This window comes from Sciurus carolinensis, chromosome 15, assembly GCF_902686445.1.
Source record: "Sciurus carolinensis chromosome 15, mSciCar1.2, whole genome shotgun sequence".
In the NCBI taxonomy this organism is placed as follows: Eukaryota; Metazoa; Chordata; class Mammalia; order Rodentia; family Sciuridae; genus Sciurus; species Sciurus carolinensis.
In genome coordinates this window covers 42,183,641-42,327,819 of record NC_062227.1, presented here as the reverse complement: position 1 = coordinate 42,327,819, position 144,179 = coordinate 42,183,641, and the positions used below count along the sequence as shown (strand labels likewise).

At 37.9% G+C, this 144,179-nt stretch overlaps 1 protein-coding gene and 1 long non-coding RNA gene across 3 annotated transcripts; one reads left to right on the top strand and one right to left on the bottom strand.

The window, feature by feature from the left end:
• The first annotated feature begins 37,727 nt into the window (after positions 1-37,727).
• Positions 37,728-133,563, top strand: Klhl14 (kelch like family member 14). Of its 2 annotated transcripts, XM_047526961.1 has the most exons (9): positions 37,728-37,968; positions 39,903-40,895; positions 68,610-68,731; positions 111,752-111,841; positions 119,626-119,704; positions 125,765-125,955; positions 126,037-126,195; positions 129,199-129,356; positions 131,471-133,563. In XM_047526961.1, the coding sequence occupies exons 2-9, from the start codon at positions 39,946-39,948 to the stop codon at positions 131,609-131,611; spliced, it is 1,890 nt and encodes a 629-aa protein (XP_047382917.1). In that variant the 5' UTR covers positions 37,728-37,968; positions 39,903-39,945; the 3' UTR covers positions 131,612-133,563. The 2 variants fall into 2 exon arrangements, with proteins under 2 accessions (XP_047382917.1, XP_047382916.1); XM_047526960.1 differs by lacking the exon at positions 37,728-37,968 and having other exon boundaries at positions 39,072-40,895.
• On the bottom strand, positions 39,875-41,103 carry LOC124965817 (uncharacterized). The gene is made up of 3 exons (XR_007105235.1): positions 40,573-41,103; positions 40,321-40,502; positions 39,875-40,020 (listed from the first exon to the last, which is right to left on the bottom strand). It is a non-coding gene; the product is annotated as an uncharacterized LOC124965817 (long non-coding RNA).
• Positions 133,564-144,179: the final 10,616 nt, after the last annotated feature.

The following is a 144,179-nucleotide window of genomic DNA, read 5'->3' as shown; positions in this document are numbered from 1 at the left end:
TTGTTTCTGGCAAATAGTAAGAATAAAGTGACTTCATTCAGTCTGGATGGAGGTGAATTGAAGCTTATTGTCAGTTTTTGAGACAATTAACTTTTTTCACCTTTTCTGGTAATGTAAACTGCAAGGGTCTCAACTAAGAGTCTGACATGTGTCCTAAGCAGGCCCTGAATTTTATTTCTATCACATTTCAGAAAGTTTATGTGACTTTGCATTCTCCTGACTGACAATTTCTTCTTGGTTTCCTCAACATCTAAGTTGATGGTCATGATGCTTAGAAATTGGCAAATGTCACACTGCTCCTTAAGTCCCACATCTTCAAATTCTGGCTTCTGTTGTGTCCCCTAATACCAATTTTAATTTTCTCAGTAGTGTAAAACTGCCAAAACCTCTGCTCAGCTTCTCAGCCCTCAATCCTATCCCATGTATGAATCAGGAGATGAATAGAAGGGAATTATAAAACAAAATATTGAGATAATCTCTGCACACTTTCTTCTCCCTGATCTCATGGTCCCTCAAGTATTGACAGCCTTAGTAGCTAGACCTAAATCTAACCCTCCAATCATAGGGCTATGCATACAATTAGAGATTTTTAAAGATCTTTCCAGATTTTTTACTTTTGTTTTTGGCAGGAAGGCAATTTTAATGCAAGGTAGTCTCTCATAACCAAAAACAGAAATACTACTCGCACACTATTAGTCACATTCCTTTAGAAAATTCCAGACTCACTTCACTGTGCTAAGGTTATTGAAAAACATGAATTTTTTTTTCCTCAATAGTATTGTAAAATACCTCCAAATCTAGGTAAGTGATAAAAAATCTGATTCAAATGAAAATGCTCTAAAAGAAAAGACAAACTACATCCATGGCTTCCACTCTGAGAGAACAATGAATATTAGAAAACATGTTAATAGCTATAATGCCTCTTTTTTTTTAAGATAAGTACATAAATTGTTATGAAAGTATTCTTTTTCTTTTAATTTTTATTTGTTCTTTTTAGTTTTACATGACAGTAGAATCTATTTTGATATATTTATACAAGCATGGAATATATCTTATTCTAATTAGGATCCCAGTCTTGTGGATGTACACCATGTTGAGCTTCACTGTGATATATTCACAAATGTACAAAGGAAAGTTAGATAAGGTTCATTCCACTACCATTCCCAACTGCCTCCCTTCCCTTTAATCCCCTTTGTCTAATCCACTGAACTTCTACATGATTTATTGCTGATGATTGAAATAGGCAATGCTGTGTCAATCTACCTTATGCACACCTCACAAATGAGATATGTAGTGATTAGACACATATGGATAGCATTAGATACATATGCATAGCATAGCACAGAACAAAGATACTTTGCATGAAACAAAAAGTCATATGATTCCAAGAAAGTTACTGGGGTTTTTTTGGTACTAGGTATTGAACTCACGGGAACTTGACTACTGAGCCACATCCACAGCCCTATTTCGTATTTTATTTAGAGACAGGGTCTCACTGAGTGCCTTAGCACCTTGCTTTTGCTGAGGTTGACTTGAACTCCTGATCTTTCTGCCTCAGCCTCCAGAGCTGCTGGGATTACATGCGTGTATCACCATGCCTGGTCCAAGAAAGGTTCTTCAACCTGCCCATTTACATGTATTGCTTCTGGTTGGGATACTACTTTCATACCAACATCACTACTTACCCTATCTGCCCTATGAAAGAGTTCAGCTCAAATGTAAATTCTAGAACTTCCAGTTCCTTCAGGAACCCAATTCATGTTTTCTGTACCGCCTTTGATGGAACTTACAATACCTGTCTTACTAACATTGTATTTGTTAATGAAGGTTTTCTTCCATTCAGAATTAAATCCCATCAAAGGCCGAGGCTGAAATGTTTTCATCTTTATTTACCCTGATGCTCTTCATGTTCATAATTGTTGGCAAACATGTATGTTGAAAGCTAAACTCTAAAGAAGAACTATATAGCATTCTGTATAATCCAAAGTAGAAGAATAATAAATTCCTCCCACTTATAGTGTAGATATTTTAAGTACCAAAATGTGAGGTACAGAATAAAAGTAAAGGTAAAGTAAAATCACATCATAATTGTTTGTGGGGTGTGTGTGTGTGTGTGTGTGTGTGTGTGTGTGTGTTGGTGTAAACATTATCTTTTCCAGCTAATAATGACCAATGGTCAGTTGTTGGTAATTAATTCCAACAAATTCATTTTTAGTCTGTAACTAGCTTTGTTTATTTGCATAAAAACAATTCAGGTAAAATACATCAAGGTTGTTTGCTTTCCTGCAACTCAAGGCACTGTATTGTATATTTGGAGAAATATGAAGAAGTACCATATTTTAACCCTGCCCTCAAGAGGAACATTCTAAGGTATTAAGAGAGTTACACATTCAGAATAAAAAAATCAATAAAATAATTTTTAAAAACACAGTTGAAGAGGTATTACTGAATAATACATAACTAATTGCTTGATGGATTCTAAAGGCAATCCTTATTTTAGTAATTGGGTGAGGTATGACCACTTCATCAGGAGGCAGAGAGATGAGCGGGAAGGGAATACCAGAAGGGACACACTGAAATCCAGTCCCTACTCAACTCACCAAGTTTGCTGCCCCAGTGCAGGCCCATGTGACCTTGAATAAGCTACTTCATTTCCCTGTCCCTAAATTGCATGATCTTTACAATAGGGGCAACCATAGAATCATCTCATAAAATTATTGTTAGGAATGAAATGGTGCCATGCACCTTATGTAATTGTTAAGGTTATTCTTATTATTTTATTTCTTCTGTTTTCAGGCCAAACTCAGACCAGGGAGGAGAAGCCTTTTTACAATAACGTAAATACATTGTATATGTCAGGGTACTCCGTTTGAGTAGACTTTTGTGGAAGGTTTAGGATTTGAACACAGTCTTAAAGAACTAGTGCAATTTGCTGTAATTTCACTGATGAAAAGTATCAAATATATATTTGAGGAGTATATATATATATATATACATATACATACACACTCATGGGAGAATAACGTGCTTATAGGGAATATGCCATTTAAATGTATACATGTCTAGTCTTAAGCTTTCAGCTAAAGAGTCTACGATGTATTGCATAGATATTTGAGCAGGTGACTAATGTTTCAGCACGTTTTCCCAGTGCAGTACGGTACTAAATTGGAGAACTGAGAGGCCATATTCAGGGCATCTCACTGGGGTGCTGCTTTGATTGTCCAGTCTTGACATGATTCAGGTCTGGTCTAGAGCAATGGCAACTGGCATAGAAAGAAAACTGCAAGAGAAATGCAAGGGGAAAACTGCAAGATAACTAGAAGGGTAAGAAAAATGGGAAAATGCGAGGGAGAAAGAGTTTCATATTAGAATAAAGATATTTGAGTTATTAAAAGTAATATTTCTTCTTTAAGCAAATCTAACATTCCTTTTCCAATCCTGAACTAATTTATTCAGTGGTTTTGTTCTTAAAGGAATGAAGATAAAACTTCACCAACCCTAGAAAAAATTCTTCACAAATTTGTATTTATTAAGTAATAAGGTTTTAAAGTGCCACATGATGCTTGCATGCATGGCCTCTCAAGCCAGATCTTTTAAGTTTGATTTGCGGCTCATCATTTACAAGTCATGTGACCTTGAATAAGCTACTTCATTTCCCTGTCCCTAAATTGCATGATCTTTAAAATAGGGGCAACCGTAGAATCATCTCATAAAATTATTGTTAGGAATGAAACGGTGCCATGCACCTTATGTAATTGTTAAGGTTATTCTTATTATTTTATCTCTTCTGTTGTTCAGGCTGTATCATAATGGGTTTAAGAAAATGATCACTAAGTCAACAAAACAGTATTTCTTTGACTCTATCCTCACCTATGTTTTAAGAATTTCAAGCTCTCTTCTCAGTTGCCAAATGATTCTGGAAATCATAGGTCACAGCTCGCTGGGTTCTCAAGATGTCCACCCTCTCCTGGTCTCAAAAGCTTATGGTGGCATCACACCCGCAGACTTCACTGCTGCCGATAGGAAGCACTGTCATTGCTGCTGTTGATGCCCATGTATGTGGCAAGGTTCCTAGTGTCCAACTTTGAGGGCTATTAAAGGACACCATAGACACTCAGCCATCATCAGTAGTACCAGTGCCCCCACTGTCCCCTGCACCTCTCTCTCCAGCACTGCCACTTCTAAGGCAGCACATGTCCTTCACTCCATGGCCATGGCCACCTCAGCCATGGATATCAGCACTGATTCTATGTACTCCTCTTTTTATGCCTCAGAGATGCAGAAATTCTTCATTTTACTTTTACTTAGTCTTCTTTTTCCATGTCCTTCATCCTAAAGACACTGGTTTAAATCATGGTAAGCAGCTGACTGTACCCTCCACGTGACAAGTGCCATGCCATACTCGGAATCTCCCCTCCCAGTTGAAATCTACCTTTTACCCTTGAGCCTCCTTGGGAGGAGGTGTTTCCTAAGATATTTCTTTATTCTAAAAATCAATAGCCTGGCTCCTGGCAATTCTACCTCCAGAAACATGTCAACAGCTGATAAATACAACATACCCTCAAATTAGGACTCTTCATTCAGAAGAAAGAAAGAAAGAAAGAAAGAAAGAAAGAAAGAAAGAAAGAAAGAAAGAAAGAGAGAGAGAAGGAAAGAAAGAAAGTCAGGCCACATAGAAAGCGCCCTTTCTTAAGAAAAAAACAAATCCATAAAAACAAAGGTTAATGTGTGGAGGTATGTTCATCTACAACAGGAAAACTAGGTAATAAACAGAAGAAAAAAGTTGAAGGCGTTAGAGAAATCAAAGTCGTTGATGTGATTCAATTTCAATCCCCTGACAGTGACTGATGCATCACAGGAACAGAATCAGATGGATGCTCGTCTCTGAGTGCATTGCAAAAACGTCCCCTCACCCAGCTCGTGCAACAATCAACAGGACCAGGGGCTATTCTGGACTTAGTCCAAGGAAATGAAAGTAGGTAAAATGAATACTGTAACATGGAAGCTAATAAACCCCTAGGGGAAAGTTATCATAATATCACCAGATCGGAACACACTCCTGAGAATATTTGTGAATGGTAATAGAAGTATAAAAATATTGGAAATGTGGAATGAGTTAAAAAAAAAAAAAGTTGATTGGAATCAAGTATCGTGCACTATAATGGAAAGGTACACAGTGCCGAGAGAGAACATATGACATTCACTCTCCTGAAATTCAATTTTAATAACAGAAGTCAATGTGGTCTCGTAAAAATGTAGTAATAGAAGTCAAAAACAATTTCCTTATTTAAAAACACTATCAGCTTTGATATGGAATTAGAATTTGGAGATTCAAAAGAATGAGAGAAGTCATAGCAAGCTTCAAAGATGTATTTAAAATGTAGTTTCAAAAGAAGTTACATAGAATTGCAGAAGGAAGAGGGATTTTGAAGTCTGACTGCCCTGATGTGTGATGCTAAGCCAGTCACTTGTCTCGTTGCCTCTTCTATACAAAGAGTACATGATAACCACTTCAACAGAGGTGCTCAGAGTATGTGAGATGAGTCTTGTGAAAGTATCACAGAGTGCATGGCACAAAATAGGTGCTCAGTAAATGTCATCTCCACTTCCTTTATCCCTCCCCATTTCATGGCCAACCGTGTGCTGGCCATTACCTCTCCTTCCTCACTCTCTTCTCCCTTCGACCCAAGTTGTGGTATCTCCATTGTTAGGTCAACTCTTAAAGTCCAGTGATAACAGTAGGACAGATAACAGAGTAAAAGGTCTTGAGAGAGACTGAGAGATAAAACATATAAATGAGTCACCTTATGGAATATGCTTTTCACCAACCAGCAAACATTGGTCTATCTGGGGGAAGCTCTAAAATACAAAAGAAAAAGCTGCAGCAAGTTGACAATTTTCTCAGTGTACAACAATAAATAATTAAATAAAAACAGATGGGTAAGACCAATGATTCCTAAGTCTCTTTCAATCTTTTTCTTCTGATTCTAGCCAAACTGACATGTTCTTACTAATCAGGCTCCCAGGGAGCAGGGCCTGAGAACTCATGGCAAACTCCTCAGATTGTACCTCCTGAGAGACAGGCAACACACCCATAGATACACAGAGGTGGCACACACACGTGGTACTCAAAAGCCACCAAAATTGTATGTTTTTAATGAAACAGCTCTGCCCAGGTTTACAAAAGGACATAAGAAAGATAAGAGAACTGTACACACTACTATTTGGATCAAGCTCAGCTTATGAGATATAAATAACATATAATTTAATGTTGGTCTCCACTCCTATTATAAAATACACTCAGTGAGAGACATTTCCCCCACCATTAAACACACCCTTCAACAGGTCCCTTTACATCCACACTTACTTTTTAATAGTAAATGGTTACAGGTTCACTTTACAGTCAAAGCTGTCTCTGTCAAAAGATGCCCATTGCTAGCAACACTGAAACTTCTGAACTCCATTTAGAGTTAAATTCTCTATCACCCATCAAACTAGGTCAGTTGGAAGAGCCACCTGCTACCTAAAGGAAATGATACTTTTCTTCTTTGTCCAGACTTGCTCTTCTACTTTGTTGGCTCTGCTCAGGAGCTGTGCTTTCTAACCTCTCCTGGATGTAGCACCAGGCAGTCAGGGGCAGAATGGTGGGCAGGGAACCTCCTGCGTGAGCTTGTATTGTTATAAGCTGACTTTGTGCCCTTCGGCCTTCAAAGAGGGTGAAGCTCTTTCTGTCCTGCTCCTTTAAGTAGCTACTTTTGCTTAGTCCCTGCTGGTCGCCTCCAACTGCCACTCTGGTTGGCCTTCAGATCTCCTACCCTCACCCTTGCCTTGGCCCTCGGTTCTCAGAGGATCTATTCTACTCAGGTATTTTCTGCTGGAGTACCATGGCCTCATCCAGGCCAGTTTCTTTGCTAGGACATCAATTGACCTCCAGTCTATATTTCTACATCAGTTTCCTCTCTGCTAGGGGATTTTGCCTCTCTGGACTGATGACCAGGGACAGCAGTTGCTTTCCAGACACAACAGTGATTCACCTCTGCTCAGTTGTCAAACTAGCTCTCCACCCCATCTCTGTGGCTTTGGGATTTCCTGTGCCCATTGCACTCTGGTCACAGACCCATAGAAAGCTCCTTGAGCAGCTTTTGAACTTCTCCTTTACTTTGAGTGAATGAGGACAGGCATGTCCCCTGCCTTCCTCCCTCAGAGGAAAAGACTTTCAATGCAATATTCTCAGAGAAGGATCTTCAGAAATGCTCTTCCTCCCCACTTCCTTAACACTACCATATTCTCCATTTCAGTGATCATTCTTCTCATGTCAAGCCCCAAAGTTGTGGAACCAACTCCTGCTTGAAAAACATACATTTTTTTTTTTTGACTGGAGATTGAACCCAAGGGCATTTAATTACTGGGTCACACACCAGCCCTTGTTTATATTTTATTTTTAAGACAGGGTCTTGCTAAGTTGCTTAGGACCTCCCTAAATTGCTGATGCTGGCTTTGAACTTGTGATCCTGCCTCAGACTCCCAAGCTTCTAGGATTATAAGCGTGCACCACCGCACCCAGCAAAAACATATATTTTATGTAAAATATGTCAAAATACACTCCACTATCATGTATATTTAAAAAGGACAAATACAAAATATTTTTAAACATACATTTTAATGTAGAACCTCACTTTGGTGTGCAACCTCTATTCTATTACAAAACCTTGCTGGAAACTGAAATTTTAGTATCCTATTACATACACACACATATCCAAAGAAAAAACAAACACTAGAAGTAAAGCATGCAACATTTTAGTATTAGAGGAATATTACATTAGGAATGGGAATCTACTTTGCCTGAAACTTTCAGGCTGTCTAGTATTCACTCACTGTCTCCTTCATTCAGCAATATTAATTGACTGGTATCATTGTGCTGGGCTGGGACCATAACAATGAACAAAGAGAGTCTTAGTCCCTAATAATAGGCCATATAGTCTACCAGGAAAGCATCTGTCCCTGCTTTCTTTTGCCTTCCTAATTTTTTTTCCCCATTTTTTTTTAACTTTTTAAAAATGTGTTCTTTTTAGATATTCATGACAGGAGAGTCAGATTTGCCCTTCTGATTTTTCAAATACAGACTTTATTGAGCTCTTGTAGTTTTGGTACAATGTTGAGAACTTACCACTTTCTTTAATGTCAGCCTGCATGAGGCAACTGAGTCAAGACATATAGTAGACAGTTGGTTCTTGCAGTCACTGCAGGGTATGATGTGAGATTGTTGCCCAAAGTCCTTGCCAAGGTTCAGTGTTATTGAAACCTGAAAGTTCACTTACTCAGAAGTACTTCTTGGTAGAGCAACATGGGTCAGTAGGTGAAGCAATGGCATGGAAAGGACTCTGGGAACATGAATTTTAATTTGGTTCTGTCACTGACTGTGACCTTGATCAAGTCTCCAGACCTGTATCTCAGTTTCCCTGCTGTAAAACAGGAGGGTACTTGTGATAAAACTGGCTGAGTGCTGTCCTGCTGCTCTCTGGACACCTAGAGAAGACATGGACATAGTATCTGTTTTATAAATACTGAAACTGAGTTACAAAATAAAAAGGAAAGGAAAAGGATATTTCTGGATGCATAGAGTGACTAAGAAGCCATTCAAAAGTTGGAACTGAGGATCTGTAATTCCCTCATCTCTCATCTTGGTGAAATTCTTGGCAGTGTTAAATATGAATTCTGGTTTTAGTGCTTCAGTTTCCATCTTCATTCTACTATCTTTCACGGAATAGCTTTGTCCTTACCCCTTCCCATCCTGCAGTGGAAGGGAAAACACATACACACACACACACACACACACACACACACACACACACACACATAATTTAAGAATAGCACAGTTAAAAGAAATTAAGCATGTACTGAGGCCCGACTAGAAGTTGGACACTGTGTTAGACACGAAATGTAAAAAATAATATAACCGATCAGAGCTCATAGCTGATGAGGACTCATCATGTGCCAACTATTTTTTGGTGTGAATTTCTCTTTTAATTCTCCAAGCAACCCCTATGGGACAACAAATCACCACTTTAGAGATGATAAAATCACTGCTCAGAGTGGTTAAACATCTTTTCCAAGATTGCACAACTAGTAGATAGAGGAAGCAGACATTTTACCCAAACCTTCTAACTCCAGAGTCCATATTCTGAACCCACTAACTTGCTCTGCCTTCCAAAGATGAATAAGATTAGATAGAACCTCCTGTGAGGAGGTTCACGGATGAATGGAGAAGAAAGATTCATAAATAACTGTTATGGAAGTACAGAGAAATGCGCAGTTAAATTTGTGCAGGGCTGGAGCAAATGGGTGTGTGAAAAGTGTCACAGAGCAGGTAACATGAACTTGAAAGAAAGTTCATTCAGAATAGGCATCCCAGAGGGAACAGCAAGGAGTTACAATACTGTACTGTATAAGATGTTTTAGCATAGGAGCAGAATGTGGCTTGACTGTAGCACAGCCAGTCGTAGAGACTGCCAGAAACCCGGATGCAGACAAATGATTTCTCAACACTCTGCCTTCCTACCTTGAGACCACAGGGTAGGGAGAATCTCCAACAGCAAAGGTATTACCACCTTCACATCAACTGTGGAGAAAAACCTCACGTGACCAGGTTGGTACAACTCCATTGTCCCCCAGTTTAAGCTTAAGATTCTGAGATAACCTTAGTAAATCTATAGATGAAATAATTCTGTTTAACCATGGATCCAGGCACAGATTTATGATAGCTTTTAAGACAATGGCTTCCTTGTCCCCTAGCACCCAAGTTGATCCCATATGCCAAGTGACACCAGCATATAGGCAATGAATGAGTTAGGGCTCAAATTCTAGGTGTGAATAATGCAATAAAGATCAGGCAACGGGAATGAGTAGTAAGAATCAGAACATAAGCATGTATAGTGGAAAAGAGAAAAACTCATTCAAAAACATTCCTGAAGAACTTATTATAATCCAGGCCCACGTCTGGGCTCAAAAAAAAAAAACAAAAAAAACAAAAAAACAAAAAACAGAAATTCACCCTTTATTTGATGGTTTGTTGTTTTGTTTTGTTTTGTTTTGTTTTTTTAACATTTTTAATAGTCTTACAAAACCCCAATGGGAAGAGGGAATAAAACTGATATTTTTTTCATCCTAATGGGTCTATCAGTTTCTTCCTCAGTCTTCTACTTCTTCCCCTTATAACTATTAATAACACAGGGTGGTATTTACAATAGGAATTAAGTTAAGCTATACTCTGAACTATGCCACAGTTGAGTATAAGTCCTAATCACATATGTTGTTCCCACATGCACAAAAAGAAAACATTATTAACTTGATTTCCACATACAAAATCAAAAAAGTCATATAGGAACTGATTTTTACATAATTTGGGGTAGCAACAATGTAAGAGGTTTATCCTATGATAAGTCATACTTAGAATAAGATGGAGAAGGATTTAGATCTGCTATCCTAAACATTCAGTCCCCTGGTGTTTTGACATGTTACTAGACATACAGACACCTCTTCATGTAGGCTGAGAAATATTTTTTAAGTGACTTTGTTATGAGCTTGTGTTATTGCTGCCAATCAGGTCTAATAAGCAAAACAAGCAAAGAAAGAAGATTGAGTCACCTGGACTTTAAAAAATAAAATCAATGGAAATAGCTAAGCTGTTAACTTTATGGAAACATATTATTTGCATTCTGAAAGGAAATTTTTTTAGAAGACTTGTGAATAAAAATATCCAGGATTGTAATGATAATGATAATTCTACAACTAATAATTATACATTAATTATTTTTCAATATTAAGTATTTTGCATTCTGAGATAGGTATTGACATCCTTCTTTTATCTTTGAGGAAACCATATCTTTGGGAGTTAAGTACCTAATATAAGTTTATAAGTAGCATAACATGAACTCAAACCCAAACCTGCAAATGCTGAAGACTGAACTTCAGAATTATATTTCACTGCCTAATAGTAAAGGAGCAATTAAATCCTTTAGGATTATATAAACTCAGAAATCTAGATATGCAAATAACTTCCAAAAGCTATATTTTAATGCTTTCACAAAATACTGATCTTCTGCCCTATTCTCCATCAAATGTAAAAACTGTCATCTTGTGTACTCCGTCAGGCACTCCAGTGCCTGCAGCAAGCTCTGACCTTAAAGGTTCAGAGCCTTGTGAAAGGCTGAGAGCCACAGGGGCACTGGACATCAAACTCATGCTTTCCGTTTACATCCCATGCTTATTATTCAGACCTTTTCAATGGCTTCTAATCTCTTGTTATTAAGGGTTTTGACCTGGACTCATGACCCCATGTTGTAAAAAAACTCTTTTCCACCCCCTGACCTTGTGTGTTCCGGAATCCTAACCTCAATATCTGATCCCTGATGCCTGTCTCCCTGGATTCTGGACTTCTTACTTGCTAATCTCTTCCTCGGCTGACCTCACTGGAATTAATCAATGATCCACCTGCCAGTACCTTTTGTGCCCAACCAACAAAATCCCAGAACTGGCCCCTTTGCTTTATCTTTGGTCCACTGTCAACCAGACTCTGTTAGAACATGCTTTGAAGAAATGGCTTGATTTTTCAAAGACACAAAATCAGTTTGAATCTTTACAAGACATGACCCTTGAAAATAACATATGTACCAAACCCCCAACCGAAGATCACAGTGTACTGATTACATGTCAACGGAACATGTCATGAGTTAAAAGAGGAAGGTGAGCAGGAAGGAGTAACAGATATCAAAGAGCCATTTGAAAGGCAACTACTTTCAAAGGCATAATTATTTGTCTAACTTATCTTTCCTACTAATTGATAATCTTGTTGAAAGGAAAAACTCAAACTTCATTCTGTTTTAGATCCCATACAATGTCCACTATAGTGCCTGGTACTACTTGGCCCTCATCAATGCTTATTGAATTAGTGAAACAATTGATAATGTTTAATGAATTGGCTACAAAAAGCCTTTTGACCAGGTTCCTTTTAGAATACAGTTAGCATTTCCATAAACAAATAAATATTGTGTACCTATCACCATCTACAGGAGTTAACTGTCTATAGTATCTGGATTTTAGAAGCCAAGAAAGGACTGAAAGTGTCTGACATTCATCTGCACTTTATGAAAAGAAAGAAAAATTAACTAATAACTGGACAAGCAAAGAGAATAAGACCTGTCCATGGAGTTCAGCCTTATTTACAAACAAACAAAAAACCTTTCAAGAGTTATCTGGATAGATGAAAGTGAATTACAACTCAGGGGGAAATGAAAAGAGAACAGAACATTCTATCTCTAACATACGTTGAATGGAAAGTAACACCAGGACTTTGCAAATGGTGAGTGTGGCCCTGAGGATTTCAAAATGGACTGCCTTCCCTCTGCCTGAACAATGGCACCAAACAAAGAGCTGAGGGGGCCCGTTGCATCCTGAGAGCCCCCTGCATGTGTTTGTTAGTGAGGTAAGCGGCTCAGAGGAGGGGACTTAAAAGAAGACTTGTATTGTTCACGGAGCCTTTCAAGCAGAGTAAGGGTGGAATTCCATCTGCTCAGTTCAGTTCGGTTCAGTGAACCGGTTCACTTTTAATGGTTCACTGAGTCATGACACCTAGTAGAAATTACGACCAATGTTTTAAAAAACCTTTATGTTATCATTTATGAAACTGTGTGGCTTGATCACCGTAAAGTTTCTTGTATTTCTGATCTGTTTCCAGGACATCTCTCCCCTGGTTCTAAAAAAATAAAAAATTTATACTTTAAAATATGCCACTGGAAAAGAAGAATATATTTGTTGAACTCTGTTTGGCCTGCTGACTTAATTTGTGTGTAATTTCAAACACAGGAAGTTGCAAAGCTTTTGCTCAGGGTTTGCATTCACCTTGGTCTCCTAATCATGAGTCTTTACATATAGAAAAGCTATGGATGTCTAACAATCTTTGCAGCAGCTTAGCAGATACTCTACCTTTAGGAACAGGTAGAATTCCACTCGACTCGCTTGAATGACTCGCTGAACAATACCAAGTTATTAAGTTTTTCAGTACTGGAAGGTGATGGGGGAGGGTACTGCATCTGATATCTGCCCAGTGGCGTCTTACAAAAAGTCTGTGTGCTTGCCTGGGCCTTTGCAGGAGGCCAAATACTGATCAGCAATGATTATGATCTCAGCCAGATCATCATTTTCGCTTACAAAAAGAAGAAACAAAATGGTACAGTGCAACAATGATGTAAAGTGATGGATGGTTATTTGTAGTACATTTTGCAAACAGCACATTGGGCAGGATGAAGGAGGACGTTTGTACAAAGTTCAACAAATAACAAGAGACATTTCCCACTATACTTTGAGTAACCTGCTTCAAAGGTGCCAGACTTATTTCTCACAGGGTGAAGGAAGCATGAAACATATGCAGAGAAAAAAAAAAAAAAAACTTGGGAGAGGAATGCTCAAGGAGGATTTCCACTGCATGTGCAGATGTGCAAAGAAAAAAAGTAAATCTCTAAAAGCAGAAACCTAAGGTAGAAGGAAATGCAGAAGGACAGACCATGGCGGGCACCAAGTCCATTTGTTAGTTCCTTCATGGTTACCTTACACTACTGATGTTTTGTCTCATATCGTATGCTTCAGTTCACTCCAAAAAGTAACTCCAGCATTTCCATCTGATCATTGCTCAGTAAAGGAGGCGTATGTACTGCAAAATGGATGGGCTACCCTGGGTCCCAACAATGAAGAGCTTCTTGTTAGAGATATCATTTCATCATATAAAAGGATCCTGATTTATGACTCATCAAAGGAAAGGAAAAAATTCAAACTAAAGAGCTTGTTTAAGAGATAGTTTTGCCATTTCCTACTTCCTAAACATCTCTGGGATTACATATTTGTTCTGCAGCTCACTTTACCATATCACTCTGCCTGAGACTGTTCCTTTGGACTCCCTAAACCATCACCCCAGGTACCATCCCCACCACATCAAAGTAGGCAAGGTAAGATATGTTCACTGAAACAATAACAATATGATATGCGCTTTGCTTTCTTAGGTCTACTCTGATTTCTGGTGAAATTCCTTCTATTGGATTTTTTTGGCCATTAATTGTCAGATAATTTGTCTTGGTTTTTTCTATCTGCGTTTGTCTCAGACTCAACTCTCTTAATTATCCTCATCTCTCATCAGAGGAACTAGATGGCTAATTTTCAACATGTAGTAAGGTAGGTCAACAGTGTGATCTCCATTTAATATTTAGAGCATTTTATATTCTTGATCTTAACTCTTTAGCTTTTTCCCCCATTACTGATCTTCACTTTCACAGTTTCTCATTTCAAAAAGTACACCCTGTTGATGAAACTAGTTTCTATTTGTTGAAAACCAAAGTGCAAAGCAACTAGTACACTAACTCTGCTCTTTTTATATTTTTACTTTTTTTCTTTAAAAAAAGTTACAAGATGTTTTACAAGCTATCGCTCCAAGATACAATAAGCTCTAGAAAAATGCATTCTGTAATTTTAGTCCTGGATTTTTATTAAAATCTCCAACAAAAGGGAATGCTTCTGTCTAGAAATGAATATGGAACTAGAAGGCCAAACTGACGTGTAGACTAAAAACATCATGAGATGCTTCTGAGGATTCTCTGGAAAGTACAGATCAGATGTTAATATCTCTGTGGGTTAAATCTTGGTTATTTCAGATGCTAACACGAGTGGCATTTAGAAAGTCACAGCATGCTTAAAGATTGCTGGCATGCTTTACAAAAGAAAAGGGGAGAAAAGAGGAGGACCGCCAAGCATCACTAACTTTTTGGAATTTCTGGAAGACACAACTGGCCGTGAAGACCAGGAAAATAGAATGAATATATTCTTTGAATTTTTTATTTTTATTTATTATTTATTTTTTATTTGTTCTAATGAGTTGTACATGAGAGTAGAATGCACTTATACATTTTGATAAATCATACACAAATGGAGTATAATTTCTCATTTTTCTGATTGAATTTTTATTTTTAAGAAAGCTTTTGATTGTGATCTGTGTGAAATACTACAAAATGTTTTAAATCAAGTGAATTCAGTAAAGTGGAGGGAAAGGGTTAGAAAATGCCCCATTGTTTTCCAAAAAAAGTGAGTCCATTTGCTCACTCAAAAGGTAACAAATGTCAAAATGTGTGTGAAAACTTCTAGAATCCAAAAGGAAAATAAGCACCTATTGGACACCTACTGTGTTCCGGTCATGTCACACACTAACTCTCATTGAATCTTCACTCATCCCTGGAAGGTAGATGTGATTGTCCTCATTTACTGCATGAAGAAGTTGATGCTCAGTGAGATTATTCTGTAGATTGCCTCAAGTCACCCAGCTGGTAAGTGAGCAAGGGAACAGGGATTCAAACTCAGGTCTAGCTGCCACCAACCCTCATGATCATGCCCCCTCACCACCCAGGGCTCCCAAGGAAACTAAGGGCTGTGTTGCATGTCCTGGCATTCTTCAGCTTTCTTTCCTCCAGGAGGGGCCTCTGCCTCTGAACCACCTGGAAATTTCTGCCTTCCAGTCTCTCTTTCCAGATCCCTACTAGACAGATCCTGGATTTCTTCCTTCATAGCAGGTACAAATATTCTATTGCCACTTTGCAGGTATTTATATTCCCCCAAGTTTAGTTTCCCTTAAACTAAAGGAATTGTGTTCTAAAAGGAAATTCTGGCACCTGAAGGGAATCAAGGAAGAAAGTCTTTTCTCTTCCTTGAGACCTACTCCTGGCTCTCATAGGACCTTGTGCATGTGTTCCTTTAAATGCGTGTGTGCAATCCACCATGCAGAGTTCAGCAACGTCTTTTGGCTAACTAGCTGACATTTTGGTGCTTAATAAAAATGGACAGAGCCTGGGGGAGTCAATTACAATAAAGGTACTGAGCTAGAACCTCGCTGGGAAGGAAGAAGAAAAACAAAAGAATCAAGTGGCTAGAGTTGAAGGAAAAGTGTAACAGGTGAGATTCAGTAATGGTTGTATTAGTTCATACCATAATCATTGCACTAGAACTTTATGAGACACCTTTTAATGTTTTAGTGTCCATGTCCCCTCAACTAGTACATTTTAGATACCGCATATAGTATATTATATATTTACATATGTATCTATATATATATATACATAATATACAGATATATGCACACACATACATGCACACCTCTAGAAAGCAATCATAAGTTCAAAAATTAAAGGAAATTAAAATTAGACACTAAGTTTTTTTTTTATAATCATCACTTGAGATAATTTTTTTACATCCTGGGGTATCACAAAATCAAAGTACCTTATGCTCCAGTGGCAGAAGTATTTTGGCCTTCAGAGAATAAATGGCCCGAGGAGTTTCCCAGAGGCACTTGCTTGTAAGGGAGAGTCACTTTCCGTGGATCTGCAGGAAGTTCATTAGGGATCCCCACCACTGCCCCAGAGGGATCCCCAGTGATATTTAACACTGCAAGTTTAACCTTGCCCTGTCAGGCTCAAACATTTTGTGACATTTGTTCAAAATCATTGAGATTTTCCTCAGACAGTGTGATGGAGAAATCAAAATGTTACCAACCATCATTTTCTTATATACCACAGTAATGATTCTCATACCTTTTGCTTCAGGGAACTCTAAAGTGGATTATACCTATTGGTATTTACATTCCTAAAAATGAAAAGGCAGGTCTTTTAAAAATGCTAATTAATTCATTCAAAGATAATAAATCTTTTACATGTTAAAATAAATCATGATTTTAGGAAAAGTAAAAGCATTATCTCAAATAAACAATTATCAATGGTAATTGTGGCATTGTTTTGCAGGTCACTTTAATATCTGGCTTAATAAATGACAACTAAATTTTCATGTCTGCTTTTGCAATTATTTTACTATAATCCATGACTGTGGCAGAAGCATATGAAGAGATTCCAGATTCAAACAGACATGTAGTTAAAAGATAGAGGACCATTTTAGTAGCTATTTCAGATCATTTTGGACATCTTTTTTAATACTACACAAAAACTAATATGATATATGAAATAATATTAACTTTTTAGACTCTCACATTAAAACATACATTTTATTTTGTATTTTTCACAAACCCTTTGTCATTGTATGATTTCATATTGTTGAGCATCACTGTTTGAAAAATACTGCTTCTTCAAATTCTACAAAACTTTTAAATGTTGAAAATGTCTTTATACAATATAAAAAATATCATCCATAAATAATACTATTAATCTCATTAGAAAAGTGTTTAAGTCAAGTCTATCATAGAATACAAGTTTTTTGAAATTCTGTTCTTCACTGATAAGTTCAAATGTTACCACTGGCAATGAATACAATAAGTTTTTCTTCGAAATGTTCAGTTCACTTTGTTCTATGTCAAAAAACTTTCTGCTGTATATCCAAGTCTGAATAATTTACATTAGTCATTATTTCAAGTAAAATCATATTCCATGAAACAGTGCTAGTTTAGCTTGTAACTCAAACAATTGTACAAGTGTTTTTCCATAGACAACCATTACACTTCAGTACATAGGACAGCTTCCATTTTTTAGCACAGAATATTGAAAAAGATAGATATTCAAGGTTACAATTTAATAAAATTAATATTTCTATTGCTTTATCAAGGATTGTCTTAAATGAAACTGGCCATTTCTTTAAATCATAAGTGTATAGCACTTAAGAATAAAATGATGACTGGTTCAGTTTGGTGCCACTGCCTTGATTTTTACTAAGGCACCAGTAGTTTTACCCACCATTGATTTTCACCATCAATACAAATGTCAGCACAGTAAAAAATAAAATCTTTGTATTGCTATAAAAATAGTTTTGACCTCGTGGATCCCCTGAAAGGATTTTAAGAGCCCCAGTCTATAGAAAACACATTAAGAACCACAGCTCTACATGAATGTGCCTGTAACCATGAGAAACCTTTGAACTTCATAACCAGCGGAAGTCCTGAATTCTTGCCTTTAAACTTTCTCTAATTGGTTTATCTGTGGTATTATTTATAAGGTATGCATGCTGTGTCTGCTATCAGGAAATTCCCTCGAGGTGAGTGTGTTTTAGCTACTGCTTTGTCTGCTGGCCATTTTCACTTGCCTGATTTTAGCTCTGTATTCAACAATTACTTGGATTCTTATAGCTCTTTGTCCTGTTATGAGCTACAGAATTGAATTGCTGAATGGTTCCAGAGCAAATATTGTATCTTATTCATCAAAATCCTAGCACATGACACTGCTTAGAAAAGGTCAGGGTTCGATGAAGTAAAGGATAACAATTGTCTTGTAAAAATATATTAGTTCATCTTTATTTTATTACTATTATTGCCTCTTTAGGTAAATTAGTATATGTTAATGTAAAACTTGTCTAAGAATAGGATTATTGTAACTCACTTGCTTTGTCAATGACACTTTTCTTTTAAAAAATTCATTGCCACAGTGATGTTACTAAGGAAACTGCAGGCTATGTAAATGTACCTATCTAGATCCTAGTCCTTTAGCATACTAGACTTCAAGAGCAGCTTTCTAGCTTTCTTTTTTTTAGTACCAGGATTTGATCCCAGGGCGCTAAACCCCTGAGCCACATCCCAGCCCTTCTTTATATTTTATTTAGAGACAGGGTCTCTCTGAGTTACTTACAGTCTTGCTGAGAGCAGTTTTCTTTTGAGTTACTAAGAAATGTATATAATTTTCCTTCATGGAATCTTTTGGACTACCTAGCTATTTCCTAAGATTATGTGAGCTTTTGCTACAATAACTGAAGGAAGTTTTGTAAATTGAACTGTTTTAATTTGTCCAAATGTGTGCTTAGAAAGAATGATCCCTCAGCAATAATTATGTCTCCCTTTGTTTTAGGCAAAATCTAATAAATCAAGTAGTATTTATGTGACCTTTTACATTTTACAAATTATTTCATGTACACTCTGAATTTTTTTTTTTTTTTTTTAGGAGAGTAAGACCAATTGTATCAGGAGGGCATTCTCCTTGCAGACACTAGGCTATACAACCTACACACATAGTTCTGCTTGATGTCAATGATACTTGTCAGTAAATACCATTACTCCCTATTTACAGATGAGGAAACTGAGGTTTCAGGGAATGCAGAACTTGGCCTCATAGCTAGTAAATTACAGACATGGAAATTGAGTCCAGTTTTCTAACTCCAATGCTTGAATCTTTTCCACTAAAGCACACTCTTGGAAATTTAATTTTACGTTATTCTTATTGAAAATACTCCAAATTCTTTATCAGAAGTTTGCTTCGAAACACTGTGGTTTGGGATTTGCTGTTTTTGGAAAGCTTATGAAAAGATTAAGAGTCTTAGGACTGATGTTATTTTTTAAGAGTCTCAGAGCTAAGAAAGAATATTATCAAACTCTGAAATATTTGGTTAGGATGACAATCCTGGAAAAGTACTTGGTTAAAGCTTTTAATAAACTTAGCATTTATCTAGATTCCTTTATCTAGGTGCTAGACTTTTTTATAGGTTCTGTTTTATTTTTCCCACCTTCGAAGAGTAATTTAATTTTTATTTTTAAATATAAAAATTTTTAAATACTGTTTAAGCCATTTTAGTGAACTAATGAATATACTATCATTATTATAGGTATAAAAACAAAGTGTTTAAGAGGGCTAAGGGTAAGCACTTTCCTACTATATGTGAGGTCCTAGGTTCCATCCCTAGCACTGCAAAAAAAAAAAAAAAAAATGTATTTAAGAATCCTTTCAAGCAATTCCTAAATGTCACACTTATATTCTTAAAAATCCTATTCTCCTATCTGTATTTTAAAATAACACAGAAAGAATATTAGCCTCATGAGCACGACCTAGTAGCTATGTGATTCAAGTTTTTTTTATTAAAATGAAGACAATAAGTCATTCCTCGTAGTTCATCTATAAGTCAGTGATTATTAACCTTTGTCAAATGTCTTAATGTCAAATTGATACATAGAAATGGAAACATTTTCATGAAGTCCCCTCTCTGTGCAAACGGATTGGGCTTTAAACTCCCACAGATTTTCTCCCTCTTTAGCAAATCACACTTAAATATTATTCATTTAAGTGTTCACTTATTATGCAGTATTTATTTTACCAAGCACAGTTTTTAATGCAAGACAACCAGAGACATAGAGACAAAGAAAAAGCATGACTTTGCAATAATTTGTGATTATTATTGTTTTCCTGCAATTAAATTGCATTGACTCAAATGAATGATATATTTAACTCCTTTGTATATTCAAATGAAATTTTATATATGTCAGCACTCTGAAGAATGAAAAAATATTATACAATTTAAGTTGCTATTATTATTAATGCTAAAATTGACTCACTATCTGGCCTTGACCCAGTTATTCTATGGACTGAAGATGGATGAGATAAAAGTAATATAATTAAATGTTCAATAGCCAACATCTGGAAGTATTTCTAACATTTCACTTGAGTGGAAACATTAAGGAATATTAACTTTTCAGCAGTCTTTGCAGATAGATATGAAGATGTGACTAGCCTCACTCTAGAACACTGTGACTCTCAAACATGAGTAGTCATCAGAATCACCTAGGTTTGTAGTAATGTAAATGCTGGGCCCCATCTCAAGATTTTTGAGTCAGTAGTTCTGGGGTAAAGTCCAAGAATTTGTGTTTCTAACAAGTTCTCAGATTATGCCATTACTGATGGACCAGGGAACGAACTTTGAGAATCCCTACTCTAACTTCACCAGAGCCACACTATATGTTGGGATGTGAGATTTTATAACAAATGATTTATGCAAGTGAATCTGTTGCCATCCTACTAATCAATGCATCAGTATAGGTAATTGTGTTAAAGATTGTAATTGCACTTACAACAGAAGGAGAGAGAAAAGAAAACAAGGGGAAAGACTCTAATTAATTATTTCAATAACTGAGCAAACATGAGTGAAGGAAATAAGAGAATGAGACTTGGCTTCCTACATTGGTACATCATCTTAAGAGTCATGGCAGTAAGGATTAGAAACATAATCCCTACACAAAGATAATGATTTGACAGTATCAAATTTGGATCCAAAAGGAATAAAAATATTAATGGCAGGAAGAAATACATTATTTTCTTCCTCAAGTTAAAAGAAACACATTAGGTAAGTTTTATGGAGCCAGGAAGGTGCCTCTGAGTGATCCATTGCCATAAAAAGAAATCTAGATTCTTGTATGTGTAATTGTTCTTAGTGCTACTGTCCACCCCACACCTCTCTCCCCCTCTGTCCCACCACCCATAACCCCCTCTTGCCACCTGTTTACTGAAAACTGGACTCTTTTATGTGAACATTGGCCAGAAGCACGCATACCTTTCTGAAATTGTAAGAAAGACCAGGAGTGCTCCTCAGACTCCTAAGCCCACAGAAACTTCACAAAATCACTACTAGTATTCAGCTACAACTTTCACCCTCACCTCACCACACCTGGGAAAAGCTAGCATACCTGAAGTGGGGGGATTTAGCTTGAAATGAGCTCATGCTCCTAAATGGTGTCTGGGCCAGTTGGTAACCCCATTTGGTCATGAATTAAAATGACCATCTGCCCTCTTTAGCAAGGGATGAAAGCCTGCAAATTTTCGTTTTCTCATCTAAATGCTGTGCAGTCATAGGCAATTCAGAATCAGTGCAGTGATTCCATGAAATCATCAGGATCCCAGGTTCCTTCCAGTTTACTGACCCACCAATCCCAAGTGTCAACCTTGTTCTTATGGTCCAGAATATGCTACTGGGGGTCCAGCTGATACAGGCTCAGTCTAAGCAGCATTTGGAGAAAAGGAAGAAAGAAAGCATGCTCCTGCCCCATTTGTGTACAATGAATCAAAATGTGTCTGTAAAATAAAAAATATTTTAATTTTTAAAAAAAATAACAGAAATATCCATTGCTCTGGTGGATAAAACCACAGAGATATGCAGCTTGGGGAGCAGGAAGAGGATGGACTTCGACCTGCAGTAAAATGTGCAGTGATAGAGCAGTTGCCTTGTATGGGGGAAGCTCTGGGTACACTCCCCAGCACTGCAAAAATAAAAAATCAGTTTCCTTAAAAATAAAGTTTTCTGGGATAGGGATGTGACTCAGGTGGAATGTTTGTCTACCATGTGTGAGGCCCTGGGTTTGACCCCCCACTGCAAAGATAATTAAATAAATGTTTTCTTTGAAAAGCACCCAAAAGACAGTAGTAGGAAATATTCAGCTCTTCTCAGTTGTTCCATAGATGCAGTATAAAAGGCAACATACAAAAAAAAAAAAAAAAAGACTTCATAAGTCCTATACACGATCTCCTCTTGCATCACCTGAGTGCCTTTTAGCATTAGGTAACATGCACAGTTGTTTTTTTTTTTTTTTTTTTTAATTTTTTTTTAGAAGTTGATAGACCTTTATTTTATTCATTTATTTATATGTGGTGCTGAGACTCAAACCCAGTGCCTCACACATGCTAGGCAAGTGCTCTACCACTGACCCACAACCTCAGTTCCATCTCACACAGCTGTTGCACCAGTATTACTATTTATAGACCAAGAAAAGACACATAACACACAGCATTGAAAAAGTTTCCTTAGCCAGGAGTGGTGGCCCACACCCATGATCCCAGTGACTCCAGAGGCTGAGGCAGGAGGAGTTCAAGTTCAAAGTCAACTTCAGCAAAATTTAGCAAGGCCCTAAGGAACTTGGTGAAATCCTGCCTATAAATAAAATATAAAATGACTAGGAGTGGCTCAGTGGTTAATTGTCCCTGGGTTCAATCCCTAGTACCAAAAAAATAAAAATAAAAGTTTCCTTAGCCAGGCATAGTGGCCCACACCTGTAGTCCCAGCTATTTGGGAAGGAGGATCCCAAGTTCAGGCCAGTCTTGGCAATTAGCAAGACTCTGACTCACAATAAAAAATAAAATGTGCAGTAATAGAGCAGTTGCCTTGTATGGGGGAAGCTCTGGGTACACTCCCCAGCACTGCAAAAATAAAAAATCAGTTTCCTTAAAAATAAAGTTTTCTGGGATAGGGATGTGACTCAGGTGGAATGTTTGTCTACCATGTGTGAGGCCCTGGGTTTGACCCCCCACTGCAAAGATAATTAAATAAATGTTTTCTTTGAAAAGCACCCAAAAGACAGTAGTAGGAAATATTCAGCTCTTCTCAGTTGTTCCATAGATGCAGTATAAAAGGCAACATACAAAAAAAAAAAAAAAAGACTTCATAAGTCCTATACACGATCTCCTCTTGCATCTACCTACCAGGAAGTTTAGGAAATGTTAATTTGACAGCAAGAAACCTAGGTAAAAATCAAGGTTCCTATTTTACAGAGAAAGAAAATTATGACTATTGGGGAAACAAATAGAAACTTTGCCCATCAGATCAAGAAAATTAAAATTCTTGCTATCTACCACAGAAAGTCGTTAAAAGGAACAGAACCTTAGAACACACTAACTTTATGCAGTGGACCTCATACTTTGGAGAACTTCAGAGCTTCTGGGAGTGGTTGTTAAAGTTCAGAGTCCTGGGACCCTTGAGATTTTAATTTAGCACTCTCAAGTGGTATTATGCTTCAGGAGGTGCCAAGGACCATACTTTGAGAAACGCTATTTTACAGCTTCATTATCATTTGTCAGTCATCTGTCTGTTGCTGCCTGGCACATTATTGATCATCCTCGGTAACAGATCTTTTCTGTTCCTTTTTTACTATTTTATTGTCCATAATTAGATCTCGTAAATCGGTTGGACTTATTCCGCCAAGTGTTTGTTCCATTGGTACAGCAAAACTGAACCAATAATGACACGTGGATTTTAGCAATGCAGTAAGTTCCTCCTGGAAGGCAGACAGTAGAGTGCTGCCCCAGGAGGAGTTAACCTGAGTTCCAAAATACAGAAGTGGAGCTATGCCTTCTGGTGACTTCAATGGCCAGAAGCAGCCAGGGTCAGGCACAACAGTCAATCTAACAGTGAGTGATTAATAGCAGAGCAAAATCTCTGAAGCTTTACTCCCCAAACCCTACTCTGCCTCCTCTTTAACACTCAGGTATATGTCAAAAATGGACCGAGGGATTATAGCTGACAAGGGGTAAATGTCTCCGTGTTGTCCTCCGAAGGTTAGGGTTCCCAGGCTCAGTTGGAAGCCCCAATCTTCAATAACCATTAATCCACTCTACACTGGTAGGAGTGAGCATATTTATGACTGCAGTCACTAAAGGGTGAAATAAAGATTAGTTTTTAGTTAGGAACGCAAAGCCTTTGAGATCAATACAAACTCACTGCTGAAATCAATCTAAAGTTTGGAATTTTTAAGTAAAGATTTACTAGGCTTCCTTGTACAGTTAATTTTCCAAAGGGAAAATAAGCTCAGAAATGTAACATAGTAATCAAATTCAGTAAACACTAGTCGGTTTGTAAACTGACCTTGGTTATGCACATATCAAATAAATGTGTAAAGCAATAAAAATCCCCATAATGTGGATTGTAAATTTGCCAATAAACAGGTAAAACCAAAACACACATATAGATTTACATGATAAAAATACTAGCAGCTACACTGCCTATTTGAAAACATAAATAATCAATAGACATTAATAATGAAGTTATTCGTGCATTTCCCTATTACTGTGCATATTAAGTGTTTCAATTATTTCTACTTAGTTTGATAGATAAATGTATAGCCGTATTTTATGCAAGCCTTCAAAGAGGATATAGAATTGTTCTTGAAAACAAAAACTACTGTTCGGATGAAAGAGCAAGTGGACTGGAAACACATAGCTTGTTATAGTCCTCTGCTGTTCATGTTTGATGCATGTATACAATTTATTATGCAATTTCTTGAGATTTGACAAAGTAATTGTCTGGCAAACCATAGCTTTAATGATTTTTTTCTGTTTCATATGAAAAGACTGTAGGTATTTTAGGAAAATGGCTTAATAGATCAATGTCTATAAGTACTCTTTTGCTTATTTTATATCTGTAGGTTGTGGAGACTCAGAGATATTTTCAGAGGAGTGTGATTCCATGTAGTAAATTCATTTTCTTCAGCAGAGTAAGTGCATGAAAGCTTACAGTATGCTATAACTTCAGAAATTATTTAAGCTACCCTTGGGCCTTTACGGTGGAGTTGTGTTATCTTCTCAGTAGGGTATGGGGGAGTGAGAACACAAGAGCACCCCAATACTCCAAAGATACTAGAAGACAGGCATGACCTCCAGGTAATTTACTTGTTGGTGTTATCTGCAATTGTTAGAGGCAGAATTGTCAACTGCACTCTTAATGGCTCTGATGGTCAGATTCATTTGCCACCATTAGATGCCTAGATACCAGAGATAGGCTCCTAAAGCCCTTGTACCTTAAGTATGTTCCTTTTGTTCACTCCATGCTTTGTCAGAGTTCTACAGGAATTTGGCTTCCAGGGATTGGATGTTGTTGTCTTTGAAATATTTGGAAAGCACAACAAAATATTTTTAGTTGCTTAATGTTAGCATCTGACACCTGGTGCCTTGCTCTTTGGAAATATTCAAGGCCACTAAGCAAGTATGTTTATATGTTCTTACATAGTAGAATCCACACAGGTTTTAAGAGATGGGCATTATTGTTTTACTCCACTAAAGCCGTTACATAGGGGTTAAACAATATTTTAACTGATACTACTCTCCAAGTGTGAGTAAAGTAATTCCTAAGTTTTACAAATTTGATGTACACCATAATTACTATATATGTGTGCAAATGCACATACATAGATATACATGCAAACATATAAGTTTATGTTTGCATCCACACATATATGTATATACACATATACATTTGCATGAAAAAATAAAATTATCATGTGTACACCAAGATAACTTGACTACCTCAAATGTTGTTCAGATGTTTTGATAATACACTACTTTCCATATTATCTAGCAATGTTTAAATTATTTTAATAAATTGCACTTTTATGAGAAATTCATGTAACAGTCCAAATCTACCCTCATTGTGAATGTGAATGACATGTGACCATTGAAATAAAGTAATTAGGAGTGGAAATGACAAATTTTCCATCATGAAACTGAATGATTTGAAGAAGAACCAGGTTAGAAGTTATAATACTGGGCACACCCAGTGGCTTGGGAGACTGACGCAGGAGGATTGCAAGTTCAAAGCCAGCCTCAGCAATTTAGCAAGGCCCTTCAACTCAATGAGAAGCTGTCTCAAAATTAAAAAATAAAAAGGGCTGGGGATGGGTTGTGTTCAGTGGTTAAGCTCCCCTGAGTTCAGTCCCCAGTACCAAAGAAAGAAAGAGAGAAAGAAGGAAGGAAGGAAGGAGAAAAAGAAAAAGAAAAAATTATAATACTGGAAGGATTTCCAGGTTTCTGTAGATTTCATAACCATATTGATGAGTGGCAGAGAACCTAAATGATTAAAGTTCTAGAACTGCCAGTTTTTCTGCACAAACCTCAAAGCATTTGTTCCAAGAATCAACCTATGAGCACAAAAATTATTTTACACATAACATGAAACACTTTATTACATGAATGAATGCATAGGGCAATCTATGTATCAGCACAATTGGAACAAGCAAGTTCATGTCTCCTACTCCCAGTAATACAGACAGCAGAAGGGGCTCCAAGTAGTAAGCTGGGTCCCTGGCAGTGTTCTTCCAGGCCAGTGTGGGAAGGAACTGCACAGACAGAAGGAAGCTCTAAGAGCCCAGAACTACTAGGAAGAGGAGCACTCTGGTAACACAACTCTAAGGGCTGTATAGCTTTATTTCACAAGAGAAGATTCTTGAAATACAAAGAATCTAAAAGAAAATCTATATTCAGTCCCACATTTTTGTGCATCAGAGAAATCAATCTACTTCCACAGCTACTTATTACAGATTTGGCAAGATTCCCGAAGAAGCAAATGTGGAGTAGACATGTGGGCAGATACACATTCTCCGGTGCCTAACATTAAAAATTTTTTTAAAAGTTGGCATGACCACAAGCATCACAAAATCCAGGAAAATAGCATAATGTTAACTAACTGCCTGGCACCTATCATTTCCCTGAATTTTGACTTCATAATCCTCCCGGTCTTCAAACAATTGCACAATGAAAAAGATTTTGTAGTACCATCTTCTAGGGGAAAAAATAGAGACCGGTTAATTTTCTTTCCAATGTGATTAACCAAAATTTGTATATTATTATTAATACTTCACTTTTTTTTTCATTTTCCCAATTTGTATCAGTAATGTGATGTATGTGGAAAAACCCTCCAGGTATATTAACTAAAAGATTGCAAGTTTTCCTGTACTAGAAACCTTCATAAATACCTCCACAGTCCAAGAACTTTTGCAATAGTACACATTCATATCATAAGACAGCTCTGATCCTTTATTTTTGTCTCGATGCTGTTTAAACCAGCACAAATGAGGAGTCAGAATATTCCTGGTATTCCTTCAGGGCATTAGGTAACAACTTAACTCCACATGGAAATAATCATGAACCACATAAATACATCCCACTACATCAATCCACATCAATTCCCAAATCAGCTTCCTTTTAGCCACATCTGAAAAATGTCCACAGACCCTCCAACAACCATCTGACATGAAGAAAAGTCAAAACAAAGAGAGCAAACCTAGCTGATTGTAGTAAAATGTCTTATTTTGTGAATTTTTTTAGAGTCTCTCCCAGAATCTTCCCAGTGGACAGCCTCCTCTGATCACTTAATTGGGATAGAGTTTATCTGTGGTCCCCCATAGCTCAGTGATCACATTCTTGACTGCTATGCTATGTATGCCCCCTCCAAATACCTGTGGTATCCTGCTGAAGATAATATAAGGAATAACATTTACTGAATTGTTTTATCAATTCACAAATTAGTGTGACATTTCACAGTTTTTTTGATCATCACACTTCTCCTAAACACCAAATACTGCAGGAATTATTATTTCCATATTCACTAATGAGAAAACAAAGGTTTAGAGACCTTAGGATACTTATGCTACTGATAATGATGGAGGTGGTCCTCCAGTTGATTTTCTTTCTGGTCTAGATCCTATGTTCTTTCCCCCTGTTTCCACTGGACCTTTAACTTTTAGGAGAACAATAGTTATGACAGTCTCTCTTAGAGGGATGTCCAGTGGTCATCAGGAGTAACGACCTGTAGGAATAAGATGAGGCTAGGCTAGACTGGGATGCTTCTTCTAGCAGCTTCTTCCCAGTAGGCCTGTGTTGAGGTTTCTCTCTGAGATTACGGGAGCTTCACATCTCTCTTATCCTGTTGAAAATGTTGGACTTCATTTGCAAAGCATCCATTTTCTGCATGTTACACTAAAAGCCATTAACATGTAACCCTACTAAATACTAGATCTGAAAGTTGTTACTAATGGATGTAGCTTATTCTTCTGTTTACATCCTCTGAGAGCTCAATGTAGTCTATGGTCCCATCAATCCAAGGAGGAATATTATTTTGCCTATTTTTCCTTCTCCTCTTATTTTCACCATAGATACTTGTTAAGTCAAAATAATGTTGACTGGTAATGCAGTAGAGTTGGAGGCTTGAGTGTGAACTCATGTTTAGCTTAACATAGATATATCTGATTATATATATAAGCATGTGTAGATACACATACATACAGGGTTAGCATACATACATACATTTCCTTGTTATTTCAGTTTAGAGACTAAAAAAATAAATAAATACTTCAGAAGCAATGAGCACTGCTAATGCCCAGATCTTCATTTCCAGTAAAAGGAGGGAGCATACTTAGAGAAAGGGTTGATTCTAAAACTAAGGTATAAAATATAAAAGCTGAGCCTGCAGGGCTTTGCTGTGCCAGAAAGTAAGGAAGCATAGAAAGAGAAAGAAAGATAGGGAGAGAAGGCAGGGAGGAATGCAAGAAAGAAGGGAGGGAGGAAGAAAGTTGAAGGGATATAAGAACCAACTAAAAAACTCCCAATGGCCAAAGCTGGAATAGTTTTAGTAGGGAAATAAATAAAATAGTATTGGATTATAATCCAAAGTGAAAAATTAATTGAGTCTATAGTGATATAAATCAAGGATTACATAAGTAAACAAATAAATGGAAGAGAATAAAGTTCCTTTGCAGACACTGCTGTGCACAGTGACTTCTTTGCAAGAAGCACAATATGGGGAAATTACTTTAAAAAAATAAAAATAAAAGAGGAGCACATTTACTATGGAGAAACCCAACAAACATTACTTCAGTCAGGTGATCAAGTTTGACACCAAGAGTGATCACTCACATTGATATGTAATGAAAATGGTCTTTACCACTGTAGTCCTTCTCTCAAAAATCTATAGCCCCAGTGTAATGGTGAGACAAGTTTAAGTTGAGGAGCAGCCTACAAGTTACCTGACCAATACTCCTAAATATCATCATCAGGGTTGTCAAAAATGGTACAAGTGTGGAGAACTGTACAGGCAAAAGAAGCCCAGGAAACATGACAACTAAATGTAATGTGTTCCGCCGGATGTGATCCTGGAACATAGGAAGAACAACACTTAAAACCTAAGGATATCTGAATAAAATGTGGATTTTAATAACAATTTATCAATATTATTCTTCAATGGTAACAGAGGCACCATACATTCTAATGGGAGATGTTAATAATAACACCATGCACTAGGTTTACGGGGGCACTCTGTGCTGTCTCCTTATTTTTTCTATAAATCTTAATCTGCTCTCAAATATTTTCACAGTGTATTTTAGAAGTATTCTGCATCTTAGAAAAACATAAAAATTTTATATCAATGGCAGTTTTAGAAAAATAAACTTAACATTTACTCTCCATGATGAGAAATACTAATTTGGGGAAAAAGCAATAAAAATAAATACACACTTATAAAAATTTACCTTCAAAACTAAATACTGTGCATATAACCTAAAATCATTATACTTGAGCTTTTCCCCAAAATATCTAAAGTGCACATTCATTAAATGGGCAAGTAAGTACCTCCAGATAAGATTCAACTGACAACGTTTACCCACTTCAGATGTGCTATTGAAATGTATGTCAATAGTACATACATTTTAGGTTTATGAAGACAGTTACAATTGGAAGCACATCTTCAAGATGAGAACGCTAAAGATCTGCATCTTGCACAGTAAGAGTGTTCTTGAAATTCTCTCTGGAAGCTTTGGTTTCTTTTGACTACTGTTAGAAAGCCAAGGAAATTAATACACATAAAAGAGAATCAAACAGGGTCAAATATTCTTACAGCTTGAACTTAAATCTCCACAGAGGACTTGGTCCTTACCTTGACCCATGTTTTCCTCTATTATTGAGCTTCATAAGATGTAAAGACAAAATGAAAAGATTCCAATTCAGATCTGTCATGTTGTATTAGCCATGGCTGCATGTTACTATTGGATTTTGTAAAAATATATCCTTTAGTCAGTGTGTTGCCTTTTAAAAAAATAAGATGAAATACTCAACAGAATTCTTTGTTACCTCGACCAATCAACTACCAAAATTTATCCAAACTTTCAGACAGTACTTCAACAATATGAAAATATTATTTCATTGAACTTAAATAATTTGAACAATGTCACTGAAATATTATGAAAAGAAGCTTTATAAAATAAACAATTGCAATAGGAATCAGACAGTACCGGGGTGGGATGGAAATGTAGTAAAAGGGGTAAGACAGAGCAACAAGATTGTTCTGAAAATGGAAAGTTAAAGAGTTTTGCGCTAATACCAAAGCAGGTAAGAGCACTAATTAGTAAATACCTTAAGGTATAAATAACTCACCTGTGAGGGAATCTAGCACCTCAGTCAAGGTGATAATTTTTAATAATGGTATGATATTTCACTATTAACCTCAGAGGTATTTGTCTAAGAAATATAGATCATTGCTTTCCGTTAACTATTAAAAAATTGGTGAATATGCAAACATGGTAATGCTAATCTTCATTTTTAAGAATTGGTAAAGAAAAACCTATTGCCACAAATGAAAGAAAAAATTAAGGATGGAGGTGATTAGAATAATTTGCAAATTTGTATGATAATTCTGTATGATAAGGATGCATTGTCCTGCTGATGGGGAATGAGTCCTAAGCCTTTCTTTAATGAGCATTCAGAATATGTCATTTCTACAGCAAAACAAATACTCTCCTATGAACTCCAATATTTTGATGCATATAAAAGTTTATGAATATACTGAATATAATTTATGTATCAGTGCACTCGAAATATGTTTATAATTTTTATTTTTATTTTTCTATCTGCTCTACTTCCACAAAGATGACTGGATAAATATCTGTGACTCCAAGACTGGGCAATATCCATGAGGAGAAGAATATATTTTTCCTTCTTCCACTGTCTAAACCTTCAGCTTATCCCACAAGTCACTAAGAAAGTTCCCAATTGTACTTTGGGGGACATTCATTCTAGTCATTTCTCTTCAGTACACTCCTATACAGTAGTTAAATGGAGAAAATGCTCTCTCTCTCCAAGTACAGGAAAACTAAGGCCTTTAAAAGCAAACTGATTTGTCTAGAGTCACAAGTAATGACAGAGACAGAAGCCAACTATATCCTCTCTCATCTCAATCATGTGCATAAACATGAATTTCCAAAAATTTGCTTTTCAAAATCAGAAATATGTTCAGCCACCTATCATAAGTGGTAAATATTCTTATTTTTTATCTTAATTATCTAGACATCTGCATGAATTATCAATATCCCCAAAGGTAAAGGAGTGGTGGCTTTTGAAATTACAGGTAAACTAATGCAACTTACAATATCTAAAAAGCAAAGTCAAAAATAGTGGTACTTTTGTTAAAATGACCAACAGCCCTTTGAATAGCATCATAAATTATTACAATTCTAAAAAAAGTAGATTTTATTCTTTCCTTCACCTTGTAGCTGTTGAACCCTAGGCATAATCTACAGAAAAGAAGAAATAAAAGGAAGACTAAGTAGAGAAATCTGTTCCTATGTCTGTTTATTTTTTACTCAACAATCATTTGAATTATATTCATTATATGTCTGACACTGTTCTAGGCACTTTACATATTTTTACAAAAATTTAACATCATAAAATGCCTAAAGTAGATGCTATCATTACTCCACCCTCAGATGAGGAAACTGGGCAGAGGTGGAAAGTGCCAGAGCCAGGATTCAAACCCTAGGGGTCTTCTTCCAGTTCTGTGCTCAGAGTCACAGAGCTGTGCTACCTTTGTTTACTAGTTTAATTAATATTTCTGTGAAAGTAACTACTTCCCAAGTTTTCCGAGAATTTTGCTGGGTGATGTTTGCCTTAAGCAAAAGATATGAGGATGCATTTGCTAAGGTCTCACCAAGCTCTGCTTTATATGTTGTGAGCAATAATTTCACAAGATCATAAAGATTTTCTTAATTGTAAAACAGTAGATCAATACATTTGGGAGACTGACTGACATCATTTTGTTCAAATGCCCAAAATAGTTTTTGTGAAATTAACCCCCCACACCCGTTTTCTGCTATTTGTCTGATAAACTTGAAAATTTACCCTTAATAACCCATGAACATATTTATTGAATACTACTATGGACAGGCATAAAGCTATGCACCATGGGAAATCTTTACTAAGCAGAAGGAATTTTTTCCCCAAGAAAATCGAGTTGTGATGATAAAATAGATTTTTCCCTAAAAAATCAACTAATAAAGCAGAAAACAATCAATATCAAAAGAGTATTATGGATAATAAATACTATGAGGTAGTTAGAGACTTGTTTTTTTCTGCCCCAATAGTTCCTTATACATACCCTTTTTTAGGGCAATTATCAATTATAATTATTCAGTTGGTGTGTCTAATTTACCTGTACTAGAATATTAGCCCCTTGAGGGCAAGGATGCAATTTTATTCATCATAATATCATCAATATTTAGCTAGTTGTTTTGTATTTGATAAGTACTAAGTGTAGAATTGAATCAATGAATGAATGAACGAATGAGTGAATGAATGAATGAATGAACGAGTGAATGAATGAAAGAAAAATGTGTGTGGAAGGCCCTGGACAGTGGAGTAGAATAACTAACCTCTGGAGGCAAGTCGTGTTAGTTTGAATCTCAGCTCTATTTTGTTTCCAAGTTATATGATTCTAAAATTTTTATCTGATATCTTTGTACTTCACTTTATCCATTAGTCAAATGATAATAATAGTACCTTTCTTTATCAGCTAATTTTACCATGGAACATATCACCCCCAAAAGCTAATGACTTAAAACAACATCCATTTATTTAGCTTAGTGTTCTGTGAATAATCAATTTGGACTATGCCGGGTCTCCTGTCTCAGCTGGGCTCATTCATGCATCTGAGTTCAGTTACCAGGTGAGTTGGGAAATGTCTGTTTTACATGGTATATCATCTCTCACCAAGCTAGCCTGGGCTTCTTTACATGGCAGCTGGCAGGATTCCAAAAGAGTTGAACTGGGGAGAGTTGAAGCACACAAGGTTTCTTGAGGCTTAGATCCAGAATTGGCCCAGTCACTTCTGCAAGATTCTATGGATCTAAGCAAGTTATAAGGTCAGTTCAAATTTAAGGAGTAGAGAAATAGATTTCATTCTTGACAGGAAAAGCAGCAAAATGACAATATAATGGAGAGTGACTATCAGGAAGGGTGGAAAGATGGGCCCATTTTTATAACCTACTATACTGTCTCAAAGGATTGGCAAGGCACTAATGTTTATTTTATCAAGAAAACAAAACATCTGAAGGACTTAGAATAGTGCACACCATACAACCAATGAACTCCACAAGCAATTGTCATTCTTTTTGAAGTTGCTTGTGGACATTTCACAGTGGAAAGAAATCTGTTTAATCTTGAGAGGTAGGTGGGATTTCTATGTGTAAAGAACCAAAGCTCCTCATAAGAACACACCTAAGTGGAAGCACCAGATGCACAAGTGGGGCATGACCAGAGGACAGTTAACAAATAAGACTGCCCAGAGGAGCTAGAACTAGGTTCTTGGGAATCTGAGCTCCTTTGGGGTCAAGGTCAAGGATTTGGGCTTGACCCAAGAGAAATACTAAACTATTGGTTTTTAACTAAAGGTAAGCCAGTAGCACCATTTCTTATTTTAACTATTATTTCAGGGGTTGGTTTGTTTCTGACTTTTGCTTTTGCTAGTTTTGTTGTTATTGTTGTTTTTTTACTCTTCAGTAAGCTTCTTGGTGATTATGACTTTGTGATATCTCTGGCAAGAACTACCCATTGAAAATTCAAAACTGGGCTGTGTTTGAGTTTTGCCGTTCTCGGCTCTGAGGGACCTATGTGGTCCTTCACAACTCAATTTTGTTCCATCTGTAAAACGGAATAATTTCTCCCAGCAATCTTAAAGGTCAGGCCATGTGGAAGTACTATTTACTAACTAAAAGAAACACAGGTGAGGCCAGGTTTGAATATTCATATAATTTGTTGATAACTCATATCTCTGAACCAGGAAAGTCAAGAGTGAGGAAAATTAAGTTTCAGTGTGGCTACTCCTTCAAGTTAGGCTGTAAAACACTTCTAGATCTGCCCTAAGGATAATCTTCAGTTCATTCAGTCCAGAAAGTTGGTTGTGAGCAACTGGAGTCACTGATTGGCCTGGATATCTGCCACCTTGAAGACTGACCAGACGGCTCAGAGCTAATGGCAGCACTAGTAGACTGCTCAGTGGTGATAGTTTCAGAATCTCTCCACTGTACATAGTTTAAATGCAGATTCACTGATGAATAATTTTGATAATTCTGTTGAAGTATGAAGACTGCTTGAATTAGATGACTACACGATTATGTATTTTTTTCAAAGACAATTCTGGCTTCTCTTCTGCCATGTGAAATCCATCCTGCTGAGTGCTCTTGACTAGTCACGTCCTTCCTGCCATTTTAAAAACAATAGTGGCAGAGATGCGAGCTGCTGATAGTGCTCAGCAGGACAGATCAAACACACAGATGCAATTTCTGTACGTTGAACAGTGAAGTAGGATAAAATTCAAATACTTACAATCGCTTAGTAGCTAGCATCTGATTGCTGCAAATTGAATCTTTCATAACGGAATTTATTGTAAATAGTGTCATATCATTTGTGAGTTCTGCAATAATTTCAGTCAAAGCCAGTGTAAGATATTGGAGGTGTGAGATTTACATGATATATATGCTAGTTTATGCTCAGATTATAAAGGGATTTTTTGTTATTGATGTTCTTTTTTAATTGCTTACAAAATAACCATAAATTGTAAGCATTGTTGAATAGGGTAACTTAAAGATGTAGAAGAAAACAGATCATTCCACTTCATTTTAACACCTGTTTTAGAATTGCAAGCCCCTAACCCAGGTTTTTTTCCCCTTCTACCTATATGTTAAATAAGCATTGAAATTACAGATAGTTAAAATTTTTGAAATGTGGCTTTTATATTTCTGGAAGCAAAAAGGAGCCTAGTAATCATAATTAATGACAAGTATATCCCATCAATAGAAAAAAAAGAAAGAAAGAAAAGAAATTCAAATCTAAGATATTTTGAGGCCTACAAAATATGCTTTAATTCCTTTATGATAAAATGGGAAGGCAGCAACAATTTAAGTAATCAATACTGATATTCACCTTTGGGTTCAGTTCAAAATACTTCATTGGAAGTTCATAAATACCAGCACAAAAAGCATAACATAAAAATAGTACTTTGCATATATGAGAATTTGGTGACTCCATATACTTAGCTTTAATTGCTAATGACAGAAACCCAAAAAGGCACTCATCTTACAGTTGCACAGTCTTCCTATTCAAGACTCAAATAGAAGACATTCAAAAAATAAAATAGAATGGGAGGACCAGAGGATTTGAATAATCTGATCGTTTTCCTTCCCCTGTCCTAAACAAACAAACAAATCCTTTCTATTTTACTATGTATTTGGGCTTTTCTGTTATAAATATGAATATGAGAATGCAGTGTCTCAGCAGGATCTGAATAAAAAAGTCTTGCACTCAGATTATCTAGGACCTTGATGGAAAAGGGCCTTTGTGAGGAGTAAATGCTTCCGTTTGATCCTTCTTCGTTTATTTAAGAGTAAATATTGTACATGCATGTTAATGTTTATCATTCCACATGGGGAATTCCCTATTTCCGAACCTCTGAATTTTCAGTTTTCTTCCCCCTCCCTTAAGCAGGTGTCTTTCCATCTCTCACAAATCAAAAGAGGAGGTTAAAAGACAGTCTTTTGGGGTACCCTGATGTGTATTTTAATAAGGAGACTAATCAGAGCATATATAAATTAAAATGAATCATACTCATGTATTTAATAGCAAGAAAAACTCAATTTAACTCATGTCCAGCTTTCTCTCATGTCCATTTTATTCAAGGGCATACCTTTCTTTTTCTGCTTCCTTTTTTCTTTCTTGGACACCTCCAACCCCCATTGACAACCGAAATGCAGGGCTATAAATGTAAGGGCGCAATACATCATGAGATAAGTCTGGAGAACATGTCCTCTACCAAAATGCACATGAATCTCTGGTGCAGCTAGAATTCCAGAAACATGCTGAGGTTCATTTTGCATGCTAAGCAGGGTCAGAAATGTGAGCACCATGTCATTGCCCTTATATATCAGGTGAACTCCAAAGTTGAAAGGTTACATTTGTGAAATTGTAGTTGGGTTGCCTAGCACTTGATTCTAGCTCCTGCAAATCAAAGACTCCTAATTGAAATACAAGTCTGACAATATGATAATTTTCCTACCAAAAAAAATGTGATTTCTGAACCCTTATCTGTTGAAGAGCTGACAGAGAACTTCAGAGGTGGTTGTTTAACCAGACAAAAATGATAGAGAAAACATGTTTTCAAACAGGATCATAAGGCTTGAATGGTGCAGGGAAACAAATATAAAGCCAAGGGCTACCCTCTATTCTACCAGTTTGATTACCCCGCCCCCAGTTTGTGTACTGAGCCACTCACCTCTTAGGCAAGGGCTAGTGTCTTCCAAGTCAGCCCCAAACCCCCAAAACCAAGACCGGATAAAGTGGCATCTAAGCATACTTTGAGATCAGACAGTTTCTGCATTTCATAATGTGGGGGGTGGAAGGGAAAAGCAGCATACCAATGTAGTAAAATCTGGAAACAACAGCATATATACAGACACAAAAAAAAGTTTGCATATTGCACAGAGCGCTTGAAGATCATAAATCTATGCATGAGAAAGATGTAGTGGAAATTTTGGGGGGGATTAGAGTTTATTTTTGTCATCTCTGTGAGACAGCTACTCATTCATCCAGATCACAGCTAAGAAAAAAGCTGGTCACAGAAATTAGCAGTTTCAGCTCAGCAGCGAAGTCGCCAGCCTGTGAAGGCAGAGAGAAATTGACTAATTAGCAATGCGCACTAAAACTTGACGGTTCTTTATAGAGAGAAGAGAAGAGAGAGGGAGAGAGAGGGAGAGGGAGGGAGGGGGGGCTCGCTTTTTCCCCTTCTTTCTTCCAAAGATGTTTGAAATCGCAGTCATTTACGCTCGACAATTTTTACAATAGCCTTGAGCCATAATTTTGCGAGTCTCTCCAGCATCCATCCCCCTGTATGGTCTCTCTCTACTGGCCAAGCACGACCGTTTCTCTCCCCAACCGTGGATTTCCTATTACTCTCGTTACGACTCACTGAGCCCCAGGCCCAAGGATAATGATGTGTTGTTTCTTGGTAGCATAATTTGTCACACGTACATTTTTTCTTCTTCTTCTCTTGCAGAAAGCTCAGCTCCCTCTCTCTCTCTCTCCCTCTCTCTCTCTCCTCTCTCTCTCCCTCTCTCTTTCTCTCTTTTCTCCCTCTCCTACATTTTCTTGCTGTTGCTAATTCATGGTGATCAAATGATGTACGACAAAATAAATTGTAAAGAGTGACTGCCTGGAGTTGGGAACCAGAAGGTGTTTTCCCCCTCCCAAGGAGAGAGCAAACCTTTAAAAAGGAAGGACAATTGATTTTTGGGGGGGAGCTTAAGTGAGCCTTGACTTTGCAGCTGGTTGACAGCAGGTAAGTTTCTGGCCTTGTGTCTGCCTTGTGTGTATTTTTGTTGTCTTTCGGGTTGTTGGAAGGGGGAGGGACGGGAGGGAGTCTTTCAGAGGGGTGGGGGGTAGGTGTGTGGCAAACGCTCATAAAGAATAAAACTCACATTGCAAGAATAAGCAGATGGGGGGGGACAAGAAGGAAGGGGACTAGGAAAAGATTGGGGGGGGGGCGAGACAACGAAGCGGGGAGAGCGAGAGAGAGGTATGACCGGGGCCACTTCCAGAGAGAGACTCTGAGATGTTTCCGGCAAGCCAGAGCTTTGGGGGCGGGGGTGGGGGTGCTGCCGGGGGAGGGAGCGCGAGGGAGGTTAGGGTCCACCTGGAACGGGATGGTAAAGTGAGTCGAGAGGAGCCCAGTCCGGTAGAAAGGGGAAGCCGGCGATCCAGGACTGGCGCCAGGCAGGGCAGAGTGAGCCGCAGTGGAAGGGGCAGGTCCGGCGGGATCCCTCTGAGCCGGGCGACGGCGGCGGCTGCTCTCCCCGGCGGGCGCGCGGGCGGGATGCGGGCAGAGGGTCCCTTTCCGCTCAGCCCTGGAAGGTGCAATTACAGGTTAAGGACCGGGCGTATCGATTTCGCCTTGCCTCCCCCACCCTACCCTCCTCCTCCTAGATGCCGGCAGCTCAGACTTTTTACAGAAGTAGTTCCAGGGTCGGGGAATGGGGGGTGCCCAGATGGGGGACCTCTGGGGGCTGCACCCAGGCATTTGGAAGGAAGCTGCGGCTGCCAGGAACCGTGCGGGGTGGGAAGCTGTCCCCGCACAGGACTGCATCCCCCCCACCCATTGGCCAGCCCCCACCCCTCCCCCAACACCTGCCTTCTAACTTGAACTTCTCACAGTTACTGGAGTTAAAGCGTCTGTGCCTGGTGCCCGGGAGGGAGAACCGTCCATAGGAGTCCCTCCCGGCCCCCAGGTTCTTGCTGTAAATTCACCTAGTAGCCCCACTTCCCCCCTCATCTTCCTCGGTGCCGCCCCGCGCTGGAAGGGGAGATAGATGTCTGAACTTCCGTGCTTTGAAGTGCCGGAGGCGTGGGGGGAGGGATGAGGGTGGGGGGTGGAAGGATTCTTCTACCAGGTTTAAAGGCGTCTCTGGAAAATTAGCAAAACTGAGTGGTGACGGGGAAGCCAACAGTTTGCGAAGCAGGGAAGCGGGCAGGGCCGGGGTGAGGGAAATGAGCTAGAATTGATAAGGACAGCTCCCGCCTCTGCCGAGTCCACTGAGCTGGTCCTCACCGCGCTCCGCTGCACTTTCCCGGGAGAAGAAAGGGCTTTATCTCCTCTCTCAGACTATTAGCCTAGGAGTTTCTCGGGGCAGCACGGATAATCGAGGGGGTTCCCAGCTTTTGAGGAGCTAAGAATCGCCCACCCGCACGCCTGTCTGCCCCCCTTTCCCACCCTAACCCCCAAACTGGGCCAACTACGAAAAGCAAAGCTTGGAGCACGAGTTGACCTGGAACCACCGCCGTCGGTCGCTTCAGCTCTCTCGAGGCACCCCAGACTCCCCAATCCCGGTCTTTCCCTTCATCTGGCCCGATGGACACGAGCCCACGAGGCATCTCGGCCTCAGCCTCCACTTTGCCGTCGCTGGTGCCATCGCTGTCGCTGCCAACAGCCGAGCCGGGGTGGTTTTAGGAAAGTGAGGGACGAAGTGTGTGGAAGGTAGCAAGGAGCAAAAAGAGCGCCCGGACCTCAGACAGGGCCCTTCGGGTGGCGCTCACGGATCCAGCGCCTTCAGACCTTCCTCTTAGGGTCGGGGTCCGGAGCGCGCCGGGAGGGAACCAAGCAGAGCCTTGATTGTTGTTCTTTGCCCTCCCCTCCCCTCCACACCCTTCCCCACCCCGACCACACCCCATCCCTCTACCACCCTGCTCCCCCTCCCATCCCCCACCCCTGTCTGCCAGGTTGGAGGAGGGTTTAAAGCCAGGTGTGCCGAGTCAGCTCGCCATGTCCAGATCCGGGGACAGGACCTCTACCTTCGACCCCAGCCACAGCGACAACCTGCTGCACGGCCTCAACCTGCTGTGGAGGAAGCAGCTATTTTGCGACGTGACCCTGACGGCCCAGGGCCAGCAGTTCCACTGCCACAAGGCCGTGCTGGCCTCCTGCTCGCAGTACTTCCGATCGCTCTTCTCCAGCCACCCCCCTCTCGGGGGAGGGGTCGGCGGTCAGGACGGCCTGGGGGCCCCCAAGGACCAGCAGCAGCAGCCGCAGCAGCAGCAGCCGCCACAACAGCAGCAACCGCCGCCACAGGAGGAGCCCGGGACTCCTTCCTCCTCCCCCGACGACAAGCTACTGACCAGCCCCCGGGCCATCAACAACCTGGTGTTGCAGGGCTGCTCGTCCATCGGGCTGCGTCTAGTGCTCGAGTACCTCTATACGGCCAACGTGACCCTCTCCCTGGACACGGTGGAGGAGGTGCTGTCGGTCAGCAAGATCTTGCACATCCCCCAGGTCACCAAGCTCTGCGTGCAGTTCCTCAACGACCAGATCTCGGTGCAGAACTATAAGCAGGTGTGTAAGATAGCCGCGCTGCACGGCCTGGAGGAGACCAAGAAGCTGGCCAACAAGTACCTGGTGGAAGATGTGCTGCTGCTTAACTTCGAGGAGATGCGCGCCCTGCTGGACTCGCTGCCGCCCCCCGTGGAGTCGGAGCTGGCGCTCTTCCAGATGTCCGTGCTGTGGCTGGAGCACGACCGCGAGACCCGCATGCAGTACGCGCCCGACCTCATGAAGCGCCTCCGCTTCGCACTCATCCCGGCCCCGGAGCTGGTGGAGCGGGTCCAGTCAGTGGATTTCATGCGCACCGACCCCGTCTGCCAGAAGCTGCTGCTGGACGCCATGAACTACCACCTGATGCCCTTCAGGCAGCACTGCAGGCAGAGCCTGGCCAGCAGGTAGGAGACAACAAAGACGAGGGCGGGGTGCGGGGGGAGCCCGAGAGGCCGGAGGGAGGGGAGGGGGCAGGGAGGAGGGGGGAGAAGGGTGGGCTGGGCAGGAGGCTCCGACAAGCTGAAAACAAACGCAAACAATTCAGAAGGTGTAGAGAAAGTTGATTTTAGAGTCTCTGGAAGGTCAGTAGGCAACTGGCCTAACAGCATCCTTGAGCGTTCAGAAGCCCAGATTCTCTATATCCCCACAGCAGGAAATGTGAGAATTGTGGACTCGCACAGAAATTGACAGGCAGGTGGGGCCAAAGGCCCGGGTAGTTAAAAGTGCAGTTTTGGAAGCCTCTCCATCATAGCCTGTCTTCCAAATCTCAAGATGGGCTTGCTCAAGGAAAATGTTTCTGTGAGAAGTTCCCACTCCTCTTTCCTGTCTTGGGCCAGCAGAAGTGCCCAGGCATGCCAGCAGAGGATAGCTTTCATATTTCTATCAGGCACTCAAGTTGGCTTTTATGTGTTTTGGTGATTGAGATCTGCTCCCTTTGGAGTTAGAACTTCAAAATGCTTTGTGTGTTAGGGTCGCTACTGGAAATGTGGCCATACAAACTTTTCTATCTTGCAGAAAACCTTTCTTTTCTGCTTCTAAAGAAGAGCAGAGCAAAAGGAATCTTGCCTAGTAACTTCCATTTCAAAGAGGAATACAGTTGCAAATTGGGAATTGGGGAGTGGGAGGGAGTGGAATCTTGTAGCACCAGGTGGTCTGTGTGCCTGACCATGAGTCCCAGAGAAATTAGCTTGTTGTTGCTGCTCTTGTTGCTATTTAGAATGTGTCTATGTCTGTGTGGCAAATAGGATTTCATTTCAAAAAGGAGAGAGAAATGATGGCTTTTTAAAATACTGCTGAGATGAAAAGGCTGTAGGAATTGACAATCGTGTTTTATTGGCTCCAATTTTAAAACCCTTTTTAATGAGCCCTAGCAAAGGGTTTCTTTCTCTTTTTAGAAAAGAGAAACAGTATCCTCTCAGTTTCTCATGATAAAACATCATGATTCCAGATGCCAGGCTACTCCAGCCTAAACCACCAAGTGTTACATTAGGAAAGTACATGGTCTGAAAATCTGTCATGGCACGTTCCCACACAGAATGCTGTGTAAGGGATAGGGTCCACTTTGTGCAGCCTTATGGAATCTTTTGGGATTTGTTATTAGGTTTCTGCCAGGCCTAGCTAACTAAAGTTTTAAGAAATGGGGGATATTCTCCACAGTTGTTTAGGCAGCACTAGTGTTAAGTTGAGGTTAACAGGAGCAGGATTTCTGGTGAGATATCTTGAACTTGTATGAAATCCTGTAAGTTCATTTTTCTAATATCTGTTGGAGATGAGTTAATGTCTTGTGATATCAAAGATGACAATAGGACAATAGCAGAGCAAGAATCCAAACCCTCTTTGGCTTGAACATTGAGCACAGGAGTCCAAGTGGGAATAAGACATGAACTGTGTTTTTATTTTTTAAGAATTTTCCATTTGTCTAAAGATCAAAATGGCAAGCTCAGTGTGATGGGCAAATGTTACCATACCAATGGGCATTGGTGATGAGCAGTCTGTAATTTTTATTTTTTTTTTTCACTTTTAAAAGACCTGTAAGTATACTTCATTTAGCACATATCATACAGAGTCAAAAGTGCACACTGCAGTTATAATCCTGAACATACTTTCTTATATTTTAAAGATGTATAATTATTATCAATTCAGAAACCCAGAAGAATAATAAAATTAAGATTTGACTTGTTCTAAGAGTGATCTGGGCAGATGAGCTTTACAAATATGATCCAATAAATAATTTCTGGAGCCCTCAATGCACTTGATCTGTAAGTATGTCCTAGAATTCAATGTTAGGAGAGTTGACTTTGAAAATGCAAAATTCATTTCCCATCTTCGTCTGGATTCAGCACACCAGCTGGGGCCTGCTGGCTCTGTCCTGGTGGATGGCTGAGATACCAGGCTGCCTGACTCCATGACGACACCTTCCAGCTTCACTGGGCCACATCATTTGAAGGATATGTAGTGGTGTCTGACCACTGAATGCTTACAAGTGTCATGGATGCTGCAAGAATCTGATACTTCTGCAGTAGAAAGAAAACTGTATTTTCCTTTAAAAGAGGAAGATACAGAAAAGAAAATAGTTCATGTGAACCTATTACTGATCTCAAAGTAATATAATTTAGATTTTGTTCCATTACTACTAACTGTAGCATCCTAATTTAAGGAACTAATCACACCGTTCTAGCTTTAAGTCACAGAAAAGATGCAAAAGTAAATATCCAGATCTTTAACTTTTAATTTGGAAAAAAACGTAACTCAGTAGTATTAAATGAGCCCATTTATGATAGCATCAGCATAAAACAAAAATGTTTTCTCAACCTTACATGTAGTTCAACAGGAGGATAAATGTATTGACCAATTGTTTTCAAGATTCCTTATGGTTTATTGAATAAAGTGGAATGGAAGGACATTGTATTTATTACTTTTTATCCACCTGTAGTTTTTAAAGTCTAAATAAGAAAGTGTTCCTCAAATGCAAAGAGGGAGATGGAAAATTAAAATTGAGCAGTCAGTTGGGATGAGAACAAAACAAGCAAATAGAATAGTTCCAAGAAAATTTCTTCTTTAGGAAGATATTTCTATAGAAAGTAGAGATATTAATACAGTAATAATAATTTAAACATGATTTTAAAGATTATTAAGTAATTTTGAATCTTTTCTTGTCTAGAAAAATAAAACAATCCAAGTATTAGGTTTTTTAATTAATACTCAAATAAATTTAATATTTTTATCCAGTTTTATTTTTCTGAGTAAGCTATTTGCACACAGATTCACATTATATTTTAATAAAGTACACATTAGGATAATAAATAAAACTAGACATTTGTTACCTTGTGTTTAAATATATAGTTTAAGTATATATATATGTATGTGTGTGTATATATTTATATATGTGTGTGTGTGTATGTATGTGATTTAAGATGACATGACAAAGGATATAAAGTTTCAGTTAGATGGAGAAATAAGTTTTAGTGGTCTATTGCACAGCATTATGACCATAGTCAATAATAATTTATATTTCACCATTGCTAAAAGATTAGATTTTAAACATTTTCACAAAAATTATGATAGGTAGGCGAAGTGATTGATAGGTGAATTAACATGATTTAACCTTTCTATAACGTATACTTGTATCAAAACCTCACATTGTACATATATAATTTTATCTGTCAATATTTTTGAATATGTTAAAAAGATGACAGGAGGTGAGTAGATAAAAATCAGAATTTTTCAAGTCATTTCTTGAAAATATTCTTTTTATTTTAAGAAATGTGAAACTTTCCCATGATTTAAAGAAAATACATAAATTAAGTTCTTGAAAAAGTTTCTGGAAAAGTCAATGTTCAAGTCCTCTAAAATGTGAAAAATTAATAAAATGACTTGATATATAATGCCTAGTACATTAAAGAGTAAATATCTGAAGACTTGTAGTCTAAATTATGCTCTTAGAATATAGACTTATAGTCATAAATCTATACCTTATAATACAGAAGACTTATTGTCTAAGTTAATGTAAGTAACTTCAAAAGGTTTTTATTTATATTTTTAAATTTTAATGCATAATTTAGTAATTATTCCAAATAAACCCAATTTCACTAGGATGTTAACTTTTTTTTACATTTTCTTTGCAGCTCACACAATGTAACCATTAAATAAATGCTTATTAAAAGTGGAATGAATTAATATTATGAAATAAGAAAAACTAACATTGTACTTCCTCAATGCATTACTCAATTGGTGTTACTACTGCACATATCAAAAGTCCTTTGGACCTTCCCCAGGAAGACTCCTGTAAAGAAAAACATTATGAAAATAATTATTCTTTAAACATTTAACCACCAGTTATTAAGTCCCGTATACAATCCCATACTGAAATATAGTTTCAAGAAATTGTATTTTAATAGATAGGAGGCTAGCATACAAATATTTAACTTTCTATAAGATGTACTATATTTAAAGATTTCACATAAATTAATGTTGAAATCAATTTAAATATCAGTAGTTAAAATGTCTTGCAATGATTAAAAAGCCGTTAGATTTCCTAATACACAAGTTTGATTCCTGACTTTAGTGCTTAGAAAGTGTCTTCTTAAATGTAGGATAATATTTTTTATTGGCTCTCTTCCTAAGAACTGAATAACAACCTTAACAATGCAAACTGATCTTGTACCCATGCATTTTCTAAATTGTTACTTCCCTTTATATCAATTTGATACCCTCAGATTAGAAGTTGTTAGGTGGCTAGATTTTGTATCAGAAGTTACTCAACCATTCAGAATTCAATTTGTTTATTATCTGAAACAAGACCATTGATTACAAAATCATATCACAGGTATGGGAGCCAAACAGTTATATTCTACAATCTAAAGGCAATTAGAGTAACTACTAATGCAATTTATTGGCTTAAAGGACTTACAGTCAAAAGTGATTTTAAAATTTTATTTCAAGCTTATACTTTTTCCCATTTCTCTGAACATGTCAAGGTCACTCATTTACTTAGTTAATTTATAAGTATCCAAATTTATTTAACTTAAAAACAGTAAGAAAATGTGTTGCTTTGTTTACAGTAGCTACTGTGAGCCAGGTGATATTCTAAGTACTTAGAAACATTAATTTTTAAAATTCTCTTAACAACCCTCAAAGAGTGGGCGTTGTCGTCAGCCTCGTTTTAGGTGAAAAAAAACTGATGCACAGAGAAGTTAAGCTTTGTGCCGATGACTGCACAGACAATTCCTGGCAGTGTGGTGCTTGATTCTGTGTTCTTATAGACAGTGTGCTACTGATTACTTGACTCTCTCTATACTAGGCTATTATATGGTGATGAACCTTAAAGTTCTATGTAGACGTATGCTTTCCTTTTGGAAGAAAAGTCGTAAGGGTTAAATATTAATGTATTTGACTTTAAAAGAATTTAGGAGGTGTTGTTCCAGAGGTCAGTAATATTTTTTTCTATAAAAAGCCAAAAAATAATTACTTCTGGCTTTGTGATCATAAGGTCTCTGTGACTCCATTGTAGTACAAAAATAGCCATGTCAATGAATGATGATAAAACTCCATTTGTAGGCAGGGATTTTATATAATTTTCATGTCATGAAATATTATTCTTCCTCTGATTATTTTCAACCATTGAAAAAATTCTTAGTTTTTGAACTGTGCAAAAATAGGAAGGGGGCTGGATTTTCTCAGTGAGTCATGATTTACCAACTCCTATTCTAGGCCTTTGAGATGTATCGGTGAACCAAACAGACAAAAAAATTGACCTTACTTTAGTGGAAAGAACCCCCATTATTCCTTTTCCTTTCATTTGAAAAAATTTCAGGTCTACATAATTCTACCAGGCCCCGTCAGAATTTTAGGTTTCTGGAATAAGACTTAAAATTTTTAGTAGTGATCCCAGAAAGTTAAGTAGTGTTTAGTTAAAACAATGAATGAGTTGCTTGTTTTTTCAAACATTACGTAGATCCAGAATGTCCTCACAGAGAATGGTCATTATTCACAAGAGGTTTGAATAATGTTTTTATGGTATTTTAAGGATTTCCAGTGGGAAATCAGAGTCAGCAGGTATGTTTAACACACTCCTTTCTGAGATTGACAGGCAACATATCCAGCTTTCTAATCTATGCATATAAATGAACACATGAAAAATTACTTTTCTCCATACCATCTTGTACCTTCAACTGCTGTGATCAAAGGACACCTGTTGTCAGGATGCCTGACACTTAAGTAAATCAACTGGACTATGTCTGTAGACCCTCCCTTTTTTCTCAAAGTGAATAAACTTGAAGGAATGCTCTTCCCTTTTCATTTGTCTTGTGTTTCTATCTCCCCACTAGATGGTGACTTCTCTAAATATTTGTAACCAAAGCATGTAACTCAGCACCTGACCTTGATCCAAAACTGCAAGTTCAATATGAATTGCTATTGGTCTTTAAATAATTGAGATAGACCCCAAGGATTTGGCTTAACTAGTGTGAATTAAAGAAACTAATGTGAAAAAAATTGGGGGTTATTTTGAAGATAGTTACACACACACACACACACACACACACACACTGCCAGTAATGATAACAGCTATCCCTAACTGAACAACTACCAGAAGCTTGACAGATCACTTACATTGTTCATATTCCTTACAGAATTCTGTAAGCTTTTTTAAAGATTAGAAAACTGAGGCTCAGAGACAATAAGTCATTTGCCCAATCATCAGAATAGCGTCAAGATGGATTCCTCATTGTCTAGAGAATGCTCTCTTCTTGTGAATGTATCTTGTAGACCATGGTTTCTACAAGGAGCAACTCTGATCTACACCTTCTGTATATTTGTTTTACCATACCACAGAAGTGATCAAAAGTTCCTATCTTCTAACTTTTCCAGCTGCTCAACAATGAAGAAGAGTGAGAACATGCTGGAAGCATGAAACTCTGTCCTACTGGTCTACCACACTTAGTTGTTAATTCTAAGATCAAGGGACTGAATAGTGAGAGGCTGCTGAGATTTTCCTCTATGATATTGACTGATGAAAAATAGAATAAGTCAATAAGTAAATGTAAGAACTTTGAGTTTAACTGTGAAAAACAGTTATGAAAATACAACAAAACCTTAAAGCTTAAATTTGGATGAAAACTTATTTTCCCTGGATAACTGTGCATTAGAGTACCAGAAGGTATCAGCTTTGCTTCTGTGGAAATAGAGCATTACTCATGCTAGTGATATTTTCAGATGATAAATACAACAGGTATGAATCAGAATCATAAAAATACTTGCAAATTTAATAACATAAAGTAAGATTACTCTCATTGGAAATATATTGTTTGTATTTCGTTTCAAGAAAATCCTTTTTATCATTATTATTATGCCATAAATGTTTATGCCTCTGTCATTCATCTAGAATTTCAGAAAATGCATACATTTTCTATGTCCTTTCTATTATCTTCCAAGATACATCACAATGAATTACTAGTGATTTTTTTAAGAAAACAAGAAAAAGAAAAAAAATGACATTTTGATATAGGCAAGAGGGTAAGTTAACCAGAGGAAGAACTATCAGGTATAATGTAGATCACACAGTGAGTATAGTCATTTTGCCATAAATATTGGAGGGGTTTTCCTGTTCACAAATAATATTAATGGAAACAGGGTTAGAACTATTTGCAACTTTAGAAGTATAGCAGAAAGGTACTACAGAAAGCCTACAGTAGTAGGGAAATGAAACGAAAAAAAAAAAATCCTAGGAAAGTGAAAAAAGAAGAAAAACAAGCAACAAGAAAAATACAAAGAAATATTGGAGCATTAAAGAAATGACTAAGAGTTGAAATCGCTGAAAAAGAAAGAAAGGAGAATTAAATTAGCAGCCCAGGTGGGCAGGACATCATAGAGATTGGAGCTTAGGAGTTCAATATCTGTTGGACAGATAAATACAAATCAAGAAACATCTGAATCACTATACACTCTATCTTCTTTTTTTTTTTTAGGTAAATTTGCATTTATATTATTATGCAACATTAGCACAATTCTATAAAACAAATAACAAATATGTATGCCAATGGACGGTTATATCCCCAAAATATTAAGAAGTGATATTCTGATGGTATTTTGGATGATTTTTCTTTTTTCTTTTTCTGTCAAATTTTACAGTACACACTCTATCTTATAATTCAGAGTTGTTAACATAATTCCATTTTTTAAAAAAACTTCAGATCTCAAAAGAAAAGAAATAATGTTTCCCCAAGGAAAAAAGGTAAATCATAATAACTTATCGCTTATAATTCAATAATTATAGATGTGTAATTAGAGTAAATAAGATGTTTTTTCCTTTTTTTAAAATGAAGCTTTGTTCTTGCGCTAGGTAATGCAGTAGTTTCAGAAATGTCAGAGTTCAAAGGATACAGCCTGTTATGTCAATAATAGAAGACGAAAATATAACTGTGGTCTGCACAAAATTGTCTCAGCTGCCAGTGTAATTTGAGCTGGCAGTGGATCTGAGAAGCAAGAAGACATTCACAACCTCTGACAACTTTTCTAAACCCATGCCTGTGACACGTCACACCTGTGGTGGGAACCTGGGGTGATTCATTGCAATTTGCCCCTAACAAAAAGGTGTGCTGCAGAATATCCCCCAAATTTGTATTGAATATATGCAATTCACCAAGCTCTGTGCTGGGTTCTGAGACACAGAGTTGAACAACAGAGACATGTTCCTGGCTTCATGCAGTTTATAGTCAAAAAGGAAAGAGTAAATAATTATACCAGTTAATCATGGTGGCAGCAATACATACTGTAGCCTAAAAAAGGACTCTAGGCAGAGATGCCACATAGCAGAGGGCTGTATTCTTGTCTGAGTGGCCAAAGAAGACTTCCTCTGCAGAAAATGTGGAAGATGTATCTTGGAAATGAGATGTCTAGGGTCTGGGGGTAGGGGGAGACAGGATACATAATTGGGGCACCCAAAGCTGTGAAATGAACATGTGCAAAAGTCCCCAGGCAGAAAAGAGCTTGGTATCTTCCAGGAACTGAAAACAGGGGTGTGTGCCATCAATGTTGGAGAAGGGGCTGTCCAAATCATAGGGGAAGCTGTAGACCCAGCTAAGCATTAACAACCATGTCAACTAATACTATGATGGAAAAATCAGCATGCCTTTTTTAGTTGAACTGAGAAAAGAAGCAATATAATTATGGAAGAACTGCTGCCTTTGAGATCATAAACCTAAATGAGTGTCCTAGCTCCTGCACTTTGACTGGGTCCTACATCAGTAAAATGGGCTAATAATTATAGTACTACTTCTCAGGGTTTGGGTAAAGATCAGTTGACATAATGAAAAAAAAAAAAAAAAACTAAATGCTAGAATGCTATTTAAAAATTGATTTATTAGTAATTTTAAAAGATGCATTAAGCAAAATATACCTGAATACACTGCCTATTAAGAAAACTCAAGGGCATATTTGCAGTTTCACTGACAGCACAGAAATAGAGATTTTTTTAAAACTAGAAGAATGAAATTAAAGGGACTCAAAGGTGAAACCAAGGGCATCAGCCAGAAGTAGGAAAATTAGAATTTCTGATGGCTTTCAGCAACTTATATTTAATCCTTCAAAGGGGAATGATGGCTTTTTTAGGTATAAAAGTCTTTCATTTCTTCCTTTCATAGAAAATAGTCACTCTTCTTTTTAATCTCATGTGCTCCAGTGCAGAGGCTTCCTTTGCTGCTGCTTCCAGTGTTTCCCACATACAAATGTCTGGCTTCTTTGCTCCCAGAGCTCCTGTGAGCGGGCTGGTAAATTGCACCTGCGCAGGGACTCTGAACTTCTCAGAGCTCAGCTGGGCCACCGTATGGAGACTGGCTCACTGGAGGCTGCAGAGAAGTGAACTGAAGAATTACAGTCGGTTTCACTTCCCTGCCTTATGTGCCTTCAGGTGCCTCTGAAGACAGGCGAGGCCAGTGAAATGGAGAGGAGGAGGAAGAGAGAAAGCATCAATATCCAAGAAGAAAGAGTCCTTGAAAATATAGAGGCATTGTTGAAAAATGTGGATAGATGGATTTGTGTGTATGTGTGTGTCCGCAAACCTCATATTGTTGGTTACTAACTTCCAATTTTCTATACAGTAACTTCTGAGACATTTTTTTAAATCAGATAGAGGTCTGTTTTGTACATGGGGGTGAGGGTGGGATGGGATGGTCATCAATTCAGAGTCAGGCCCAGAGTGAGGAATTATCACATAGGGAGTGTTCATTTGTTGCCGAAAGAAAATAGTCTTATTTATAAATCTTGCTTAGAACAAAGCAGCAGGCTGCTGTTTAGGCCCTGATACTTAGCCATCCCTCAAAATCAACCCCACCAGAGCATCCTGTGCAAAAGGAAGATGCAGATTGGAAGGAGGAATGCCAAATCTGAGTCAGGGAAGGAAACTTTGAAGGAAATACTTTAATGCTGTCAGAAGTACAATAGACTCTCAGCACTTGCTATTCCATGTGCATTAACAGGGGTTAATTCATACTGTGAGGAATCCTAGTCAGTATGGGTGTATTACAGAGACAGAAGTGTGTGCCTAGTAGCACAAACAAATTTGGTGGATTGGTTACTATAGCAACCGTACCATCACTGTCAGTGGCAATTTCTATAATCTCCCTCTCTCAAGGTTTTCACAAGCATTCACTCCAAAATAACAAGAGGGAGAGACAGAGAGATGTAATAGGATGTACAAATAAAAAGCTGAAGTTATAATGCAACTATCTTAAACTGCTCTCTTGCATAATTATTAAAACCTAAAAGTCAGACAGATGTGGGTTCAAATCCCACCTCAACCACTTACAAGCTGTCTCTCTTTGGGTAATTTTACTTAACCTATTTTCAGATTCCCCTCCTATAGAATGCACATAATAATATTCACCTCAGTGCAATTGCATGTGTCAAAATTTTGTATCTACAACATCTAGTCTTGAGTCTGGCCATGAATACTTAATAATTGATAGCTTTTATTTTTATAGGAATAGTTCTATTTACATCTAATATGCCTTTATTAGGCAGAACTGTTAATTCCATATGATATGTTCATTGGGTCCCCACACCCTGAGTTCCAGTGTTCTTCTAATAATGATAATGCTTCAAGCATTATGCATTGTATTCACTGTTTCATGTTTTATATTATATTCATTTTATCCACCTTTGAGTTACCTACAAAGCCTAGCTTGTCCTGGAATCCCTTCTAAGTCTGCCCATATCAGCAATCAGAAAAGTTAGAAAAATCATGGTAGATTCACATTGAACAGCTCTATTGAGTGGTGCGATCCTCCCATGTAAGTGTATAATTCAGTAGGCTTATTATATTCAGAGTTAAGCAGCCATTAGCACAATCAACTTTAGGATATTTTATCATCCTTCTATTCCCCTTCAAAAAAATCCATACCTGTTATTAATCAGCCCCATTTCCCACCACCACCACCACTGACATCTCCCCCACCTCAGCATTAGGTAGCCATTAATCTGTATTCTGCCTCCATAGATTTGCCTACTCCGGACACTTACCATAAATGGAATCATACAATTTGTGGTATTTTTTGACTAGTTTCTTTCATGCAACACAACATATTCAAACTTTATCAGGTTGTGGTATGTAACAATACTTCACTTCTTTTTATGCCTGAATAATGATTCATTATATCACATTCATTTATTGATGGACACGGATTGTTTCCATATTTTCCTATTATGAATTATGCTCTTGTGGGCACCTATGTACAAGTTTTTGTATAGTAATATGCTTTCATTTCCCTTGAGTATACACCTATGTGTAGAATTACTGGCTCCCAAGGTAACTTAATTAATAGTAAATAATTGGCTAGCCTTTTTTGGAACCACCAGATGGTTTTCCAAAGCAGCTGCACAATTCCGCATTCCTACCAGCAGCCTATGAGGTTTTAATTTCTCCACAGCCTCACCAACACTTATTATCTCTCTTTTTCATTACAGCCATCCTAGTGGGTGTGAAGTGCTATCTAATTATGGTTTGCATTTCCTTATTGCCTACTCATGTTGAGCATCTTTCCATGTGTTTATTGACCATGTTTTCTTGAAAAAATCCTTTGGCCATTTTTTAAAGTTGTGTTGTCTTTTTATTATTGAATTATAAGAGTCTTTTAAGCATTTTTAGTAAGGCTTCTTATAGTTCCTATTTCACAACTGGGGCTACTTTCTACAGGAATCAAATGTTCTTTTTGGCAAAAATAGGAGGAAAATGCATGCAGATTTATAGTGGAAATTTTTTCTAGATATTTTTATACGATACATATGACAACTATTAAAAATCTTGGTGTTTTGGCATGACAGAGAAAAAGACCTGTGATTGATGTTGATGTTTTTTGTTTTCTCCTTTGTTTGATTATCTTGGTTTTGTTGACTTAGGTATTGTATTTCTCAAATGGTAGCCTGGACCTGGTTAAGTAAATCTGTTATTTAAAGAAAAAATATTTATTATTCAAGTTATGTACTTAAATGTTCTTAAAGGCATGTAAGAAGTATTTATTCCAACAATGTTTATGTAAACAATTATTCTAGGGAAATGAAGTGGAATTCTTTAACTGTCAAGATAGTGATAACTCATAAAAAATACTGCAGAATAAAAAGAAATATGTCAAAAGAGAACAAAATGAAAAAAAAAATAGAAACTCTCAGTTTAAGAGTGATGTAAAAGCATTCCTTGTGGGGATCAGCAGGAAACAGCAAAGCATAGGATTTTCAGTCATGGCTGAGACTCAGCTGAGGGCTTCACTACACACATCGCCAAGACATGGAAAAGCTAAATCCATCATGAGAATGACTTGTGCGGGTTCGTCTTTCCCTTTTCCTTGATGCAGTCTCCCTGCAGTTTTCCTCGGGGACCAAAAAAAAAAAAAAAAACCCTACAACTTGTTTATTTTTAATTTTTTTGGTAGTTGTAGATGGACAGAGCCTTTATTTTATTTGTTTATTTTTATGTGGTACTGAGGATTGAACCCAGTACCTCACATCTGCTAGGCAGGTGCTCTGCCTCTGAGCCACAGCCCCAACCCCAAAACCTACCACTCGACAAGAAATTACTTTGTATTCCTCTACATAGGTTTGGCGACGTTACTTTAGCTTGGAGTGTGTGGATATGGAGAACAGTCAACAAACTGAACCCAAGGCTTCATGATTATGCTTCAGGACAGAACGATTTCCATTTTACCCTCTGTTAAAAGATTCGCCTCTCAGTTACATAACAAAGAAAACTCTGGATCACTATCATAACTTTGAATGCAAGGTGGTAGTGATTTTAGTAAGGATGTGATACATTTCTAGTGTTTAGGATGCATAACCAACAGGTGCCAAGAAAGCAGATGACTTCTCAATGTCTCACTTTTTCTTCCTTTCTTTAGAACCTAGGTGTCTTCTTCCCTTGACAAAAGTCTTGTTAGAGAAGGTACTTCATTCTGGATTCTTGAGACACCTAGAATCCTGACAAACTCCACTAATGCTGCTCAGGCATTATCATATTCAAAATTTAGAAAGAGAGAAAGCAGACAGTGCAATACTGAAAGGTTTAAATACCATCCTCAATGCATTCAAATAAATTTAAGACTTGGGATTTTTCCAGAGTTAAAGAGCAGCAAATTACACCAGCAACAAGTAGCTTAGCTACAGTAAAGATCCATTCCAAGGAAGGGGGCATCTGTGTGCACCAAAGAACTCCTCAAGGCTTCCGTCAATGGAGTCAAACTAACAGTCCAAGTTCAGAAAACAATAGCCTTTTTGACCTAGAAAGAATAATCTTATCCTAGAAAGAATTTTGCTAGAGAGTGCTTCATTTTTTTTTTTTTTAAGCAAGGAAACTAGTCTCAGAGCATGAGAAATGTTTAAAATTCCTGAAAATTTATGTCAATGACTCTATAGATGCTAATTACAGCCCATCACAAAAGTTTATGGCAGTCATTTCTCTATATAAGATATATCTATTCTTATCCCTACTAGTTTCCCCTTCTGCCTTTGCAATACTGTCATCCATTAACATTTGCTGCATGCGTACTGTATCCTGAGCACCAGAGGAGTAAGTACGGAGTCTGCCTCTTCACCTTCCATTGTCTCCATACAGAGCCTGGTTGATAGATGGCTATGAAGTCCAGCTATTCTTTGTGAAGTTAAGATCTTTTCTCAAGGCAGTCACACTGGGTTTCACCACGAGGGTTCCATCTCAAGTGTCAGTTCCTAAAAATGAGCGTGAGACTCTTTGGTCCTTTCCAGCCTACATTCCTATTGGCTGGACAGTTCTATTAAAGAGAGCTGTGTTAGTCTGCTGGGCTGCCACTGTAGAATACCACAGACGGGGTGACTGGAGGTCAGAAGTTCAAGACCAAGATTCAAGACCAGAGAAACCTTGGTTTCTGGTGAGGCCTCTCTCCCTGGCTTGTAGGCCTTTTCTCTGTATCCTCACATATTCTTTCCTTGGTGTTTGCGCAAGAGATCTCATATCTCTTCCTCTTCTTACAAGCACATCAATCCTGTTGGATTAGGGTCCCTCTCAGATGACCATCCTTTAACTTCAAATCCTTAAAGGTACATATAATGTCACATTGAGGTTTAGGACTTCAACATATGAGTTTGGAGGAGACAAATTGATCACAAAAGCCAAGAAGAGGATATCAGGAACTAGAAAACAGGTCAGGTTAGGAAAACTAATTGAAATGTTACTTTTCACCTAGATCAGTATAGGCAAAGTTATACAGACAGGTGAGCATCTATCCAAATCTTTTGCCTCTTTCAGCAAGGCAAAACTACAAGTGGAAAAAAAATAAAATACAGTCCCTCTTTCCTCCATCCCAGAAAATCTTGTGTTAATCGGTAGTTCTCTTAAGACTCAACCACAGAGATGTTTTATAAAAATGTATCTTTCCCACGCCAACCCCAGAGATTTTAAATAAATTGGTCTGGAATATGGTCCCAGGAACCGGCATATTTAGTAAGAATCCCAGGTGATTTTACTTCCGGTGGCTTTTAGACCACACTTTGAAAATCACAGATCTAACATAATTATTTCTGTTTTCCAATTTGCTACATATCTGTAGAAGATAGGAGAAGCTATTAATAGTAATTTATTCTAAGTTTAGAGAAAATTTTTTGCAAAATTAAAAGAAATCTGATTAATGGACATGAGAAAAAGGGAAATAAGTGCTAGGAAAGTTATCAGAATTACCAGTCTCTAGGGGACTTTTACCTGGAAATAAAACCTGGATACCACCTCACGAGAGTTTTAAGACACAGTGTAATGTCCACAATTCAACTTCAGGGAATGCAGTAAACTTTCCCCAAATAATTTGTTTCTGCATGTCAAAGGGGTGATGATTGAAAGGATGTTGCTGCTGATTGACTAGTGGGTGGGTCCCAGAGGTCTCACCAGATACCCTTTCAGAGGGGAACATTGGACCTCATGCCACAGAGCCCTGGAGCTGGAACTTGGGTTCTCTTTGTCGCCATTGTCCCTCCAGGGTTGAAGCAGCAAACAGAAAGAACTGACTCCCTACAGAGAGGCAAAGCAAAAGAGGAAGAAAAGAGATTCCTATTTCACCCACAACAGCAGGGTGTCCCTAAGCTGGATCCCACCAGCTATACCTCATTGTCTCCACCGTACAAACCCCCAGGGCCCGCCTCACTCCTCAGCAGCAGATCTACCCCCCAAATAATAATTTCTCCCTTTACCCTAGCCCCAGGATAATGATTCTTGCCCTAAAAGTGAATTTGGGGCCTTTTGAGAAGGCCATTTCTTAAAGATGGACACCTATTTGTTGTCATGAATGTTCCAGGAAATGCTTGAAATAACATATCCAGTTGCTAACTAACTTTCCCCACTGTCTCCCTGCATGCCACTCCCACAGTGACTCTCCAAGTGGAAAGAGCCTTCTTGGCAGGAGCCTGGCTCCAGTTCCTCCCAGGGAGCTTCAGTTTCCCCACAAGAAATCTCTCCCTGGAGTTAGAGTAGCGGGTGAATTGGTCTCAGATCATGAGGTGGGACCTGGCCATTTTCCCTCTTAGCCTCATCTTGAATGACTGAACTCCCTTCTTCAGAAAGTTATTTTGTTAAAACTTGTGAGTCTCAGAGACATAATTTTAGTGGGATATGCTGTATCCTTCTGAACTTGAATTTTCATTATTATTTTGTGATCTTGCACATTTCTACACTTTTTCTTGGTGGGGGGCAGGTACCAGCGTTTCTTCAGGTCAGGAAGTCACTCATCTCTTCCAAACACCAGCCAGATGAGAGGGAGTGGGAGACCCAGAGAGAGAGAAGTCTCAGTAATGGGATTGGTTCTCAGGAGGCAGCATAGTCTAATAATTGGGCTTTCTTAGGGGCTTAAGTGCAGGCATTACTTACGAGTCCATCACTACGGCGAGAGTGATGCTTTGTCTCCTTTCTTCACTAGGCTATGCAGAGTCTGAATGGCTCCTCTGTGACAGGCTGCATAGAAGGGCTTCTCTCTGGATCAAGGAGAACAGCTTTCTCCTATCACACAAATCCTGGTTGGTCCCCATCAGCTAGTTCTGTAGCAAGCAGCCATGCTAGTGAGCAGTGTGGGAGGATTAGTGTGAGAGGTAATTCTTGCCATGCAACTTCCTCACAGGGATATGGGGAGGATTCATGAGATGCTATTTCCATTGCAGTTTATGCTCTTCAGAAGAAAAGCACTAAGTACTAGGTATTAGAATTAGGGATTATATAGGTAATCAAGCAGAGAAGATATTCAACTGCTTCTAGTTACAAAGTAAGCTTTAATCTGGGAGGTGGGGAAGGAGGGAAGGAAATGCATTGAGTATAAAAATGGCTGGAAGCCATTGTTCCTCATGAAGCCAAGAACCAAGAATGGAGCATCAGGTGAAGATGGACCAGTCCTGGCTATTGAGGCTGTGAGCTAAGCTGGGGACCAGGGGATTTCATGGAGTTGGATGAAACCCTTAAGGTGTGTTGGTACTATCTGCCTCTGTCACCATTAGCCAGCTTTGGTGAGTGCAGGAATGTGGCGAAACCATTGGCAAACTGCTCATCCTCATGCTGGAGGACAGTGTCCCGTTCTGGAATGAGTATGTGACAGGGAAGAATTGCGGTGACCCCGGTAGGCTATAGGGACCAAAATGAGGAGTAAAGGGGTGGGAAGAAGGTCAATTACAATTGTAAGATGTAAAGCCATAGCCTTTAAGATGTCGATCTTTCATGATCACACACATAGCAAGTGACAGAATTGGAATGTAACTCAGATTTCAGAGCTTCCAATGTTAAAGTTCTGGTTTCCTCTCTTTATTATAGTGTGTCTTCAAAAATGGTTTACCTACTTCTGGAAAAATATGAGATCATTTCAGAAGGCACAGGAGAAATCATTTTTTACTTTATTTTAATAAGTTGGGTATTATTGTAGTTTAGCATAAGTTAGAAATAAAACACAATTAACTGATGGAACCCATGGTTTCATAAATATAGTTGCTTAGAACAATGGTTCTCAATAGTGGTTATGCACTAAAATTGCCCAGGAAGATATGTATTTAAAAAAAAAAATGATGTTGGGTCCCATCTTAGCTCATTAAATTAGGATCTCTGAAAAGTGGCCCAACCCTAAAAATTATATGAAAGTTCTTTATATCTTGAAACCATTAGAGAAAGCTGGGATTTTTTTTTAAGTATTTTAAGTGAGAATTATGAAATAAATAATATCATAGTATATAGGTAAGGTAAAAAAATCATAAAGTCCTATGCTATAATTTTAATGGGCTATATTATATCCTTCAGAACTTGAATTATTATTAGTATTTGTGTCTGCACTATTATTAGATCTGTGTCTGCACTTTTTACTTTGCAGCAAGTTCTAGCTTCCTTAAGTTAGGAAGTCACTCATTTTTTCCTAAAGCCAGCCAGATGAGCCTTATAACTGAAATTTGCTAAATATTGCAATAGATCAGCTGGGCATGGTAGCACACACCTATAATCCAAGTGATTTAGGAGGCTGAGACAGGAGGATCACAAGTTTGAAGCCAGCAAACTTAGTGAGACCCTAAACAACTTACCAAGACACTGCCTCAAATGAAAAAGGGTAGGGGGTGTAACTCATTGGTAAAGTGTCCCTAAATTCAATCCTCAGTACTTAAAAGAAGAAAAACTCACTCTATCATGGTTAGCTCCCATTTTATGAGACAACACTGATTTCAAAGAACAAACAGAAAAGCAGAGATATCCAACAAAAACAATGAATGGGGTGGTTATGACAAGAGCAAAGCTGATTATTTGGGCACACTCAAGTAGGGATGAAAATCCAGGAGTTTTTGGTGGGTATTGCATACTAAAGGTAACGGGTTATATTTGGGAGTTAGTCAATATGACAATGTTAGTCAGCTTTCCATTGCTGTAACAAAATACCTGAGATAATCACTGAAAAAGAAGAAAAGTTTATTTTGACCCACAGTCTTAGAAGTTTCAGTTCATGTTTGGTTGGCCCTGTTTCTTTTGGACCTGTGGTGAAGCAGCACATCATGGACCAGAGCATGTGGTGGAGGAAGCTGCTTTCTTCATGGTAGCCAGGAAATGAAAGAAAGCAAGGAAGACAATGGCACCCCACAATCCCCTTCAAGGGCACACCCCCAGTGAATTAAAATTTCCCATCAGATCCCACCTCTTAAAAGTTTCCACCTTTTAACAACCTCTCCCCATTCCCACTGACTTGATCTTAAAACCAGTGGGGGGAGGTGGGGGGAAGAAACAAAGAACCTATAACATGTTCTAGGGTAGTTGAATTACAAGTGAGTTTTTTCATTTGTTTGTTCTTTTATTCATCATAGCTTCCTTCGTACAACAAGCATTTGAGCACCTACTGAGTGCAAAGTTCTTTTTCGCTTTTAACTATAGACAGAAATTTCCTTAGTGAGCATGCACTGTCATTACATCGTGACGTAGGAGATCTTGCAGTCACTTCCATTGTAATAGAACTAGATAATGCATATGGCTAATCATTCTCCAGTCACTACACAGCCAGCCTCCGGTGGGATGAAGAGAGTGACTCCAAAGGCAGGAGATGGGATGCTGAGGCACTTCCAGCCACATCTGAGAGTCACAGGCGAGTTGTGTGAGAAAACTCTAGAGACATTCCTGTGTGAAATGGAGGAAATAAAACCCATCCTGAGGCATGGGAAGAAGTGCCCAAGCCCCCTTTCCTCTACTCTTTCATCTGTTAAATGGGGATAATGATACTTTGTGTTTACCTACCTCAGAGAGGCATTATCAGGTCTATTTAAAGGCTCTTCCCATGAAAGCTGCTGTGTAATTACCAAGAACAGCTATGATAAAGAAACCTAAATACAACAGCAAATCAGCTGGAACAAATTCTCAAGGGAGTTTACTTCTCTGGAAAATTTTAAGAACAGGGTAGCAGTTCTCCTTTGGAGAGCCCCAGGTACCAGTCTGGCAAGAAGTTCAGGGAAGGCTAGCTGACTTTTGAAGCCTCCTTCTGGCCAACGACTCAGGATCTTCCTCTGCCTACTTTTTCCCTGTGGTGGAAGCAATTTCCATCTGAAGTTTCTCTTTCAGGTTTTTTTTTTTTTTTTGGGGGGGGGGGACTTTGTTTTTGTTTTTTGGGTTTTTTTTTTTTTTTTTTTTTTTTTTTTTTTCCCAGATCTTGACTCACACATTCTTTTGTACCTGAAATGAATTTCAAGCAGGGAAAAAGAGAGAAAGAAAAGAAAGGCGGTTACAATGTGGAAGAAATGTGCATTTTATAGATGACAGGTAATGGAGAATTTGTCAATGGTTTTTAAGAAGAGAATCATTAATGTCAGACTTTGCTAAAATGTATTGACAAAACAAAACAAAGTTCAAGGCCAGTTTCAGCAACTGAGTGAAACCCTGTTACAAAATTTTAAAAATGAAAAGGGCCAAGGATGTGGCTCAGTGGTATAATGCCCTGGGTTCAAAGAAGAAGGAGGAGGAGGAAGAGGGGGAGGAAGGTGAGGAACAGGAGGAGGAGGAGGAGGAGGAGGAGGAGGAGGAGGAGGAGGAGGAGGAGATTAATTAGGCATAGAAGTACAGAAAGCAAGGTACCCACTTGAGAGAGCCACCCCAGACAGAGCAGGATAATGGCAGCTTGACTGGAATGAAGAGAGAGATTTAAGAAGCACTGCAGCTATTGAATCCACAGACTAGAGTAATAAAGAGGGAGGACAGTCAGAATCCCTACAATTTGGTCAGGTTGTGGAGACAACCTTACCTGAGAGAACTGGTAGCCCAGAGAGTGAACGGATTGAATTTATGAATGAAGCCTGGACCAGTACTATTGCAGGAAGTCCAGTGGTTTTAGATTTTTGTTAAACTTGCTTGTCTGACTTCTGCTGCCTATAAACAGTATAACATATGGTATTTAAAAGACTTCTAAGCAATCAAAATTCCAAAATTCCAAAGATTGTTTTCAAACGAGAGCTTTGTAAGGTTAATAATTGTGCATTACAATAATGTCTATCATTTGTCAATTCATTACTATGGGAGCTTTGTAAATATTTTACATATGACAACTCCAGTTGTCATTAGGAGTTCTCAGATCTGGTATAATTGGCACAAACACCTCCAATCCAATGACTTGAGGAAATCCAAAACTCGTCGCTGTGGACTAAATGTTTGTGTCCTTCCCTCTCAATATTCACATGTGAAACCCTAATCCCCAGTGGAATAGAACCTGGATTCGGGACCTTTGGGGGATAATTAGGTAATGAGGGTATGCCCTTGCAAGGGGTTAGTGCCCTTGTGAGATAGGAAAGAGCTTTTTATCTCCTCCGACCATGTTAGCACATAAATAGGAAGCTGGCCCTATCCAGGAACTAAATCCACTGGCACCTTAATCTTGTACTTCCTAGTCTCCAAAAACTATAAAAAACAAATGTCCATTACTTAAACCACCCAGTCTGAGGTATTTTTGTTACAGCAGCCTGAACTGACTCACACACCCATCCTCCTATCTGTGAATTTGTGGAGGCATGTGTTTTCCTGGCCTTTCCTGCCTCCCAGAGAGGAGGCACTCTCCTACATCGCTGACATGCTACCAGACAAGAAATTGCCCCTTAATGCTTTTAAAAAAATAATCAGCCATCATGGATTTGGTCAAGTATTCTGAAACTGTAAGGTCATGGAAAGAGTCAGAATTTCTTGAAATCTTCCCTGACCTCTCCCTACTGGCTGGCATTGATAGCATCAAGGTTTTCTCCTTTCACTGGGTGGAGATACTCATCTTGCAAGGTTTCAGCGGCACAAAGGATCTGGTTCTAGAAAGTGGTTTGGTCACAAGTAGTAACCCTTTACTTGCCCATTACACCTTAATGACTTCATTAAATGTCACAACATTCTTCTAAGATTATTCCCACTTAACAGATGAGGCAACTGAGGCTAAGAGTCAACCCAAGGATATAAGCATAACAAATGGTAGAATGAGAATTTAAATCCAGGTCTGACTGACTCCCTAACTTGACATGAACTTGAATTTTGAAAGATCGTGTAAGGCTTATCTATTCTGGTTTACTTTGCCTCTTTAAATTAAATTAAATTTCTATTAAATTTTTGTTTCCAAAAAAAGGGCCATGAGTAGAGAATTACAGAGTAAAATATCAGTGATTTAGTATCATTTCAGAGAGAATGAGTTAGAATAATTAGAAACAATCTAAACAAAGGAAATACAATTCTTTATTATTTTTAATTTTATTTTTAATAGTTCTTTTTAGTTACGCATGACATTAGGATTCATTTTGACATAAAAGCATGGAATATAATTTGCTCTAATTCAATCCCCAGTACTTCCCCTTTCCCTTCCCTTCTACCTCCCCTGTTCCCTTCCCTCCACTCTACTGATCTTTCTGCTGTTTACTTATTTTTCTTTCACTAGCGCCTTGTGCTTTTATTATTTTTAGATAATAAAATTCGGGTGGGGACATAGGCTACCTGATTGATAAAACCTGCAAGTTGCACAAAAGAATGGTTCATGTTGATGGTCACAATGACGATGACCTTGCTGCTGCTGAGAGCTGGCATTGGGTTAGCACTGATTTAAATGTTCTCCGTGTGTTCTTTCTTTTAATTCTGAAAATTGAAGGAGCCTATGTCTTAGGTCTATTGTTTCTCTATTTTACAAACAAGATTAACTAGGGACAAAGAGAATGGCCAAAGCTCACTCACCTCAGAAGAGTTGAAACCGGGCATCTTACTTTGACTCTGAAGCCTGCACCCTTGACAACTTACCTAAAGCCAGGGTGCCTTCATAGATGTCCTCAGAAAGAGGGAATTCAATGTCATGAAGAACAGGGCAGTCACTCCTTGTTCCCACTATGATCCTTACAACAGTATCTGGAACATAGAAGAAGTTCAGTTAACAATTGCTAACTAGTAAATGATTTCAAACAAAATGTCTCAATCAGGAGAGAACATAAAAACCTTAAAAAATACCTATTCATGCAGAGTTGTTGGAAATACTTTAATTAGAAATACAAAATAGGAAACTTTTGGCTTGAAAGCATTTGCTTTTTTTTTTTTAATTTTTATTTTTTTATTGTAAACAAATGGGATACATGTTGTTTCTCTGTACATGGCGTAAAGGCATACCGTTTGTGTAATCATAAATTTACATAGGGTAATGTTGTTTGATTCATTCTGTTATTTTTCCCCTTCCCCCCCCACCCCTCCCACCCCTCTTTTCCCTCTATACAGTCCTTCCTTCCTCCATTCTTGCCCCCTCCCTAACCCTAACTCTAACCCTAACGCTAACCCCTCCCACCTCCCATTTTGTGTCATCATCCACTTATTAGCAATATCATTCGTCCTTTGGTTTTTTGAGATTGGCTTATCAGCATTTGCTTTTTAAAAAAAAAAAAAAAACATGTTTGTAATCATATGCAAAATGGGCACCCAATTCTGCTTCCTGACTCGTAAAAGATTACTATGATTTTAAGAGGCCATAAAAGGAAAATATATATATATATATTTGTCATCTATCATATAGCATTTATTATATTGTGTATAATTTTGACCTTCACATTTTAAAAGGAATTGTGATAGTCTAAAGTATACTAAAAGGCAGTGAACCGGATGGAAGGAAAATTGAAGTTTTTTCAGAGAGAAATGTGAGTTTTCAACATGGAGAAGAGGATATTTGGCAAGTATCTCCAACATTTGAATATCTGCATTCTTCTCTGGAAGACCTAGGTAGGTTATTCAGCTTAGCATATAGAGAAAAATATATATCTAATTCAACTATCCAAAAACTTTCAATAATAGAGTGGTTTTGAAAAGCTAAGGTTCATTTCATTATCAACTTATAAATAGATAAGAACTATTACTTAAACAAAGGACGAATGATATCGCTAATAAGTGGATGATGACACATAATGGGGGGTGGGAGGGGTTAGCGTTAGGGTTAGGGTTAAGTTTAGGGTTAGGGATAAGGAGGGTGGTAAGAATGGAGGAAGGAAGGATTGTATAGAGGGAAAAGACGGGTGGGAGGGGTGGGGGGGAAGGGAAAAAATAACAGAATGAATCAAACAGCATTACCCTATGTAAATTTATGATTACACAAATGGTATGCCTTTACGCCATGTACAGACAGAGAAACAACATGTTTCCCATTTGTTTACAATAAAATAAAAAAAAATAAAAATAAAAAAAAGAACTATTTCTTATAAATTCTTAACACAATTTCTACATTATGCAGAGGACTGGAATAAGTCAGTGGCTCCATCTCTAGCAATGTGTTAGAATCAACTGGAAGTTTATGGGACCATTTTAAAGACTTCTCCCATTGAATCATAATCATTGAGCTTTGGGAATTAAGAATCTATCAAGAATTTTAAAATTTTAATCCCCTTACATGACTCTAGTGATTTGCCAGAGTTGGACATCACTGAACTGGATTACCACAGAACTTCCCTTCAACTCTGTGATTTGATAATTCTTACCGAATTGTGCAAGAACTTCATTTGTAAATGAAAGAGAATTATCTATAGTCTGTAAAGTGAATATGGTCTAAAGGCACATAGGTAGCTCTAAAGTGCCTACTAACCAGCTGATTTCATAAGTAGATTAAAACTCTTCTTGCAATCTACTGAATGAAAATTTTCTTCATGTTTCATGGAAAGGATAACTTTATTTGGCCCGTTTCCCAACTATTAAGGTTCCAAATCACTGAAATCAAAATAAATGAGACTTTACCATATCTAAACACCAGTATGATGAAAAATTTGTTTACACCGGGAGGTTTTAGGTCATCTTTCAATCATTCATCCCCAGAACCAAAGTAGTGTGCTCCTGAGCATATACGCACACATGCGCACAGACATCCAAATGTGACACTTGGTAAATGTTGGGCAATTACTGAGATGGAACAAAGGAGACCTTCAAATTCCATCGCCTTTTTAACCTTACATTTTTGGATCTAAAAATCTAAGAACTCAAATCAAAGCATTCAAATAATATTATTGACCACGCTGTTCTCAGCTTTTTATTTAAATTTCTCTAATTTCTTATCTTTTAAATACATTACTTTGGGTCCCAGTGTGCTAAAGTGAGGAATGAGAGCAATATTTTTACAGGAATAAAAAGCTATGAAAAGAACATATTAATTTTGACTAAATTGGTTCCCTATATAAAGAGCATATGTTGCCATATGAAGGAGTTCTAATTATGGGTGAGAAGGCTACATTTGTAGATTTTGCCTAATCTAAAATTAAACCTGTAAAGCTCTGCTGGCTTATTTAGGAAAAGAATAATGGAAATCCCTTTCCACACAGTTCAGATTCTCTTAATTTTATTTTTTCAATTCACGAGCTATTTTTTTCCCAGTGTTTTCAGATTGAAGTTCACACACATCAAATAAATGGCATGATAATCAGAGGTTCAATATCCAATACACATTCATTATTATCTGTCATTATTGTCATTGTCGCTATTATAATTGTGCATTGTAAAAAGAATGAAAGCTCTTCCATGGGAATTATTCACGTGTATTACTTTCTAGGAGTAATTGAATAGTTGACGTTGCATTTTTGTCAAAGTAAAATATGGGATGATTTTTCTCATTCGTATTTTTCTTAAGCAATAAGAAATGTGGAATAATCTCTATCAGGCTCCTTTCTTTGGATCCCAAAGTCTCATAGTTTTATGCAATGCTCAAATGTATGTTTTTTTATTACATCTATGGGAACTTTCTCACTCCTCTGTAAAATGACCTGCCACATTATAGGCTGTTTTGAGAGTCGGTGGGGGAAATGACAAGAAAACCTCTCAAGTGTGTTTCACTGTCTCATGTGTTCTTCCTTCTGTATCATGGAACTTCTCACGAGCTTTATCCTATTTTGGGTTTCTATGTGGTTCACCCTCACAAAGTACAGCTTTGAACTTTATTTAGAATTAAATAATATTGATGCTGCTTTGGACAATTGTGTAACACAGGCTTTTGAGGCAAAAGACTCCAAGTGAAATGCCATAACAAACGGAATGGATGATGATACAACAGTGCAAAAGATTTGGGATGTGTCTTCAGTCACGACGAAGGCCATACGTAATGCACCCGAAGCAGGGACCCTTCACAGAAAACACAACCAATGAGGATAGGTGGGAGTTCCTTTTCTTCCAAGTAATCTACCACACTCCCTGCAGAGACACGTGCTTTAGGGATTTGTCTTAGTGACCTGGAGTCCTGCTGTGCTGCCAGGCTAGCTAGCCCTTGCATGATATCATTGCTACCAGGGTGGAGGTGCTTACCATTGACCAACTCTGCATTGGCTTATGTATTGGAAATGGCTGCCTTTTTAGGCAGAGAGGGCAAAGACTCCAGATCCTTTTCTCATCCACAAAGACGGTTCCTTTAAGTGCAGAGAAAATCACCAGTGAGATTGGTCCAAGGAAGCCAGTTTTATCAATGACTAATATAAGCTTATATACGTATTTGAGACATGAGTTTATATCCTTGTCATTCATCAAATACATTTTGAAGCAGTACATTTATTTATGAATTAAAATAGATACAATTATGATGTTTTTGTCACAATCAGCACTTCAGTGAGTCCTTTCCTCTGTGTCTAGCCTATCCATCCTAGTCTATCTGCCTCCCGTCTGCAGTCTGGCCACATGAAAACATGTGATGTCAGGCAGTTGCAGAATCATGACTTCTGGGTGAACAGGTCTATCTACACATGATAACTTATTGCACCTGAAAAGACTGTTTGCTTTCATTTTGTCTTGCACACAGAGTGGTTGATTATTTGGACTAAAAATGTAGCGAAAGAAAGAGCCATACATCAGTTCTGTGACCATGCATTTATGAAATTATATGGCACAGGAATTACATGTGTATTGTTTCAAAAAAAAAAAAAGAGGTGCTTACTGCTCTGATTTTCCACTCAGTCACTGAAATCCTCAATGTATGGAACTCTTTGCTGTTTTACTGTTTCTGTTTGCCCACCAGCAGTCTCCAGGGCATATGGGTGCAGGTCAATGGTACATTAAATTCAAAGAAGTTGGGTTGATTGGTTTGTTCGTTTGTTTGTTTTTCTTTGCACTCAACTATATCTTCAGCGTGGCAAAATTAACACTGTAAGCTCCTATTGCGTCACTCATTCTTTTATAAGTACAGCTCCCTCTATCGATGAGTCTGGAACAGAGGAGTTTTCTCCAGAAGGTGTTTTCCTAGTGAGGCGTATACAATGCATTCAGTGGCACCAGAGTTTCATTACAGGAATTCTCTAGTTCCCTTCCTTCATATGGAAATGTCGTTAACTGTATTAAGTTAACTCTCTGAATGTTAGGTTCTTTACCAACAAATGGTGCTTCTCCACGGGGCCTGTTTCACCAAGCATCCTTGAATCTGAAGGGCCTGAATAGGTAATAATAGATTCGGAGTCATACTCTGGGTTGCGATCATATCTAAGAGGAACCCTTTTGTATTTATTGACTTTTTCCTTCAATCATGGTTGTTCTGTTTCTTCCACCACCACTTTGAGCCTTTCAGGTAAATGAAAAGTTCAATTATATGTAAAGTGACTGTTAAATCAGCAGGCCCCTTGTGGGGGTCTGGGCCTCCTCTCCCTGCTTCAGTGGCACGTGTGCTCAATCCATTACTATTCCTGAGGGTTGTACATCCATCAGGTCGCCTCGCCGGCCAGGGTGCATCTTATAGCTTTTACTGCATATGAGACATTGCAGGCCTGTTCTCAGGAACTGCCAGGCAGACTGGGAATCACAGTCACGGTTAATAGCAGCGAATTGCCAGCTCTTGATGGGTGGGTAGTCACTCCTTTCAGTGGCTGCCCCCTGGGGGAGAAGGTAGAAAACAGAGGGAGGGAATTAGAGTGACTTTGCACAGTTGAGCAGGTTCATGCCGCTGGATCAGTGGCAAGCATTGGCAGGGCTCCACTCTGGGGAGGCTCACAGCAACATCACAGTCTCATTTTTACCAATTGGTGCTGCTGTATCGCCAGTGGTGCACAGGGGGAGAGCGAGGGGAGGGCGAGCTGGGAGTGGGGGGGAGGGGATGGAAGCAGAAGTCTAAGCAAAATTAAGCAAATGAAAAAAAAAGTTCATGTTTAAACTGGTTAACCCATCCTAGTTAGCCCTGTGCTACTAATTGTACCAGACTGGTTTTGGAAGTTCCCCGAGTGATTAAAGAGTTGGCTCACAAACTCTCTGCATAACCTTAATTTTTTCAAGGTTCTTTGAGTGGAGAATGGCTTATAATAATGATTTTGACTAATACGATTTTTGACATGCAACTTTAATGCTTAACCTTAGTACCACTCCAGAGCATTTCATGTGTACTCAGCTGTAAAGAGTGATGATTTAAAGGGATAATATAAGAAAAAGGTCGTTCTAGAATGAACCTCTAACAAATTGCATAAAGGGAGCTTATTATTCCATGAGTATAGGGATATGCAGCTCTTCCGATCATTTTTCTGCTTGGTTCAAAAAAAAACTGTTGAGACATGAATGGGAAAAGAAACAGGAAAAAATGAAATAGAAATCTGCAAGCAAGGAACATTCTTTTGATGGTTATGATTTCGTTGCCACTGAAAAGACTCTACAATAATGTGGTTATTCATCTCCTCTTTTGTTTTGGGTGAAGAATTCGCTCTAACAAGAAAATGCTGTTATTGGTTGGAGGGTTGCCGCCTGGACCCGACCGGCTCCCCAGCAATTTGGTTCAGTACTACGACGACGAAAAGAAGACATGGAAAATACTCACAAGTGAGTGACTTATTTATTTACTCACCTATTTATTTCAGGTTAGAGCTGTCTTGATGAATTCGAAAACATGGTTAATCCAATTAGACATTTTATTGATTTGTTACCCTGCAGAGGTTTGTTTAGGTATCACGGGGGATTTAGAGTAAAAGACTAAATTAACATTGTAGAGGTGGCCAATTTGGTAGTCGAAAAGGCCTAAATTAAAACTGGTCTAAAGTCACTGTACTGGTTTATGTTTCTGTGCATGTTGGAATGGGTCAGGGCAGGAGAAGGGGAGCAGTGATCATCTCCTAAAATTTCTTCAGTTCTTCAGTTCATGTTTTTCTTTCTTTCTTTCTTTCTTTCTTTCTTTTTTTTTTTTTTTTTTTTTGGTTGATTGAAAATTGAAAGGTTGGTTAACAGCACTAGTAAGTTTTCTCTCATTAAAATGGTTGCTGAGTTCACTGTCTCTGTATGTAACGTTCATTTTGCTTTTTAGACATTCTTTGCTCATTAATCAGTCTGTGGAACCGGGTCTTTAGAAAAATGCCCCCTCAGATGCTCCACAACTTGGATGGACAGATATATTCATGGCCTGTCCCAGCTGCATTAAATTGCGCTTGCAAACTTCCAGCCAAGAATCTCCTCCTCCCCTCCTGAAAGGGTGATTGTGTTTTACAGCAAACCTCTTGCCTTGGGCACTGAGATTTGGAACTTATTGTTATATCGGTTATGATTCCCAATCTGACTCAGTCATGGAATCAAAAATCATCGTTTCTTGAGTGCAGCAGGCTGTGTGCACCAGTCCCCTCGTGGGCACAGTGGTTGCACTGGTCAATAAAACTAAATTTTAACTGTCAAAATTGCCCAGAGCTGTATAGATAAAATAATAAATGAGCAATTTTGATCCATAAATCAAAGCCATACATTTAAGACCAACAAAAGTGAAAGTCAGATTTTCTTATTGCATGTGTCTTTTAAGCAGTTACATATTTTACCAGAGTGTTTTTTAAAAAGAATTTCCTTTGCTCTTCCTGAAAGTTCTTTAAAATAATAGAAACAGGACCAGAGTTTGCCCAAAAGAGCAGAAGAGGAGCTAAGACTTGTGAGGTGGTGCTCGTGGTAATATATTTTGGAGTTGGCTCGCCCCAGCAAAACCTGCAGTATCATCATCCGGGAATTGCAGTGAGAACCTCCCCGGATGCCACTGTACTAAGGTTCTAGTAAAGAAGTGGTGGAATAGTAATAGTGAGAATAAGATGAAAAAAGAAAAAAGAAGTTAGAGATGTCTAAAGATTTTTATTCTCCTTTTGATGAAAATACCATTAATAGTGGTTTAAACATCTGAGTGAGTGATCATGCTATATTTTAAAGATTCACCAGAAATGAAAACTAAAGTAAAACCAAAGAACCAATTCTCTTCATCAATAGAGAAAACCTACACAGGATGATCCATGGAGACTAGGAGGAGGAGAGAAAAGAGAGGAAGGTCAAAACATTCTCAGGGAGAGATGACAGAAAAATGAGCATAACGGACAGGGAGATATTACACCCTACTAGTAAATGACATTTTTTTGAAAATCCACCTGTTTTTCCAAATATACTAAGCTTCATCCAATTTGCTACTTATTTGAAGCCCTCCTGTAAAGGTAAAGAGATTGATTGACAATACCTATGGAAAGTCTTGCATTCATTTTGAACCTTGGTCAGAGATAGGTTGTCCATCAAACTTCTTGCCCAAGCTAGGAGACTTTTGGGCACGGAAGTGATCTACTAATTAGGCCAGGCCAGCACTTATAGACTGGAATAGATGGTCACCCCATTGCCTGATTTAAGTCCCTACTTGGAAGTATATAGTAAGAGCTTATGAACTGTGCATCCTGGTTCAAGCCTAGATCTCTGACTTTGAACAGGTCATAAATATTCTGAGTCCTAATGTCTTCATTTTGTCAGTCTTTTGAATATTTTTTAAAAAATGACATTGCATTTATAAATCATCTAGCATGTAGCATGCACTCAATAAGTTGTAGATATTTTTACTCTTATTTTAATGCCACTGACAATATTAGCACAGGACAGTATCTTTATACCTTAGAAGCATCAGTCAGCACAAGTCTTTTGTGCAAAAAAAACAACAACAACTCTGTGATGGCAATGACCCCTCCACCCACTGCTCCAGAGGAGAGAGCCTATTATCCATAGTTTTCATATGTCATATGTAATAATCTATAGACAAGGAAGTAAACATAAATGGGTATCTTGGCTCAACTTACCAGATTTGAATTGAAAGGAAATAAATTAGTGTATAAATATAGAAAAGTTCTTAAAATAGAAACATATTTAAAGATTCTGGACCATACTTCTAATACACGGATAAACTTTGAAATAAGTTTCTATTCTACCTACACTCTTCATTTCACTAGGACTTGAACTTTAAAAAATTGAGTTTATTTCCTGCTTGACTCTGACTCCACGGCCCCAGATGAAGGCTTATGTTTCATGTTTGTTGAAAAAAATGTAGACAGTTTAATTTGGATAATTTCTATTGTTGGAGGTTTGTATTTTTTCATGAAGGCCACTTATTAAGCCAAGTTGAAAAATTAAGTCAGGTAACTGACACATTTTCATACTATTTAGGCCACATAATAATAAATTAAAAAAATGTTTCTCATGGAATAAGAAAATATTCAACTTCACCCCAAATCTAATCAAATATTAGGGATTTCCAAACTTCCCACTGTCATTCTTTTGTCCCAGAAGTGCTAAACTAATGCGTTAGGGACGTGAGGATGGTGGTGAAGGCAGGAGATGGCCCACTAGTCTGGGGCCTGCTGATTTATTGAATGACTGTCTCCATACAAACTAACCAATTAACTAACACACACCTAACACCTGAGATTGGCTGGAGCTTCTGAACCTTAGCTTACGGTGCCCATTTTGCTTGAGAAAACATTTCTCGGTGCTTCTGGCAGACAAACTTCTCTTTAAAGGATGCCATTCCACAGGCAGAAGCACAGGCACCTGCTTAGGGGAGCCATACTATTTACCCACGTTACATAGCATAGAAGAGTTAAAAGGACTTTGGAAACGCTACCTAAGGCGTAAACACTTAATAACACATCCAACAGAGCAGAGGTAAGTGAGAAGGATAATCTGGGTCTGTAAACATAAAGAAAACATTATTCAAATAGTTAACCAATCAGTGGTTTGATCCCTCCATACAGCAAAGGGACAATTATTCTCACTAAAAAGACTGTTTTGGTGACATACTGGCACCAAGGGCATTTTTATCTTCCTTTTTTAAGTAATCATTTAATATGATGTGGTCAAATTGATGTATAAGAATGACGACAGAGCTCCCCAGCCTCTATCGGAAAAAGCCTTGAGAAATAATATGCAAAAAATGACTGTACAGCCCCTTTGTCAATGTGAAGTGTTCAGTAATCACAATAAAATTGGGCATTGTTCTCTTGCCTGTAGATAATAAAACGAGAGTTGAGACGCACTTTCGTTCATTTTTACTTTACAGTACTGCTTTTCTTGTATTTCTCACTCCTGCACGCAGTCTCCTGTTTCATTCTTAACTTATTAGAAAGGAGTACAGGAGACATGAATATTAAAATGGCCAACGCAAGAAATACACCTCCTGCAATTTGCAGGCCCTAAGTCCTCCGCTTAAAGATCACACAAAACCCACTGCCACCTTGTGCCTTTAGGACAGATTTCTTACATCCCCAAGTTTTTATGAAGTCCACATCTAGAATCACATCTCTCATCATGGGATAGCACTGAATGTCTATTTATTCCATTTATATTCCCAGTTGATTGATGTCTTTATTGATGATTGAAGGTATTTTCCAGGAATTAGCTTCCTTTTTTCTATGTTTCAGATAAGAGATTTTATTTATTGGGTTTTTCTTTGTTGCTTTCTTTAAGCGACAACAGGAAAAAGACTTCAAATATTGATTTATTCTTCCAGGTGCCAATCATGACTTCCCTTTACACATGACCGTGAAAATTGTGGAGCTCCTTCTGACCCCTCCCACTTCCCTATATTCAAGGCAGGAGAGGTGCCCTTTGTACCTTCAGTTCATTTGCTCTACTTTGTGATGTAAGAATATGAGGCTTTCTGTTTTCCAATCATGGTATACTGGTCCCCTCTGTTGTCTTCTGGACCATGAAGGACACTTAACTTGATCCCATGCACATAGGAAGGGTCCTGGGACAGGTTGTCATCAATTTCTTTTAGAAGAGTTACAAAGATCAGAAAGCTTGTGGACTTTTCATCCATAAGTGTCCAAGAAATAGTAATGAGAAAACCTTATGTAAGACATTGAACTTCAGTTCTGAGAGATAAATATAGCCTTGATCATATTCAGTATCTGAGCAATGGAGAATGGTTTAATTGCTGATTATTCAAGGAATTATACACCTGGAAGTTGACACGTTCGATTGGACTTCTTCTTTGGTTCTTCTGTTTCTTGATTTCTGTCCACTTCCATTCTTCGAGGATATATCGAGAGGAAAGTCAAGTTAGTCAAAAAATAATGATCATTTCTCATGGTTATTTGTTCTCAAAGCAATAAAAAGTAAGTTCAATTAAGGATTTGTACCCGTGAGATTCCTTTATTCATTTTATGTTTATTACTAAGAACCCAAACCCTCAAAATTATTTAATGTAACTTTTAGACAAAGTTTGTAAACAGTACATTCCTCATTGTAGGAATACCTGAAGAAACAATGAAGTACTTCCAGAATGTCTCTGAAAATACTGGAAATAAATTAGTCTGACTTACAGACCTCATTCCTTGATAGAGGAAGCAATTATTGAATACCCACTCTGTTGGATGGCAGGGTAGAGCATGAATATGACTATCTCTCCTCTCAATCACCTAAGGAGGCAATTATAATACAGAGAGCTAACAGAGAGACAAGGAAATCCCAGGGTACAACAAGAGCAAAAATGGGCCCCTAATCTAAACACAGGAGGTTGGGAAGTTCTCTTGGAAATGACTTTCTTAAACAGGACTTGGTACACACCTGTAATCCCGTCTACACAGGAGACTGAAGCAGGTGGGTGGCAACTTTAAAACCATCTTCTGCAACTTAGAAGACCCTATCTCAAAACAAAAACTAAAAAGGGCAGTTCAGAGGTAGAGCACTTGCTTACCATGTGAGAAGCCCTAGGTTCAACCCCTAGCAATGAAAAAGAAAATGACTTTTTAATTCTAAAAAAATGGGTAGGAATTATCTAAGCAAAGAGGTGGATGGGAAAGCATTTTAGTAAGACAGACTAGTTTTGAGAATGAAAAAAGTGAAAGAATATAGGACCTTCTAGAACCTGACCTAAATTTGTCTAACTATAGGCAAATCTGGGATAGCAAATGATAGTAACCAAGAGCTGTATCTTATGAATGCTATTTCAAACGATAACACAGATAGGTTCAAAAATTAATAATTTGGGGCTGGGGATGTAGCTCAGTGGTGAAGTACTTGCCTAGCACATGTGAGGCCCTGAGTTTGATCCCCAGCACTAGAAAAATAAATTAAGAATTTTGAGTACAGACACCTCTCTAATTTTTGTTTCCAGTGTTAGTGAAAACAAAGTGATCTAAAAAATTTATACAATAACATGCAGTTGATGTCTCCTAACTTGGAACTTTTTATTTCAATTCATGGAACAATTGTTCCATGACTTTGGATAAAAAAGAAAGGGGAAGAATTGTGTCTTGACTTTTTAAATATGTTAGCATCTAATTTTACCTTCAATGAGCTCAATTCTAATTTGAAATACATGACTGCACATTGCTATATATCTTGAATTATTTGCCACTGTGTATTCATGCACCAGTGCATTAGTGGATTTTTCATAGATTTTTTAAAAAATATGTGTGGTGGTCACTCCAAATACTGTATTTCACCTAACTTGGGTTTCTAGAAATACCAGTTGACTTTATTTGGCTATCTCTCATTTATTTCTGGTTTATACTTCCCTTGAATATAATAATTGCTTTTCCTCCAGAGAACAGGACGTGTACAAATAATTCCAGTGCCTTCTTCACACATAAGTGGTGATATTCACTACTGAGTCTGGCATGAGGAGGTATGAGTCAGAGGGCTGCGTAAATTTCTCTGTGTCATTCCTAGGTAGATTGCAGACAAAGTCTGACAAATCATTAAATATAAGTACTAAAAGACTTACTGCTCTTCTTGCCCAATCTTCTCATTTTGCACACTAGTTTCATTCACTCAGAAAATATAATTACTATCTCCTATGTCACAGGGATTGTGCTAAAGCACAGAGGATATGATGCTAAAACAATTTCACCAAGTCCTCACTGAGTTTTGAATTTAGGGGGAGAAAGCAGAATTAATCAATAATTCCAGGTAACAATGTACCATAATGAAATGTGACAGTGCTTTGAAAGAAGGGTATGAAAGACCTAATCTAGGTAGGAGTCACCAAAGAAGTGACATGGGGGCTGAGAATCAGAGGATGAGTAAGAGATAGACAGGTCTGGTGAAAACATAAGATAAGATTGCTCCAGGTTAGTTAACAGTAAGTTCAAAGACCCTGAGAAAGATGATACATGGCTAAACTCAAAGAGTGAGGGGGAGAGAAGGATGAGATGTGGCTAAAGATGTTAGCTGAAACCAGCCATATGGCAGGTTCACAACTTCGGTTTTTTCTTTAAGTGCTTCAAACAGAAGAAGCGTTATATCCAGTGGCTCAGGATACTTAGTGGCTAGGCGAGGGGTATTTCTATCAGCACTACTGCACTAACCCGTCTGATAAGAAAGTGCCATCTGTCCAAAGAGTCCAAGCAGATGCATGGGATTTCATTTGCGCTGACCCATTTCTCCCATGAATTCTAAATGGATCCAGTGTTCTTGGCATGGTAACACATTCATAGAAAAGAACTACTATAGATTAAATTAAATGAGTAACCCACTCCTAGGGGTCAGGAATACAATCTAAGTTTATGGACTAAACTGTAAAGAATGATACCTAAGCAACAAAATTTAAATTTAAAATTATTAAAAAGCCATAATTCAATGCAACTTTCTTGATATTTTATCTGTGTCTTCAAAGCAGTGTAGTACAAAAAATGAAACTGTATACACAGACACACACAGAGACACATTTTTAGGGACAGATAAATATAAATTGAAATACACCTCCAAGTGTTTGTTAATTGTGATTTGGGCAAGTCATTTAGTCTCTGGTCTTTTTTCCTCATCTGCAAATCAAAGATAATTATGTTAATCTCACAGGGTTATTGTGAGAATTAATTAATAAAAATAAATCTCTATCTTGGATATCTGGAATACAGTTATTCCTCAATAAATTTTTATTCTATTTTAGTTAAATTTTCATATTTTTATAACCAATATGAGTGAAAACTGGAAAATCAAATTGAATCTTGTATTCATTTAAGGTTTCAGAAATAAGATACTCTGATTATTAATGAAGTCTCTATGTTTAGTGGAAGACTGATAGGTATCAGTCAAGTGATCTAGATTATGCTGTGGTAACAACTCTGAAATCTCAAGGAATTAAACAAACAAAAAATGAGTTTGTCACTCATCTCCAACATAGTTGCCTGAGCACATCTGCTCCACAAAGTCATTCAGGGATCCGGGCATGTGGGGTCCATTTTGACATGTACACAGCAGGGGGAAGAATAAGCTGCAAAATTTTTCACTGGGTTAAAAGTGATTTTAATAGAGAACGCTCAGTCACAAGACCACATCCCACTTCCAAGGGATGGGGAAATACAATCCTACCAAATTTCAGGAGGCAGAGAATTAGAGAATATGGCAAACAAGGCAATGTGACCACCATAATCTGTCCTTCCAGATATCAGATACTCAGTATGCTCTCTTGATTATGCTCAAAGTACCCTCAACCCTTCCCCCAAGGCAACATCACTCAGGGTCATCAGGCTCATTGTGAAAAGTCTCTGGGTGTTGGACAATCATCTCAACCCCAGGATTCTTCTTGATCTTAAAATGAAAAGATGAGTTATTTGACCTTTCACACACATAATGTGAAGTTATAGAATAGGGACAGAATTGCCGAAGTAAACACTGGGATTTGGAAAGAGGAAGGCAATTTTGCAATCCCACCCAGTAGACATTTCAAAGGGTACCTAGCCAAGGGGTGGGCTGTAGTACTGGATTAGGGGCCACCCCAGTTCTGCTCATTATCCTTAGACTTTGTTCTCCTTGGGTTCTTGCTTTGGAAGATATTTCTTTTTCCTTATCTTCCTTGGTAATATCTGAACTGAGTCTGGGGAATACGCTCTTCTTAAGAGTAAAAGAATTTCTCAAGTACAGCTCATATCTGTAACTGTTTAGGGGATAGCTGCTGGGCTTTTTATTTTTCAGAACTGGGGATTAAACCCAGGAGCACTTTTTGGACCCACTGAGCTACATGTCCGGCCCTTTGTGTTTGTTCATTGTTTTTAAGACAGGATCTAAGTTTCTGAGTCTGACCCCAAACTTGCAATCCTCCTAACTTGACCTCCGAAGTCACTGGGGTTGTAGGCATGAACCACATGCCCCTGGCAACAATGGTGGTTTCAAGTATCTAATTGTCATCCATCTCTTTTAGAACAGGCTAGTAGACCTTTTGGAAATTAAGTCTCTAGAAAACTTAGCTGTTTTCTTATGTTTCCATGCATTCCCTGGACAGTGAGCATGCCTGTGTTTCCTCTCTGATATACTTCTTAGATTGCTTTTCTCTTGTTTTCCTGCCCCCATGTCATCTCTCTCTCTCTCCACACACACACACACACACACACACACACACACACACACACTAATACTCTTTATATACACTTGTGTATCAGGCTTTTATAGGAAAGCTCATTTTTCATTTTTTCATTCTTTTCCTTGGGTGAAAATTCACTGGGTGTCTTACCCAGAATCAAAACTTTTTTCAAAGACATCCTAACTCTGTGAAATTATCATAGAAGCCAAAGTTTTAACTTTGTCTTTTCATGAGTTGAATTTTAGTCTACCTTTTTTGCTCAGAATTCTCAATTTCATTTTTTATCAGGTGGGGTTGAAAAAAATCCCTTTCTTACAAGTCGGCACCCTGCCCTCAGATTTCTGAACTCTATTTCCTTTCAATCCTGCTTACAAAGGAGCAGTTTTTTCAGAGATTCGTCTTTTTTTTTCCCCCAGAACTTGCCAAGTACTGACGACAGGAACCATCACACTATGAACATTCTATTTTCCGACCTCTTCTGTTGGAGGTGGAAGTTCATTAAATAACTGATTAGGCTTCCAAGTTAAAAAAAAATAGTTTCAGCAAATGATTTTCCACAGCACATCATGCCTTTCTATCTTTCCACCACCCATACTGGTTTTCTTGTCATCAGTCACTAGACCTTCTTGGTACCAACGCCTGGATCAGGTTAAGCACTCACAACGATCTCAAAATCTTAACGACTTATTTAAGTAGAGATTGGCTTTTTTTTTTCTTTCATGTCACACACATCTTTGGCAGGTTAACTGGGGGTCTGTTCCATGACTTCTTATTCTTGTACTCCAGTTCACTATCTGGCATTTTACTGTTGCCACTCAGGGGAGAAGAAATTTTCACACTGATTCTTGAAGCTTCTGCTCTGAATTAAAACATTGTATCATAAAACACAAAGGAAGATAATCAAAATATTTATTTAGTAGCCTATTTGAGACCCTTTTCTGTTGTCAAGAACTGAATACTACAGACAAGGCAAATTATAAAGATTTATTTTGGCACATAGTTCTGGTCCAAGGTCAAGGTCAAGGGTCCACTTCTAGTGATGGCCTGCTTGCCATCAGAAAGTAGAGTCCCAAGGAAGCACAAGGCATCACATGGAGGGAGATGCTGCGCGTATGTGCTCTCGTCTCTTTTCCTCTTCTTATACAGCAACCAGTGTTCAACCCTGGGGATCCCTCCCTGATGACTTTATCAAATCCTGATTACTTCCCAAAGGTCCCACCTCCAAACACCAAAGTCAAATTAATTTCCACTCTCTTAATAAATGTCAACATTAAATTTCAACACGAGTTTTGGAGGAGAGAACCCATATTCAAACCCTAATGATTACAACAGTGCACCCTTAGGTGCAACATGTATTAGGTTTCGGGTTTCCTCTTCTTGTCATATGCAAATGCTCTCATTCCCCCAATGTAATGTTATTAGAATAGAGAGCTGTTCTCTGCACCTTTTTACATTTCTTGCCTTGGCATGACTTCATTGTCAGGACTGGTATTTATTCTCAGAAGATTAGATACCCCTGCATCTAGAAGTTCAGAAATACATACCCTAATCTTACTGGGAGTGTTATTGCTTATATGAGCTTATAATGCTCATATTAAGATCATTTCAAATTTTGATCCCCCTCAAATAATTTAAAGGTGTTTGAGTTTACATAGTCTTCACTACTTCTACAATTTATTGCATGTAAACCATTATACCTAATAATATAGTTGCCCAAATATATGCAACTCTAAATATAAATTATATAGAAACAATTCTCATATAATCAAATGACTTTTATCAGCAATACCTCAATTAAAAAAAGAGAATGGAAATGATTGTGAAGTGACAGCAACAACAAAAGAAGATAATTCTGGTTAGTGACTATTACATGTAAGTATATCCATCAGAGAAAAAAAAAAAAGAAATCAAGACAAAGTGCAAATAAAAAGATTCCTTTTTTCCAAAACAGTGAGATGACCTATGATGTCAATAACCAAACTCACCTTTCATGAATATCCAGCTGGCTAGAATTGGGGTTTTATGTATAATCTTCACAATGACTGCTTTACTGGGAATGTATGATCACTCTGCCAACCACACCTTAATATTCATTAAATGCTTTTGATGGTGCAAACAGCTGTGCTTCATAGAAGATACCTTCAGGGCCTGGCCACATTTAGCTGGCATTAGGGATGCTTTGGTGAAAGGGGAGAGCCGAGCAGACACCCTCTTAGCTCTGTGCCTGGATGTCAAGGCAGACTACTGCTCCTCGCAGCATGTTCTAATTATTAATCCTCCTGACATGCCTTGTTTGGTTATTAAGTCTTAATTTATTAAAGACAAAAAAATTAAGATTGAATTCCAGTTATTTAGCTAGAACAATAATCTTTGTGAGTTTCAAAGACTAAAATGTTCCCCCATTTTTATGTTGAGAACCGAAAAGCACTTTCAAAAAACCCTACTGCTAAGGCAATGATGTATCACTTTCACTTTCATTATATGTTTTTAATCAGAGCGTGACTTCACACTAGACAAAGCGATGCTTTATGCATGGTCTCACTTGTTTTTGCTAAAATCTTTTGACATGATTAATTTTACTTTAATGCTTTTGTCTTGTTGTAATGGTAAGGATGATGGGTATAAACCAGGCAAAAATACATGCTTTTCTATTATAATGCCTCTGAGCATTAAAAATATCTTAGATGAAAGGGAAAAAAAAATCACAGGAGACTGGTCTGACTGGAATTAAATTTCTTGCTACCTGAACACAGAGTACATGAGATTTAAAAAAAAAAAAAAAAAGAAAGAAAAGAAAGAACTGATTCAGTCATTGTTTTTAGTTTTATTTTTATTTTTATAGCAATTTATTCATCTGTATGATTAGATCTGAAGAGGAGGAGTGAGATCGTAGCTCATGGATTTCTTGATCTTATTTGTTGCTTTGCAGCATTACTTCCTCCACGGTAGTAAGAGACCAAAATATTAACCAGTTCTAACCAAAGCATATCTTGGCTACAGCTTTTCCAGGGTGATGCCAGACCTTGGATATAGGCTAATTTTCTCAGCTGTACTGATTCGCAGTTTGAAAGAATTGCATGTAATAAATACTCTTTGTCCAATTTACAGAAAGCAGTGACATAGATAACTTTAACAAGAAAACAATAGCCCATTCAACAAGTGAGAGGCATCTTATGAGCAGCTGTCAAAGTATAAATTCTAACATGCTCACTTTTTCTTCTTCCATTAATAAAATATGGAATCTTATCTGTATCGCAAGAGTATCACACCTTCCTATCCTCTACACAACCTGTCTGCTTGCCTTACTTGCCTCCTGAATAAATCTGTCCTGATAAAAATTGTCATTTGGCACTATCCAGTAGCACTGTATGCAGTGACGGAAATGTTCTCTTTTCATGCAGTTCAACATGGTAGCCAACAGCCACTTGTGGCTACTGAGTACTCTGAATGAGGCTAGTAGGACTGAGAAACTAATTATATTTCATTTTAATGAATTTAAATTTAAATCACCCCCTAGAGCAAGTGGCTCCCTTATCAACAGCACAGCTCTAGGTGGTAGAAAGGGATTTGTCCATAGGCAGGGGCACTGCCTACCATTCCTAGCCTGCTGGGCCAAACCTATTCTAGAGGAAAGGGGAAGAAAAAGAAAAAGAAAAGAAAGAGAAAGGTGACTGTTTAAGTGAGCTTTTTCCCTGCTGTGACTAAAAGACCCAACCAGCACAACCGTAGAGGAGGAAGCGCTTATTTGGGGACTCACAGTTTCAGAGGTCCTAGTCCATAGAAGGCTGGCTCCATTTGGGAGAGAGAGAGGAAGAGGGAGAGGAAGAGGGAGAGGGAGAGGGAGGATTGATCCCCCATCAGGGATCAATTCACTGATTAGGTTAAGGCTGTAGCCCAATCATTTCTTGTATTGTCTCATACTTGAGCTTTTGGGGGACACCTCACATCCAAGCCATAACAGAAACACTCCCCTCACCCACCACCCACCCCTCCATGAAATACCCAAATTCAAAGAACACCCAGTGAATCACGAATCTCACATGAGTCTTGTCCTAGTTACTGGATTTTCACCTTTGGGCTTCTCTTCTTCCACAGACTTCATTATTGTCATCTAGGAGTCCTGGTGATCGTTTCCCAGGGCTGCCATAACAATCTACCCAAAATCAGGTGGCTTAAAACAACAAAAAGATATTCCCTCACAGTTCTGGAGGCTAGAAGCCTGGAATCAGAGTCTCAGCAGGACCATTCTCCCTCCCAAGACTCTAGGGGAGAAACCCATCTTGCTTCTTCTCACCTTCTTCTGGTGGCTCCTGGCAATTCTCGGTGCCCTGCAGCTTCCAGCGTCACCGCTTCAATCTCTGCATCTTCACTGGGCTTCTTCCCTGTGTTACTCCTTTGTGTCTCTGCATCTAAATCTTTTCCTCCTTCCTCTTAAAAGAACAACTGTCTTTGTTTCAGGACCCTCCCTAATCCAGTATGACCTCATCTTTCCTTGCTTGTATCTGCAAAGACTCCATTTCCAAATAAGATCATATTTACAAATTTTGGGGATAAGGATTTGATCTTTCTTTTCTCGGGGATGCAGTTTAACTCACTGGACCTAAAAAATGACACACATAAAGAAAAGAGTATCACAGAATTCTAGGCACTTCGTTTGCATTTTTTCAACTCATTTTCACAATAGACTTCCACAATATATAAATTATGTAAGAATAATTATATAATAGAAAAAATACTATATAATAATAATAACGTGCGTAACTATCATTTCTACTTCCAATGAAGAAATGGAAGCACAGAGACATGAAGCAATTTGCTCAAGGTCACACAGATGGCAAATGGCAGAACCCCAGTATGTAACAAGTAGAGCTTCAGAGTCTGTACTCTCCTGCTTCTCATTATTCTGGTAATAGCAGAGTGCATTTAATAAGAAGAGTTAGAGGTGAAGCAAGACGAGACAAGCTACTTCAGCATTTTATGCAGAATAAAACTGAATATCCTCTGTCCAAACAGAATACACTACTATTATAAATAGGCATGTTTGTTGGTTGAACCTCACAGTATCACTTTGTCTTTGTTTTGTTGTTGGTTTTCACAGAATCCAGGAGTTGCCACATGTTAGGCAAGTGCTCTATCGCTGAGCTATATCGCAGTCTCCCCTTGGTTAGTAATTGAAGATTGAAGCAAGACTACAGCGCTGGGTTGTTTTCTAGGTGAAATGTATTTTAGGATGAGATACTCTTCACTTCCAGAGGATTGGCAACTTCTACCACTGCTTTCTGGGTCTACTTCCTTCTTTGAAAACTAGTGACTGTGAGGTTTGTGTGCCAAGATGTGATTTTTCTGAAGGGGGGAAGCTGGGCACTATGCTCTCACTTGTCCATCTCATCCTGTACCAATGACACAGAGGTACCCTCATCTGTGACACATTGGCCAACCTCAGATCTTTGTTTTCTGTTCATTCATAAATTTGCTGGAAGTATTTTTATTACTATAACCATTAACTCTACCAAATGTCAGTAGCAGCTCTTGTGTGTGCATAAATACTTATGGGATTAAATTACTCTTCCACTTTAGAGCTTCCATTTTTTAAAAAACTAAGGCATTTTTTTTTTTTTTTTTTTTTTTTTTGGTACCAGAGATTGAACCCAGGGGTGCTTAACCTTAAGCACCGCCCCAGCCCTTTTTATATTTTATTTAGAGACAGGGTCTCGGTAAGTTGCTTCAGACCTTGCCAAGTTGCTAAGGCTGCCTTTGAACTTGCAATCCACCTGTCTCAGCCTCTCAAGGCACTGGGATTACAGGCATGCGCCACCATGTCTGGCTTGTCTTTATTTTTGTTGAAAACCTGAGTTACTTTCCTCACCAGAACAATAATGAAAAGACATATGCAGATGAATTATGGGAGATAGATTGGTTATTTGCTTTCAGTGTTATCATTAAATTTGCAAAGGTTTGACATACTCTATTGTGTTTGTGTTTGTCACAAATACTTGCAAGTAGGTTTCTAGATCTACTCCAAAGTAGAGTCCATGATGGTTCTCGTAACTGATTGTGCTTCTAATGTCCAGCTCATGGGTGATCTCTGCACTGGGTCTTCATCTTCCATGCCTTTCCAGCTAGTTTCAGTCCTGGCCTGAAAAGTCTGCATAGACATGGCACAAGACAAAACTGGAGGTCAGTGCTACAGAGCATCTTCGCTAGACAGAATAACTTCTCTTGACCTTCAATAAAATTTAAATTTCCTATACTCTGTTTAAAGAAAATGAAAAAGGAAATGCACATCTTTTTAAAAAATAGCTTTTGTTTGTTCCTTTTACCAAATAACATGCAGTCATTTATAAATATGATAGCCAATGCCTGATTCTATCATGGGCTGTATGAAGCCGGGACGAGAGTTCCATTCTCTTTACAGCTCCGCTGGCTTCCTATAGAGGGAAATTATTTTTCTAAGCCACAGGATGCACCTCAACCAGTTTCTTATAAGCATATGTGACTCTTGATAACAGAAGTCCATTGAGAAAGAAGATAGAACAGTGCAAATCCAGTAACACCACTGGAAAATAACATTTTTTCTGCAGAAAGTGGGTTAGTAGCATCATTCTCGTGCATGTTGCTTCCTTAGGCAGAACTGATGCAGGCAGAGAGAGCACATACTAGTACCATCTGAGGTCTTCTCAGTTTTACTTGTTTACAGAGTGTAATATGTCACTTGAAAGAATGCAAATGCATGTGTATAAACACATTTCCCAGAAGCAATTTTCATGCCAACTTTTCCTTTTGAGAAATATGTTAGTGATAGCTGTGTACCCAAGTATCAGCAAACTTTCTCTGTGAAGAGCAGGTAGGAAATATTTGGGACTTTGCACCCAATAGGTCTCTGTTGCAGCTGCCCAAGTCTATCATTATAGCACAAAAGCAGCCATGGATAATACACAAATGAATAAGCATAGCTAGGTTCCAATAAAACTTTACTTATAAAATGGGCCAAGGACTGGATTTAGCCAGCAGGCCATGGTTTGTCAACTCTTGCATTCTTTGGACTTATCTATTTTATTCATAAATCATACCACCTCACAGTAAAATGGCACTTATAGTAATACAGTGATAACTAATAATCAAATAAGCCCTTTACATATATGAACCCATTTAATCCTCACATTAACCTTGTGATGCAAGTTCCACAATGATTCCCATTTTATAGAGATGGAATTCAAGTCACGAAGAGGTACAACAGCTTGTCCAACACCATGAGTAAGAAGCTTAGCCAAAACTTGAACTCAGGTAGTGTTGTTCTAAAGTTAGAACCCCTAAGTCACAAGTTATACCAGTGCTTGGGGAATATTTTGTGATGTTCATCTTTAATTTCAGAGGTAGGTGCAGTTCTGAATACAGGCAGGACACTGTCAGCATCGTCAGAGCAGATGTTAGGTGTGCTTCATTGGCTAGTTTACCTTCCCCATGTCATAGGCCATGCTCCCCAGACACAGGGCAATGTTGAATCAGAGGATTAATGCTCATGTTGTTGCCAGGACCATGGGCAAATACAAAAGGAGGCAAGCAACACACATTAGCTCATTAGCCTGGGGTCCTCCAGTAGGGCATATACAGATTGTGCTGATACAGCGTCAACCTTCCAAAGATATGTCCAGCTCCTAAAAGCATGTAGATTTTTCTGTCTACCTTAATTCTGTCTTTGAACTTGTACATGTTTACTACGTAAACCAAGCATATTTGAGGACTACAAATGCACAAGGAAGGATTGAGGAATTAAAAGGCAAGAGAGGGGAACTTCTATTTTAGCAAAATCAAAGTGGCAGTGGACATTTTTTTGGGGGGTTTACTGGAGATTGAAGTCAGGGGCACTCAACCACTGAGCCACATCCCCAGCCCTATTTTGTATTTTATTTAGAGACAGAGTTTCACTGAGTTGCTTAGCACCATGCTTTTGCTGAGGTCGGCTTTGAACTTTCTATCCTCCTGTCTCAGCCTCCTAAGTGGCTAGGATTACAGGCATGTGCCACTGTGCCCACCTGGGAATGGACTTTTTAATTGAAAAATTATTGTGTGTCCAGCATTGTGCTAAACACATTACAAACATCTTATTATTTAGTGCCCATATCTCAAATGTAACTACCCTGATAAGAATGAGAAAAAAATAACACTTGTTAGAAAGACTCAGTAACTTGCCCAAACTTGTATAGTTAGTACATAGATAGGTTCCTGTTCTAAAGCATGAAGTTTGTACTTCAAAAGCCAGATGATTAACCACTGCATGACACTCTCTGTTGTGATGCTCTGTCCACCTCCAATGGCTTGAGGCCAACACAGATGAAGAACTGTTCTGTGTGAGAACTTGTGCTTTGTGCCTTGCATGATATCTCACTAAATGCTCAGAGTAACAATGTGTGTCATTATGCCCCAGTTTTATTACTGAGGAAACTAAGGTTAAGTTCATGATGCAGCCAGATTCTGAGCCCAGGCAGCTGTCTTCGAAGCCTGCCTCACAACAGTACTACATTGTTTTTATCTCATGTCTGTGATTTTAAGGACAAGAGTGAACATGTATGAGGGCCCTTTCGGAGAAAGGAGGTTAGTTGTTTATTTACAAGTTTTATCTGCATAACCACTCTGGGTAATATCCCCTTGTCATCTTCACTGTTAGAAAGCACTTTCAAGGCAATCATTCATTGGATCCCTAATAATAACCCTGTGAGATAAACAGGTCGCTATTTATTATCCTTATTTGACATAAGAGGAAACTAAAGTTCAGAGCGGTTAAGTGACTTGTCAAGGTCACACAGTAATTGATGAATTTGTGACTCAAACCCGTGGCTTCTGACCTAATTTAGTTCAGTGTGCTTTCTATTAAGCCATGTTCTATGAAACCTTATTAGGAGTTCTTTGACCTGTAACTGACATTATTTGATCTCTTTCTAACATGATTTTTTTCCAACTGGATTATTTAGAAAAGTATTTATATATCAGAAGCTCTAGCCATTGTGAATGGAAAATAATTTAACTCCCTGTCTGCAAATAAATAATGCAGAGATGAGAAGGCGCACAGGCCATATGAAAATGAGACACAATGGTGGAGTGTAGCCTGGAGTTCCAACAGGACACACATGGCCTTGTGCAATAGGAAGAGAGTAAGACGTGGGCAACAGGGAAGAACACGGCAAGGTGTCATGGTCCCTTCTCCCTGTCCCTGGCCCCAGAGCTAGCAACTGTAGGGCACTGTCACCATCATAGTCCTGAAAGACAAAGAAGGCAGAAAGTTATCAGAACCAGACATAGAGAGTGTCAACTAACAGGAGCTTCATTCAAACAAGGATGGCCCACACTAGCCCAGAAAAAGTCAGGGGAGTAAATATCCCGGCTTTCCCCTCTTCTCTGCCTCAGTTCCCTGAAAGTAAATCTAACCAGACACTAGAAGCAAGGGGGTCCCTAAATGTGGTCAGTGATCAGTGCCATCCGTGTCTGAAAGAACAGAGCAGGGTCATGGTGGGGAGCATGGATCCACAGGGACAATCAGAAGACGCCTCGCACACTTGATGACCATGTGTCATCCAAATACCTTTTATGAGAGACGAAAATCAACAATTGATGATATCAAAATACATATCTGTTTTCAATCTGTTGAACCAGAATATCTTATTTGGTTTACACAAGTTCCTTAAGACCTTAACCATTCTAGATTTTTCGATTCGGTCCCGTTGACCCAATACCAAGTAAAATAACTGGAGTGAAAGCAGGTAGCAAAGAGGGGGAGCCGCATGATTCTACCACACCAGCAAACATGCCCACGAATAAAGGGGTGAGTTATCCTGGGCCCGTCCTGCACAGTGAGAATGACTACTTGATTTTTTTAAAGCACAGCTTGCTTTTTTCCTCCACCATAATTTTCTTTGCCCGTTGAATGCAGTGTCTAAGGTATAGCATGTGCTTTGTGCACATTAATGAGCATGGACTGAACACTGGTGGTTTGCTTCACTGTACCAGAAGGTGCAAATGGCACTTCTCGTGAGAGTGACACCATTGTTTCTTCAGTAGTGTGGATCCCTTCTGGACCCCACAGTTTCTTTACTTGCAGAACACAGTCTCCCATGTGTTGGGACGTTTGTCCAGGTTCCTCTTGGTTAAGCTCCTCCCCTTCTCTGTCTTCCCCCCTCTCTCTCCCTCTCCATTATTGCTTATATCAACTTGAACTTAAGGCTGTTTCTGATAAAAAAAAAAAAAAAAAAAAAGGCAGTGTGTATCTGAGCAATGATACGGATTTGAGCTGGGGCCTCCTGATGACCACTAAATGCTAACAGTAAAGCCAGGGCCAGAAGGATTCTCAGGGTGAGCCACATTTTCTATTATTTGAGGTCAGATGGGTACTGGCAGATCTCAGTGGGTAAGCGAATGGTTTCACTGTGGCTGTGACCACGCTTCACAAAGCTTTCCTCAGACTTGTGCACCCTAGAGAATTCAAGGTTCTTTTCTGTTTGTTTTGTTTTTGGCACCAGGGATTTAACCCAGGGGTTCTTAACCACTGAGTTACATTCCTAGCCCTTTTTAAATTTTTTTTTTTTTTTTTTTGAAAAAGGGTCTTGCTAAGTTGTTTAGGGCCTCACTAAGTTGCTGAGGCTGACTTTGAACTTGTGATCCTCCTGCCTCAGCCTCCCAAGTTGCTGACTATGGGATTACCATGGCTAGAGAATTAAATCACCACGTACAGATTTTCAGATTGGCAACTGAGGAAAAACAGTCATGTAAAAAAGAAAGGTCTGAAGAAGAGTTTGATGAATTAACCATTTTACAAAGAATGTACCCAGGTTGGGGGAGAACAGAAAACAGGTAGAAAGGTAAATTCCACATAAATCAAGCCTGACTCAGTGAGTGTAGATGTCCAAACAAATCATTTTTAATGAATATTGTTAACTTTGATCAAATCAAGATTGAAAGCCATTCTTTTCCTTTCTTTATCCCTTAAATAGAGGGAGGAACATACCTCATCCCTCTATACTTTCCTGTGATGCAGGGCAACAGGGCTAGTGACAGCTGCTGCATGTCCCCAGCCTCTCAGTGACACTGCACCAAGGTGAGCGTCTCTCCTCAGGCTGCCAGTAAACACTCAGGTTTCCTCGAAGCAGGATTTCAGATGTGGGTTTTGCCCCTTTGCTGAGACCTGCCTGCTAATGTTATCTGAGTGTCCAGAGGCTTGAACTGAAGGCATCGTTGCTAGAGTAGCTCAGAAATTACCAGCCTCAGAGCCCCAGCACACTCCTGGTCCACGGGAGAGGAAAGACTGCGTAGTTTGCAGTTGAACTTTTCGTCTGACCTCTTGGCCATCTTACCTTCTCCCATATTTCTGTGGAAAAAAACAATTAAAATGCATGTGCTTCCAGGGGACAGGAGGAAGAACTTGAGGAAAAGGAGAATCGAGGCCATGATTAACCTGTGTGAGGAAGCTTGGTGGATCTGGTACAAAAATTGTGAAGAACATCCTTATATGTGGCAGTGACTTCCGGTCCAGAGAGAATCCATTTTGTACTTGTAGTGCTAGTAATATAGAATATTGATATTATATATCTATAAAAGTCAGATTTCTCTGTTTACTCTCTTCTTACTCAGAAAATACAACTGGAGAAATAATGCAGGTATCTTCCTGAGTGTCTCTTTTTCCAGTTATCCTTAAAGTACTAGCGTTTGGCAAAATGTCATCCAAGCCCTCTTCTTAGCCTAAATACTCTTTCTGTCGCAAAAAAGCATCCCATAATATGTGATGTCAATCTGTTTCCTTGTAGCCTCTACGAGTAGATAGACTACTATGTTTCTGGCTGCCTCCTGAACTTCTTCACTTGACCTTGAAATCTCTACCTAGCCTTCAAACCCATTGTGTTTTTTTTTGTTCTTTATTGACAAAGATGACACTTCAGCTCCCTAGCCTGAAAACCTAAGCGTCATCCCTGACCCCTCCTCTCCTCCAACATCCTCCTCAGCTCATTGCCAAGTGCTGTCACTATTATCTTCTGTACCCATTCTACTCCCACTTCCTCATCTCCAGTCACACTGTCAAGTCCACATGGGGAATTGTTCAATGAGTCCCCAAGACAAGTGAGACGAAACCCAGCTCTTTAGCAGGACTTCTAAAGCCTGCCTCCCAGATGCACTTTCTGCTATTTCTCCTTCTCCACACCTTTTCCTCCTATTTTTCCAAACTGTACACAATTACCTGCAATGTAGTCTTCTGCCCTCTCCTCTGCATGTTCTGTTCTTCAGTTCTGCTTAATTCCACTCACAATCAGGTTTTGTTCTAGGAATTTTGGATACAAATAAAACATGGTCCAGACTATTAAGTCTCCCCACTGTTCACAGGGAGCACAGATGAATCTATATAAAGCCATAGGCCAAAGTAGGTACAGAGTGCTAAGAGGGCACATAGTGTTACACCTACCTGGTCATGCATGTCCTTCTGACCAAGCACCAGGGTAGCTCCTGTGCTACCTCTAACAAATCATTGCCACCTTCGCAGGGCTGATCTAGTACCCTGCCTATACTTACCTTAGAAAGCTTATTATTTTGTGCCACAGTATTTAAATGTCTGCCTTCCTAAACTGAAAACAAGAATAGTATGCTTTTTTAATCTTCATAGCCACCCCCTGTCAAGTACATGTGATAATTATTGAAGAAATGAATGAATAGTCCCTAAACAGTAAGAGTAGTTTAAATATCCCCCTCAATCAATAAAGTGACATCAAAGTCAGTCTGACTTCACATCTTACTTGTATGGTGATAAAGTTGGGTGAGTGATACATCAAATCATTTGATATATATAAAATGTTATGGAGTAAGGCCTACAAATGCTGTTAATAATGAGAGAAGTATCCATGTATAAATTTGTCCTGACCTTTGGCTCATAGTGGATTTATGAGATAAAGACATATCTTATTTATAGCTCAAGTTCAAAAATTGTGAGTAAGCTTTTAAAACATATGCTTCCATATTAACTGTCTACTAAGTGTTTACCATCATTGCACAGAATAGGCATTAGCTAAATATCTGTTCAAAGTGTGTGTTTCCATCAAATTATGGCAAAGTGTATTATAAATTCTGATGCAACTCACAGGTGCTATTTTTGCAAAAAAATATTCATGAACTCTAGACTGTGCCAATATTTTGACTACATCACTGTAAAGATGCAAAAAGATTAAAATGAGTGTGAGCTTATCATAGTGGCTATGAAATATTGAAGTTATTTTCTAAAGTCTAATTAGTGTCATGAATCAAAAGTTATATTAAACTTAAAGATTATCTTTCTGTGTAAAAAAAAAGTGCTTAGCTTAAAATATATAACACCAAGTATTCAAAATCCATTGTATTCAGTAAATTATTTCACCTCATCCTAATCTGTTTTTTGGTATCCTTGCCCATTTATGTTTACCGTATGAACTTTCTTGCTAATCATAATTGAGATTAGCTTATACAGTAAGTCATTTACATGGTCAGAGCTTTGATTATATCAGCTTTAAATTCAGAAGGAAAATTCCCATCTACCATACAGAAAATAGTTGGAAAAGTCCCTTGTCAACTGGAAAGTGGCATACAAATGTGATGCAGTCTCTCTGCACCAGGCAAAGAGAGAGCAACTTGAGCAGGGGCAAAATGTGACATTGCAGTTTAAACTTGGGAAATCGCAACGAGTTGGGAACTGCCAAAAGGTGAGTAGGGATCAGGTATAAAGGATTATATGAAAACCGTTTGGATCTTATTATAGTCAGTGGGGAGTCACCAGATACCTTTGAGCAGGGAAATAACATAATTAAATCTGTGCTTAAAAAGCTAATTTAGGATGAATTGGAAAAGGAGAGATTGGAGCCAGGTTACCTATTCATTGCATAACTCAGGCAAGGGATAATAAGGATCTGATTTACAGTGATGACTATGGAAACCATTAAAGAATCCTGAATTTAAAATGAATTTTATACATAGAGTTAACCATTGCTTGCTACATTTAGGAGTTAGAAGATAAAAGACTGTCTGGCTTGGTTGACCAAACTGAGTTGATGTCATTGATCAGAAAATCAAACCAAGGAGGATATACAAAATTATAGAAGGATAGAATGGGTTTAGTCCCAAACGTGTTGAGTTAAGGTGTCCGTACACATCCTAACCAGCCTCGTGCCTGTTACGCTACAGGTGTTCTATAAATATTTGGTAAGTGTATCAATAAAGGAAGGAGGAATTATAGGCTCAGATATTTGAGGGACATTATCCAGAAAGAACTCAAAAATGTCCTTATGGCAGAGGAAGAGACCAGAAGTAAAAATTCAGAAGTCAGCATGTGTGCAGATAGTACCAGTGAGATCTGTAAGGGAGGAGAGGTGAGTGAAACAGAGGGCTAATGACAACTTAAGGATATAGAATTATGTATGTCCAATGCCTGGCAAAGGGTAGGGCTCAATAAGTAATTATCCCTTGAATGAATGAGTATGTGAATACCAACTTTTCAAGAATAGATGAAGAAAGAGATGAAGTTAAGGAAGCTAAAAGTCTTATCATTTATAACATTTTAACCTTAATCATCCATTCTCTCCACACATAAAATAAAATTCAGATTTTTTTATAACTGATACTCGATCAATTTATTTGCATTTGCCACTACCCTTTGGCTTGGTCTACTCTCTGAAGAATTAAATAACCAAAGAACAGGCTGAAAGGAGGTTAATGCCGGAAGAAGACATGAACCAGACCACTGGTCATTGAATAATCATGAGTTAACTATATTTTTTAAATATAGTCATCATTTATCATTATAGTTGAAGAAATCTTGTTCTCAGTCAATAAATTTTTTTCCCCTTAAAATTACTTCTAAATGTCAGATGAATGTAATTCAAAGAATGAGAACATAAAATTAGTGTCTGTTTTCAAAAGCACCATTAAGGCCTTTCAGTAATTTCACTGACTTTTTAGATTTTCCAATTGAAGATCCACCTATAGGCATTTTTGTTCCATCTCATTATTGTGCAGAGGAAATGGACTTTGAGCATCTCTTCTCTGCTGCAAGGCCCTGATTGGCTTGAAAGCTCTTTTCCTCACAAAGGATGCGCACACTGATTTGCTACAGTGTCTTCTGACTGTTAAGGATTCAGAAAGTTAACTGCTGCTCAATGAGAAGCTATAATTCATACAGGACCAAGGTTAAGATGACAAGAAAGAGTGGAAGATATGTTGAAACTACCTACTCAAAATAGATCATATTTAAATGTATGCATTTGCCAAAAAAGTCTGAGAGACACTTTAAGTTGGAGAAGAAGACTATTTCTTCAACATCATTACAATGTTTGCTTCTTAGAGTAATTTAAATGAATTCACTAAAAAGTGAAAGATAAGCTGAAGCTACTAAAAACACATCATCCATAAGTACATGCCTATATTTTTATAAAATGTGAGAGACCACTTTCAAGTAAAGAATAGGACTTTATTCTGTCAACGTCTTCTCTAAAATGTTTATTTATTAAATTGAAGCAACATTTTAAAAACTGAATTTAATGATGTTTTACTCTTTCATAGAATTATTCCCTAAAAAAAATTATATCATTTTATTTTCCCAACCACATACACAACAAAAATAAAATGCCAAGTTTGTATTGAAAGATGAATCAAAATCTAATTTCTTATAGACTAAAGGGCAGCAGTAAATTCTAACTCATTATATCTCTGCCACATAAATGCCATAGGACTTACCTGCAGATATTTCAAGATAACAAGAAATTAACCTATTTTTTTAAAAAATCTGTCTTTAACAATATTAGCATAGAATATCTCTGCTAAGTATGTGTCCATATGAGTTTTTTAAAAAGAAAACAAACTATCTCAGATTGCTTTCAGAACTAAAATCTGAAGTTCAAAAGCACATTACTATGAATAGCTATAAAATTAAAGAAATATTTGGGACCTGCTCAAATATTTGAAATTACTTAGAAGAGTAAAGAAAATAATATTAACATTTTCCAACTCAGTGTAATGTGCATCAAAAATAAACACAAGAGCTTTGAAAGATGTTCCCTTAATTTTTGTCTTCCTGGTGTAGTTATCCTCTTTGTTGTTGTTGGCTTTGGAGCCCCATATCTGAGCATACTTGTGGATGCTTTTTCCAAGGAATGAGCAAAGAACAGTGCACACCATCTAGTGGCTTACATCAAAATTGCAGCCAAGGAACGAGTTTGAACAGGAAATAGTAATGGGTGTCAAATGCCCTGGAAATTAACAGCTTTAGTCTTCCTGCAGCATTTGTCCAAGTGCCTGAGAAATGCCCAGGTGGTTGCCAGGAATCCAAGAGGAAAGCCTTGAATTTAAGTAGCCCACAGTTAAAAATCCTACTTTATTTCAATTATGTATCTATAATTACTCTGCTTTAGTGAGAACTTTTAACTTTCCTACTTAGCACCAGAGTGAATATTAGTACTGTAACATTTTGTTATGCCATAAAGTGAGCAACTTGTATGAATGAGGAAACAGGTTCTACTGCTGTTGATAGGATAAGTGGATTGCTTCTTTAACTCATCACCACCAAATAGGTGGTCACCAATCCATAAACTCCAGGGAAGCCATGAGGCTAACACAAGGGTAGTCCTTAAGTCCGTAGTCACAGGGCATAGTCTCTATAAATTGAACATATGATGTCTACTACATGCATTGGATTCACAATAGCAACTTCAAATATAATCAATAAAAAGCTTGACTAAATTATCCATCATTTGTTATGTAATTTTCATCAACAAATATTAGTTTGTGGCTCTCATTCAAGAATGTACAAACATGTATTCATTTATATTTACACATGTGTATAAATTATATCAACAATGGAATGAAAGAAATACAATGATCTTGTTTTCCACAATCTCACTTTAAGGAATCTGTCCTAAGGAAATAGACAATATTCAAATGCATTCATTTTAGCATCATTTACAACAACAAAAAGTTGGAATCTAACATGTTGGATAAGTATTACTTTAGCACTACAAAATAATAGCATACCACTATTAAAAACTATTCATGAGGATTTGTATTTATTCAAATAAAAATAGCTTAACATATATATATATATATATTCACAGGTAAAAAGAACCAATTACTAAAGTATATATATCATAATCCATTTTATATATGTGTGAATAAGTAAAGAAAATAGGTGTAAAAGGATGTCTTTTGTCCCAAGAGGGAGAAGACATTTATTTTAGCAAGGATAGTAAGAGAAAGAACAGTATCAAGAATGACCCCCATGTTTTTGTCCTGAGCTAGTTGAAGGACGGGTGGACACTGCATGGAGGGAAAGGAAAGCATTTGGAGGAGAAAGGCAGGGGTTTGTTTGAGGGTGTGGTATGCGAGAGAGCCTTACTCCATCCCGGAGGAGCTTGTATTGGCATTTTTTAAGTTACGTGGCTGGGAGATCACCCAAGTACTGAGTATGGATGGAGGTGAGGAAATATTTAAGGTCAAGTTTATAAATGAAGGACATGAGGTGCAGCCAGTAAGGACTCTGAGCAGGAAACAACCAACCAGGTAGAAAGAGAATCAAGAGAGAACTGTCTCCTGGAAGGACACATTCGAAGGAATAGTCTCCTATGTCAAATATTTCAGATCATGTGAGATGAACACTGAAAACCGACCCAAGGTTGAGCCACCGGAGGTTAACTTAAGGACACCTGTTTTGGTGGAATGATGAAACCAAAAGCTTAATCAGAAAGGACTGAGGTGAAAATGGAAGACAAAAAATTGGAAACTTTGAGCAAAGACAACTTTTGGAGGATTATTTATGTAAAGAGAAAGAGAGAAATGGGATAGGTAGGAAGAAGAGAATATTGATTCAAGAAATGTCCTTTTTTTAAGGTGAGCAATATAACAGCATGCATCTCTGCTGATGGGAGACGTCTGATAAAGAGGGAAAAGTTAATGATGCAAGACATGATAAAATTGCTGGAAAAAAATATTCTTAAGTAGTCGAGAAGAAATGGGAACTGGTGCCCAATAGAGAGCTTGACTTTAGATTAAGCATGGACAGTCCATCCATAAAAACAAAAGGAAAGGCAAGACATGTATACTGATACAGGTAATGTTGTGGGGATGAGACCTGTGGGAGTTCTTTTCTAAATGTTTCTATTTTCTTAGTGGAATAGAAAACAAGGTTATCAGCTAAAAGCAAATCAGGAAGCAGATGTTAGAGAGTTGAGGAGAGAGAACAAGGTGTGAAATAGTCATTTAAGACAGAAGTGAACAAACATTTTGCTATGAAGAGTAAGAGAGTAAATAGTTTAGACTTTGCAAGCCATTAGGTCTCCATTGCAACTATTCACCTCCGCTGTTGTGGCACAAAAGCAGCCATAGACTGTATTCAAGTTGTTGTCTGTGATTGTATGCAAATAAAACTTTATTTATAAAAGCAGGTGGTGGGCCACCTGAGCCATGATCCATAGTGTTCATTCACATAGTTATATCAATTTCTCCAGCCACATTCAGCTGTGTGGGTACTGGAATAGGTTTAAATACAACCAAAATCTGGTTTTGTTAGACACCTATGAAGAATGCAGAAAGGGACAAGTGTGTATGCTGGGAAATCATTTTAAATACAAACTATGAAATCTCAAATAAGGAGGTAAATAGGACGTGAGGGATATCAGATACAAGTAATGGTATAAAGGAGACAGGCTGAATGAGTTTGGTTCTTGCTGCTAGACTGTGATGCTCAGATACTTTTCATGAGAATAGAGGACAGTTCATTAGCTATTGTATTGAAGAGTGAGTTTCATTGGGTGATAATGCAAAACTCAGTCATCATTCTGCAAGATAGATAGAATGTCACTCCCCATTTGTCCACGTGAAGGAAAGAATTCAAATAGAGCTCGATGTGGTATTTGAATCACAGTCTTTTTGATCCTAATATCTAGTTTCTTAATTATTAGCATTACTCCTTTTCTCTCTTTTATTACACTAATTCTCCCTGCCTCTTCCCTCTCCTCAAGTACTGCATTTACCCCTGGTTATATGTTAGTTCGTGGGTTTTTTTTCCCCCTCGCTCTCTTACACTCCCATTTTCTTTGCCTCTTGGTCTTTATATGCAGCCATTTTACTTTTTCTGTGCTGACACTTCAAGATATTGTTTCACTCTCTTCATATTTTGTCCTCTGGAGCCCTTTCTTTTGCTGGATTTCTGAACTTTTAGATGATGGCTAAAAGCATAGCCACAGAAGCAGAAGCATACCCACATGATGAAAGAATATTAATAAGATCTAAGGAGAGATCCTGTTCATGTGGTTCACATTTCACTCCCTTTCTAGATCCCTTCTGGTCTCTTCTACTGAGAGTATACCAGTGTTTTGCATTCAGGGATCTTCACGTCCTTATCTCCCACTACTTTTCCACTTCACATCCCATGGATCCCGAAACCTGCCTCACACTCCAGCCCACGAAGCTAACGGTTCTCCATGCCTCGGTGCTCATGGATGGCATTGACTGGATGCCCTGAACCCCTCTCTGTGTCTCCCACTGCTCCTCCAAGGGCCCAGTACACAGGTCAACCTGTAGATATTATTTTCCAAGACAACTAAAAAATTCACTTGTCAGTCTCGTCTTTCTCTATACGTTGGACTTCTATCACATCATTAATGACAGTCTATTTTGTGTTAAATTTACATGTGCATCTATTAGATGTGGGTCCCTGATAGTCAGGGTCTATCTACTAGTTTATATACTTTTCTGTTTCATATACATCAGATAGCAGATATCTGATATATTTCAGTTAAAAAATTAAATGAAATCTAGTGAAAATTAAATGAAATACAGTGGTGCACACTTGTAATCCCAGCAATTGGGAAACTGAGACTGGAGAATTACAAGTTCGAGGCTAGCCTCAGTCACTTAGCAAAACTATCTCAAAATAAAGACTTAAAAATGCTGGGGATGTAGCTCGGCACCCTTGGGTTCAATCCCCAGTACCCCACCACACACACACACACACACACACACATGCACACACACCATTAAATTAAATCCCTTATTCTTCTTTTGCAATGTGTGTTGGGAAGTGAGTTTAAACCACTTTGAATGTCATCAACTTAACTGTTGAAAATTTGAGGACCTATGTCACGTCACTTCATCCTACTCACATGTCAAGATGCGATCATCTAGGAATTTCGTGCCCCAATAGGTTGAATTTCATTTTGTTTGGTTCTATATCAAATCAGTGCTTGTGTATTTTTATTAAGTAGTTAGTATCTTAAGTGGAAGAACTTTATTTATTTGGGGATTTTTTTGTCCCTTATGAAATTAAATGGTGTAAGAATATTTGGTGAGGTAACTAGAGAAAGTGGACAATAAAAGAACTACCTTTTATGCTTTATCTGTAATGAGCCTTGTGTTTTACATAAGTTACCCAATTTAATTGAATTCTCAAAATAACCCTGTGAGGTAGATATATAATCAACATGTTACTGATGAAGAAAATCACTATTCTTAAACTCATACAGTTAATTGATATCAACCCTGTCTGGGCTGGAGATGTAGTTCATTGTGGGTAATGCTTAGCATGCATAAGATCCTGGGTTTGATTCCCCAGCACAAAATATAAATTAATTAATTAATAAAATAAAGTCTTCTATTTTAAAAAGCAAGATGTATGTAAGTCTCTAAATCTCCAATACTGAACTAAGTGGCTAAAGCTACATACTTAATCAATTTACATTTTACCTTAACCAAATTGCTTCACTTTCTTTACTTGAAATGGTAAATTGGTTGCAAATAACACAACTCCAACTCAATAACGATATCGTGTCACTATTTAATAAATACTTGTTATGTATATACTCCACGCAAAGCCTTTTTCCAGGCACTAGGGATGCAGTGGTGCGCAAGATAGTCCTTGTCTTACCTATGTAGTTAACATACTAGTATGGAAATAGATGATGCAAAGAAAAAAATAACTGTAATGATAAGCATTGTCAAGTACTACTGAGAACACCAAAGTAAGGTAAAGGAGTAAGAATGACAGAGGAGAACTTTTTAGATGGGTTTGCCAGGGGAGGCCTCCCTTTCTGGCAGAGTATTAGGTGATGGGGGAAAACCATGCAAATTTATGAATGGTTTTCCATTAATAAATCTCTGCTTGAGGCAGAGAGAACAGCAAGTGCCAAGTCACTGAAACTGAACCACACTAGGGGCGTTGGGGGAAAGCACGGAACCTAGCATGACTGGAGAACCCTCAACCAAGACAGTGGTACAGGAAGGTTGGAAAGGTAGCCAGTGTCCAGGACATGTGGTCCTTGCAGGCCATTCTGAAAACTTTAAAATATATTCCCAGGGTGATGAAGAGTAAGAGAGGGACTGAATAGAAGTAAATGTCATCAACTGACTCAGGCTTCAGAAGGGCCATTCTGAGTACTTTTTGAAGGCTAAGCCAACAGCAGGGAGACTTGGGAGGAGGCTATTGCAAAGGAAAAAAAGGGACTTACTGGGCCACATGCTGAGGAGGGCAGGGCAGCACTGGCCTTGGATGCCTAAGAACCAATTTTTCAAAATGACATAGGATTCTGTCTCTGTAGGTCTCATTTCACAACATGAGCTCCTTCTCTGCTCAAACCTGCTTTTATATTACCATAAGCAGCTCTAGAAAAGAAAGCAGCTCCAGCATACAGTCCCTAGGCCCAGCTTGCTCATGACACTATCTCTAGTCATTCACCATGTCCCCTGTTGTCATATGGGCCCAGATAGTGGAGTGTTCTAATGGTAGCTAGAAGGGACAACAGGGTAGAAAAAGGTTGCATTTTCTTTTGTTTTTTAAAGATAAAGGGGTACAGAAGGATGTAATGGTTGGGAAGAGATCGAAGATGGCTCATGGCAGTCTGACTAAACCAAGTCCTACAACCCTTCTTTTCTCTAGATTTCTTTGACACGGAGCCCCTATACTCTGCATTTTGAGTTCAAAAAGATCTGACATATGTCTGCAGTGGTGTTTTAAGTAAGAGTGTAAATTTCCCAAAGAAATAAAAATTTCCATGGTGTCAATTTCCCTCACCAATCTTCTAGCACTTCTGTAGGGACAGTATTGGTCACTGAATTTGAATTCTTAGAAGAGATATGCACCTTGATTCTGACCAGAGGATACCTGGAGCCTTGCTCCCTCAGCTAAAAGTGTTTCTGGGGAGTCCAGAAGCCATTTTGTCAGAAATGTGTCCATTCGTAGTCCATTAAATAAGATTCATACCTAAAGGCCAACAGAAAACAACTTGATTTTTTTGCAAATACCAATATTTCATACTCTATCAGTTGTCTCAACTGATAGAGCTATATAGAGAGCTATACCTCAAAAATTCCCCCAGCACCCCTAGTCATTTGGGGTTGGTAAATGAAAACTTCATTCCCAAAATACATTTGAAGTTTCTTTGGCTCTTATTGTATCCCAGCTCCCCAAGGCCCTGTTCGTTACCCACTAGTAGGACTAACAGGATCACTCTGTAGTTGTACTCACAGTTATGATTTATTACAGCACCAAGATAGAAAGCAAAATAAACAAAGGTGAAAGGTGCATGAGGCCAGGCCCAGAGGAAATCCAGCCCAAGTTCCAAGAACCCTGTCCCAGTGGAGATACACAAGACGCACTTGAATTTCCTTCAGTGTCAAATTGTAGCATGTGAAACCCTGTCTTCCAGGAAAACTCATTAGAGACTCAGGCCCACAGGTTTTATTGGTCAAGTGGGCATCTTCTAGAATATACCAAAACTCCAGACTCCCAGAAGAAAAGCAGGTGTTCAACCAGAGGATACCTGGAGCCTTTAAAACCTGTCTTTCTTGTTCTGCAGGAGATAAATGGCATAAAGCTGACCTTGTCTTGTGATGAGCTGCCTTTATGGGTTCTGTTGTGAGTCTCTTTCTGAACACTTTCCATGGCACCATGGGATAGCTACTACATAGCTTCTATTAGGGTCATCTTGATCTGGCACTTAACCTTCTCTGGCAGGGCATAGGAGATCCTTCCAAGACAACTGTGGCAAGCAGCTTCTAGAGCACAGGCTTAGCCCACAGGAGGGTCCTGTGTAGCACCACCCTACCATACCCAATAGCACAGGCCACTTTGACCCCAGCTCCCCCTTCACACTCCCACCACAGACAGGTCCCATCAGCTTCTTGCCTCCATACCTCTTCTTGAACCAGCTGAGCTCCTGGAAACACCTAGCACAGGAATTCTTTGCTCTGTCTTTGAGGTGGAGGATGGAAGGAGCATTCTCTTTACCTCTAGTGGGTAGAAAATGCACAAGATTCCTACAACTTCATACAACCACTCAACCACCAGTCTCTTTTAAAAAACTGGCTCAGTAATTGTCTTTTATATCATTGTATATATAAACTGAATACACGTGGTGTGTGAACACAGATGCACACGCTTGCATGCGCACGCGCACACACACACACACACCTGATCAAAACCAGTTTAGGGGCCACTTTTAGCAAGCCCTGCATAGTAAGCCTGCTATATATCTTCAGATTAGCTTCAACATTAGGGTTTCAGCCTAAATTCTAAGTCAGGAGAAGTGCCAATATTATACATGTTATTGAATATGTTCATAAACAAATATTACTTAATATTCAGTGGATGTCTAGTTATGCCAGTAAAAAAAGCAATGCCAAAAAGAATAGGAATTCATCACAATGCTCTGCATGTTTCTCTCTTCTGATTTACACAGCTTTACTTCTTCACTTTTTCCCAGCAAGAGGGTCTGGAACTTTCTCTGAAGGACTGATGACTTTTGATGGCCAGGCAGTCTTGAGCTCCGCTCCTGAGGTCATAGGCTGCATTGCCATCTCCCCTCTGTTACAAGCTGTTGGCGCAGTATAGCCTTGATCTCCTGGCCCACCAACTTCAGTGCTCACTGGGTATCCACAGGCAAATGCACACACCATGAAATGACATCAGAGGACTGCGTGACACACATCCTTCTGAATCTTTGTAACAAAGTATTCTTCAAAGTCCAATAAATGCAGTAGCACCGATAATACTGAATCAACACAAGAAAATGTAATGAGGGTGACCTAAAAGAAACTAAGGTATTACAGTTCCAGCCATGTTGTCAACCGCTTCCAGATGACCAGGAGGCTCCCCATGTTAGAAGAGATTGAAGCAGCGCGGATGCCATGACTGCTGGATTGTCTAGGAAGGCAGTGGTGCAGAAGGGATCTTGAACAGGGGAGCAGGACAGATAGCAGCAGTAAGGGTAGCATAAATAACAGTGCATCACTTTGATTTGTTCACTATCCCCAAACATATTTTCTCTGCCCTTAATAGTTGATATTTGTAATAGTATGATCTTGTTTTGAGAATATTTTAAAAATCAATCTAATTTTAGCAATTCATTTTGAGAAAATAAGGTAATTAAATTAAAAATAATAATATACAGTCTAGCCCAAGGCCTGGCACATAGTAAGAGCTCAATTAATATTTGTCTAAACAATGTTACTTTTTCTGATCATGACTTTTGCTGCTGTAAGACCCTGGGGGAAAACATTTCTCTTCAGCCTTGTGATTTGGCTTAAGCCTACTTTCTTCCTAGAGTTTTAGTCATCTCTAGAGCATCTGTTTCTCTTATTGTACAGTGTTTTGTATCCTATCTATTTGTTCACTTTCTCTGTCTCTCTTTCTCTCTCTCTCTCTGTCTCTCTCTCTCTCTTTCTCTCTCTCTCCTGTGAGCTCTAGAGCACAGGAATGATATGCAATTAATCTTTACTATTCAGAGTTTAGCACACTACATATTTTTGAATAAGATGATTGAATGAAGAAGCTGATAAATGAATGATTCTTAAATGGACCTTTTGAAACCTCATGGATTTTCATGTGAACTGCTGATATTCCCTTCCCAGTACTGAGCATGTGTGATCAGCATTAGCAAACCCTTATGTCCTCATTATATGGATGACACCCATTTCCTTCCCTCTGCCCTCAATCATCTGTGGCATCTTCCTGGCAATCATCTAAGAGAATCATAAACTATTTAACAATATTTTTGCTATCCTGTTGTGCGTTCTACAGTAAAAAATAACCCTTTTTTTTTACCTTTGCCAAAGATTATATTTTCAAACATTTAAATTATATCTATTGCTCTAATATTCGATTTATTTAAGAAATCCACTATTCTTTAAATGACTCTTTTTAAGTATAGAACAATGAAACTGCTATTTCTGACTCCTTCAGAAAGACAGGACCAGCAAAACATTGTGCACTTGGGACATTTGGGGAGAAGCAATCTTACAGGCACTAACATATTTCTTAAACACGCCTCTGAAAATTCCTGCAAGAGACACACCACACTTTATAAAGCAGAAGAAAAATAAAACTTATCTTTGAAAGGGATTGAGCCTTCAATCCCAAAGATTTTTTTTATTTTTTATTTTTTTGCTTTCCAAAGGCGAAATAAAACTATATTTAAATTCTGTCATGATATATCCAAAATAAAATAATTGATATTATAACACAACTGTAGTTTGCAAACATATTGATGAAAGTATTCTAATTAAAACAAAAATAAAACTTTGAAAATCAGTTCTGCTTAAATAGCTCATAAAAGTTCTATTTTAAGTCACCTTAGTCTAACTGGTTATTAGCACTTCCCCAAGTTAAATGCTTATAACCCAAGTTGTAAATCAATGAGGATTTATTGAAAACCTTTGCCCTTTGTACAATTAGGTGCTATGAGAGATCCTGGAAGAAATACATGTCCAGTCTCTGAAGAATTTGCAAATCTCCTTTGCCTAAAACTGACATTTGTGTGGCATAGGATGGCACCAATCCTAGAAGTCAAAGGATCCTGCTCTAAGGCACATGTTCCCTCTTTTCTGCTCTTTTCTTCCTCCACTTCCTCCCTCCTTCACATCATCTGGCATTCATCACATTTTCTATAACTTCCAAAGAAATAAATTCCATACTCTTTCTTAGCTAGCCTTCACTTACACATGCTACTAATATTTATTGACACATTAATATTTCTAATTACCATGAAAACTGAATAAAAACTGAAGAGATGCTAGCGTCTGACCCAGTGATACATGCTGTGTTCTATACTGAGCATAAAGCTATAGAAAAGACACATTCTGGCCTCAAGGAGCTCAGAGGTGACAAAAAAGAGACAGATAATTTTAATATACTGTACCATCACTTGGCAAGTGACACGGTAAAGACAGGCACTCAATCTAATAGTTGCAGAGAGCTGGGAGTGGTAAAGCAAACCTCACTGTCAGAAAGACCCTCTGAGGGTCTTAGATACAATTTTGAGCTATGAAAGAGTGAAAAGCTCTCTTGGTTCTTGCACACCCTCCAAAGCTTAACACATGCACATTTTTCAGGTTTGCATATCTTAACCCCACTTAACATTGTCTTCAGTAACTATAAGAATCTTACTTCCTATGTACAAAACAAATGGGAGGGTTGTTGACAAACTTTGGGTTAATTAAGAAGGTTCCCAAATTCATCACTGCATGCAGGTCATTCTCTTCCGGGGCTGAAGTTTCCAGATGAACTGTCCATAATAATCAAATCATCCCCAGATACACAAAAATTTTCCACTTATTTCCACTTATTTGTAGTTTTCAGGTATAGTACCTCCCAAACATAACATTAAAAGGTAGCAGAGCATTTTATATGGATTATTTATTCAATAATATCTATCAAACACCTATTAATGTATAAGATGACTTACTGTATATCTATTTCTATCTCCAGAAATGCATCAACCAACTTGCTAGATCTTTGCAGAGAAATTAAATGATAGGATTAAACTAACTAGCAAATTTTTAAATGTTTATGTTTTTCAATTGCATTTACTATAAAATTGAATAAATTGTTGGGAAAAAACCCCTCCAGGATCCCATGGCAAGGAATATTCATTCAGTATTATTAAAGTGAGGCATCTTTCTTTCAGGTTATATTTGTTTTCAACAGCATGTAATTGCTATTTGAATTTGCTTCAATGAGTAAATATTTCACAAATATATGTTCTAACAAAACCATGCTTTCAAAATATCATTTATTTTTCCTGTTTAGATAACTCCCCAGAAAAGAATACCTTAAAAACAGAAATCATTTCATTATACATAAAATAAATTATATCAAGAAATCAAAACCCAACAGAAAAATACATAAATACAAATGGATTTTAAATGTATGAAAAGATGTTCATGCTCTACCATAATAAATGGACACAGATTTAAGTTTTAACTACAAGACACCAATTGTTCAGCTATCATGTGGGCAAAGATAGAAATGTAAAAAAGAAGTGCAATGTGAGAAGGTCCATGTGTTAGTTTTGCTTCGCTGTAACTAAAATACCTGAAAAGAACAACTTAGAGGGGGGAAATTTGCTTTGGGCTCATGGTTTCAGAGATCCCAGTGCATCGTGATCTGGCTTCATTGCTCTGAGCCTGAGGTGAGGCAGAACATCATGGCAGAGGAGAAATAAAGGACCATTCAACTCATGGTGGTCAGGAAGTAGAGAGAAAGGAGGTGCCAGAGACAAAATATAAATCCCAAAGGCACCTACTTCCTCCAGTTCACCTCACCTACCCATGGTTACCACCCAGTTGGTTCATTCAAATTATTAATCCATCAAATGAATTAATGCATCAGTTAGTTCACGGCCCTCATGATCTAATCATTTTACCTCTGACCATTCCTGTATTGTTTCACACATAAGTTTTCAGGGGCACCTCATCTCCAAGCCCTAATAGTCCATCAAAATGTAAAATGCAAGCATTATTTGCCTGGCAATTTCACTTGGAGGAATTCATCCTATAGTAAACTCTTCTGTGTGTGTTGAATATCTACATGGACACTAAACACAGTACTGTTTGTAAGAGCAGTAACCTTCAGCACATTTTCCTTCTCTCCATCCCTAGTGTCCTTTCCTGTCCCAGCTTCCATCATCCCTTAGCTAGATCATGGAAGGTTTCCCTCTTTTACTCCCTCAGTATGAATAGCAGCCAGAATGATGTTTTTAAAACATTAAGTCAGATCATGTCATCGTGCTGCTTGCACAGCTCCAATGTCTATCTATCACCCTTGGAATAAAATATACACCGCTTTTCATAAGACCCCCATGACAGCCTCTGCCTGCCCTCTGGCCTCAGCTGCTGCCTGTCTGGCCCATACCCTTGATCTTTCCACACACAGGCTTTCCTTCTGCTTCTCCAGCATAGCTGACTCATCCCCACTTCTACACCTCACCATGGATTCTTTCCCCTTATTTTTTTAACAAATGACTTCATCCCACCCTCCAAATTCTATCTTAATTCCCCCTCCCCAGTAGGGTCTTCCCAGACCATTCCAACTGAAGTAAAAACCAGACACTTACCCACTAGCCCACTGTCCCACTTAATTTCTCTTCCTACAATCTGACTGTGTTCCTCTTCACTATTTATTTGCTTATGTCCTTCTTTCTCCCTATAATGCAGGGATAACAAGCTCTAGGAGAGAAGGGACACTGTCTGCTTTGTTCCCTGCTATGGTATCAGCAACCAGAAAAGTGATTGCACATAATGAATTTTTAGTAAAATGTTTGTTGAATGAAAAAATAGCCATGAGAAAGAAAAGGAAAAAGTTACAGGACACACATCAAACAGAACACAGCAGAAGATAGGGCTGGTGTTGTCTTCTGACCATTCCCTTCAACATCACACTGATCTGCCTGTGACCTCCCTCCTAGAGCTCTGCACAGATCCCTCTGCTCCCAGTCTTCTTGCTGTGCTGAAGTCATTCCCTGCCTGTGCCTCAAGGCCTCTGCCTTTGCTATTCCTGCACCTGCACCTGAGCTCCCCACCCTGTCACTCTTTCTCCAAGACCCTGATTAACTTGTCCTTGTTGTACTTGTCATTTGAAACAAAAGGGCCTATTTCTTTGTATATAAATGTGCCTCCTCTGACTAGGTGCTCCTAGATATTGCTCCCCAGGACCTCCCAGCAGGTACAGCCTTGCCTGGCATGGAGTAGCCACAGAATACATTTGATTAATGAGAAATAAATGAATATATTCTTTAGTGCCGAAGAGCAAGATACTAAACAATGCATCTATATAATATGCTGCTACCATCTGTTTTAAAGAAAATGGCAGTGATGGCCTCTATGGGAGAAGAGTGACAGACTAAGGCTCAGAAATAGGAGAGGAACTTATTGGTGCTAAATATATCTTCCTCCTTTTTTAAAAAAATTTTTAGTTGTAGATGTACACAATACCATGGTTTTATTTTTAGTCATTTTTATGTGGTGCCAAGGTTCAAACCCAGGATCTTGCACGTGCCAGGCAAGTGCTCTACCACTGAGCTACAGTCCCAGCCCCTCCTTTTTTTTTTTAGGTTGTATTTTTACCATGAATGTTTAATTACTTTTTCAAAAATATTAAGAAATATGTCATTTTGGATAGTTTTGAAAGTTTATGTATTTGAGGGCAAAAAGAAATGAAGGTCTCTATAACTGTTGCATTTAAATGACAAAATTCAATAACAGTTGAATTGGCAGTCCTATACACGTGGCATTGCCCTACACAATCTTGTGTTGGATGCTCACGAAAATGTGTGCATTGTGAAGGATACCTATGCTTTCTGCTGCAAGAGGGACAACATAGGAGGAAACAGAGTTGTGTGGATCCTCAGAAGAGTAAGACCTTCATAAATACAAACAAGCCCTCTAGGCCTTTTCTATGCCAGGAAAAAGACCTCTATGCCCATGATATTCATGAATCTAATTGTAAGATTGAAAGAGGGACTTCTGGTTTTAAAAATAACAAGAATAACTCTCTGCCAATAAATTTCAACCCATCCTTAACTGACTGATTTGATAAGTGTTTTTCTAATTCCATCAAACAAATGTACACTATTTTAAGAAAGTCAACTATTTCAATACCCAGATTTACAGAAAAAAAATTAAAGCAGTGTCTACTTGCTTTATTTAAGGATTCCTTTAAATATCAAACTAATAAACACACTTAAAATATGATTCGGTATAAAAATTATATACAAATTTCAGGAATACCATCATTGAACACTCAGGTACTCAGTAATTACTTGTTGGTTGAATGAACATACCTATTGAAAATCAGTAGAGTGAAATGAATAAGAGCGTGGGTTGGGGTCCTGATATTCCCGTGTTTGGATTCAATCTCTGCCATTCATTAGCTGAATATGACCTTCAACAAGTGAATTAACCTCTCAAGGCCTCAGTATTTCTTATAGATATAAAGTGGATGAGTAATACTTGTTTCACAGCCATCTGTATTAAAGGAAAACTGTATGTAAATACAGGTAGATTTAATATCAATATATTTTATCATGATATTAGATTCTGAATTGTCCCCATTCACTTAATTTCTGCCTGAATGCAAGCAAATGAATAGCATGAACCAAACATGTGCATTGCTATATGTTCAGATATAATGCAGGTACATGTGTAAGTATAATTACATAATTTACACATTCATGGCACATAGAAAATGCTTGGTAATGGTGGTTATTATTGTGAAAAGCAACACATAGCACTCTAACAGTGTGACTCTCCATTTTCACATCCACAGAGAAAGATTTTGTGCATAATATTCCAAGACATTTTATTGCACTGGTACAGGTAAAGGTTAAAACACTTCATTGACTGAGATGTTTATGGCCTTAAAATTAACAATTCACAGGTATATAAGTTAATTGTAGCAGAGATTCAGTTTGTAGCAGTTGCTCACCCAGATTTCATGTGTGATAATGATGTCATTCTGCAAAGTCAATAGTATGACTTACCCTAAACCCAAGTTTATTATTCTATAGCATCATCTGCTTCCTACCTTCTTAATTAAAAATATTCAATGTACGTATTTTATTTCAATCCCCAGATTAGAGCAGATCAGGTGTTCGGAGCCAGAAAAGTAAAAATGGTACAGACTGCTTCAAATTTATAGACTAAACAAAAGGTCTCCCTCAGATAACCAAAGTATATTTGGCCTATTTTTTGTTTGTTTTTTTCTTTTCTTTTCTTTTTTCAATTTTCTGGTTCCCCCCACTTTCCTTCTAGGACTACTAGTCTGTTTATAATAAAGTTGAGAATTCTCACAAAGGGCCTTATAAACATGTGTTATTAGATTTTAAATCTGATTTGAAAGTGCCTCTCTCCTACTCCCTCTGAGTAAAGTGACCTTTTTAAATGGAGGGAAGTGGCTTTAGATGACAGTCATGATAAATGCGGTCATGTTCACTCAATAAAATAAGGCCCAGTGCATTTGAGGATAAATCAGTGAAATGTACAGCCCCACCTGTCTCCATCATTCATTTCCACTGTCACTTTCACAGTGGCTGATGGATCACAGTTGCTGTAAAATTAGACAGCCTTTAATCTCATTTCATCCTGATTAGCTTCTCTTTCCCCTTTCCCTCTAACTCACTGACTGACACGCTAAAAACTCACGCTGGGCTGTATATGAACGTGGAGTACAAACCTCCTCCTTGTGAAGGCAAGGCAGGTGTCCACCTCTGGAGAAATCTGGAAAGGAGCCGGGATGCACTTGATGTTATTTAAGAAAAGAATCAATAAGGGCTGTACCCAGTGCCTTTTGAAACAGATGGTTTGCTCTTGCTCACTGCCCTATTTATTTGGCTTTCCTTCAGCTTTAATCAGAAGTCAAAGAAATTAGGTCTTTTGCAAAATTCAAACATTGATTGAATATAGATTTTTTTTCCCCTAATAAATTTGGGAGCATTTTACATTCAAAATAATTTCAAAGAATTATTTGTGTATATGTATAGCCTTTCCCTTCATGGTAATAATTCAGAAAAGGCAATAATTCAAGAATGAGAATATTGAAATGTTTAATCAAGAAATAAAGTATAAGAGATTTTAAAACAAGAGTAAATGTATGTAGATAAATGAGAATACCTTCTAGTGGTCTTTATATTACAACTTCAAAGACCTTCTTTTCTCTATTTTGAAGAGTTGAGTAGTTAGCTTTGTACAATAGTTTCATTTGTTTGCATAAAGCATAACAATAGAGGTAATGAAATGAGAAAGAGGCTTAAAAATAAATCATGTATTATTTCCTTCACTTAATTTCTGTTTGCCTGAATGGGAGCAAATAAATGGCAAGAACGAAACATAATTGTTGTTATAATTTTGGAGATTGTGCTATATTATGAAGTTGGACTTATAGTTAAGGAGGAGAAAATATAATTTTCATTATTTTTAAGATTTGTGCATTGAAATGACCAAAAATTTAAAATAAATATATGAAGTGTGGTGGTTATAGAGTAAGTAGGTTGTAGATGACGGCCTCTATTCCTGCACTGTTTCACTTGAGCTGATGCAAAAAAATAACAATGCTGTATAAGTTCACACTGGCCAGAGGACATTTAGTACAAGCCACTCACAATATAACACAGAACAGTCTACTTTTGGTTTTGGTATTTGAAACCAGCATTCAAACATCAGAGAGTTAACTTTAAAAAAATAAGTCTTTAAAATGTATCCCACCTAAGTTACTCATTGAACCCAGAGAAGACTCTGCCCCTATGAATTGAGTGGGAAGCCAACAGAATCTACACAGTTAAAAGCATTTTCCAAAGAGACAAACTGAGGATTGAAGGGCTCAGGACATTCCTCAGAGGACTCTAAGTCCTTGACCCATGGGCCACACAAACCACCGCACACCCAATATATACCCCATCTTCTCCTCAAATCGAGGGTTTAAATACCAACACCTTCTCCCTCATGGATATAACTTCACAAAACAATGAATAATTGCAGTCAAAATGAATTAATTAATTAATCAAAACTCCTACTACAATCCTTTGGCAAGAAGCTTAAATGATCCGATTTACTCTCTGAGTAACAGTTCTCCAAGCTATACCAACTCCTTATTGTTTTATTTACGTATCTTATCCAGTATAAGCAATTTCTGATGAAAACAAAAGATAATAAAAACAGAATGAAATGAGAGATATATATCACCCAAAATAAGTCAGGTGTGAGATAGGTTTCATCTCTTTCTCCCTCCCCCACCCCCACTCTCTCTCTCTCTCTCTCTCTCTCTCTCTCTCTCTCTCTCTCTCTCTCTCTCTCTCTTTCTCTCTCTCTCTCTTTCTGCATTGGCAAAAGAGCACAGAATAAGAGTTGGCTGGGACTCATATTGATTTCCCACTGCACTGGTTTCTTAAGTGCTCTGTTGATCCGTGTCAAGCAATAAGTTCCCTGCCTGAACATGCACATCACCTCCCCATTTGTCCTCACCAGATTTAAGGTGCCCATATGATGAGCTGAACAAGGACATCATTTTTCCTACTGGTGTCACTTGGCCCCAACCACTGCAAGTGATATGATAACTAAGGCTGTATATGTTTACATTTACCCTATGTTATTACACTAGCAGAGACTAAAAGTACACAGCATAAAGGAGACAGGGGCAAACTATTCTGTATGTTGTGACTTTCCAAAGGCGATGCAAATGAGAGCAAACACAGAGAAACCTGGCTTTAGGGGGTTTCTGATTAAAGCCCCCTCCTCTCACCCACTGCAGTGGGGCAGGGAGAGTCAAGGAGAAAGTATATTTGTGATGCTCCTGACAGTTTTCAGCTTCGTTACAGAAGAGCTCCTATGCAGATAGATAGAAAATGTGTGATTGTGCTGCTAATGACATTGTACAGGAAATTAAGCGTATACATTTGGAAGAGGCATTAAATCAGCAGGACCTTAATTTAAAAACTTAAAACTGTATGGAAATTCAGCTTGCTCATTGCTGTGGAATAGAAAGCTACCAAGCACCCTGAGTCTGTTTATGGAAAGATTGCCAGCAAATCAACTTTGGGCAAAGCAACTTAGAGGCTCCAAGTATATTCAGCATTACTTCTTCCAAGAAGTAACTGCCATCCCTGACCATTTGGGAGTGTCAGTCATTGTTTTAGAATGTCATCCCCATCATCAAGCAGGTGAGGAGGACTTAAGAATCAAAAGCTGCATGACAGGTTGTTCTTGACTAATCTGTGGAATAACATTATGTAAAATTAATCAAAATGGGTTGGGTTTGAAACTGTTGGGAACACACCACAGAGCCAGTGTGTTGGGATCACTGGATTGGTGGGTAGCCACTCTGCTGCTTATGCTGTTTTCTTCCTTGTGATTGAATCTCACATTTTATGCACTTTGGGTAAGTAAATAACTGGTGAGCCAAGGTATGAAGTCCTAAAATGGAAAATTTTATACAATCTCTTTTTTCTTAATTCCAGTTATGCCATACAACAGTGCCCATCACTGCGTTGTGGAGGTAGAAAACTTCTTATTCGTGTTGGGTGGAGAGGACCAATGGAATCCAAATGGTAACTATTGAATAACCTTAATTTTAGGTACTTTCATCAGTCAGCATCATATTGCTAGAACAAAATACCCAAGGTAACTATCTTTAAAGAGAAAGATTTATTTAGCACAGAGTTATGGAAGGCCAAAGGAATTGTCTGAGTCTGGTGAGGGCAGTAGATGGTATACATCTTGACAGGAGTGCATGTAAGAGCCAATCATGATTGTGGATAAAGAGAGAGTAGATGGGCAGTGTTCCCATAATCCTTTTTGGGAATTAAGGATCTCCCCAAAGGCCTCACATTCTAAACGTTCCATCACTTCCCAACAGCGCTATCTTGGGGACCAAGACTTTAACACATGGACCTTTTGAGGGACACATAATCCAGACTACATCAGTGCTCAACAAGTGTGTTTTCATGAAGGGGCATTAGTACCAATCCATTTTGTAATTAGTGTGGCAAATGTATTTCTGTGCAACAGGCACAAATAAAGTAGTCAGGAAATTTGGCTGACAGTGGGAGGGAGAGCCAATCATCAGACTCACTGAGGGCACACGTAGCAGAGCATTCACTCTCTGACTGCCTGGGAATTTGACTTCAGAGTGATGCCCAGCCTCTGTCCTTATCCATCTCCCAAGGAATGCCACAAGGCTAAGTACAACTCCCTAGAGGAAGAAAGCAAGCTGCAGCTGTTAGGAATCCTCACCACCTTCTCCACAACTTTCCTCCCATTTGATGGGTATGATAATGTAGCATTATCTCCAGTTGTGTTGTGCACCAGTTTAGCTGAAGTTATTGTGCAGCAGATACCACTGAAGATCCATTCTGCTTGCTCTACCCTTTGCAAGTCTTCTTCCATAGGTTATCCCCACCATCCTCTCTTGGATGTGATGACTTCATAAATGTACCACAAAGAGAAATTAAACCTTTTAACACACTTCCCAAACCAAACACAAGGAGAACACTGTGCCTTTCTGCATATGCAAAATTATCAAGGTATTTTTGGAAAGCTTACACATGAAGGAGGAGTTGCAGTTGTAACCTTCTGTGTAACAGAGATAATTATGACTGAGAAACCATAAAACAGCTTGCAGGTACACATTTTTACTTTAAAACCCCAGAACATCCAGCTGAAATTACATATACTGCATATATTTTATTGTGAATGCTCTTTCAGCATCTGCACTGAGGCAAATTATAGAAAAATTGTTACATCTGTTTGCTCTAGAAAATCTTAAAGGGAAATCATCTAGGCCACCCACCAAAAACATTTCTTTTAAGAAGGGGAGGAACATTTTTCTCAAGACTGAAGTTCTATTGTGGCACATCTTCTGGTGTTAGAAAGGAGACAGTTCTTGAGCTTTCATGAGAAACAGATTCAGAACAGGAGCAAGAATGATATTTTGCATTTCTCCTCAAACTTACCTCTGTAATGATGGATTTAATGTGTTACCAGAAAACCTTGACTTCCATACAATCCACAGTAAATTCACCCACATGACCTTCTTCAGTGACAGAACTGAATGGAACATTTGCAGGTAAACACAGTGCACAATCATCAGGGTTATCTAAGCAAAGAACCTGCAGAACACTTTTTTGGAAGGCCAAATTAAAATTAAAACATGACAAGAACAGGCAGGGAAATCCTATTTCATATTACAGTACTCTCTCAGCCCACCTATCTTCCCAGGAGGATGAGACCTCTGTTAGCCAGTATCTAGGCCACAACTCAGTTTTCACAAAGCACTACCAACCTCCCATTCCTACAAGTCAGTCATATCTTAGCAACTCAGAAATGCTCCCTAGGTTTAGACATACACACACACACACACACACACACACACACACATTTATATACATAAATAACGCTTAACTGCTTGCTGTTCAACCTCAGATCAAAAAACACATCTGAGGGCTGAGGTTGTGGCTCAGTGGCAGAGTGAGTGAGTGAATGTGTGAGGCACTGGGTTCCAGGTCTCAGTTTCACACATAAAGAAATGAATAAAGTAAAGGTCCATCAACAACTAAAAGAATATTGGCAAAAAATATCTGAGAGAATCGGGTTGGGGATGGAGAAAGTTTAAAGGAAATATTCCTCCCTCTAGTCTAAGGATCAAAATTTTACCTCTGGACTAATTCAGGTTCCCCATAAAACTGTAACAGTGGACTGCTCTCATTTTCTTCTACCCCACCCTGAGAGAAACAGCAACTGGATTTAAAGCTGTGTGTGAAAATGCTGTGAGAAAAAGCCAACTGAACCCACAATGCCACTGACTTCAGGGATACCAGTCCCTATTGTCACTCAGTGTGCTCCATGTGGAGACTCACATGACAAATTCTTGTCAGACTGATGTGCTGAGACATTGTGTGCTTTTGAAGATTATTACTAATGCTAAGTATGTGACTGACTACCTCTTCTCTTTGCTTTAGCCACTAAGAAGCTCAGAATTAATTTTTTAGTTAGAGATGAACACAATACCTTTATTTTATTTATTTATTTTTTTATGTGGTGCTAAGGCTCAAATCCAGTGCCTTAAGGTTAGACAAGCGCTCTACCACTGAGTCACAACTCCAGCCCCAGAATTAAATTTTAGTAAAGCTATAATTACTACATTTTAATTTTATATTTAGTCTCAATAGAAACCTGGCAGCTCTCTCTCTTTCTGTAGGATCTCTTTTAGTATTTCGGACACTTCCACATGGAAGGCTGAGTCATTCCATCCCTGGTTTATTGGACACATGATGTCATTTTGCATAGATCTGGGCAAAAGCTGATGAACCACTGGTTTGGGCTCTGAATTGAAAGAGAATTGGTTACACCTGCAATAAGTGGGCAGTCTTATGTACCCTGTGTCATAGACAGTCATTGGCTAGTGTCTTTCCCCAGGTGGAGGATGAGGGCAGAAGATGAGGCAGTGAGAGAGTAGCTTTACCATGAGCAGCCAACAGTACAGCTAGCATCCCTTTGATAAAAGGGATCTGGACTGGGTACCAAGAACATCCATCACAGTCTCATGAACATTTTCCAGGTAGCTTCATAATCCATTCATCTGGTCAACCATAATAGACTTGTTTAATATTAGTAGTAATATTTGAGTATTGTTATTTTAGCCAGAAACTTTGCTAAGCACTCACCTGCATCATTTTACTTAATCCTCACAACCAGATTGTGAGCCATGTTCTGTGAGCAAGGTTTACCATGAGAATAAGCCTCAAGAGCCTAGGCACTTGTCAGGACACAGCTTGCAAGAAGCTGAACTGATTCCAAAGTAGGGTTGACTCCAGAACCTTAATCTCTGAGTCTGCTAGTCAGTAATGGTGTCCAGTGACAGGGCATGACTATATTACATCGCCTTTCACCTGAATATATTCTATTCATCTGCTCAACCACAATAGAAACAATTGTATTTTTGCCATTGCTCTTATAAAATCAAATCACTATTATATCACAATGGGAAGTAGGTTCCACTCACAGAGAACTCTTCATCATTCCACATTTAGAAAACCACAAAAGGACTCAAAATCTCAAAAATACAGAATTTTCATATTCTAATACCTCATGCAATTAATACAGATGTTATGAAAAATAGCAATTCTTTGATCATACATAAACATGCTTTAGGAAGTGTGGTAGAAAGAAACTTCAAATCCATGGGCTGAAATACTATATGTGTGAGCCTCCAAAGATAAAAAATCTCTTAAGTTAAACTTGAGTTCTTATAAAAAAGGTGCTTAAGATGCATACCCTTGAATGAAATACAAAATTGTAAATTTCAATACATGCTCACAAAACACACATACTTTTCAAACACTTAGTTTTATTTATTGAGGGTCTGGATTACAAGACCATAATTAGAAATCAGAAAATAAAAATTGGTTACTGGAAATATAAACAGGACACATATATAAGCTTTCTACCAGGTAGAGTATGAATATTAACTCCTATCAACTTCTTTCATGTCATTAGTGATAGGATTGCATTTACTATTTTAATGGCTATGCACATATTCTGTCATTGCCTCAACTTACAGAGGCCCAGTCTACATTTGTCACTTGCTGATTACCAACTCCCAAACAGCAGCTCACAGGGACTTCCTTTCCTTTCCACTTCCTTCCCCCGCTCTCCCCACCACTGACTGGGAACTGCCACCCCTTACCCATTTATCACTTCATTGAAGTGCTACTCAATAATGGTGTTTGGTAACAAAGCATCACCCAAAAAGAGAAGTACTGGAAGAGTTGGAGAGAAAGTGCTGAAAAAGCAAAAAAAAAAAAAAAAAAAAGTGTGAACAATAATCCAAAATTCCATTGTATATGGCCACTATTCTTAAGCTGCTAGAAGAGTCTCAACAGTAAGTCACAGGGGAGGAAAGAATAACCCCATTGTCTCTCACCTTCCTCACTCTCCTACCCTCACTCCTTTTAAGGGTCATTATCCCCTCTACTCCTTTGCCACCTCTGGAATGCCACCATTACTTTTATCTTCTTAGTCCTAGTATCCTTGACTTATCACACATCCATACCCCACCAGCCCTGCTACACCTTTTCTCTCAGCCAAGGTCACTACTCATATAACCAGAAATGAACACTGCCAATTTCTGTCACTGCTGCGCAGCACGTGAAGGTACTCTGTGTCCCACTGCCAGAAGAGACAGATGTCTTCTTCTGAAGGAAATTCTAAACCAGACTTCAGAGAGAAACATTCTTTCACGTCGTACATAGGTTCTACATCCCTTAACCTTGGAACTTTAGTATCAAGGGTGACTTTTTTTTCTACAATGATTGCAAATTTCCCAAAAACTTACTCTTAAGCCAACTCTAGACATAATTCCTTCTTACTCTGGAGCTTCCCCTTTGAGAAATCCAAGTCTTTTGAATTCATCTTCATCCCCTAGCGTTCTTATTTCTTATCACCAGGGAAAAAAACTCAATTTATCACCCAACCTTACTATGCACTCTCTCACTTGATGCCTGGAACTCCTCATCTCACGTTAGCAAAAGTTCGATAATCCTTAAACACTTCTCTGAATGGTTTTTTCTGTTTCCTTTCTATTCAAAACCAGGCTATCTTCTGAGAGGACTGCTTTCCTAGCCATCCTGCCTAGTGAGTGCTTATTTGTTTTCCCCACTTACTACTTATTATTGGAGCAGGTGGCTTCTCTCCTTCCTCTCCATTGTCATGCCCACATATTTAAAATCCTATGCACTTCAAAGGATGTCTTCAGATTATACCCCCTGCTGCCTCTATGTGGCAGCTATCCACTGTTTCCCTGGTAATGCCACCTCCTTCACCTGACTGTGCCACTTGACATATCCCTGTCCATCACCCCCTTACATCCTTACTTCCCTCCTTATGAAGCCTAGATTCCCAGGGCCCATCCCTACCTTCATTCTATTGTATTCATCCACAGCCCTCACAGCGCTGTCTCTCTCCTCTACACATTGCCTCACAATGCTGATCCTGGTTCAACCCAACTCTCTTCCACCTCCTCCTTGCTCCTGAGCAAATAAACATGGAGAACAACACACAGGCACACTGGATGCTAGTCAACCCTACTAAATATCTGTGATCAGTACACTCAGCCACAGCCCCCCACTTGATGATTATTTCATGCCTTTTCTCTCCTCAAATGCCTCCTTCTCCAAAATTCTCACTGTTGCTTTCAGTTGCTGGCCTTGCTTCTTAGTTTCAAGAGAACAGAAGCATTGAGGACATAAACTCTCTATTTTGCTTGCTCAAGAACTTCCCAGTGTTTCTGAACTTAAAAAACAACCAAACTTCCCGTGGATGCTGCATCTTCCAGCTATCATCTTTTGATTGCAAAAGTCCTAAGCATTGCCTACCCTCTTACCTGTTTTCTTACACCTAAGTGTCTCCTGCAGGCTTTCAACCCACCAGTTCGCTGAAGCAGCACTTGTCAGGGCCACCACCACCCTCCATGTTGCTGAGTATTGTGGTAAATTCTCACTTGCCCACTCCCTTATCTTCAAACACTGTTTGTCCTGGTTTTCAAAACACCATGCTTTCTCTCCTTCTCTGATAATTCCTTTCCTCTGTTGTCTTTTCCTTTTTTTACCTCAGTGGTGATTATGAGGACCATTATCTTCCAATCTCACACCCTCTCCCTAAATGGTTGCATCCAACCCCTTCATCCACAATGGTCCCTCTACCAACTACTCTGTACACAGCAGCCAGAGCGATGAATTAGTCCACTTGCTCAGAACCTTCCATGAACTTCCTGTTGTTCTTGTAAAGAAATACAAAATCTTACATTGGTCCACAAGCACAGTGTATTCTGGTCCTTGACACCTCTCTGATTTCTGCCCAGTCACTCTAGCATGCTCACTGTTTTGGAACTCATCACCAGCCAGAGATTTTATACTTGCCTGCTCCACTGCCAGCAAGGTTCATCCTGCTGATAAGTGCATAGCTTGCAGCAGACACTGTAAGCAGGTGGCCTTCCTGTTTCAACGGGCCTCCCCTCCATTGCTCCTTGTTTTATTGTTCTTTATAACGTTCATCTCTACTTGATATCATATAATGTGTTCATTAATTCATTTGCAAGGATAGAGACCTTGCCGTTCTTTTATGCCAATTTATTTTCAGAGCCTAGAACACACAAGTCATTTAGTCATTTAGTAAGTGCTCAATATATATTTGTTCAATTAATAATTGGGTTGTGTGTCCTTGCCTGTGTGAATGCATGCAAACACACATTCATATTCTCTCTCTCTCTCTCTCTTTCTCTCTCTCTCTCTCTCTGCCCAACACCCCCATATGTTTACCCCTGAGGTGAATTCTGGTACCCATACCTCAATGTTTAATCACACATATATGAACAAAGGCAGCCTTTTAGACTTAAGACCTCAGGTGCTCAAGTTGATTGCCACCTCCAATGCTATACAGAAAGTGTAATGCACTCTTTCACTTCCATTTCTTGCTCTGATGTCAATATATATGCAAAATCAGACGCATTTTAATACCTTGGAGGCATTAATGTGCTTCTTAGGCTCAACAGAGGGGATGAGCTGGTTAAGTAGCTTGGGGACTCATGCTTCCCATTTCAGCATATGTACTTGTGTATATGTCACAGCAACTGCACTTCCCCCAAATGCACATGCAGAATTTACATGACATGCATGGTACTAAATTGATATCCCAACTCCAACTCTTACTGTAGTGATTGCTGTTATTTCCATGGGGAAACAAAAGAACATCACACTATGATTTGGGGCTCAATTAAAAAGTCCTAGTAATGGGGGAAGCTAGGCATGTGCTAGCAGAGACGTATGGGAAATTCTGTGTGTTCCTCAATTTTGTCGTGAATTATACTTTTTCAAAAGTATAAGTTTTTAAAATTTTTTTCAGGAAAAAGAAAAGAAAGAAGTTAAGAAATTTATAAAAAACAACTCTAACCAAAGATACTATATAAATCAGTCTCTGGAACTGATCATTGATAGACAATAGCTTTTTTTTTTTTAAATATAAAAGCACCAAAACACAGAATTTTTACCCTAACAATGTGATAAAAACAGTTTAGTAAACATACTTTCTTTTAGCATGGTTGATTTAGTTTTATCCTAAGTCATTCCAAAAATAATAAAAGGGAAAGAGAAGGAAAAAAGGGACAATCTTGAGGAGGCGCATTCATTCTTCTGAGCAATGACTTCACATGCTGTTAGGTGGCCCCACTACTAAATTCATCTGTTAAACCTAAGAACAGCAAGAGCTCATTTAAAAACTACTAAATTTGCAAATCAACCAAGAAATCTAAGTTTTAAGTGTCTAAAATGTATTTTTACAGGAAAACATAGTACAAATTTTGTCAGCAGATATGATCCCCGATTTAACAGCTGGATTCAACTTCCACCTATGCAAGAAAGGTAAGTATTCATTTCTTATGTCTGAAACATGTGTGACTGCTTCTCAGAAGCATGGTTTTCCATGATGAGGAATGCTAACCAGAGTCCATAAGAGACACATTTGGCAAAAATACAAAACTTGGACTGGCCCATTTAAATTACCTGCCTTATTAACTCAATAGAAAAAATAAGTAAATAAGTCAATTATTTAATGTAGGAAGAAAAAAAAGTCTGATTAGTCTTCTTTTACTATAATGATTGGTATTTTGCAAACAGAGCTGTATTTCTATTGGCCCTATTCCTCTTCTTGGTGCTAATATATTTAAATCCTAAAATCAAAATATAAAATACCATTTCCATGATGATATGCATGTCAATGCAGCAATTTCAATGTTAAACTATTCAATATTAAACTTAACATTCAATATTAGAGCTTGATATTTAAATATTTGACATTTAAATATTTATTTGAATTTAATTGTTCAATAGTAAATACAAGTCTTATTAACCCAAATAGTTTACATTTGCCTCACCAAATATCTTTAAGAACAGGTCATTTATTAGCTTAAAAAAATAGCCTTGCAAAGTGTCATTTAATTTTTTGACATAACAAGAGTGTTTATCTCGTCCACGTCTCCTAGCAACCAAAGGAAAAGATAGCTACTATATTTGCACATATTTTTTCTTTCCTGGCTGTTATTCAGGCATAATACCATGTCTTTATATGCATATAAAAATTCACATGCTAGATTTTGACACTTGGTTCTTTTTAAATAATATCTGGACATAGCCTCTTGAGCAAATTCTCCAAGATGATGGTAACAATAAACTGCAATCTGTTTTGTCTCCTCCATTGAGTTATTTAAGAAGAAATCAAAAGCATTGCTGCCCTTTTGTATTTCCTGCATAACCTCTCACCTCATCATCTCTTTTAACATTCAAGCAGATTACACTGAAATAAATTTTATCCTTAATCATAAATTCCAAATCAAAAGAAATTTTCAGAGAATACCATTTATTAAAAAATGCACATCACTACAACAGGAGAGTATGAATCTATGATCTAGAGAAACTCAATATCTATCTATGCCTTACAAATAGAGTAAGACTTTCAGGAGACTAGAAGCTATATACCAGACATACACTAAGGATCACAGGCACTTTTAGGAATGTCTACTTCAATGGTACCTTGAGAAATAATTCTAGGTTTATTAACAGCCTGACAAACTTCATGAGCCAGAAGTTTCCTGGTGTCTTTCTCTAGAGCACCCTATTTCTCTCCTTTGAGGAGTTATTTCCCCTAGTTACTGTTATTGTAGCTGCACCAACATGCCCTTTAATCAAAACCATTCAAAAAAGTTTGATTTAAAAAATAACTGTCAATCCACGTTTGAAATGTGATCATCTCATCACCATGGTCCCCTTTGCTGGGGGCTGTACACCACGATAATTAACCTTCACGCCTTCGGCTTGGGAGGCATAACTCACGTCGCGGTCAATTATCTCACTGTAGAGCCCCTAAGGATGGGAAGTATTGCTGCAAAACCTAATTAGTAATTTTTTTAAAAATGTGTATTGTTTACTTGATAGTCTATAATGACTTCCTCTGAGGCACTATGGCCTATCATGGCAGGGTCCTACTTAGACAATTTTTAGCAGCTCATTGACCTGATAAAAAGACCTGCCATGGTCTGTCGGCGCCCGGCAGCCACCGTTGACAGGATGGACTGTTTAACGTTTCTTTCGAAGTCATTATGGTATATCATGTCAGGTCCCTAGTAAAAGAAGTTTTTTTTTAGATTTAGAACAATCAACTCGATAGACCAAATAAAGAGCTCCTTACAGAGCTGAGTGGGAAAAGGCAGATCTCACAAATGCCCAGTCAATCTTCTAGCTCCATCTCTCCTATGGGTTGGTTGACCCAGCCAGCAATCCATAACTTCAAATGAAATTCTCCTGTCATTGCCAGGCTTCCATTCCAAATAGCAAGACACATCAGTGGACTAATTGGTGGTTAAATGTTGAAGGAAAAAAATCTAAAATATACAAGGCACTCTTCAGACCAGAAAAGTCTGTTGAAACATTTGAGTTAATTTTATAATAGGTAGCTCATGAGTCAAACCAGAATTCCCCCCACACACCTCTTTCATTATGCTACTACCAAACTACTGAGAAATTGTTATGCTGAGAAATTACCAAACTGATTGAGAATAACAGAAATACGTTGTAAACCACCTTCAGGGTACCTCATTCTGTCAGAGCTGGGTGGACAGATTGCTAGCATATCTGGCCTAATCAGAGGTCCCAAAGCTCTGATAATAAAACTGCTGAGTCCTCTCCCAGTTCAGAAGGAAGTGGGCACACAGCCTCTAGCTGACTCAGTCATGGGCATCTCATGCATCTCATGCTTGCATTGTGAATTGACTGGCAGATCATTGGATGAAAATATAAATTTAAATGTAATGCTGATGAAGAGTTTTGGTCTAAGATTTAAGATTTGATTCTGCAGTAAGAAAGAGAGGGCAAAATTGAAAATTTGGATCAACAGAAATGCTTGATCACTTCAAATTTTTTCAATAAGGTAGACATTTTAAGTATTATTCTTATGGTATCTTATCCCCTAGCTAGTTTAAAAGATCAGAAAAAGAAATAACTGTTTGAAGAACAGAGCTTTCGTTTCACAGAGGAAGTTGAGAGACCAGAAGTTAATATATCAAAATGCTTTCAAAGTTAAATATTTTGCCTCTAACAGTCTTACTAGAAACCACAGGAGACAATACTCTGTTTGAAAAATCTGTTGTTTTTAACCTGATGGTGGAAGTCAACAATTCAAGCTGGGATAAAGTTATAGTAATTCAATCTCATGCTGTGGATATAAACTGACCATCCCAAAGGTCAGCAAGGACTAGCAAAGATCTGTCAATAAGTAGGGTTTAAAGTATCTTTGTAGAAGTTTCTAAATGAATCTCAGAAACATTGAATATTGATTTTTTGGCAGTGGGGAAAAGGAGAGAAGAGGAAGGTAAGAAATGAACAATCAGAAATACAAATTGTGGGATCCCACTAAAGAACTGCTAATAATCTTGAATACTTTTCCAAAAAAACAAACAAATATATAATCTAAGTCAAGTATGCTCTTCATCTGGGGTGGAGAGGAAGGAGCAATCCCAAGAGAGATCTGGCCTGGTAAAATTTTAGCCTCAAGCAAATGTTCATGGTTGCTAACAGACCATTAACAATCTATAATGTATTTCAGGCATGCAAGAGAATAAGTCAATGACTCACAATTTTTGCTAGTGGAATTTGTAAATAAAATTGCACTTTAAGTCAGGAACTGAAATCTACTGATTCTTCCCCATTTAGTTCCTAACAGTGACACTGTGTGGATAGAGCTAGGAGTACACAGAGATCCTCACATCAAAAATGCCTCGACTAAAATAAGAACACATTCTGAAGGCTGACTCAGTGTCACAGTAGGGAAGGAACCCTATCAGAAAAATGCAAGAAAATTGAGATTTAGACTAGATTAAAGGAGTTTACCTTACCTAAAGGGTCTTTCTCTTATTCTTCACCCTCTAAATTCAAATAGGGAGCCTTCACTTTCATAATGACTGATTGGCACTTTATCTTTGAGACCAGTACCACCTAGAATTCACTGTCACCACCTTACAGCTCACAAAGTTCAAATTATTTAAAGATGGCCCACTGCTGAAATAAATAAATGTATTATTTCAGAAACCTTAAGTTCTGTCATAGAACCATGTGGAAGAAGTATATTGACCTACCCAGTGTTGATGGTGCAAAGAAATATGTCACTTTAAGACAGACTGTTGTAGACAGGTGTCATTCTTTTGAATAAAACATTTTAACTTGAAATAGCAAAGGCACTGGAAAAATAACTTTGACCTATCTTATTTAATGAGAGAACCAATCTGGTTAGAGAAATGGAAGAAATAAGTGGTCTCTGAATGCACTAGATTTCGCAAATGCTTTGAAAGCTAATTTTGTATTTAGATGAGTTTTTACTCCCATATGCCAGGAAATTCCAATTGTTTTTAGATCAGAAATCCTTTGGTTATCTGATTAAAAGTTATGAAATGTCTTCCTCTAAAAAAATTGCATATGTGCAAAAATATATATATTTTAAATATATAATTATAAATAAACATATTAAAGATTATTTATTAAAATACATATATATATTTACTAAAAATTTAGTTTCCTGGACCCCTCAGAAGACAGAGACCCATGTTAACAACCCTTTCTTTATGAAAACTTTATTTCCATTCCTACTTTTCTCTCTCCCTCTTCTACCATTATTGTTCTTTATCATCCTTCTGAATTTTCCATACCACATATTTCTTTCAGAAAATACAAGAAACCCTGACAAAAATAAACACAGTCAAATATAACTCTAAAATTATCAATGATAGCTACAAGATAATTTTAGGACTATCAATTTTTTGAAAAACTAAATAAATCACCATCTATAATAAATAGCATATCTACATAGCAAAAAATCATCTAAACAAACATTAAGGAATTTAATCATCAGTTAAATATTTTTAGGAAAAGTTTACATGTGAGCACCTTGTTACCAGTTTTTAAAACCTTTTTATCTAGGTTAACTGGCAGTTTCTGAGAAGGAACAAAATGCTGAACACTATGACAAGCACTTAGACATATTTGCAAACAGCCCATGTAGAAGAAACCATATCATCCCCATGATGCTGATGAGCAATTGAGGCTGAGAGACACATTGGAGGTCACAAGTCTAGTGAATCACAGAGCCAGGGGGTCTCACTCCAGAAGTCAAATTGTTAATCGGGATGCATCTTACTGCCTCCCAAATGTGTGAGCACTTCGTAAAAACAACCTGGATACTCTCTGGAGAATGTAGGTTTACCCCTTGAAAACCTCGAGCATTCCGCATCTTGCATTCAGCACTGCACAGAAATCTTGGCATGGATTTTTATGGAAACCAGTAATTTATCCAATGTAAGTTATGTTCTCCAAGGAGCTGGCACTTAGCAATTACACTTATTCAATTCTGGACCACATGTTATCCTTGTGAAGTCTATTATTCCAATAGCATCTATAAAAAAAAAAAAAAGCAAAAGGGTCATGGACTCGTTCAAAGTTTCATCCTTGTCATCCTAATTCCTAATTTTTTGAGTCCTCTTGGAACCTTTGTTCTCCTTCACCTCTTATATTTTATTAGTCATGAGTCTTGTGTCATGTCGGTTAGACAAACAAGACACACCTTGTGCCTCTTTTCCATTTCTTCCATTAATATTCTAATTCAGATCTCACTCCTAAATTATGACCCATCTCAGAACTGAACACCTGGTCACCAACCTTTGGACACAGCTTGCATCTCTTGCCTTGGATGGTATTATAAGAAAATATAATCAATAGCCTCTCTTGAAAAGAGATTTAAGCAGTATCTGAAAGCCTTATGAGAATCAATACCAAAAACTATTTAGATGAACTTTCTATAATTGGTTATAGGGGAGTAAAATTTGAACATTATATGAAGTTCAAAAAGTTATTCTATTTTCTAGGAGGGAAAAAAAAGTACTAGGAGGGAAAAAAGAAAAAATGATAATTGAAGAAAATTTTTGATGATGTAGTTCTCTTATAAATTGGGAACAATGACCCTTGAAGGACCATAAAGAAAGTGAATGTCAAGATAATTTATTATTGTTACATTATCTACCTCATTTTTCACTTTGTCTTACTGAGCTGTGATATCCTTACAAGGTACCAAATATCCCAAACATTAATGAACACTTTAACAGTGTATAAAAAGCAAGATTAAAAAGAACTGAAGAAAGAGTTGGTGAATTTCTCCTCTGCTGTTGCTTTGACATCAAAAATGTTCACCAGAGTGGGCAATGCCTGTGATGACTACATCCAGGTTCAGATATAGAAGGTGGAAGTGTAATGTTTACAGGTTTGCAGCCATTTCTGAAGCAGGATGTACCTCCTTCCCCTGACTGAGTGGTCCTCACCTGATTTCAAAGGTAACATTTCACCGCTCCTGTTTTGATTTATGGCGCATTCTTATTTTCACTGCAGAAGAGCCAGTTTCTATGCATGTCGGTTAGACAAACATTTGTATGTTATTGGTGGAAGAAATGAAACCGGCTACTTGTCCAGCGTGGAGTGCTATAACCTGGATACAAATGAATGGCGTTACGTGTCCTCTTTGCCACAGCCTCTGGCAGCTCATGCAGGCGCAGTGCACAATGGGAAAATCTACATTTCAGGCAAGTCACAGCTCCTCTTTCTGTTATGAAGTTCAGTTCCAAGGCACTTCCCTGACTTGTGTGCATATGTTTAATTCATAGGGGGTGTACACAATGGAGAATATGTCCCCTGGCTGTACTGTTATGACCCTGTAATGGACGTCTGGGCTCGCAAACAAGATATGAACACAAAGCGCGCCATCCACACTTTGGCTGTAATGAATGATCGCTTGTATGCAATTGGAGGAAATCATTTGAAAGGTCTTCTTTTTTTTTTTTTTTTCTTAATCACAATAACATTTGCATCTCATGTTTTTTGCTAAGGGGGTTTCTCGTTAGATAATCATAGCTAACCAAGTAAAAAACATGTTGACCAAAGAAAATCTACTCTGTGTAAATGAGCAATACCCTTGAGCAAGCACTTATTCTGGCTTTCCTGCAGATAGGATTATTTTTAAGTTACCATACACATTAAAGAAATGAATAATGGTGTCTACAGAAAATAAAAAAGGGGAGCATTAATAACTGAAAAGCACAAACGATTTGTCATAACAGCAAATCCAGTGAAATAAATTATCCCTTATCACCAAAGTATAGTAATGAATTTTTTCCCAGAAAATTGTTTTTTTGCAGCAATCATAAAGAACTTTAGTCATAGCTGCACAAAGCTAATACGTGATTTTTGTCTTTAAACATTTAGTAGAATTTCATGTCTAAATTTAGAACTATTTCTTTTAAGTATTGAAAATCAAACATCTATGATTCTCAGGTCTAATTGCTTTTTTTAATTAAAAAATCCTAAAATAGTATTTTTAGAACCATATTTTTGGCTTCTTTCCTCCCCCAGATTTGTATATAACTGCAACTGTTTGTAGTTCATATACATATGTATAACTTTATGTATATGTATGTACCACTGAATTTGACCTGAAAGCAAAGACATCTGTGATATTTAAAATGTTCCTGACCTACCTCCTTTATGTATCAGTTTCCTCATCTGAAAATGAAGAAATTGGTCTAATTGAACTTTAAAATCTCCTCCAGTTCTGACATCCCAAGATCCTTGAAATCAAACTAAATGGGAAATAGGGTTATAATATTTGAGGCACATCTGTGCATTTACTTTACAAAAATATATGCATCCAAGCTGGGTATGGTGGCACACACCTGTAATCCCAGCAACTCTGGAGACTGAGGAAGCAGGATCTCAAGTTCAAGACCAGCCTCAGCAATTTAGCATGGCTTTAAGCAACTTAGCAAGACCCTATCTCAAAATAAAAAATAAAAAGGGCTGGGGATGTGGTTCAGTGGTGTTAAGTACCCCTGGGTTCAATTTCCAGTACCAAAATATATATATGTGTGTGTATATATGCATCTTAAAAATAGATTAGAAATAAACTTTTTCCATTTTCCCTACTACATATTTACCACTAAATGTAATTTTAAAAATTGCACAAGTGTGATTTTTATGTTGCTATTTCCAAGTTCATGTTCAGTCAGAAATGCCAACACCATAGTATCTGCCTGCTGCTGATCTTAGTACTTTCCCCAATGGGAGAGGATTCTGATCACTACTGCATCTCCATGTTGTTTATCCTTTATTACTTTTGCTGGTACTCTTTCATTTCAATCCATACTCCATTCCCTAACCTCAATGTGTTTCATGTTAACTTCGTACCTTTCTACATTGAAATGTAGTTTCTTCTAAATTCTTTTGCAGAAGATATTGCCTAAATGTTTAAGAAGCTTTTGGCAATCAAGGTTATATCTGGACAGAAAGACTGGGTAATGACAACCTAAGTGAGCAGCAGCACAAACACACATCAAAAGTAGGTTAGCTCAGGGATGTCCTGGCAAGGACAGGGTGTGGACCTTGCATGTGAGCCTAGGTTTGAGTTCTGGTTGTGCACTTACTAAGACAAGACACTTAGCTTCATATCTGTAAAAAAGGGATAATTATCCCCATATATATATGGGGATAATTATCCTTCTTTTACAGACATATATATGTGCATATGCATACACACACACACACACATACATACATACATATTTGGCACAGAGAAGGCATACATATCCTTAAACGATGCCTCTAGAACTTTAGAACCAAGTGCTCATTCTAAATGTATATGCCTAAAATTTCAGGGAGTACATTACTCTTTTATTCCAACATCTGTGTGATTCATTTTTATATAAGTTAGTGGCCTGAGATAACCTGTCTGTCTCTTCAAGAATGTAAAATATTCCTTTTGATTTGTCTTCTCAGTTATTTTGAAGAGTCTAGTATGTTACTTATTTTAATAGGCTCACTGTGTCCACTTGCAAATATTTGTAGCATGCATTTACTAGAGAAAAAAAATTATTTGTTCTACCAAGTGACCATGAAGCTCCCACTAGGGATTTTTCCAACCCCTAAGTAAAAGGCAGGGCTTCAGAAGAGTGCAGGAACTTCCGTTGTCCTTGGCGACCTGCCCTCACCGCTGGGAATCCTTATTAGAAGTGGAAGGAGAATCTTCCCAATGCAGGTGCTCAGCCCTGCTCTAAACCTTGATCCCTGGGAAATGTTGTAAGCCATTCACATTAGAACTATTTATAAACACAGTCAAACTGTAAAAAAAAAAAAAAAAAAGGTTAAAGATGCATTTTATAATGCATTTTTAACTAATTAAAATATTTTGAGAGTTTGATATTCATTTAAGAGTATAATATAAGCAATATAGTACATTCCAAAAGTGTTTCAACTCTGAAGCTCATTCACCATTCAAATATCATCCTATCTACTCACTGACTTGTGACTCACTAAGTCACTGACTTCTCTTTCTCTCAGTTCCTTTATTTGTTAAATTAACATAATGATAGTGGCTATCTCATAAAATGGAGGGGATAAAGTTCATTTAGAAAACAAAACTATTATAAGCACTCTGTGAAAATGCTTGCTTCAACTATTATCTTACACCTTTTAAAAAATGGTTTTAATAAACCTTTTTAGTAATATCTACCTTTATGTAATCCACCTTTACTAATGACATTTGCTCTGACATTTTTGCTTTAAATGAATCCAAAACACCCAGAGTCTGTTTGGGATATTTTAGATCTTTCTATGTGTCTCCCAAGTTCACTAGCAAACGGATACATTTGTGTCTCTGAAGACATAGTTATCTATTTCTTCACTCGACCTTTTTTTTTTTTTTTTTAAGTAGTCCTAACTGTCATGGGGGCCCTGGGAGTTTACCTGCTGTGGTTCCATTTTGCTATGTCACTTAGGTTTCTCCCACCTTGATGTAATGCTTGTGGAATGCTATGACCCAAAAGGAGACCAGTGGAACATTCTCCAGACTCCCATTTTGGAGGGTCGAAGTGGTCCTGGCTGTGCCGTGCTTGACGACAGCATTTACCTTGTGGGAGGCTACAGTTGGAGCATGGTATGTGTCCTCCTCCTTTCTCTTTATGCTCACTTTTTCTGTCTGTTTCCCTTCGTATGTGTTATTGTCCACACATACATTGTTTTAAGAACATCATGTTTATGTGCAAGCAGTAAGTTACTCTTGGTAGTTAGAATTAGTATAGAAACTGTGGAACTGGCTTGCTATCTAGTGAACTGCTTCATGACCTGTGCTAGGTTTCTGGTTCTTTTCTGTCCCCATGTTTTTGTGATTCTGGTTTTCCAACAAGGGTCAAACTGAAGCAATTTTACAAATGTTTTGCTGAAATGAATAGGAGAGCTCCTGACCAGTAAGGCGTGAAAATTAATTTTTCAATATCCATCTATTTAAAAGGTATAGTTTGTTTTTCACTTTTTCCCTCTGTATTATGAAAATTTCCAAATACACCCCAAAATTGAGATTAAGATGGGCTGCTATTAACCCCTTATCCAGCATCAATAATCATTGACATTTGTCATACTTACTTTAGCAGTCCCCCTTTTTAAGAATTTTGACTGAGGAAATTCAAGCAAGCTGGACATGGTGGTGCATGCCTTGTAATCCCAGTGACTCAGGAAGCTGAGGCAGGAGGATCGCAAGTTCAAGGCCAGTCTCAGCAACTTAGGGAGATCCTATCTCAAAAACAAAAACAAAAATTTGAAGCAAATCTTAGACATATTGTTTTACCCTAACTACCTCCATTCTTATTTTTTAAAAAAAATCAAATTTACACCCAGGAAAAGTAACAATAATTACCTTATATCCAGTCCATATTCAAATTTCCCCTATTGACTTGGAAAAAAGATGCATGTTCGAATCAGGTTCCAACAAGTATCACTCACTCATGTTTGGTTATTTTGTCTCATAGATATCTTGCAATGTAGAACATCACCTCTGCCCCACTTTTCTTCCATATGGTAGACTCATTGACCAAATAGGATCGATTATCACAGAGAATATCCTACATTCTGGAATTAGCAAATAACTTCTTTGTGGTATCATTCATTCAAAATAGTTCTTCATCTACATATTTCCTATTGACTGGAACTTAGAGACAGGGCTTAATTAAGTTCAGACTTCTTTTCCTTCTCCTGCCTCTTTCTCTTCCTTTTCTTCCCATTCTGTCTCCTCCCCTTCCTCTTCTTTTTTCTTTTGTGGTAAGAACACCTGAGGAGGTAACTGTATAATGCAAATTACACCACACCAGGAGACACATCAGGTCTAGTGGCCCACACATATTCACTTAAAAAATGATAATCATTTTTATATTTTCCTATTTATCCATATTAGTTTTATAAGAGCAATTTGGCAGTTCAATAATATTAGTTTTTTTGGCATCAAATGAGATTTTGATATGAAGTTTTGGGGAACTTTAACAAACTATTGGTTATAGAGAGGCAAGTATGCATTGACAGATAAAACTAGATATGCATACATATACTTGTTTGCTGGTGCAAATTGTTAGCTGCAAAAATACATGTTTGGAAGCAGACACTAGGAGTAAACTGAAAAAATGATTATTAGATTGGGTTAGGTATTTTGTTTGTGATAAAAGCAAAACGAGTTTGATTTGGAGAAGAAAATGTTACACAAGCACTAGCCCCTAACTTTAACAAAGGAAACAAAATTAAAAACATTTTTTATTTCTCATATGCTTTCTTGGAAATAAATAAATCAGTGTGTAAAGAAGTCAGCAAGTCTTCATTTCCAGTTTACTTTAAACTGGTGTTCAGTGCCGGCTCTGATTCACCACAGTAACAATCTAAAATCCAATTTACTTCACTTATTTGAACATTAAGATGACTTGGTCATTTTTCCCCTTTAATTTAAACCAACTGTGATAACTTCACATTCTGTACGATTATTTTTAAAGGATTTTTTAAGCCTCTAGGATATCCTAAGTATTTATTTAATAGTCATCAAAAAAAGATTTTAAAATGTCAGTTTCGAATTTTCCCTTGGAATACAAGAGTTCAGTCTTCCGTTTTCATTTGGAATTTTTTTTAGCAAGGGCAGAGAATAAGTCTTTTCTTTCTAACGTAAATGTGATAGATAAGACTGCTGCTGCACTTCTCAGAACACTTCCCTAAGTCCTGCCTGCTCTGCCATTCCAGGGGGCCTACAAGTCATCAACAATCTGCTATTGTCCAGAGAAGGGAACCTGGACAGAACTTGAAGGAGATGTAGCAGAACCCCTGGCAGGCCCTGCCTGTGCGACAGTTATCCTGCCTGCCTGTGTACCCTACAACAAATAGCACCAGGAAACCCTGGAAGAAACAGCATCACATCCCAGGAAGCAGTGACCGGTGACGTCACTATCCTAATAGGAACTGTGCATTCTAATGGTACAACTGCTGAAACCCACCTTTGGTTTCTGATGATCTACAAGTAACTACAAAAGAAAAAGACCTGTTCTGGAACAGATACTGTGTCTGCAACTCAGATCACACCCGACTTCCTATGGTGATGGACTCTTCCATTTCAGACTGGTTTTAATTTGTCCCAGCTTTACAGAAACTCCTCACATGGATCTTAACTTTCAAAGGGAGAAAGATAAAACACAGAAGACTGGCCCCAGAGAGACCTGAGATCAGTATTGTGCATTGTAGTCTACCTGCATGTGATCAATGTTGAAGTTTTGGGGATATTTTGTACGTGAATGATTCAGAATTTGAATCCACCCACCAAAATACTTAACACTGCATTAGAGAAATTCCCACTTAATTCTGTATTCCTAACCTTTGACTACTTCACAGACTCCATAAGCTACATAGTTACTAAAAATCACAGAAGATTAAAGAGGGGCATTTTTGTTTCTATACAACCTCATTTCATGTCCCTTCTGCCCTTATAGTACTTCATGAGATCAGAGAAGAGTAAACCGTTGGCTCTTGTAGCGATTGCTTTCTGCCCTGTAGGTTCTAGGATAGCCAGAGTCCTCATTTCTGTGTCCTGAATTCTACCTGGAAATTAAAATATACTATGTCACTATGAAGTTCATGGAGGTTTATGCTTTCTTTCTTTTTTTTTTTTCCAGGTTCAAGCAGTGAGCACACATGGTATTTGCCTCCAAAATAGGACTGACAAATTCAGTCATTCACTATGTCATAGATTCTGTTGGATAACACATCTGACCCAAACTTAATCCATGATCAAAACCGAGAGATTGCTTGTAGGAATTCAGGGAGGAAAAGAAAAAAATCATATCTTTCAAGGATAATCTCAAATATCTTTGTTCCTAAAACACAAAACTTACAATATAACCTCTGACAGAATACTTCTCCCTCCTCACCTGCAGCTGGCTCTAGACCCTGGACTTAACCTCATTATTTCCCGCCTCATCATTTTTGTTTATCACCAGAGATTCCTGAACTCAGTTAAGCCAGCAATTGCTATTTGTCCTTCAGAGCATAAGTAATTTAGGAGCAGAGGTCAGGGGAATATGATGTCATCTCAGTGTGGCCAATCAGAAGAGCAAAACAAGCAGGAACATAAATTTGACTTTCAAGCTCTCCTGAGCTTGATTAACAACTTTTAGGAGTAAATAAAAGCTTAAAATATTTTTTTAATCACCCAGAGACGTTGAATCCTCCAACAAATGTAACATTCAAAACAATAAGGGGAAGCCACAGATTAAAAATGCCTTGGTGATAAACTTTCATTGCCAAGTGTGTCAAGATGGATGGGTATACTGGAATCCAATGCCGTTTCTACAGTAAAGTGCAATCTTCGTTGTTTTTGTATTTATTTGTATGTTCAGATCCAAAGGATCCGTTGTAAAAATATATATATAAATATACATATATATATATATATATATCCAGTGCAATCAACTTTTTATTTCTTTTTCTTGAAAACATATGAATATATAGAAAGGAAGAAAAGTTGTGGTATTTTGTAGGAAAATCCCAACTGACATCATGAAGAGAACGGGGTCTGTTTCAGAACCTTTTATTGTCAATTGTCACCATTTCTTCCTAAAGTCAGTTTATACAATAATATTTGCTTTCCTTAGACTTGACTTCATTTTATTTTTTATTTCTAGCCAAAATAAATAAAAAGCATTTATGAGAACTATAAGTCAAACTTTCTGGATTTCAGAAAGATACAAAAAATGAAAAATGATTAAATAAGTCACAGAGAATGTAAATTTTGTACAGTATTAGAATGTGTAAATGAAGCTTGCTTGGAAGGGGAAAACTTTAAATAAAAACTTTATGTACTAATTCACCTGTCTCTCATATTCCTTTTCGTAAAGCACATGTATAAACCTCAATGTTGAAGTGTTTGGAGATTTGGAATACCTAAACGTCTAATTGTTTTTACTCTGCATATAGGCTTCACAAGTTTATTGTAATTCCTCAAAATAAGTAAATATATGTAGTATGGACAATGCTAAAACCTATGAAATGCTTCTGGAAAAATGTTCTGAGTTAAAAATCATATGAGTCAAATCTGATTTTTCCACTACTTGAGTATTCGATAAGATCTAAAAACTATTTGTAGACATTATTTATAAGTACCATGTGTATTAAAAAAACACCTGCACACTTTCTGATCAATAAGTTAATCACATATTTAATGAAATCAATCATCTAAATACATAGTATTTGATTTAATTTTCATTTTAAAAATCTGACAAAGAAGTTGTGCAGGACACTTCAGGGATTACATGAAACATGAGAAAGACCAAACCTGTGGCAAAGGTATGAACTGAGCAGCCCTTTAGGCAAAGAGCTATGCAGGGTTTGTAGCCAGTGCCCAAAGCCAGCAAGCTAGGTTGAGTTTACTCTGATGCCTCCCAGAATTTACTTCGATGTCTCCATACTGCTGATTAAACTCAGAATTAAAGGACTATCGGATCGTCCCTTCTATTCCACAAAAGCAAGAATGATGGGGTTTCTTTCCTTTTGCACTGGATCTCCTCTCCACACTAGTGTAGCACACCAGAAAAAGGCCACTCTCAAAGGGAGCCTCCACAGCCACCATCTCCTGAGTGGATGTCCAGCTGATGCAGGGCTTCTTCCAAACACCCTGAAATCCCCAGAACTTGAGTGCTGGCCAGACATCATGAACACCTAAGGAAATGTGTTTGCCCTTTGTCTAATCTCAAGGAAACACCTAGTTTAAGTCCATGGCTAGACAATTTATTTCATATCTTATATTCAATTACTTACACATGAAGAAATGGAAAGTAGGAAATGGAAATATATTAAGGAGGGGAAAACAAGATATTCTAATAATATGCTTAAAATTGGGTGGACTTTGGACAAGACATAATACCCAGATTTTTTTAATTATTTAAACTGCGTCTGTGGGCTTAAAATTAGTGTTTGCCTTTGTTGGCCCCTATTTGGCTAAATGTTTATTTTTCCAGCTGTTTGATACATCACTTAACAAGTTATCATCATTATCGATATGCACATATTCCAAAGGGCATCATTAGGAATGCCAGACTTCTGATTAAACTTAGCTCTTTAGGTCAAAATACAGATGTTCCTTGATTTATGATGCAGTTCCATCCTGATAAACCCACTGCAAGTGGAAAATATCCTAACTTGAAAATAACATGTCTAACCTATCAAATGTTCTAGCCAGCAATACAGGCACACTGTAGAGCATCAGCTGTTTACCCTCATGATCACATGGCTGACTAGGAGCTACAGCTTACTGCCACTGCCCAGCATCACAAGAATGTTATACCGTGGATCACTAATCTGGAGGAAAAAATCCACAAAACTCAAATTTTGAAATATAATTTCTACTAAATGCATGTCCCTTTGATACCATCTTAAAGCAAAAAGTCTTAAGTCAAGCAATCATTAGGCCAGGGATATAAATAATTAAAAACTGAGCATATCAACAATTAAAATAATGTTAGCAACCACATCAACACTAATTAATACACATCAGCAAGTACCTTTTCTTTCTTATTTTGCAATACTGGGGATTGAATGTAGGGGTCTGTACCATTTAGCCAAATGCATGGACCTTTTTATTTATTTTGAGACAGGGTCTCACTAATTTCCCAGGTTAGCCTGGAACTTGCGATGTTCTTGCCTCAGCCTTCCAAGTTGCTGGAATTATAGGTGTGCACCATCATACCAAGTTGACAAGTATCTTGATAATCTGACTTTCTATAGAAGGGACTGACCGTCACTCAAGACTGACTTCCTAAAAGCACCTGACCTAGAACATATTGCAACCTTGTTGAAAAATAAAATGGCAATAAGAAGCAGCAGAAAGATCAGTGAAAGAAGAATATGTCCAACTAAATAGTATGTTTGGTTTGTGTAGCTGTAGTTATGGAGTGCTCCTCTGGGAGCACAATAAAGATGTGCCTAGTTTTGGTTGGAGTTCCTTAATGAAGAAGGTCTTGGTCCATTTGTGCTGCCATAACAGGATACACTGGACTGGGCAATTTACAATGAATAAAGTTATTGGTTTACAGTTCTGGAGGCTGAGAAATCCAATAATAAGGCGCCAACATCTGGCAAGTGCCTTCTTGCTGCATCATCCCAATATTGAAGGTAAGGGCACCTAGTATGCTCAGAAAGAATGAATATAAACTCTTGACAAGGGTAGACAATTTACAGATAGCAGAGCTGGGATTCATACCAAGTCTTCAAGTTAAGGCCATTCTCTAACCACCATACTCAGCTGCATACAAAGAGGTTTCTTAAACCAATCATTTTAAATGATGTGCTGGAGGAAAAAGTGAGCAATCATGACACATTATGACAAATGGTACATGACTGGTGTGAATGAACAGTTAGGAGGCATAAGAGGGGAGAGAGAAAACCTACTCTGTGACCTTGGAGGATCATTTAGTTTCTTGAACTTCAGTTTTGTCATCTATATATGGGGTGATAATTCTTCTTCGAAACATCATTAGACCAGATGTAAAGACATTGCAACTTATAAAATACATATGCCAGCTATTACAATGTAATAAATAAGTTCAAACTTCTGGTTGGCGTCAGTCTTCACTTTCAAGTCATATATTTCTTGCTACTCTATTCACTGAGTGCTGTGAATTTTCACTGTTCCACAAACACAGCTATACTTTTCCATCACTTCCCTTTGTCTTATACATTTTCTCCACAGAGAATGCCATTTTGTGCACAACACTGTAAAAATCCTGTCCTTCCAGGTCTGGTTCAAACTCTACTGTCTTCATTAAGCATTTATGATCACAATGATCTTTTGTGAATATTTTCATACAATTTACCATGACTCTCTAACATTATCTATTCCATGCTTCTTGTGAGATATTTTTCTTATCCTCTTAGAAACTTCAGGAACATGTCTATGAGTCTACCATAAAGCCATAAAATATTTGTCAAATAAAAGTACTATATTTTAAAAATTGTTAGTATAATATAATTGTAGAAAGTTTGGGAAGTCCAAGAGGGAAAAAAAATTGCCTCACATTATTTATTTTAGTGGTCTACCATGAGTGACCAACATGAGTCTTCCAACGTGAGTGGCCTTTGTTAATTCAACTCAAAAGAAAGAAAAAGAAAAGGAGGAGGGGGGAAGAAAAGAAAAGAAAGGAAAGGAAAAAAGAAAGAAAAAGAAAGAAAGGAAGAACTAGACCACCCCAGGATGTTCATCGTCTCCTCCATCTGAAATAACTTTTAAGATTATCTGTGTCATGAATACATAATTCAAACTTTACAAGTATTTTAATGAATCCCACTCACTATTATGTATAATTAGAATATACCACCCAAAATAAATTTTAAAAAATTGACCAATGTTTGAATATCCATTCATCATATCATGCAATTACTAAAAATTGCTGCAGAAACCAACTCATCACATAGAATCATGCTTACAAATCCTAAAAATTTAAGATGTCAAGGTATAAATTCAGTTATATAGAATGTAAAAACTGCAAATGAAAAAGACTAGGAAGAGCTCTGATTCTAAAAGATAAAAATTGTGTCAGATGGTAGATGGTTAACAATACTTCACCATAAAACTTTGAACTATAAGAAAGTTCTGTCTCTCCAGAGAGAGTGCTCATTTGATTCATCTCTGGTCCTTTTCACCATTTAACATTTCTGATGAGAAATGCTATAACTCCTCCTACCTCCAGGCTCTTCCAGAATAGTTGTGGTAAACTGTACTTTCCTTGTGAATGGACTTAGACCACCAAGATTTCACTTCAGGCCAGATGGCATTTATACAGTTTGACAGGAAATTCTTTACTTGACTTGCAAGTTTTTCTTAAAAGCAATTCAGACTATTAAAGCCATCTGAGATGAGATGCCACATCGTTTATTCATTTCTCTTCCAACATGAGTGACCATGTTAATACAACACAAAGGAAAGAAAGAAAAGAAAGAATGTTACAGCCCAAACCCCCTAGGGCAACATAAGTTACATGAGGTCCCAAGACAAGACACAATCCAGGTCTCTGGCTAGACCACCCCCAGGATGGCCATCATCTCCTCAAAATTTTAATATTTACTATCTGTGCCATTCACATAGCTCATGACACATTTTTTCTTATATTGATGGTGATTTATATTTATGCCTTGTTTTAACTAAGCCTCTTGGTTTCAGTTTGGCAAGGCCTGAAATGTTGTGATTATCCACAGGGTCTTGTTCACAGTGGCATACAACAAGTGGGTGGTATTGATTTCAGAGGTATTAGACTCCCTGGAATAGCAGAGTCACTTTTGACTCAGAAATTTTATAACCATAATCTTGAATATGTAAGTTACACAGGGATCTTCTCAATTCTGATTGCCACTAATATAAGAAACCCTATAATAAAGTCTTTGATACAAAGATCTGAAAGTATGTGCAAGCTATTTACCTTTGTCACATTACCTATGTTTCCCCTGTTTTATAATCATGACAGCTAGGATTTTTAACCCTGCTGTTATGAAAATCTTTGACCCAATACACAAATGGAATCTAGTACCCAATGTAATTCTGGACCTCAGACCACAAACCCCCTCAGCATCCACTTCACAAAACAATGATGATGAGCATATAATTATGTTCTCAGTATCCTCAAGAAGTATCCCCTGTGTTACGCTGTCAGTCTTTTATCGATTTATTCAAAGCTCTTTGGTGTGCCCTATGGAGAATCTAAGCATACACGAGTAATAAAGCACAAAGTATATGTGCGACAAAAATAAGGTGCTGTGGGAGTCCCAGCATGGAAGAGTTGATGACCATCTAGGGGAATCAAGGAAGACTGGGGCAAAGGGAGTACATAACCTCAGTTCAGAAGCTTAGGTAGAAAATAAATGGAGTTTTTTCCCTTTTGTTAATATTTGTAAGTTAATTCCTGAAAGCACAATAAAAAACAATCAAACCTTTTTCATATTTTCAAATGTGCTAGATCAAAAGTCTTACTATAATCATCTCCAGGTTTTATGTTCTGTATAATGGTACAAGTGGTAAGGAAAGCGTGAAGACCAGGACTTTCATGTTTAAGTGAAATAAAGTAGTCCAGAGTAGGCCAAGACTTCCACTGTACAGAGATGAATAGGTTATTTTTAAATACTTTTTAAGACTTTAAAGAGTTATGAAAACAATTATGACTCAATTTATTAAATTCCCCAGGGAGACAATGTTCTGAGGTGAGCTAATGATGGCCAGTGACATTTTTCTTTCCTCTGAGGACATTTTTCAGTTCTGGCCACAAATTGATCACCTTTGGCTCAGGCAGAGGACCCAGCTATGGGAAAGAGAAACCAGCAAAACTGCTAGCCATCACTCAGAACTAGATTGACAAAAATGGAGGCCTAAGGACTCAAACACATAACCAGTTTTCTCCAAAGGAAACTTTTGGAGTTCTAGGGTTGCACAGGAAGATAGAAACCTAGATTAAAAACTTCTGAAAGGCAGAAAAAAAAATCTCCCACAATCTCATAGTGTTTGGGAATTGAAGACTTGCCAGAGGAAGATAACTATTTCAAAGGCAGGACTGCTCATTGCCTTATAACATTTGCAAATTTTAAAGTTCTATAAATTACCCTCTAAAGGGAAAAACTGAACTTCCTTCAGACTTCAGGACTAAGGGGAAAAGATAGACTCTCAGCCCAAAGCCTGGGGACCCACCCTAGAGGCACAATTCCAAGGTAGGATAAGTCAAACCACCAAACTCAATTCCCAACTGAATTAAGACAATTATCTCTTCACACTAACTGTATAGTAGAGAAAAGGAGAAACCTTCTTTGGTGGAAGATAAAATCATATGGACCCTACAGTTCTTTCACACTCAAAACAATTGTATTCAGCCAAAAATTACTAGACATGAGAAGAATTCATCCCCTGATTATAATCAACAAAATAAAACAGAGAATAGAAATAGATCCACTGCCAATTTAGATTTTTAAATTAGCAAGTAAATAAATAAATATATGATCAATATGGTAATAAAATACAGATAGGAAAAATGGAAAAGACAGATGAAAGAATGAAGAATTGCACCATGGAATTAAAATCTATCTTTTAACACAATGAAATTATTATTTTTGAGCTAAAAAATACAATATCTTAAATTAAGTATTCTATAGATGCCATTAACAGCAGTTAGACATAGCAGAACACAGGACTGGTAAACTGGAAGAGAAATTAATAGAAAACATACAAAATGAAACACAAAGAGAATCATAATTTTAAAAATATGAATATTAAAATGAAAGAGAATTCTGAGATACACTCAAAATATATCATTATAGCTTGAGAAAGAAAAGAAAGAGAATATGGGGAAATATTGGCCAAGAATTGGCCAAGAATTTTCCAAAGCTCTTAAAGGATATCAACACACAGATTCAAGAAGTTCAAAACAGGATAATGACAAAGAAAGCTAACACAGCATGCTCCTGAAATGAACTATGTAAAAGTACAGCAAAATTCCTAAAAAAAAAAAAAAAAAAAAAAAAAAAAAAAAAAAAAAAAAGAAAGAAAGAAAAGAAAAGAAAAAAAGAAAAAGAAAAGAATCTTAAAAATAGAGGAAAAAGTCACATTATTTTCAAAGTAACAATAATGTGGCTTTCAATTTAGTTCTGAGCAGAAATGATGGAAGCCAGATACATTGGAATAATACTGTTAAACTATTGAAAGAAAAGAAAAATCACCCCAGAATTCTGTATCTGGAGAATATATTCTTTCATAACTGAAAACAAACAAAAGGCAATTTCAGACAAACAAAAACTGACTGCAATAAAAGAAATACCAAAGGGAGATTTTTAGGTGAAAGGAAAATGATTTACAGATGGAAAAATGGATGAAAACAGGAGGGGATGAAGAATACTAGAAGGAAAAACATATATATAACTACAAGTGAATATGGGTCACATATAAAATAATTGTGAACTCTTGTGAAATTTAAAATACATCAATGAGATGTATAACAAGAGTCATCCAAAAGGCAGGAGAGAGTAGGAAATGGGATGCAACTATTCTAAGTTTCTAGCAATATTGGGGAAGAGGCAAACATCATAATTTATAATAAGCCAAGGATGTATGTTGTGATCTCCAGGTTAATCATTAATTTTATAATAAAATAAAAATTAATAAATTAGAAGAAAATGAGATGTAATTATTTAGTTAATTTTTAAAAAGAAAGAAAAGAGAATATAAAGCAACTGAAATAGCAAGCAAATGATAAGATGGGAGATTTACACCCAATTATATCAGTAATTTCATTAAAGATAAATGGACTAAATAATCTCAGTAAAAGAATAAGATTCTCAGACTGGTCTTCAAAATTTAAATATAAGAATGCACCAAAAGAAAATTGATAGACATGCCATTAGGCATAGCTTGAAGGGAGAATAAAGTTCATTAAAACAAGCAAGACTTCCTCCCTTTAAAAGCCTCTGGGTTGACTTTTTAAATGTATTATGATACCATATGGACATATAAAATATTTCAGCACAATAGATGTTATTTTATATGCTAAAATCAGGTATAGCTAACCAATATTTTAAGAAATGATTTTGTATAAAAATCATTTGACATGAAAGAAAAAGGAAAGAACGATAGATGGTTACAGGGGCACATTTACTATAAGCTCTGGCCAGATATCTATCTGTGGTTTAAATTTCTACATGATTCTTAGACCTCAGGCCATCCCCTACAGTGATTTTTCTTTAAAAAATGATTTATAGAGCTAGGTGGGGGGCATGGTAGGCATGCCTGTAATCCCAGTAACTGAGGAGGCCAAGGTAGGAGGATCACAAGTTCAAGACGAGCCTCAGCAATTTAGTGAGGCCCTAAACAACTTAGCAAGAACCTATCTCAAAATAAAAAATTCAAACAACTGGGGATGTAGCTCAATGGTAAGGTGCCCCTGGGTTCATTCCCTACTACAGAAAATAAATTTCACAATCACCAGGAGGTCTACACTGCCTGACCCCCAAGATCCACCCTCCCAGAAACATACAACCCTCTCAGCAATCTTGAGGAGAAAAGATATTCTCTGGGCCAAGAAGTCCCAGAAGTGGGGGATGGAGGGTGATGTATAAAGTAATGTTGGAAGCAGAAGACATATTCTGCAAATTAGAAGGACGCCTGTATAGAAGAAGTGTTGTTCATTTAAAAAAAAAAAACCTACTTGGGAATAAAAATCAAGAAATATATCTCTGGTATCCATTACCTCAGATATCAATTAGACTCTTGCATTTAAGTTTGACCCTTTCAAAATGCCAGCAAAAGCAGGCAGGTAAAGAGCATTGTGTGAGAAGAGAGGAGTTTGTGGGAAAGGCAAATAGTATTAATAAATGCCAAGGGTCTTGTTTCATCAAGAAAGATTCCACTAATCTGAGTAGAAGCCTAACTTGCAGGACCTCATAAGACACATTCTGTTAGTGTCAGTGTTCCACACCAGTTACAGATTTCTGAAGGGTCATCGGAGCAAAGCTATGCCCTTAATATGTAAGCCAACACTGCTGTAACTAAGATTGCAATTGGACTGGGACAAATCTCTACGATCTTGATATATGAAAATCCAACTAGATGGTTTCCATAGAAATGAATAAAAACATTTCCAAATTACTTATTCAGGATTAATCCACGGTGGTTCTGCAAAGCAAATACATTTGATGAGGTTCAGTAAAGCAGCCAATGAAAAATAAACTAAAATGGTCCAATAAGGTGGTTTCCTTCACTAACTGAAAATATCCATGCACAGTTAAAATATGGGTTTAGACAAAGTGTTATTTTTTAATTCCAAGTGTATATATCCATAAAATTAATAATTGGAAATACTGTAAAGATTACTGGGTGCAGTTCTAAATAGATGAAAAGAACAAAGACTATCTAGCCACCAACATTCTGAAATTCAAATTTTTATTCTATTTGTGTCCTACCCAGGTTAACTTGAGCAAGTTAAATTCTTCTTTTTCAGTCTTAGTTTCATCATCAGCAAAATGGGAGTAACGGGACTTTGCTTTGGGGTATAATGACATTATTTTATATTTTTCAGATGAGAAAAACTTAATTTAGAGTGATGAAGGGATGTATTCAAGACCAACATTAGTGAGGAAGAGAAATAAATCCAGGAGTCATGAACCTGAGCTCATAGTCACAAATAAATCCTCTTCTAAAATTGTACTATTTCCATTTATACAGGCAAAGTGACCTGGGGAATTATCCCAGTAATCTAGACTAATATTTTTTTCATTAAATGTTTTATTGATCCCAGTTTACTCTTCTTCCCTTGCAAAAAATGTGCTTTGGTTTCAAATAACTGGCATTGAATCCAATATTCTAAATTTGAACCCATAGCTTAGCAGTAGGATGATAAGTGGGATTTTTCCTATGGTCTCAAATTAAAATTTTGTCCAAGTACCTGAAACTGGAGACAGTAGGTATTAAGTACTAGTATGTGTTAGTTTAGGTTTTCAGAGAAGCAAAAACACCACAGTGGTTATGAACATGCAAGAGATGTCATGGGGGAAGTGTCTCTCAGGGAGAAGGGGAGTGTCCAGTAGAGACTGAGAGACTCTTGAGGGTGCATGCAGTTCTGCTCTCATCCTGTAAAGAATAGAGGAAAGATAGGAGGATGTGGGTAGGAAGACTCGACCCACAACAAAACTTCCAGATTTGGGGTAGGCCACTGGGAAGTCCTTGAGCCCAAATCACTCCTCAGAAAAGTTTACCACGTGGTAGGAACAGTCCTTAGTGTCCCTGACACACTCAGTCATTGACTGGAAGCACATGGGAGGAAACATGATTTGGGCACTAGTTCAGTGATAGATTCAGAGGAAGCAGCTGAGCTTTCAGTCACATATGTGGGAGATTCCCAGAGGATTTGCTGAGATGCAGGCAAACAGATACAGTGACTCTAACCTTCAAGCCCTTCTGAAAGCAAAGACTGTAAATTAATTCGAGAGAAATCTCCAAAGTGAATTTGTAAAACTATAGAGTGCTGGGGCATTTCACCTCCCCAACAAAACTCAAAGAAACTCTGAATGGCAACTATTGTCTTTACTTCCCACCCTAAGCTACACGGTTGGGGTGTCCCCCAAATACTCATGTATTAGACAATGCAAGAATCTTCACAGATCAAATGATTGGGGTATGAGAGCCATGACTTCTAACCAGTGGATTGATCCACTGATATGGACTAACAGGGAAGTAACTGTAGGTGTGACTGGAGGAGGTGGGTCACTGGGACCATGCTTGTTATGGTTTGGATGTGAGATGTCCCCCCAAAAGCTCATGTGTGAGACAATGCAAGAAGATTCAGAGGAGAAATGACTGGGTTGTAAGAATCTTAATCTAATCAGTGATTTAAGCCGCTGTTAGGGATTAACTGAGTGGTAACTGCAGTGGTAGGGTGTGACT

Bases quoted from the DNA above. Each gene is read 5' to 3' on its own strand.
- Klhl14 (XM_047526961.1), top strand. From the start codon at position 39,946: ATGTCCAGATCCGGGGACAGGACCTCTACCTTCGACCCCAGCCACAGC. The intron at 40,896-68,609 runs GTAGGAGACAAC...TTTTGGGTGAAG, and splicing joins AGGCAGAGCCTGGCCAGCAG to AATTCGCTCTAACAAGAAAA. The intron at 68,732-111,751 runs GTGAGTGACTTA...TCTTAATTCCAG, and splicing joins GACATGGAAAATACTCACAA to TTATGCCATACAACAGTGCC.